We start from the raw sequence: 144179 nt of genomic DNA, 5'->3' as shown, positions 1-144179 counted from the left end.
TTTTCCATGTGGGTACAGGGCTTATATAGAAAAAATTGACATAAATCAACAGATGAGTGTCAAATGATTCGTTTATCATTATCTATGATCATACTCGTGCTTACCCTGTTCCAGAGCGTGATTTTGGTTACGACGGGTGTTGACTGGTTATCAACATTTTTTGTATGAAATGTATGTTTCAAGTAAGGGTTGGTTTACCTAACATTCCAAAAGGAAGTTTTCCAATATGTTTGAATTTATTCTTTAGTTCTTTATTATTATAAATATATATATATATAATTTTATTTCATTTTATTTACTATTATGTAAACCTTTGCAACAAATAAACGGTATGAGCACATTCCCCAAAATGAATGCTGTTACGAATCAAAACTGTATAGCCAACCCAACCCGGTTTGATTGACTCAGTTCGTAATGAAACGTGCAACACCCCTCACGCCCCCCCCCCCCACCCCACCCCAGGCGCCGCTTAAGCGGAATGGACTATGTGATCCCAAACGACCAGAACATAAAACAACTGTTACAATGAATCTAGACACAGGGAGCAGTTTTATAGCCGTCATACGGTACTTAAAGATTGTTGTTGTTATAGCACACGAAACAAATAAAAAGGAGATCCATGAGAAGCATATAATTCAATCAAGCAATACCAGACTCAGATTGCCGCTTTTCATAAATTGCAGAGTGTATCATTAAAAGATCCATGTTCATAGTCGTATGAAAATCTGAATTGCATGTTGGTACTTGCACATTGTTACATATCTGCTCGACCTAGGACTAAAGCGCATGGACGGTAGCATGCATTTCCACTACCGTCCGTGAATCAAACCGAGCCTACAGTTTTATTTTTGTCATATTGGGCGACCTGTGGGTTTCCCTTTTCCTATTTGATAGAAACTATTCATGAGATGTAATGATTCCTGAAAGTCATTTTCTTGCTTATGTGGAGAACATTAAAAATCTCCCTACTCTCAGCACTGAGTTCCTGTCAAGTCTGACGAATTTATTTAACCTGATAAACATGACGTGCCTTTGAAAATTGCACAGTTCGCATTAAATCGCTTTAAATTTTATAATACTACAACTACACTCAAATTTTCCTGTGTAACTAAGCAAACTTGAGAAAACCGTAAATAACAGACAGTGTATAGACGACATGATTTACATGTACGTGATATGTATTCTTTAAACACCATGATACATAGTTTAAACAAAAATAAAAATTCAGTCCTTTAAACTGAACCGGTGGTGAAATAGGACTATTAGTAAATGTAGATCACATTACCATTCGGTCACGATCGAGGGATTTTTAAATTTATTGTGACATGGCATTTTGTCTGTTTATTATGCTAATTACTGAGACTAAAAGATCTGAGAAGTGCATATATTGGTATACCTTCGACCAGAAACAACTTTCTTTTAAAAAGAGTTTCTTTGGGCTTATATATTTCAAGCTGGCTCTCAGTTTGCCCATGCATTTGCAACTGCTAACACAGAAAACAGGGTAAAAATTGCTCTACGGGATTTGTTGTTCAGTCTTTTCCGTTGTTTCTTTTTACAAAAATCCTGTCGTAATACCGAAACGTTGGGTCGGAAACTCAGTGAATTGCTGTTCTAAAAGGCAGGCTGATCATGAGCTACACTGTTCGCTATTCAGTCAGTAAATTTTCATGGATCACCCCTTCAAGTAATAAATGTTACTGCCCAAATTGAATGATGGACCAGTCCATTTTAGGAATTTAGCAGACTAAAGGTTAAATTAATTGTTTTATACTACAGTACTTTAGTTACTTTTCTCAACAATTAATGTAGGCATAGCAAATACAGATCAATATAATTGCACCTTACTAATCCTACCTGTTACAACACCTGACCATAAATGTGACATTTTGATACAAGCAAAACTGTATTATCTTTACTATAAAATAGTATGTGATATTTCATTTTATCGGCTTATTAAAATTATTTTTACCAGAAATAAGCTGATAAAACAGTTGAAGCAGTTCTTTAAAGGCACTGGCCTCCAGATCGTACAACAAAAAAGAGAAACAAATACTTCAGGAAAGTTATGCTATATTTTTTAAGATAGTTTTTAAACTTAGTTACTGACAGACTATATGTTACGGAAACACGTGAGAATTAGTTGTTTTTAATATTGTTTACAATGAAAATCGAAAAGCGTTTGTAACGCCTTGCTTTACTCGAGGTAAACTACCTTAATTATAAACATCTATATTTAACACGTTAACCACGTAGATTGGTAAAGACATCGGAAAGTTTTAATTGCCGCGGCGGCCCGGGTTCGATTCCAGTCGCGGGCATCTTTTTTTCTTGATTTGGCTTGTTTAAGATATTTTGGAAATAAAAACTCATATTCTAATGTTCATAATAAGACAAAACTGTTATTTTAAAGAAAGATCATTTTAGCCAAAATCTGGAGGTCAGTGCCTTTAAGGGTAAATCAAACACATATGAATATATTCTAACTGTCTTTGTTGTTAAAAGTATTATGATATTGTGTCTAAAACCCTTTTCATTTTCCACTCAATTGTGTAATTGCAAGGGAGGGGGTGGGGTGGAAACTAATAGATATCTCTGCTTGAAAGTACTTGTCACTCTTTGCGGCCACAGTTCTAAATTCAATATTAAAACTTAAGTTATTGCTATAAACAAAATTTTCATAAATTTCACATTTTTAAAATCATTTTTGGTTATTTGAAGGACTTTAGGTTCTATCTCTAATTAATGCGATTTAATAAAACACACATTGCCAAAGTTCCATTGACATCTGAGATGTGCAGTAGTTATCAAAACTTGCCTCGTTACATGCTATATATTATTATATATGGTGGAAACAAAAAATCCATAAAATGTGAGTACTCTGAAAGTGACTAGTGGTACAAATTTAATGACATAAGATATTTCAAAATATTCTTATAAATAACCAAAAATATTGTGAAGAAGATAGTAGACAGTAAACCGTTGCAATACTCTTGAAATAGTGCAGACAATTTACATTCGTCTTGCATCTTTACCAATATCCAACTTTTATTTTCACCCACTTAATCATTTTTCAGTGTCATATATACATTCTATGCCAAAATTAATGGAACCTGTTGAAAAAATCACACACAAAAATTGTGGGCGAGTGGCTTTAACAAATCATCATGTTAAAGAATTTTAAATGCAAATTTATTAGCCACGTGAAATTCATTACACTCAATACATTAGAAGACCCCTTTTAAAACCTAATTATGCAAAATATATGTTAACTTTATTTCGCCCATATTTAAAGGTTGCTTAAGTAGTTGCTTCTTTTAATGATTTATATCTTAATGGGAAGAATATAATAAAATGATTAATCAGCGGAAAGTTAAGCATATAACAACATTAGTTAGCTATATTTTATCACTTTATTGCAAAACTACTGCGTTTATACTTAATGGTTTGTTAAAACATGATTTCAGTTAATGGACTGATAAGCAATCTTTATAAAATGAAGAAAAAATAGTATTTGCTTTTAACAAGAGAAATGTTGAAGCATTCTCAAGATGTTAAATTGATAGAGATACGAAAAAGAAATTACTACAACTCATATTTTGCAAATAATCTTATGTTCCTACCTCAGTTTTTAACAATGTGTAGGTTTGACATTAAACGGTTGCATATTGTTTTCAATGTTCTAACTAAAAGTAAAATGGCAAAATCTATTTTCCGGGTCTATAAAGCATACTTGTTCTTTAATCCTTGTTCGAATGATACAAACCTTTTACAAAATTCGGGACAGCATTTTTGTGTACCCACACATAATGTCGCCGTAAATATGCACACTTCTTTTCTTTATAATGTACATTTATTGAAAGCCCTGTCAGTCAATAGTCATGTCAATAGTCAAAACTATTGCCCGAGATCAGAAAGACCGAGAGCTAATACTTCTGACTTTTTACCGGCAAGCTATTTAGTAAGTGTTTTATTTAATGATAGAATTTAACAGTTTCATTTTTTTTCTCACTTATTAGCCCAGTAAACTTGTTTTGAATATAGACCGATCATATAGCCCAATCAATGGACCGGTGTCATGAAATAATGATAAATGCACTGATTTCGATCGATTACATTTTTCTTTATTACACTATATGTTTGAATGTTGTATTTATGCAAGTAATCACACATTAATGAACAGTCAATTTTCTACAATTAATATTTAGATATGTCACTGTGAAATAGGGAGTAAATTCAGAAGCTGAAGACAAGCATAATCATGCCTGTGCGTACATGTGTGCGCGCGTGTGTGTTCGGGTACTTGCCTTTTTTCAACAATTTTTCAGTCATATAAACGACGTTGTACAGTGAGCACAATGCATTACTTTTTATAGCTGTCTCACTAGAAAATCACGTCATGGACAGGTGAAATGATAACTCACCCAGTCACTCTATACTGACACCGGGTTAACCAGTCCTAAACTATCCGCTGAGCGCCGCCAAACGAGGATGCTGCTAGTGCCATTTTTACGTCTTTGGTATGACGTTACCAAGGTGCAGCATCACAACCTCCCACAGACAAAGTGGACATTCTCCCGCAAGGTTATTAAGGCTTTCGACGATCCCGAAATATATACTAATTCTAACGACGTCATAGCGTCAAACTTCACAGCGGCACGCCGGAAAAGAAAACAAACAGAAAAACCTGACAGATATTTGGAAATATCTTCAAAAATGTAGGTAATAACCCTTAAAAACGTATTATTATCAAAATAATATATCTCATGTAGTGATTTGCACTTGAATAAAATCAGTCTTTGTCGTGAAGATGAGTATCATTATATCACTCGGGCTACACCCTCGTAATATAATTCCTTCGCATCTGAACTCCAAACAATTATCTTATTCAACGATAAATCACTAAATGATATATATTATTTCTTAATTCTACACTAATTCTGTACCAATGAAATACTACCAAGTATAGCATTATCGTGTTTCATTGGTGTATCATTTGAAGGTGGTCGATCACATTTGAGCAACATTTTCTGACATTTTTCAGTTTTTAAGTATTCTGTTAGAGATTTATTTAAGGAACAAAAAACACCATTACATAGAGTTGGATCCGTATTGGAAATGTATATTTTGTTACTTTTTATATGATCTTTTTTAGTTTAACGCCGTTTTTCAACAGTATTTAAGTTAAGTAACTGCGGGCAGTTAACCTAACCGGTGTTTCTGGATTCTGTACCAGTATAAACCTGTTCTCCGCAAGTAACTGCCAACTTTCCCACATGAAGGACGAATGATGTCAGACACAATGTCTTTTATCAAGTCGTCACGGAGAACATTGCCCCGCCCGGGGATCGAACTCGCGACCCCGTGATCTGTAGATTTACACTCTCCTTATTGAGCTAAACCGGCGGGCTAAGGAATGCAATATTTATATACTACTTTATGGAAAACATAATTACAGCACAGACATTTTTTACACAGCTATCCAGCGTCTTGTGAAATTGAATAAACATAACACAATAATTTGACAATTTTCAAAAACACACATTGGTACAGATGGAAATATTTTTATTGATCATAAATCATCAACTAATAATTAGCAAAGTTGAATACTTCGTCATGCAGGTATAGATGCTGTATTATACAAGATCATGGTGATAAACTCAGTCAAACATGTATGTATGCACAATAAAATCTTTTCATCTGGCAAAATGTTTTAAACAGAAATAGATTTAATGATATATATTAGGCACATCTTTCACTAAAGTATTTCAACATTAGATATCAACTTTAAAATAAGAAAATCCTCAACAAATAGATTCAAGTTCAATATCAAAAATTACCCTTTATGTAAAGCAGCATACCCGGTTAAGTATCATCTACATTATTCATAAATGAGTGACCATTATATTTATCTTAGCTATACTATACATGTACAGTTTCCTAACTTTTTTAAATATGTAATGTAATGAATAACTCTTACTACAAACTAAACGACTGTTTGAAGTGGAAATACTGTGAACTCCGCTTGTAACGATATCGCTTGTACCTATATACCGCTTGTAACGATGCTGTGGTTGCAGTCCCGACCCGGGCCTTCTATATTTCCTTTGCTTTGACTCCGGATGTACCGATATGTAACGATGTAACGATGCGCTTTTCCGGTCCCCAATGCTTCGTTTTCCCGTTTAATTATATAATTATGGTTTGCGAGACGGTGTATGATTTAAAAAACCTGAAAATATGTGATAATATCTATCTTCTTGTTTGCACTACAATCATTACAATTGCAGTTAATATAATCATAATTATCATAATCATTATCTCAGAAGAAGAAATAAAACGCTGATTAAATCTTAATGCTACTTCCCATACAGTTATTCCTTTTCTGCTCTGTAATTGTAATGCGAGGTGGTAACATTACATAATGCAATTTGATTCCATACAGATAATACAATTTGATATCATAGAAGATATACAATTATATACAATTTGATATCATAGAAGGCGGTTGTATTTGGATCGCGGTAAAAAACGAAAAGGACCCCCCCCCCCCCCCCCCCCCCCCACCCACGCTTTAATGTTCCCTTCGTTTCTATTGTTGGCACATTGGAATATATCATTCTTAAATCTTCTTATTAACGGTCCAGTAATAAAGTACGTACTGTATAAAGAACAAGACATCACAGTGTATAAATTATTTCCCATTCGTCGGACCTACCATCGATGTTTAGACTTCGGCGAATATATTCTGTGTGAGGTTAATAAACTTGAATTATGTATAATCGTACAAACTTTAATAAGTTTATGCTGTTATTACAGGTGATTTCTAGAGAATCTTGAGCGAGGCGATAAGAAAATTAATATCAGCTATTTTCGTTCATTCAAATGTCGTCGTTGTCATTTTCGGGTAATAACCCATGTACTTTCCTTAAATGACCATCTTGACATCGTATTGTCTGTTCGAAAACTTTCACGTCTCGATTTTCGGAATGATAACGTTTCTTAGTGATGTATCTCGCCTTCTACAACTTTCTTGCATTTCTATTGGTCAATAGACATCACGCGCAGACAGGATATATTCCATACCCTGCTAGTAATTTTCCGATATGAATTTTGATTAACCGCATCGCTGGCGTAATTGAACCAAGCTCCAGCCGAGAGTAAATTTAGTGTTTTCTTGCCGTTTTTATTCTCCTACTTAATTTAGGCGTAAGAAGCGGAGATAGAAGAAGTTACTCAGCAGTTTGTTGTAGGTTAACACAAACTGACATACGGGCCTCAAAGTATCTGTAGTATAAAGACAGGTAACGCATCATTTTTTTTTTGGTGTAAATTTTTAAGTTATTGAGGTAAAGATTCCTCTTATTTTGGTCTATTTTTGTTTCACATATAATAGGTTTATCATTACTTCAGAGTGACGACCTACCTCAGATGAGACAGTTTCGTGTGTCTTCAACTAACCAGCAATTGTGGTCACAGACTTATAGACAGCTGACGTTTGCAATCTGGGATGAGTTCGTTCCTGTTATTTTCTTTTGGATTTATTGTATTGTCACTCTATGATGAGGCCACCACATATCTGTGCTGAGAGTGACCGCCCTTGACAAGAAGAGTTATCCTACACAGTCTTGCTTATGCGTCGCCTTACTTCTCCCAGTGATCCTGTTATGTATTAGTGTACTGTATACACATTAGATACAGTATTTAAATTTGTGTGTGTTAGCAAGGTTGTTTACTTGCATATTCTTTTAACCTACTCTTATGTTTTAGTGCTATACAGTTGTGTTATACCTACACTTTGTCATAGGATAAAGCGGTTTGGTTTATTTTAGTTTTATTTATTACACTAAAGTGTTAACACAAGTTACAGTTGATCAATACTTGGTTAGGCTAGGATATTGTTACAGCCTACTGTCACTGTACGTTTGTGTAGTATATACTTTGAGTATAGATTATTGTGTTAATTTTGCCTACAGCGGTAACGGTAGAACCCTACTTTAAACTAGTGTGTTCTAGAATTCCCTCACAATTAACTAGTGTCTAAGGTTGTTATAGTTGTTGTTGTACTGTAGTGTTATATTGTGTTAACATAGTGTAATCATTTAAACATGACTAGTGTAGGGGTGTTAACGAAGGTAGGACAGGAGATAGGTTACGAAGGGGAAGAGTTACGTAACTTTGTTAATGAAGCGTGAGGAACGACATAGTAGATTAGAAGCAGTGAACGATAGACTAGAAGCAGAGAAGGAAATATTAGAGTTAGAAGCTAGGTTGCAGAAGGAAAAGATGGAATATGAACTTAAGTTAGGAGTCCAGTTAGAAAAAGATAAGTTAGAAATGGAAAAGCAGAAGTTATTGTTGGCTAGGCAGTTAGAAAAGGCAGAATGTAAGAAGTTAGAGACAGAACAAAAGTTCAAGAGAGACTTAGAAACGATGAGTAAGAAAAAAAGTAAAGGTTATGATGTTCCCCTTTGATGAGAAAATTGATGCAGACTTAAATGTCTATGAGACTTACGTTGTTGCGCAGGATTGGGAAAAAGAGATATGGTCTCTAAACGTACCGTTCCTTCTGAAAGGTACGGCAAGAGAGGTCTTTGATAGGCTTCCGTTAGATGATCGGAAAGACTATGATAAACTAAAAGCCGCTTTGTTACGTCAGTTTGAACCCACTGACGATGGCTATAAGAAAAAGTTCAGAACTGATAGATCCCCGTGAAAATGAGACATTTGTGACGTTTCTAGCTAGAGTCAGTATATACTCAGACGGTTGGCTTAGGTTGAGCAAAGTAGAGAAAAATTATGAATGGTTCTTAGACTTTATGCTTAGGGATCCGAATTTGAGTAGCAAGAGGCTGATTAAAGCTAAGGATGTAGCGGAAGATGCAGATTTGTTTGCGAAAAGCCGTGGAGGTCCCAAGTGTGCCGTGAATCGAACCAATAAGGACAGAGGCAATAAACCGTATGAAATCCCTCAGAGGCATTTTCCTAATAATCGAAACGCAGGCAGTGCAAATAGAAGTATTGGTAATGGTGTGAATAGAGGTAGAGGTTATCAACCCCTTGGTGTACTGAAATGTACTAATTGTAGTCGTATAGGACACAGTTCGTATTTATTTACTGTAGAAGTGGTAAGTCCGGTAACAGTGCTAGTGCAGCTACAGAGGTAGAGCAGGAGCAGGAGAGTAGTAAAGGAGAGAATAGAAATAGTAAAGAAAATAGAAACAGGGGTAGAGGCCGTGACCGAACTAGGAGTAGAGGTAGAGGAAGAAATATAGATAGAGATAAGAGTCAGTCTAATAGGTCGGAGAGTGGAAATAGTATCAAAGAACTCAGTGATGTTGAGGAGTTAGGTAGGCTGAGTGTAAATTCATGTCCTACTAAAGCCGGTACTTGTAACTGTAGGGATATAATCGCTATGAGAGATACAGGTTGTATATGTGTGATAGTGAAACGGGACTTAGTAGAAATAACTCAGTTTTTAGAGAAAATCCGTAGATGTAAGTACATAGATGGGAACACAGGCTAGATTTAGCTCGAGTAAACATTGACTGCCAATATTTCAAGAGAACAGTTGAGGCGTTGGTTGTAGATAATCCTACAAATAATGTTATAATTGGCAATGTAGAAGGAGTATAGAACCTCAGTTTAGTAGCTTAGCGTCAGCAGTAGAAACTAGGGCGCAGGCCAAAGTTAAGAAGCAAGTTAAACTTAAAGTTCCGTCACAGATTCTAGATATCTCTAGAAAGGAATTTCTGGAAAAGCAACAGAAAGGATAGCACTTTAGAATTGTTTAGAAAGAAGGCTGAGGAAGGTACGAATAAATAGTGTAGAGGTAAAGGGTTAGTGAAGTTTGAGGTTAGAAATAAGCTGTTGTATAGAGAATATACCGCCCAGAATGCAGAGAAAAGTAGACAGTTAATTGAACCAAAATATCTTAGGGAAACTGTGCTGAAAGCCGCACATGATTCGTTACTGTCAGGTCATTTAGGAGTGAGAAAGACTAGTGATGGAGTCTTAGGTGAATTTTACTGGCCAGGAGTAATGGCAGAGGTAAGGAGATATTGTCAGTCATATAGTATATGTCAACGTACTATACCTAAGGGAAGAGTGAGCAAAGTCCCTTTGGAAAGATGCCTATGATTGATACTCCGTTTAAGGAAGTTGCTGTCGATATTATTGGCCCGATCGAACCTATGACTGATAGGAAAAACAATATATTTTGACTATCGTAGATTATGCTACTAGATATCCGGAAGCAGTAGCGCTACGTAGTATTGAAACTGAAACAGTAGCAGAGGCATTGGTAGATATGTATAGTAGATTGGGAGTTCCAGAGGAAATGCTTACCGACTGTGGGTCACAGTTTACGTCAGACCTTATGGCGGAAGTTAGTCGGTTATTGTCACTAAGGCAGTTGAAGACAACACCGTATCACCCCATGTATGACGGTTTAGTAGAGGAATAACGGTAGTTTGAAGCAAATGTTGAAGTTTAGAGTATGTGTAGTGAGAGACCTAGAGACTGGGATAGGTATTTGAATGCTATATTGTTTGCGTATCGTGAAATGCCGCAAGAGAGTTTGAGTTTTTATCCCTTTGAGTTACTTTACTTTACAATTCGTGGACCGATAACTGTTCTAAGAGAGTTATGGGCTGGTAAGACGGAGATTGATGAGGTGAAAACCACTTACCAGTATGTTATTGATTTGCAAGAAAAGTTAGAAGATACGTGTAAGATAGCTCAGCAACAGTTAGCCAAGAGTAGTGCTAGGTACAAGAAGTATTACAATAGGAAGGCTAGAGATAGGTAGTAAGGTACTTGTATTGTTACCTACGAAACATAATAAGTTGTTGTTACATTGGAAATGCCCTTACGTAGTAGCAGAGGTAGTAAATAGACTAGACTACAGGATAGACGTAGACGGAAACATGCTAAAACAGTACTGTGGAAGAAACGATGATAGTAACTCTATACTGGATAAGGGTGTATTAAGTAAGGTTGGTGCAGCTATTGTAGAGGAGGATCAAAGAGATTACGACAGATTAGATCCGAATGAAAGTAGTGATGAAATTTCGAGCAGAGTAGAAAAGGATATAGTATTATGTCCTATAAAGCAGGATACAGAAACGTACAAAGACGTAGAGATAAATACAGAGTTACCAGTAAATTCAGATGCAGGTTTAGGTTCTGTGTTGCTTCAGGAACGTGATGGAGAGAAATTACCTGTAGCGTATGCTAGTAGTAAATTGCTACATAGGGAGCAAAGTTACTCAGTGATAGAGAAAGAGTGTTTAGCGATAGTATGGGCAGTGGCAAAGTTCCACCGGTATTTGTTCGGTAAGGATTTTGTTTTAGAAACAGATCATCAGCCGCTGACCTATTTGAATAAAGCTAAACTTAGCAATTCCAGGTTGATGAGTTGGGCCTTTGCATTGCAGCCATATAGGATCAGTATTAGAGCAATTCCAGGTAGAGAAAATGTAGGTGCAGATTATTTGAGTAGAGTGTAGATAGATGGCAATATTATACGGTGTACAGATAATTTCTTTATAATATGTCATTTTGTTTTCATGTAAGAAAAAGGAGGGACGTGTGTCACAAACTGACATACGGGCCTCAAAGTATCTGTTGTATAAAGACAGGTATTGCATCATCTTTTTTGTAAATTTTTGAGTTTTTGAGGTAAATGTCAGATTTTTTGCATAAAATACCTTTCTTGTTTTTCTGCATTTGATAACTTAGATTTCCATGTAAATTTCATTAAATTCGGTTCAGTAATAAAGAAGTTAATATTTTTTAAACTTCAGAAGTTTATGTTTTTATCTCTAAAACCACTATAACGGGCCTTAAATTGTCCAATATCTTTTCCCGCTGAAATAGTCCGAGTTTACGGCTATGTCGTGACTCCCGTGCAGAATTCAATATTTGGCGGGACATAACCATACAAATTGACTAGACCATATATGCTTAGCGCACAACACATTACCGACTGACACTATGTTATTCTATTCTATTCTTTGTAGAAATTAAATTTGATTGATGGAGGTAAGAAGTTTATTTGTTAGATTTTTATATAATTTTTGAATTATGATTTTATTTAGAAAATTTTGTTCATTCTAGAGAATTTTGTAGAATGTTTACTTTTCGGCAAGCTATTAGCTAGTTTCAAGTTGGCAGGCTAATTTATTAAAAAAATTCTGACTATTGTAAATTATTTATTTCGAATGAGGAATCTAAGATGTTTCATTTGTATTAGTTGTAAAATTTATATTGAAAGTTGTGTAACGTGATATTTAGCAAGTAGTTTTCTAATAAACCGTATTTGTCAATTTTATCGTTGTAAATTATGGAACGCCAGTACTGCATTGTACTGTATTGTATGTTATATTATCAATGTATGGTTTGACAAGTATAGTACCGTATATTTAATATTTAATTGCAATTTAAAAATATTATGTGCCAGTGTATTGCATAACTATCGAGTGTCCGTTTCGTTACATGGTAGTCGATAATACAGAGTTATCGTTCATACCAGCTATTGTATTATGTTTAATTTGCATTGCATTATGTTAATTTGTGGTTGTAAATAATAGCTGCTGCAGTTAATCATCCTCTTATCTATAATTTTTTATCATAATGTTCTCATATTGTTATCATACTTTAACTTTAGTTAGTCCAGTAAGTACGTAACATGAGAATTGATAGAAGTATCAAGTGACGTATTGTATTCAAGTAACGTATGAACTTAATAGCACGTATATTTTGTATAACTAGCACGTATTATATTTATGGGAGCCTGCGGAGGTATGGTGTACCCAACTTAGCAGTTTGTGCTTTTTTTTGTATTTGCTATGGTGCTTACCATATGTAATATATTTTAGCTTCTTCCACCAGACGACATTTTTCCTGGTGATGTCACGACCCGGAGGTGATATACCCTTGGTTTTCTTATCTCGCCTGGATGTGAATTCCCAGCGCTGAGGGTCTACGTCCCATGGTTGTGCCGCCAAGCTGTTGATCTTTGTAAACGACTGAGATAGCTCAGGGATACAAACACCGTATGTGGTGAGCCAGAATGGAGTCAGCTTCTTGCGATTTGATGGGACAGTATCTTAAATAATGTTAAATCTTTAACATGCTACTCTAGTTAATTGGAACTGAAACATCTGTGAAACGTCACTAAGAAACTATATTAGAAATAGCGGACTCAAACAACTTTTTCTACACACCATTATAGACATTAAGCTCAACTTTTTCTTTTATCTATCAATTACTTATTTTTTTTTCTTTTCATTGTAAATATTTATTACTGTAAATAAACTTGTAAACATTGTAATGAGTGTTAAATTGTTCGTATAGTTTCTGTCCCCGGTTCGACCATCCTGTCACATAGGTGCAAGATAAAGGAATTAACAGGAAACGGGATAAAACCGAAGTTTCAAGGTCAGACATTGTTATTGAAAACCGGCTTTGGATTGGCTGAAAAAAAGTGTAGGGAAACCCGTAAGAGTCAATGAGACGTCAGCTGATTGGATTAAAAGGTTATGTTTACAATCATGTGTTTCAAAATCAAGCAATACAATGTTTTCTGTGAAATTTGGAATATTTTACAAGTGTCTGGCTGAATTCAATTCTCTCTTTAGAATAGTAGTTGTCAGTGGGCATTTGCCTCTAAATGCTATTCAACAAAGGGGGTAGGTTTGTCTGAAGACAAATTGTAAGAAAATGGATTGGATAAGCCTATATAAAATTGCTATTTCTATGTGTCTGAAATGCTGTCTTACTGAAAGAATTACATTTATATGGTCATTTCTCAATTTTGGGGCATGTGACAGGGTTCTTTCTTATAATGGAAGTCTATGGAAAAAATAATAGCTGTGCCTGACCTCAAGGCATTTCTGACATCGTGAAATCTGATGATTTTCGGAAGGATGGAACAGAAAGTATTTTTGAGTTCCTGATCAAAACCAGTTCATAACCTGTATAAATGAGCTTTTGTGTTTTGTGATTCATTCAACATACAGTTCATTGTGCATTTTATGGCTGGTGTAAATCAGCTGTAAACAAAACATGAACACCAAACAAATGATTGCAGGATTCCAGTCTACACTGCAAGTAGCTTTGTTAATTTACAAAATGTGTTGATTATAGCATGGAAGTAAATGGTAGTCGCCTGATATGAATCTCCTCGGCAGCGTATATCCCGTATCCTGTCACCAACAAGCAGTGTAACTAATAAGTGTTGTAGATCCCTAACTGTAAGTATGACAAGTACATTTTTACTATTCTTTTCTTTATAATATTACTACGTTAGTTTCAAAATGCTTGGAGGTGTTCCAAATAATATATGAATTATTATTCGTTTGTGGCAATGGTAAGAAAATATTGAGACTCAATTTCAGGAAGTCGACCCTTACATAATTTGCGACTAAAACAATCTGAATGTGAAATATTTACACAGACATTTCTTCAAGCCAATAAGTCATGTGAAACGTAAACACAGACATAACAAATATGCATTTTCTTGCAGATACAACACTGAACAATTAAATTTGTAGAAAAGGGATTTAATTTAACAATACTACAAGTAAGATTTTGATCTTTAACATTATACGAAGTTATAAAAAATAAGATTTTCCATTTGGTGCGAAGACTAGGTTGACAACATTTATAGATATTTTGTGCTTGGGTTGTTTGCTTGTTTCAGTTCGCAAAGAAATTGTATCACATGATAATCTATTCAATAATCAAAAGAAAAAGGTGTGGCTGTTAGTAATACTACCCTCGGTTCGAAATATCAGTTCGCATTCTCGTGAAATGCCAATTAATATTTTAAGTTTCAAGCTGAAATGCGAATTTTGCGAATGACAATTTTTGACCAAAATGATCAGAATATTTTTGGCCATGTCGCTGTGCTTTCATTGAAAAATCAGTCATTTCAGTGAAAATGTATTTTTCAGAATGCTTGGGGCTGTTTAATTTAAGTTTACATTTGATACATGCGCATGGCTGTTGACCGCAATATTGATGACATTTATGGCGTGTACTGTACTGGTGACTACTGGCTTTTTTATGCCCCAACCCTTTTTTGTGCTATCTAGTAACTGCAGCGTCCGTTAGTTCATCCGACCGGATTTCGTGTTTTGCATGTAACTATGTAATTCATGGATGGAATTTAAAAAGAAATCTTGGCATCTAATTTCAGCATGACATAACTATGTGTTGCGTGCAGGAACCATGAATCCTCCCTCTTACTTTTTAAATTATATCACTTTAGAAAATTTCCATCCAGATTCCGTGTCCGGTCTGTAACTTTAGTCATTCTTGGATGGATTTCTAAAAAAAATGGCTTTAGTGATGAGCATGACATAGTTATGTGTCGCGTGCAAGAAATATAACTCTATCCTTCCAACTGTTTCAGTTATCTCACTTTATTGAATTTTCTTGTCTAAGGCACTAAATCAATACTACAGCAAGGAAGTTATGCAAATTGCACAATATGATACAGAACATTTGGAGGGAGTGCACTATAGAAGGAACATAATCCTCAATGTTTTTTTTTTTAATTGTCTTCATTTTTGATTTTCAAATACAAGGCACCTCCATTTTTTTTTTTTTTTTTTTTTTTTGAAAAAGAGTATTTCTTCTTTAACTATCTTTCATGCAAAAGACATATAAGACATATGTACTACTGTACACCTCAGCATTAATGTCCCTCTCCAAATAAAAAAGGCACCCTTCCCTCTTCCATTATTCTCAATTTAAAGAAAAAGTATGTTGTAATAACGTAAGTCATTGAAAATGTGGTGGAACCCCAAACAAATGCGACCTTTTGCACTTGATTTTACATTTCTATGAATTTTAAGTACTGAATAGATTTTTTTTTTCAACTTAGTATGCAAGAAACTTAACTCTCTTTTAAATGTTTAAAGCATATAAGCAAATTCTGCTGCAATTATTTTGTCCAAGGAATTATTTGGAGATCATGCATCAAATTACTGACAGCTCTTGCTTGTAAATGTTACAGTGGACAGACCGTTAATCAAGTGCACACGTCAATTCTTTATGCTGGCTGTGCCTTTCTTACGCTTTCATAAAAAAGTTTGGATTTTAACTGGTCATGCAGAGTAATTTTATATTACATAATTTCATTTAAGTATTGGTCATATAGAGAAACGTAATCATTTCAACATGCTTGCACGCATTTTGGATTTATATTGATGGTGTTGAGGAAGCTTGGACTTTATTTGGTCATGCGGAGGAATAATATATATTGCAATATGTTGCACATACGTTGGTTTAAAGTTTATCATGCAGAGAAATCTTTGGAGATAAACATAATATTTGCAATATGCATGCAAACATTTTGGGTTTATATTGAAACTAAACATAATCATTGCTATTAACCATCTAAGAAATCTTGAGATTTGAATATAATTATTGCAACATTCATGCACACACTCTAGATTTTCTTGTATATTGTATATAAAATTTCTTGTTCATTGTAACATGCGGTAAGAATAAATTAAATTCAAATGGGTCCTGTAGATAAAATCTTTAAAAAAAATTAATATAACCATTGCAATATGCCTAAACATGGATTTCAGTTAATTATATGTGGATATAACGTGATTTTAAGGTAGTTCTGCACGTTTTGGATTAAAAAAAAATTACAATGTAGGATTTGATTAAACCCAGATTTTTCAAAGCTTCAGAATATACTTAGAAAATTCAGCAAATAAAAATGATAGGGTCGTGTGCTTGATTTTTTGCTAGACTGATTTGAAAAATTTGGACCTCACAGAAAATATCATAATGGGAATCTATGGGAAAATCATAACTTTCATAACATTTTCGCAAATAGAATTTGTTCTACAATGTAGATTTTGATGAAACTTCTCACAGTTGTAAATAAACACATGGCCTATAATTTGCTGAAATAAAATGTATAGGTCCGTGTGCTTGTTTTTGAGATATTTGACCATGATTAAAGTGAACCGGACATTTCACGCTAATTTTAAGACATTATTTTGAATTTTTTAACGTGTCATATGTTTTAATATCATATTTTGACTTTAGAAATATAGCAACAGTGCCATTGTAATATATTTACTCACAGGTTTCGATTAATTCATAAAATGATTTTCATTTCCGTACTCCGAATCCAGGCTTTATTCTACGTTTTCCGGATAAATGACGTTACGCCATCACTTCCGGTTTATCAAACATGCAGAAGTACCTTAATACAAATTTTATATTTAAAACGCATTTCAAAACATAATTTATGCATATTATATTTATCCGACTATATTTAATAGTAGCTTAAGTGATAGTTTTATCAAGGATCTATACATATAAAGCGTACCACCATACTTTTTATTTCGTTGAAATATAGTTGTGCAACTCTACTGCAGACAAATTAATTTATTATTTCAGTTATGCGCAAACATCAGTCTGTTTTCTTAAGGTATACTTGACCCAACTTTAGAATGTTTTTTATTTCAAAATATGAACAGTTTATGTAAACATCATATTAGAAAGTATTAACAATAGTATGCATTAGGGTTTAAGTATCACATACTTAATACATGTATAGCTAAACACAGTGCATTGTATAGATAAATATATACTACTACCAAAACAAACTAGAAGTATATTCAATTATTGTTGCAATCTTTGAAAGGGTTTTATTATTTTCAACTATATTTGATAGTATAATTCGATGCAGAGAATCTGCTAGGGTCTGTGTGCCAATAAATCTCTTGGGTCTACGCATACCTTGCCGGCAAGCCTAAAGGAAGCATACGATATTTTCGACTAGCATCTCTTGTTTCAAACAGTGAAAATATAAATTTTATTTCAGTGATAAATTTCAGTATTTCACTGAAGAGCATAAAATAAAAACATATCATCTCTTCGTTAATATGCGTTTAAATGTAACTTATCCACTAAATCATTCAAATATTATAAATATGCGCAATCCATTCTTTCATATTGCTTCATTTGATTGAAAGCTGAATTCTTTAAAAGTAATATTTAGTTCTCTGAAAACATCTTATCGTTAACAATTTACGTTAAAAGCGGGCGTGTCACAACGCACGCTTTGGAGGAATATAAACGGTTTTCACGTGATAACTTGACGTATGCAGTCGCTTCGAGAACAGAACGTTGTGAAATTTTGAGATCGCACGATTCATGTATAGTGAGCTACATATGGCTTCATCTATTGAAATTTGAGCCATAACTATTAACATACATGAACGACGTTTGCATTTCTCAACGGAAACCAGGGTCCTCCGTGGCCGAGTGGTTTAGGTCGCTGACTTAGAATCCCTTGCCCCTCATCGATGTGGGTTCGAGCTTCACTCGGCGTGTTGAATTCTTCATGACTGTGAGGAAGCCATCCAGCTAGCTTACGGAAGGTCGGTGGTTCTACCTAGGTGCCCGCTTGTGATGAAATAATGCACGAAGGGACACCTGGGGTCTTCTTCCACCAAAGATTGAAAGTTGCCATATGACCTATACTAGTGTCGGTGCGACGTTAAACCCAACAAAAAACAACAAAAAATACTCTCTTGAAAATCATGCTGCATGAATCTTAAGATTATTAGATTAATGATGTAGAGAAATTTCTTCTGAATAATGTCGTTTATTTGTCATTGCCGTAATGGGTAGGGCGTTCATACTTAAATTAATGCATTTCAGCTGATCGGCTGATTAGCACTTTTTATTTAAAGAAATTATGGTATGCTCTTCGTATTAAGTATTTGAAAATGTTTTGACAAGTTTGAATGCAATATCTTTATGTCAAATCGACTGTGTTTTATTATCCTTGTAATTCCATTACTTGTTTTCACCCCCGAAGGAGTGTCAATTTTTATTTTTCAACTGCACGTACATTATAAATTGGAAAATTCTCGTTGATTCTGTGTCTAAAGTTAACATGATGCTACAGAAACGAATAAAAAATAAAGGGACAAAAACCTCTTGAATAAGAAGCCAGTATAATAATAATGTATTAGAATTTAATTTTCGTGCTTTGTACAATTGTAAATAGCCAAGATATATAAAAGTGATCGTTAAATTGTTAAGGCATCAGTTAATGAGTAAAATCTGATTTAAGTCCTGTAGAGATATAAATTTTACGAGGGCGTAGCCAAAATGAGCGAGCGATTAAAGGTAGCATTTATCTCATAAGGATACTACAACAGATGCAGAGGCGTATTTTAAAATTTAAACATGCCGATGAAGTTATATGACCCGCTGCAATTTTGCTGTTTACAATACATAGCTGTTTCATTTCGACTCACGTGAAAGCTTTTTGACCCCAAAAGAGGTCACAACTCTCGATCGGCCACGACTGTGCAATTTATTTCTAACATCATTAATGGAAAGCTGCTTTTTTATATAAATTAGTCGATTTTGAGGTTCGGCTGTCTAATTTAATATTTTACATTGCCCATAAAAATGTTGATTTAGATTATACTAGTCATTATAAATCTTATTCTAACACGACCAGCAAATAACCTACATACATGTAGAGCAAAATCTATCTCGGGGTATTCTGCAATGAGCCACTCGCGTGCAATGACGTCATCCGATCTAGGTGCGTAGCACGATCGTAAAATGTAGTTACCATTTTTTCTAACACTGTTGATACTGGTATGTCGTGTTGTAATCGAAATAATAACTTCTCAAGTGTGATTTATCGTAGAATAACCCGAGTTTTTCTTTCTTATGCGAAACAATGTATCACTCTAGGAGAATATTTAAACTTTTAAAAATATGATTCACTATTTATTAAGAAATGCTTCCGGAATGAAGAAAATGCATAAAAACTATAAGAACTTATTAGGGAAGATGCCCCGATATCCTGATAGGCTTAAACATCATTTTAGGACCGTCAGCTACGCTAATGAACATATAGAAAAGTGCTTTGGGTGCATTTTTCAACGTTTATTGCAGTCACTGAAATCATGAGCATGGATTTTTTAATTAATTATTTCGTTCAAAATAGTCATCGCAAAAACATTAATTTGGCATTAAACTGCATTCTGTTACTTTTATCGCAAAACTTCATTACCTTTATGGGTATTTTGCTCTTACTTAATGTTAACTCAGTTAATGGTCTGATTTGCAGTCTTAATTGGCGTCTATATGTGAAGAAAATAAAGTATGTGTAAAGTAATAAACATTAATTGCAGTCACTGAAATCATAAGCATGGAATTTTGAATTAATTATGTCGTTCAAAATAGTCATCGCAAAAACATTACCATTATGGTTATTTTTGGGTTCTTACTTTAGATTAATGGTTGCTTAAAGTATGATTTCAGTTTATGATCTGATTTGCAATCTTAATTGGTGTCTTTATGTGAAGACAATAATAAAATATGTATAAAGTAATGCGAAAATATAAGTAAGAAGTATTTTTCTTTCGTATAAATGGTTACCACTCAGAGTAAGAAACAAATATGACTGCAGTAAAAGAAAAAAAAGTTCTACAGTGGCTTACAATCGATTATCCCTAGTCATAATGATCATTCAAACAGGCGTGTAGTTTAAATTTTATAATGTATTTTGCTGCAGTGAATATATATACAGTGGAACCTCTCTACACTGAACAGTCTTAAGACCGTAGTAAAAGGTTTTGGTTTTAGAGTGGTTGTTGTCGGCACTGGGTTATATCTTTATGCCAAATCAAACACTATATGTCTCGCAACCGTTTCTCTCGCGCTGTTAAGTACCATAGATAATGGCTCCGATTTACGTCATTTATATGCGCATTCTACAGAGTATTGAAAATATTTAACCTAGTGAACACCAGATGCAATATTATCAGATCATGCCGAGGAATAGTTATGAAGGCGAATTATATATTTCGGCGGTATTCATTGACACAGTTAAATATCTTTCACCTTTTTTTTTTTTTTTTTTTTTGGTAGTCTGGAGACTATTCACATGGGTTGAACGGCTGGTGACACATGATAATGAAAGGGAATAGATGAAATGTGTTTCTTGCACTTTTTATCAGGTACAAATGTAACACTGGGATATGCGAACGAATGATCAGTGTAACACCAAGGATGTAATTAATTTTTGAAAATTTAGAATCTTTAGGGGTCTACCATTTGATATATTGGCGGAGAGGGTAGTGGGGGGTGCAAGGATTTTTTTTTTTTTTTTTTTTTTTGCAAAAATAAATATTCTGGCTTCCAAAATCACTGAAAAAAAGATGGCTCCAGGTCTGATTTTTAAAACATAATTATTTCCATTACTCTGAAAGCCATATTGTTTGCCTTTTATATTTAATATTTCATAATTACATGATAAGGTTATTTCGGTAATAGTGAACTCGCTTCATACGAATAATCGGTAGATACGAACACATTTTGGAAGTACCAATTAGCTTAAATGTTATAATTTTTCATCTTTTTACGCCTGATTATTTTATAGTTTGAAACTGTACGATACTGATATTTAATCGAAGTGATTATCACCTGAAATTGATAAATACATAATAAAGAAATTAACACTATAAAGTCAGTTAATGAAATGTAAATGTTGCTAAAATGCATTGACGTTTACACTTATCTCAATGTATTTATACATGCTATAAACACTTTATGCTAAATAAAGTTTCAATACATTCGTACATTAAAATTTAATTTTCATACAGATTTACGTGTTTAAGTATAATGACTTTTGTTGAGTAATTTCATTTTAATCTGAATAAATTAACTTAATCTGTATTCAGTTTTGTACTTCCATATAAAAGGGATTTTTATATTATAGTGTCACCTCTATTGAAAGGGCCGGCCAATTTGGCTTATGAGACAACTTTATTGTGCGTACCAATTACCTCCCAACTCCAGGTGGTTCAAATTTCAAAAACAAGAAAAATGGTCAGTAGGTCAGGGTTAAGAATATTAAAGATAAGTATTGAAATCTGTATTTAAAATACATATGTGGTCAAAATTTCTATGCTGTAACTTCAAAAACAAGACAGTAGGTCAGTAGGTCATGATTAAGACTGTTCAAGGTGAGTACTGAAATCTGTATCAAAAATTATACATGTGGTCCAAATTTCTATGCTGTAACTTCAAAAACAAGAAATAGGTCAATGGGTCATGTTTAAGACAAGCCAAGATGAGTATTGAAATCTGTATCAAACAATGAACAAGTGGTCCAAATTTCTTTGCAGTAACTTCAAAAACGAGAAAGTAGGTCAGGAGGTCAGTGTTAAGAATATTAAAGACGAAATATGTATCAAAAGTTATACACATGGTCCAAATTTCTTTGCTGTACCTTCAAAAACAAGGAAGTAAGCCAGTAGGTCATGGTTAAGACTAATCGAGATGAGTATTGAAATCTGTATCACATTTCTATGCTATAACTTCATAAAAGAGAAAATAGGTCCAAATGGTCCAAACTTCCACTTATTATTCCATTTGCGACATTGTCGTAAAATAATTTCATATACATAGTGTAATGTATCGCATGTAGATTTGAATATAAATTTAACGTTTTGGAATCCTATTTTTCAACTGCTTTTTACATTAAGCGCCAAACATTAACATGTTCTTAAGCCGTGCGTGTGCGTGTGTGTATGTATGTGTCATTTATATTTTATTTCTAGAGACTTCATTTTACAGATTCACATATATCATTAATAAATCAGTAAAGAGTTAACAGCATGATTTGTGAAATAACAAACAGATAACTGTACATATTACATAGTGACCACAGTCAGTGAATAACAATAATAATATTCGTATATTCTATTGGCAGCAAAAAATTGAAGGTAAATAAAAGCTGTAGCTTATTTTACGGAAACAAGAAAAAGCAAGATATTTAAAGGGAGATAAAAGCTGTAGCTTATGATACACACTTTCTGGCTGAGTTGTTTCATTTATTAGACTGCTTTAGATCACAAGAAAAAGCATTTGCATATTTAAAGATGATATGATAAAATATTAACATAAAACATATTTAGTTATTATCATTCTTTTAAAATTTTAATTTCCCTATACGATAATCGTTCTACAAGTGATAACAGTTTGGCTGGGCCTTTTCAGATTAAACAAATTCCATTCCAAAACAATGTATTGAGGAATAAGCAAAGGCAAGGGGGTTTAGTGCTTGAGTTTTCTATCTGTGTGACCCGGTGTTTTTGGAAGGGGATGGGCTTCAACATACTTTTAACTTGATACAAATAATATAGAAGCGCTTTGACCTTCAATATTATAGTATATAAAGTATAAAAGGTAACATAAAAAGAGCATTTCTTTTTCAAAAAATTACTAATTTATCAAGGGGAGGAAGTCTCTCCACTGATTTTCGAAAGTCTGTACGATTAAGGTTTTAACTGCAACGTATTTATTTACATTAAATAAATAGTTGATATTCTTCCTCAATCATTTTATGTTTGGCAAAGCACTTTTTTTTCATTTTACACGAGTAAATATGTGATGTACATGGAAAAGGATAGTGTTAAGTACATCTGGAAGTAATCAGTTACCAAATAAAATGTCGGTATTTGCCCAGTTTGCACCTATTGTAATTGATGAACACTTACTTTGAATCCAATTTCTAACATTTAGCCAGAAATGAGATTGATTCTGTACTGTAACCACAGCAGTTTTGAATCTGTTGTAACTTTAAAAGGTAAACTGTACATCTTTTGCCAATCAAAGTTAAAAGGATTTATCTCATTTATCAAATTTGCTGAGATATTGGTTTGTGTTTCGTTACAACAAGTATATCGTACATAAACCTACATCCCTGTTTTTCTTTCAGAATAATTTTAGACAAAAGAGGTTGTAATAGGATATGTTCCTTCTTAGCTTTATGTGAAACATTTAAGGTTTGTAAATAAGCTAGGATTGCAGCAGCAATACTATTATAAAGCAAAAAGTTATTTCCTTCTATTTTATATATTTCTTAAAACATAACAAAAGATAGTAGATTTCCATCTTTGCCCATAAAATCATTTACTAAAGAAACACCTTTACATATGAACTTTCAAAAACAAAATGGTTTTCTGCCTATATGAAATTTATGATTACTAAAATCGGGTTCTGAAAGAAAATCTTCCCAACTTAAAAAGTAATTGGTGTATTCCCAAATACACATCTTTCTAAAATGGGTTGTTAAGTTCTGATACTTTCTTTTTAAAAAAATGTGTGCCATATTTTTCAATAGAAATGATCCATGGGTATATACTACTTACTAGATTATAATATAAGTAGTTACTTTATCACAATACTTCGCACAAGGACAAAATTTCTGGAAAATAAATGCTGAAATTTACATTTCATTCCGTAAATCACTTTGTGACAGCAACCGTTTCTAAAAACGAAATTGACACAACAGATTTTTTAGTGTATTGCTCTTGTTATGACATTTTTATGTATATACACATGTAGATGTATGACCAATAACAAAAGAAAAATGTTGCTTTTATGAAAAAGGAGAAAATATAAATTGTCCCAAATGATCGACACGATGAAATTCCTTTGAAAATTGATTGCACGGGGGAAATATACTTTATTAACACGCCTTTAGACAAAATACTGTTTGGGTATAGTACAAATGTAGCTGTCGATTAAAGAAACATGATCTCCTTAAAGTTTTTTCTGACTTTCGTTCGGATTTATAGGTAAAAGTTGACATTTATTATTCAGGATTTATACTTTAAAAGAGAGCTCAATCGTTTTCAAGGGGTTTCATTCATCAATTAGTGTGACTCTTCACTAAAAATTGTAAAAGGATTGTTAAGAAAAGCACCAAATGACAGGACGAACCTTAGCAGCAATTAAACATATACATACATATTTACCAGACACTTATCATTGCAAATAAATCGTATATGGTACGGTCGATGGACAATCTTTAATTCGTTAAAATAAAGGAAAGTGTAGCTGTATTATGGTACCTGCTATAGACCGCTGTTTTGTTAAAAAAAAAACCTGTATGAAATGCCAAAAGTATTGTATTATCTTGACCCTTCAAATCTTATACCGACTACGACACTGTATTACTCTTGTTGAAAAAGATAACTTGGCCTAAATGTTTTTGTGCGATCTTTCCGGCGGTCTGTCTTTGATGTGAGATTATCAAGTTTTTCATCTTCAATAATGCGTATGATACCAGGGTGACTGACTGGACTGTTGAAGACCTTATACACGGAGAATACGTCTCTATGAAAGTAACAGTTTGCCTATATTTCTTGTTATTACTTGGCTGCTCTTCGTAAATTAAAGTCCGTTGAAGACAGCAAAATTAGTGCTTTCCTCCACATAACCATAAGATGGTAAAAATGTAAAAAAAAAAATGAATCACAATAAGAGTTTATTTTATAAACACTTATGGTCCTTCTTGCTCTTTGTGCACGCCCGCTCGATTCATTCACCGAAACGGCAATTGGATATTAAAACATTTTCTGGCTTTTCAGAATTTTGATGGTGGAGGAAGACCCAAGGTGCACCTCCTTGAATTATTTAATCACGAGTGGGAACCTGGATAGAACCACCGACCTTCGGTAAGCAAGCTAGATGGCTTCCTCACACGAAGAATTCAACGCTCCGAGCGACGCTCGAATCCAAATCGGTGAGGAGCAAGTTATTTGAGAGTCTAGGTTTGGTTGGTACCCTATACTCAAGTACAAGTAGACTTTTAACCACTAGAAGAGAACGTTACGGGACCATAAAAACTACCAAATTCTTTCCAGATAGCATGACGTAAAAAATGGGTAAATTATCACGAGAATATCAAAGAGAGTTATTTGGATACTGCATAACGTCAGCTAATCACGATTTGTGGATTCTGTAGCGCAGCTAGCGTTATATTCAAAATATACTCGTATATAGCTAGGGATACTGTAGTAAAGGAGCTTGACCTCCGGGACACCAGACATAATGGACGATAACACTTGTTTAAGGCTTCGCAGTAAAATCAATAAAATCACATATAAGACGTATTTGATTGATAAAACCACCAATTCACCTGTCCAGTATATGTTTTACCACATAATCTCATACGACTGAATACTTAAAAATTCTCAAAAAGTTGCCCCCACCCCTCCCACTACCACCACTTTTAAAAAAGAGTGTCCTTTGTTAAGATATAAAAGTAAACAATTTCTGAAAACTAGAGTAGACCATTAGCACTGGTACATGTTTGCAAATGCTTCAAAATATACATATGTAACAGTTCTGTTGGTATACAAATGGTGTTATTTCCAGACTATTAAGTGGTGCTTAAGTTCCATGTTCGGTGCCAGGTGTTGGTTAGTGATTCTATACTGCTTTTGTATTATGGATAAGGGAAGTAGAAGAACAGCCATATATATACTAGTATGATTATATAGAACAAAAATTAATATAGTGGAGCAGCTAAGTGAGAAAATCTAAGGAAATACTTCACTTGATGATACAAGCAGGAAATGTACGCTAAATGTTCGCCACATGGCCCAGATTTAAAAATGATCGAGGGCCACCTAAAAATCATCCATTTTCAAGATGGCTAGTTTTATTTTTAATGCTGTTTTTTTTTCAAATATCTACCTACTTAAAATTGTCGCCACCCGCCCACTTAGCTCAGTAGGTAGAGCGTTGGTCTACGGATCGCGGGGTCGCGAGTTCGATCCTCGGGCGGGGCGTATGTTCTCCGTGACTATTTGATAAACGACATTGTGTCTGAAATCATTAGTCCCCCACCTCTGATTCATGTGGGGAAGTTGGCAGTTACTTGCGGAGAACAGGTTTGTACTGGTACAGAATCCAGGAACACTGGTTAGGTTAACTGACCGCCGTTATATGACTGAAATACTGTTGAAAAACGGCGTTAAACCCAAATCAAGCAAGCAAGTAAAATTGTCGCCATCTTCAAAATGGCCACCAGACTTTTAAATAGCGTTTTCATCACGACCAAGTTTGAGTTTTCCACTTCCAGTGCTATCACCATCGACGGTTGATTGGATCCTGGTGCCAGATAAACCTGATAGCATGTATTATGACATTGGCCTGAAAGACACTACTATTGTTTATATGGACTTCTCTTCTTTTCAATTTCTTCTCTGTTCTATTCTTCATTTCTTGCTATGTTTCACTGAGAAACATCAAAATCATTGCAATACTGAACCATTGCTAATCAGCTGAAACAAAATCGTTTAATCCTTTATAATTGAATGATATGTGTAATGAATCTATAGAATGGACTACAAACACTACCAGGGCACAGTGGGGTAGCACCATGTCGTGCAACTCAGCATAGGGTTCAGTGACACTTTTAATACTTGTATTAAGCTTTGATCCGCCCCTTTAATGATTAAAGAGTCGTACCCGAATAGACGGTGTGCCATCTCAGGAAAGCCGAGCCAAGAAGAACAATTCTTTAGGATTAACATCATCAAACCAAGTCGTATCCCATACATCAAAATGTTAAAATATATATTGAAAGCGGTAAAATGATAGTCCCTCGGCCTTCAAATTATAATAATACATACTCTGTTTTGACATACCAAATTTGTATCTATCATTATAAGTTGTATTTGTGCTTTTGTTCATGTTCTATTTCAAACATTTGATAATGTCGAAAAGAGTTTAATAGTAGACCTCCTAAATCATGGAATAGCTTTCTTAAATGGGATGAAAACAAAACTAAACTATTTAGTTTTCTTGCGGATAATACAAGACCTATCACTAATGGCAAAGAATACCCCCAGGCAGCAGCGTATTATCAGAGTAACAGGGGTATTGAAAATATGATACATTTGTATATTGTAAAGGGAGATAATGTACCAAGATGCACAAAAAATGTTGTGCAAAACTGTATAAGATCTCAAAATTTCATTGCCGTACCTTAAAAAGAAGAAGGTAGGACAAAATAAAGGTCACGTAAAGTCAGTTTTGAGATGTGTGTTCAAAACTGTACAAGTGGTCCAAATATTTTATGGCAATATCTTAAAAAAGACGAAAGTAAGTCAGTAGATCAAGGTCAGGATCAAAGGACCATGTAACCTTCTTTTTAATCTTGTTTTTGGCAGTTTCTGTGATATGCAGGCTCCATAACTACAGACCCCCACTGTAATTTCGAGTTTGTTTAGTTCTGTCCATTATTTTCTCGTTTAGCGCACAGCCATTTTTTTTATCTCGAGACCATGCGCCGCTTTTCATGGAATTGCACTCTGTGCATCATTGAAGGTTCCATGTACATCTGCGGATGTCTCTAAATAGCATTCTTTGTACTTATAACATGTGTAAATGTTGAAATCTGCTCAACCCTGGACTAGAGGCGTGGACCGTAGATTGCACTTCCACTACCGCCCATGAACAGGCTCAATAAAACCGAACCTGCAACATTTTCGTTTATGTCGTGTTGGGTAACCTGTGGTTTTCCACGTTTGTATTTGATCATATCAAGGGTCATCAACAAGTTATACTTAACAGCATATGAAATATCTCAGAAAAATATTGAAGTCTTTCCAGAGTACAGTGTAACTCTATTCATATTTGAAACAAATATAGGGCCGTGACCTAGCAAATAAAATCATTCAAATGGAACGTGCTTTGCACATGCATAACTAAAGTGCCGAGGATAATAATAACAAGGTTTGATAAAAGCCTGGCATACAATGACTGAGTAATCGGTCGAACCAAGCTCTGCACATGCACAACTTGACTTGGTACCAATGATAATTACAAGGTTTGATAAAAGTCTCGCATATGATGACCCAGAAAAAGCGCGGACAATTTTTTCCCATATACATACAAAGAAAGAATTATTAAAGGGCCATAACGTAATAGAAAAATCATCCAAATGGAATCCGCTTTGCACATGGACAACTAGGCTTGTACTGATCATAATTACAAGGTTTGATTGGAATCTGGCAATTAATTGCTAAGAAATAGCGCAGACTAATTCCGTCTACAGCGTCTGGGGGTGTGCCGATATTGTTTGCAATTTAAATATAAACAGAAATGCGCTTGGTCCATATAATAACGAAAAAGTCAACAGACGTATGTTTGTTCATGCAAAACATACCTCATTGACATGCCACCAAACAATTACAATTGGTAGTTAGTTCTTGCTATATTAGTGTACCCTGATTTAAATATTGATGCTCTGTGGCTAGCTTTTGGAAAGGTAAGAATTTTAGATTTATTCGGATTCATGATGTTTGTAGATCACTTGATCCTCGTTCAAATGCATTTCCATTTTTTTTTTTTTTTTATTTTTTTTACTGGTTGCGACACTATTTCTGCATTTGTCGGCAAGGGCAAGCAATCTGCACGGCAGGCATGGAATGTGTTCGAAACAGCTACTGAAGTATTTCATAGTCTCAGCGCTGACAAAGACACAATAACTGAGTTGGAAATGGATACATTAAAAAATTGTAGTTATATTGTATGATCGATCAAGCATGACATGCAAGGTGGATGAAGCTCAACTTGATTTGTTTGCCCAGAAACAAAGAGTGTATATTGCGGTTCCACCAACAAAAGGTGCTCTGAAACAACACATCAAATGAGCAATTTATCAGGCAGGTCATGTCTGGGGTCAAGCAACAGTTACCATGCAGCAACTGACAACTCCGTCAAACTGGGGATGGCTGAAGCAGAACAATGTGTGGATTACTTACTGAGCGTAGTAGCCTGCTATAGCTGAATGCTGCCAGGAGCTTCAAAAGTGGGGCTGCAAAAGGACTTCCTGTACGGGTAATTGCAAGGGGGAAATTGCAAGTGCCACCGCTCATGTCTGTAATGCACAGCAGTTTGTTCTTGCAACTGTCAAGAAATTGACCAAATGCAGCACATGCATATTTTTTTTGCTTCGGTTAGAACATTATTTCCGATGTGTATAGTTTCATGGGTATATATAGTAAATCAACAGTGGTAATTTCTTAAGGTTTGCATTATAGAAAAATATTGCTTTTGACTGTGCAAGTGCTCGCGCTGCCCTATTTCTTAGTCCCCTTATGGTTTATAAGACGCATTTTCTTAAGATGTTGATTTATTGCATTGAATTTAATCTGAATAAAATGTATATAAAACTTATATTGGTTGGTGTGCTTCAGATTTAACCATTGTTTAAAAAATGTAAGTTATAAAAACAAAGTGTTGGGATGTCTACACACATGAGCGTAGTCATACAAAGTTGTTTACAAATTAAAAGAATATGCATACTACAGCTTGGTATTCTGTTCTTGAGTGAAATGAAAGTGTATAAATAAAAAACTAGATGTGTGTCCATAGGACACAGGTGCCCCCGCTCCTGCCACTGTAACATGGCTTTATGACTCAGGTTAAATAATTTTTAAGATGTTTGCAACACAAACTTTTAAGAACCTTATGTGTATTTTTCACTTAGTTAGCCATAACTCTGGTGTAGTTGAGTAAAATCCTAAAGAGAACACTTCACAGGCTATAACACAATCCTCTAATTTATCAATGTTTTATGATTCTCAAGTACATTTTAACATACATGTTTCACAGATTTTTTTTTAGTAAGTTTGGACAAGAAGTCTGGTCTTGTGTAATGAAAAAAACTTAAAAAAACAAAATAAGTCAGGGACAATAACTCCTACAAGACTGAATGAATCCGAATGACCAACATTCCTGTAAACTTTGGTGACTCTAGGTCAAATACCTTTGGAGCTACGCGCGACACAACATTAAAATGACCCATTTTTTACTAAGTCAGGGGCCATAACTCCTACACGACTGAATGAATCCGGACGCGAAACCCCATTACACATGCTGACCATCCCTCCTGTAAAGTTTTGTGACTCTACGTCAAATACTTTTGGAGCTAGGCGCGACACAACACTAAATTGACCAATTTTTACCAAGTCAGGGGCCATAACTCCTACATGACTGAATGAATCCAGATGCGAAATACCAGGTGCACAACTACACATGCTTACCAACATTCCTGCCACGTTTTGTGACTCTAGGTCAAATACTTTTGGAGCTAGGCGCGACACATCATTCTCGGAAGGACGGACGGACGGACAGATGGAGGACGGACGGACGGACGGAGGTCGGACGGACGGAAGGACGGACGGAGAAGAGCAAATCTATATGCCCCCACCACTCATGGGGGCACAAAGATGCAATCGTTTTAATGTATTACATGCTTACTTAAAAAAAGTATTGAAATGTACCAAAAATGGCGGCCATTTTGTTTTTGTGGTGGCCATCTTGAAAATGACATAATTTCAAGTGACCCTTGATCTTATGTTTAAGTGCATGATAGGAAGTTACTATCCTGTAAATCTGATGCTTGTGTCATCAACTGAAGTATTTTTGCAATATCCTGCTCCACTACTCCGGGGTGAACTACGGCTTTTCAAACATTTTACAGTCGGCGAAGAAGAACGCGACATAGACTGGATACTCCTTCTCCCACAATCGATAAGGGAAGTAGAAGAACAGCCATATATGGTTATATTAAGAAAACTGAATAGTACTCCGTGGATGAACTACAGCTTTATGTTTCCGAACTAGGATCAATATTTGTTTGCCCTAAGTCGACGGAAGATGACAGCTCTAAGCAAGGGCCGATGTACCCATAAGACTGCTGCGGGTTGATGCACTAAGATAGTTGTAGCTTGCAGCCCTAAGCCAAGACTGATGCACCCATAAGACTACAGCGGGTTCATATACTTAGGTTTCAACTATAAGTCAATAAGCATATGTTGATTTAGCTGTCAGTTTTAAGACGCCCCAAAATTGCTGATGGTTCATGGCGTAAGATTGTTCATGCGAGGATACAAATACACCTGTAGGTTTCACCCTTCGGGTAATGGACTCGTAATAATAACAATCGGCCTTTCCGTTCGTTTACAATTTTTATGCCCCCGAAGGGAGGCATATAGTTTTTGAACCGTCTGTCGGTCTGTCGGTCTGTCAGTCTGTCAGTCTGTCGGTCTGTCCGCAATTTTCGTGTCCGGTCCATATCTTTGTCATCGATGGATGGATTTTCAAATAACTTGGCATGAATGTGTACCACAGTAAGACGACATGCAGTGCGCAAGACCCAGGTCCGTAGCTCAAAGATCAAGGTCACACTTAGACGTTAAAGGATAGTGCATTGATGGGCGTGTCCGGTCCATATCTTTGTCATCGATGGATGGATTTTCAAATAACTTGGCATGAATGTGTACCACAGTAAGACGACATGTCACACGCAAGACCCAGGTCCGTAGCTCAAAGGTCAAGGTCACACTTAGACGTTAAAGATCATTTTTCATGATAGTGCATTGATGGGCATGTCCGGTCCATATCTTTGTCATTCATGCATGGATTTTAAAATAACTATGCATGAATGTGTGACACAGTAAGACGATGTGTCGCGCGCAAGACCCAGCTCCGTAGGTCAAAGGTCCTAAACTCTAACATCGGCCATAACTATTCATTCAAAGTGCCATCGGGGGCATGTGTCATCTTACGGAGACAGCTCTTGTTCGTATGTGATTTCGGCATTTTCCGGTTGTTATAAAAATATTCTCTGTTACGGCCGAAGGCTGCCGAAATCGCATATGTAGGATACGTAATAGCACGAAAATTGCCGATTGTCATTACGGGTCCATTACCTAAAGGAAATTGATCCGTAATGACAATCGGCTGACTACGTATTTTTCTTTATGTGATTTCGGTATTCTCCGGGATTGTTTACGGAAAACCATATGCGCAGTGTGCTATTTACGACCGACGAATGTCGAATTGCTTATGATAAAATACGTGTGTCATTACGGATCCATTACATTAATCGTCATTTCTTCAATCTACTTAAAAAGATTTTACTACTTTACTTAAAACAAAAAGCAATTATAAGTCTGCTGTAATACATAAAGGTTTTGTGTGTATATTTTCTTATTTCAAAGCAGGCGATTTGAACAATGCTATAGTGTTAGTGTTTCCTTTGCAGTTCATGGTACGAGCACAACATGCAAGTGCTACTTCAGACCTCTCCCCTGGTTTTGTTGACCAGCGTTCTTACGTCAGGTATTTTTTACGACCTTTTGTCTTTTTCTACATGTTTCATCATTATTACATTTTTGTGATAACTGATTAACGTTGTGGCTGAGGCGGAGACGTTTGGAGAAACAAACTTGGAATGAACAGAATTATTTAATTATTGAAACGTTTAACTAAGAGTGTTATTCTGCTGAAACATACCGGTATCCCATCCATTCATTTACGCAGATAGACAGATACACAGACAACTTGACCACAAATGCACTTAAAATTCATATTAAAGAGACGATATTACACTACGAAATAAACAATGAGACAAAGAAGTACAACATTTGCAAATTTTCTCTGAAATAAATTACTGAAACTTAAATGATCGTTTTATAAAAATACATAAACTTGTTTTACAAGCGAGACAACTCTTCAGATGAAACTATTTGACTCTGCTTTGCTATTTTCCCTTCTCAGCTGCACTAGATATTACATATTTCTAGATTCAGGACTAATACTATTTTTATTACAATCACATCTTAGCTTATTTTTTTTTCAGTTAAAAGGCATAAATTTGTCCCGCGGCTAGAGTAATATTGAAATCGTGCCATCGGTGAACATTTTGACGAAACACATTTTGATTTAACTGCATTTTATTGCTAATATAACTACATAGGTAGTTATAACACATTACAATAAACACGTCTTAAGTGAAATGTAGATGGGTTGGACCAGAAGTTCTTCCAACGGTAATGACGGCCCTACCCTGAAATTATTTACTAGTAAGAAAACGAGTTGTGTCTAAAATCAATAAAATACTTAATGAATGTTTTATATGCAGTATGTTATATTTATTACATAAAGAAAAGACTTGAAGAAACGAGAATGTATGAGATTAAAAATCGAAAGAAAATGTGACGTCACCAACGAAGTCACTCATTCGTTATAAAATTTGCACGTCCATAAGTAAAGACATTGACGACTATGTGATCTCAGTATCCAGTCGGAATTGTCTAGCAGAAACAGCTGTCAGCTTGGAATTTGGAGCTGGACGCGATGCACATGTAACGGTAATCAGAAAGTAAACTTCAATGCATTTATGTTTCAGCTCACCATAGCACAACGTGCTCAAGGTGAGAAATTGTGATTTGTCAACTTCCGCCGTCTGTACTCTGTCCGTTCGTCAACATTTTCTTTTAACGACATCACAAATAATTTCTATCGTTCCATGTATATAAGGCGGGTATAGTTTACGCAGAACAAGTGGACGAAATGACATATTTCTGGTCTTGTAATTATAAATTTAGGCAATTTGTATCCGTTATGTACCAAATGAAATATATAGGAACGTTGCACTTGTAGTGCAAATAATGAGTCCGTTTCTAATTACATCTGTTCATTTAGCCGAGATGTATGTCTTTTCCTCAAACACTTCTGTACAGTTCGACGGGAGAAGATGATCAGTTTTATTGAAAATATCCCATTATATACAGTGCTTATCGAGGTCGAAAAATGATTAAAGAATTTTATTTTAAAAGAGCTGCTTTTTTAGACAAAGTATGCATATGTTTTCTAGAATTATTTTTGTTCCGTAGAACCACTGTTACTGTCATCACCAGTACTGGAGTCAGAGTTTCCTGTAGTACCATTGTTACTGTCGTCAACGGTACTGGAGTTAGAGTTTGCTGTAGTATCATCTTTATTGTCGTCAACGGTACTGGAGTCAGAGTTTCCTGTAGTACCATCGTTACTGTCGTCATCGGAAATGGAATCAGATTCTCCTGTAGAACCATTGTTACTGTCGTCATCGGTACTGGGGTCAGAGTTTCCTGTAGAACCATTGTTAGTACCATTGTTACTGTCGTCATTGGTACTGGAGTCAGAGTCTCCTGTAGTACCATTGTTACTGTCGTCACCGGTACTGGAGTCAGAGTCTCCTGTAGTATCATCGTTAGTGTCGTCACCGGTACTGGAGTCAGAGTTTCCTGTAGTACCATTGTTAGTACCATCGTTACTGTCGTCATCGGTACTGGAGTCAGAGTCTCCTGTAGCATTATCGTTAGTGTCGTCATCGGTACTGGAGTCAGAGTCTCCTGTAGTATCATCGTTAGTGTCGTCATCGGTACTGGGGTCAGAGTTTCCTGTAGTACCATCGTTAGTGTCGTCACCGGTACTGGAGTCAGAGTCTCCTGTAGTACCATTGTTACTGTCGTCACCGGTACTGGAGTCAGAGTCTCCTGTAGTATCATCGTTAGTGTCGTCATCGGTACTGGAGTCAGAGTCTCCTGTAGTACCATCGTTAGTGTCGTCACCGGTACTGGAGTCAGAGTCTCCTGTAGTATCATCGTTAGTGTCGTCACCGGTACTGGAGTCAAAGTCTCCTGTAGTATCATCGTTAGTGTCGTCATCGGTACTGGAGTCAGAGTTTCCTGTAGTACCATTGTTACTGTCGTCACCGGTACTGGAGTCAGAGTTTCCTGTAGTACCATTGTTAGTACCATCGTTACTGTCGTCATCGGTACTGGAGTCAGAGTCTCCTGTAGCATTATCGTTAGTGTCGTCATCGGTACTGGAGTCAGAGTCTCCTGTAGTATCATCGTTAGTGTCGTCATCGGTACTGGGGTCAGATTTTCCTGTAGTACCATCGTTAGTGTCGTCACCGGTACTGGAGTCAGAGTCTCCTGTAGTACCATTGTTACTGTCGTCACCGGTACTGGAGTCAGAGTCTCCTGTAGTATCATCGTTAGTGTCGTCATCGGTACTGGAGTCAGAGTCTCCTGTAGTACCATCGTTAGTGTCGTCACCGGTACTGGAGTCAGAGTCTCCTGTGGTATCATCGTTAGTGTCGTCACCGGTACTGGAGTCAAAGTCTCCTGTAGTATCATCGTTAGTGTCGTCATCGGTACTGGAGTCAGAGTTTCCTGTAGTACCATTGTTACTGTCGTCACCGGTACTGGAGTCAGAGTTTCCTGTAGTACCATTGTTAGTACCATCGTTACTGTCGTCATCGGTACTGGAGTCAGAGTTTCCTGTAGTACCATCGTTAGTGTCGTCACCGGTACTGGAGTCAGAGTCTCCTGTAGTATCATCGTTAGTGTCGTCACCGGTACTGGAGTCAGAGTCTCCTGTAGTATCATCGTTAGTGTCGTCACCGGTACTGGAGTCAAAGTCTCCTGTAGTATCATTGTTAGTGTCGTCACCGGTACTGGAGTCAAAGTCTCCTGTAGTATCATCGTTAGTGTCGTCATCGGTACGTGAGTCAGAGTCTCCTGTAGTACCATTGTTACTGTCGTCATCGGTACTGGAGTCAGAGTCTCCTGTAGTATCAGTGTTACTGTCGTCATCGTTACTAGAGTCAGAGTTTCCTGTAGTACCACTGTTACTGTTGTCACTGGTACTGGAGTCAGAGTTTCCTGTAGAACCACCGTTACTGTCGTCATCGGTACTGGAGTCAGAGTTTCCTGTAGAACCACTGTTACTGTCGTCACCGATACTGGAGTCAGAGTCTCCTGTAGTACCGTTATTAGTGTCGTCACCGGTACTGGAATCAGAGTTTTCTGTAGAACCACTGTTACTGTCATCACTGTCAGGACGCCCCTTCCTTTTTGATGAGTTACCAATACTGGAGTCAGAGTCTCCTGTAGAATCACTGTTACTGTCGTCACTGGTACTGGAGTCAGAGTCTCCTGTATAATCACTGTTACTGTCGTCACCGGTACTGGAGTCAGAGTCTCCTGTAGTACCACTGTTACTGGCACTGGAAACAGAGTTTTCTGTAGAACCACTGTTACTGTCATCACTGTCAGGACGCCCCTTCCTTTTTGATGAGTTACCGGTACTGGAGTCAGAGTCTCCTGTATAATCACTGTTACTGTCGTCACCGGTACTGTTTTCTGTAGAACCACTGTTACCGTCATTACCTGTACTGGAGTCAGAGTCTCCTGTACCACTGTTACTGTCGTCAACGGCACTGGAATCAGAGTTTTCTGCAGAACCACTGTTACTGTCATCACTGTCAGGACGCCCCTTCCTTTTTGATAAGTTACCGGTACTGGAGTCAGAGTCTCCTGTATAATCACTGTTACTGTCGTCACCGGTACTGGAGTCAGAGTCTCCTGTAGTACCACTGTTACTGTCGTCAACGGCACTGGAATCAGAGTTTTCTGTAGAACCACTGTTACCGTCATTACCGGTACTGGAGTCAGAGTCTCCTGTACCACTGTTACTGTCGTCAACGGCACTGGAATCAGAGTTTTCTGTAGAACCACTGTTACTATCATCACTGTCAGGACGCTTCCTCCTGTTTGATGAGTCACCTGTACTGGAGTCAGAGTCTCCTGTAGAATCACTGTTACTGTCGTCACTGGTACTGGAGTCAGAGTCTCCTGTATAATCACTTTTACTGTCGTCACCGGTACTGGAGTCAGAGTCTCCTGTAGTACCACTGTTACTGTCGTCAACGGCATTGGAATCAGAGTTTTCTGTAGAACCACTGTTACCGTCATTACCGGTACTGGAGTCAGAGTCTCCTGTACCACTGTTACTGTCGTTAACGGCACTGGAATCAGAGTTTTCTGTAGAACCACTGTTACCGTCATTACCGGTACTGGAGTCAGAGTCTCCTGTAGTACCATTGTTACTGTCATCACTGTCAGAACGCCTTTTCCTGTTTGATGTGTCACCAGTACTAGAGTCAGACTCTTCCGTAGACACACTAACATTTTCTCCTCTCCTTAGTCTGACATTGGCATTCGCAGCTGCTCTTATTAAACGAACTGAAAATAAGCAGAAATGATTCAGAACAAATTGTCGAAAAAACATCTGTGATTGATCACGTTAAACTCCTCTTGAATGATAGTAACAGTAAATATAATTTTAAATACGTTAACTTTAAACATTTGTTAATGAAACGACTTTAATTTAAATGGTTCTTCTTATCTAAAGTGTATTATCACCCTACTTTACATAATCAACATTGCAATACGGGGTGCTTGATAAGTATAATTTTATGTGGTCTCAATGACAGTGTTTCGATCGACTCGGTAACCGAGTGGAAGAGCGCCCTTTTCGTCTGTGTTAGGCCGTCTTCTGGCTCCCTAGGTTCGTCAAACAAATCACGTAATAAATGATACTATTAACATCCTTGCATGGCGCTCAGCATTAAATGGATAACTCCAGGGCTAGCCAGCCCGGTTTCAGTATATTGCGAGATGGTGGGGTATCATGTCACATTCTTACACTATAGATAGACACCGTCGCTTTATGTGCACATTATCAACATGTGTTTATACTTTTATCATTAGGGTAGTACTGCATGTTTGTTCCAAATGCTGTTTGATTATGTATAATTTCCTTAAATCATCTTTATTCAAAGCAGTATTGTATCCGAAGTAAATTCAGCTAATAAAACGGATAGGGTCGTGTGCTGGATATTTGTTAGACTGGTTTAAATTATTGGTCCTCCGGTCAATTTTTACAAAATACTTCTATGGTTTAATCGCATTTTAAGTTCACCTGAGCACAAAGTTTTCAGGGTGATATTTTGTGATCGCTCACCATCCGGCATCCGTCCGTCCGTCCGTCCATCCTTCACACTTCATTTCTGATCTGATTCAATTACTGGAGAACCATTTGACCTAGAACCTTCAACCTTTATAGTATGACAGGGCTTATGGAGTAGACTATACTTTTTGTTTTTTGGGATAACTCCATCAAAGGTCACAGGGGCCTGAACACCATCGCTTATCAATAACTTAAGAACCACTTGATCCAGAACTCGTACGATGATTTGACGTGCAGAGTAGAAGACTCCTTATTATTTTGGGGTCATTCAATCAAAGGTCAATGTTACAGGAGCCAGAATATGGAAAACCGTTTCCAATCTATTACTTTAGAACAAATGTGTCCAGAATGTTGAAACTTCATGGGAAGATTGGACATGCCGAGTAGATGATCCCTATTGCAACCAACCATCAGAGTCTTTTTGACACTCGCTCCTGTCCCCGACTGACTTCTTGCCTATTACTATTATGCATTGGGGGAGACATGTGCCTTTCTACAAAAGCTAGTTGGTATGTAGCATCGTGCAGTAGTCCTTACCAAGATTGTTCATATTATCCCCTGGGGTTAAAACTTACCCCTCGCTGGAGGTCGGTGGACACATGGTTTAAGCAAGTAACTAAACGCAGGTGAGTGATATAGAACCATCATGGCCCTCTTGTTTTAGAGTATAGAAAAAGTTCAACGATGTAGATTTTAATAAAAGTTGAATAGTTGTAAATTTACCCACTTACAACATGGCCAAATAAAACGCATAGGTCCGTGTGCTAATTTGTTCATAACTCGCCAAATACATTTCTGCTTATTTTACGCTATTATTTTGAAATATTTCATATCAAAGCATATCTATTGTCAAAAATGGACATAACGAAAGACAGTTGCAGTTACTGTTTTACACTTAATAGATATCACATGATTGATAATCAATTCACGGAAACATTTGAGCCGCACCATGAGAAAAACCAACATAGTGCATTTGCGACCAGCATTGATCCAGACCAGCCTGCGCATCCGCGCAGTCTGGTAAGGATCCATGCTGTTCGCTAACGGTTTTTCTAATTGCAATAGGCTTTGAAAGCGAACAGCATGGATCCTGACCAGACTGCGCGGATGTTGGTTTTCACATGGCGCGGCTCATTTATACTATACAAACTTATTAAAACGCACTTGAATTTTAGAGTTCAGTAAGAATGGATATGTGCTTTGCATATCATAAACACTTATAACATATGAGTGTCCTTAAGTCAGCTTGAAGATAAAATGGTTTAAATGCTTGCATATGCATGTTATCTTTGTCGTCGTACCATGACTGTTTCTGTTTATAAAGAAATGTATATGTGATTGGCTACCTTTAAGATAAGATTTAAAGTATATAGCATTTGTGATCATTTTAGTTAAATTTTAACTAGAACTTAGTATTAAATGTTATTTTTTAAAGTTGGAAACGTTTCTTTACCTGTCTCTCCAATGACTTCATCACCTTCAGTGTTTGCCGGTTTATATATACCTGAAAGAAAATGATAACACTTATTAAAGATATATGTTACTTAAATATCAACAGCGAACGCAATGGTCCAGTTCTAACATTGTCCGATTACGAAACCAAGTATCATGAGTTCGAGCCTCAATCTGTTAACATAAAACAACTAGCATTTAGCAAACTTACACTGTCGTCCCACTTAAATTACAAATAGTTTATACAGGAGTTGCCTATATAGGATAATGGTGATATAAACAAATTCTGCGATGTCACAATAAAGCCAGTGAATGAAGGAGAGTCCGACACTTTAAAGATGCACAACTTATATGCATTCATAATTATGTAAAGGATATTATCCCACGCTAATTTATTTATAATTTCAAAATAACAGTCTTTCTATTTAACTAGTGCGCACTTGTTCTTTGTTTAGAGAAAACTTTGAAATTTTCTTTTCAGTAATAATATACACATGCACAATCTCATAACCACCTCTGAGTTTGCTTTATTATTTGTTCTCTCAAATTAAAAGATAATTGCCTCAGCTGAGACACAGTTCTGTATATCCGCCACGGTTTCACAGAAAAGATTAGACAGATTTTAATCTTGAAGTAGTCATGGAACATAATTATATATATTTGAAGATGCAAGTCGATTGCTTTCTACAGGACGTAAAAGTGGAACAAGTAAGCATTTGTCCTTTTACAGCAATATTATTCATGTGAATTTTGACATTGTTTACAAAGAGATATCAGTTTTGTGACTTGCTCGGCTGAAACGTATAGTTCCCCGAATAGTTTTAATATGATCTTTATTTACAGTACTGTGTCAAATGTTCCTTTAGTAATATTTGCAAGCATCGCTCTAAATATATAATTTAAGGCAGTAGTTGTCGTATCACTAGTTACAGCAATTGTCGTTGACCAGCATACTAGCCTTTCAGTTTAAGTAGTCCGGAAGATGACACATTTTATCGTTTTGATTTCACGCATATATGTATAAATTTCAGGTAGTGAAATACTCAGGTGGCAGTAACGTACCTAGGATACAGTATGTGTCCATGAGCCATATACACTTAAAGTTATTACAATTCTAATGTTTTATGGGAAAAAATGACAAAAAGCCATTTTGAAAAAAAAAAGCACCTGTGACAATGAGCCATTAGAAAGGTAATTAAGAACAGTTTGAAATGTACATTGATTCCAGGTCCGTATTTGTTTCAAAACAATATTTACTTATCAATGATTGGCCGTCTTTTGGGCAAAAGAATAATCTTTCAGAAAAACTTTACTTCAAAGTCCAGTTGCAAACAGTTTACGCATCACGAGCGAGCAACGGCGTACGAAACGGTAGTGTTTTCTCTATCCAAAACATGTCCACACATTTTTAGTACTAAAATACACCAAGCACACTGTGCCAGTTTAAATAAAATAACGTTATAAAAACGTTGTGAAACTAAATAAATGTAACACAATAACTTAACAGTTTTCAGAAACACTCATTGATACAGATGGAAACATTTTATTGATTATAGATCACCAGAACTTTTTTAAATGAACATATTTTTCTGCTGAAGATGGTCTATAATTATTAGCAAAGTTGAATGTAAAATCGTCATGCAGGTATTTGAAAATAAATTATCTTCAACAAGATGCTGTATTATGCTATATCATGGTTATCATGCAATTCATTATATTATGCGCAATAAAATGTTTTCATCTAGCTAAATGCTTAAAAGCAGAAATGGAAATAAAGATATATTAAGCGAAACTTTCAACTTTTATCAATCTATAATGTAACAAAATATGCTTACTGTAAACGACTCTTTGAAAAGGAGATAGTATGGTTTAAATACATGAGAAATATTAGAACTTGAGAAACTCGAATAGTTAGTTTGTAATTTATCAGGGGAATATGTTGAGGAAAGTACATCCCTTGATGTAAGAAGACATAAGTTTAACATGTTTTTATACGGACTTATTCTTACAGCTTCTCAACTCGATCCATTTCAAAATGCATTCAAAGCCTATTGCAATTAGAGAAACTATTAGCGGACAGCATGGATCCTGATCAGACTTCGCGATTTTTTTAATACTTTGGACGTTACTTTGTGCGTTCTGAATCTATTGGAATGCATTAAAACTAAATTTGTGTATATACATGTATTTTGAATAAATCCATTTACTCAGAGCAATTTGTTTTTAACCTGGATATTTCGGCTATCTCGCATAACCTTCATCTGTGTATATTTTACGTTTGTCTAAGACTGACCCGAGTACAGTACCAACATAAGAATAAATAATAAAAATTATTAAATTCTGAATTTCCTCTTCAGGTGTTTTAATAACTTTTTACTGAGCTTGTGCGTTTTCTCAAAGGTTGTAATGCCATTGAAAAGCATGAATAAATATTTTCACCCATAACTTGTAATAATGTATAAGGATTTTCGATTTTAGTCTAATATAGTCTCATCCACAAACATACACGGAATAAAATCAAAGGAACTGATGCTCAAGCTCTAAAACTGCCTAACAATACATAATGTAAGCTGTGATTTGTAATGCGGCAGTATTTCCTATATGGACACAAAATTCATAAAAAAAAAAATTCGGTAAGCTGTGGCCAATTTAGTAACGTGCGTGAATGATTAATTAATCTATCGTTTATTGTTTTCTCAATTTTACCTTGATACATATTTATATATCATAAATTTTCAGAATTAATAATGTATGTTCAAGGTTGCTAAATTAAACTCAGTTACTTAATTTGTCACAGTGACTGTAACCTTTCCATTTTACTAAGGCCTGTTTTTATTGTTTCGATTTTATAGTTTTTACTATTCTACAAACTGTTTGCTTAGTAGTGTCATGTCACTAATATCAAAAGAGAACGATAACGAAAACATTATCGGAAAAGTCGAAAAGTCGATTATGTCTTTATTGGTAATTCAGGGTTTACTTCTTTTCTTTATGATCAATACGATTCAAAAGTAGTACAACTATTTTGTCACGGATAATGGTTTCACCACCCGATTCCCTTTTTCTCAATAGTAACATTTAACATGTTATTGTCACAAATACCGTGCAAGAGTAGTACCTCTACGAATTATGTCTACATTGTCTGTTATTGTTAAAAGTAACCACGTAAATAGTTTTGGATCATTGTGGTAAACCTCATAGTCTATAATAGACTCTTCCATGCGTTCATACTACACTCTGTATTCGCTAAGACAAATCAGTGTAACAGACTAAATCTATAATACTCCTCGTATAACTGATTTACGTTAAATTCAAGTACTCTCTATATTTTAGTCTTCCTTTCACAATCTTACAACACTCTATACAAATTGTGGATTTACTGGCATGAAAGTGGTTAACCGAAAGAAGCTAATATAAAATACTTGTTTATTACTTTAACCGAGTGAACTCCTGATGTTTCATTCTCACCAGTACCGTACCAACCAAGTTAACATGTAGACTTAATTCTGCACTAGAAATATAACACCGATTATATTCAAGTAATAACGTTGACTTCAAAAATGCTACAAGCCTGATATAGTAAAATGTTATTATATTAATCCAAAGGATACACCAGAATGTGTCAATTGAATAATGACATGTGAAAGTATATTAAAGAATAAATGCTACAATTTGCTGAACAATCTCATTTTATCTCCGAAAGTAAATATAAGTTCGTACTAATTAAGAAAACTTTTTTCCTGACAGGTCACCTGATAAGAACAGATGTTCATCTCATCTAACCCTATGTGGTTCAGTGCAGTATAATCTGATGCTCATGAGCAAACATATCTTAAGTGATATAAACACTTTCTTGCAATTATTTCGGTATATTTTGAAGGTTTTATCAAAACAATAAATATCATGTTGCTCAGTACAGCTGATTGTATGTGACCGTTGTTTTTCATCTATGGAGTACTCTTCCTGCTATGATTAGAAAAGCTAAAAGTTGCTGGATGCTTTCAAAAGATCATTAAAAACACACCTTTTCCTCAAGGTTTATTGAAACTAACTTTGCACTGGAAAACAAGCTGTATTATGACTGTGCAAAAGAAGTTATTTACTGTTGTTTATTGTTCTTTAAATTATCTAGTATAACTAATATGTAGAGTCAAACCTGATTATAGCTAAGTACCTTTTAATGTTGAACTATTTTCAAATATTTTTATGTTGTATTATGTGTCCATATCATTGTGTTATGTAGTTTGTGCAGCGCTTTTGAACGTTTGTTTCATAGATGAAAAGAGCGCTATAAAAATTTGGTAAATAATAGCAATAATAATAATAGCTGAAAAGTATATTTGTTATTTCTCAGTGCGAAATTACCAGATATATTTCACTTTCGTTAATTGAACAAATTTAAATACAGACTGATAAGGTAAATACTCACTTTTACTGAGAGATGCCGTAAACAAACACGAAAGTATTACAATAAGTAATCTGGCAAATCGAACATCCATTTTCTTCTGCTAACGTTTAAAAATCTTTATTAAAAAATAATAATATTTTTCATTTAATTATGTTATGGCAAGTGAAACTGAGGTTCGTTTTCATGTGGGTACTGGACTTATATAGGAAAGGACTGCTATAAATCAAGAGATAAGTGTCAAATGGTTCGTTTATCATTAACTCACATGTTAATTCACTCGTGCTTATCCTGTTCCAGGGAGTGTTTTTGCTTACGTCAGTTGTTGACTGTTTGTCAACATTTCAAATCTTAAGTCGAAACAATTTTTGTATGAAATGTGTGTTTAAAGTAAGGTTTGTTTTACCCAACTTTTATCAAGGGAGTTTCCCAATACGTCTGAATTTATTCCATTCAGCCTTTTTATGATTTAGTTCTTTTTTTGTATAAATTTATAATATTATTTGATTTTATCCACTATTTTTGTAAACCTGTGCAACAAATACACGGTGCGAGCACATTCATCAATACTGTTATGAATTAAAACTGGATACTTTCAAAGTTTGGAAACATAGAATGCAACCAACCTAACCCGGTTTGATTGAGTCAGTTCGTTAGAGGTAATGAAACGTGCAACACCACTCACGCCCCCTGCCGCCGGCTTAAGCGAAATGGCCTATGTGATCCCAAACAACCAGAATATAAAAAAACAATGAATCTAAATACATGGAGACTTTTTTAAAAGTCTGACGATTTACGTTTAAAAATATACTTTATGTTTGCTTCAAACGATTGTTTTCATCGTCCTTTGTTGACATGACGGACTACTTTTTAGTTGCTATAAATATAAATATTGCACGGAAAGCATAGCGATTAACTGCAGAGGGGTCAATCACTAAACAGGCACTGTGCTTTACGATTTTTGCATCGTATCCTCTTTTAATAAACTTTGTAACCCATTTTACAAATATTTGATTAAAATAAGGACTATGTTTAATTTCCCGAATTTTATAAACTACATCACCATAATATTCCGGGTGTGCAAGTCCAAGTTTTAAAGCGTTTTTAGGTTCATAATTATATTTTTCTAACAGTTCCGACGATCTGTAGTAAAATTTACTAAAAGCTTTCCGCAGCTTATGATAACAGTAATACTGTTGTAACAATTTCTTGGTGATATGAAGATTTCTGTCATTAAAATCATCTATCTTTGAGTAAGCTCTTGCAAAACGAATAGGTTGTGAAATATAGACACCGTATGATGTTGCTCGAGGGACATCTCCATCAAGGTGGGGGAAGTTGACAATTTCAAAATTAAAACCGTCCGTTTTATCATATATTTTCGTTTCGTATATGGAAGATTATAAGGGCTCCTTTCCCCTTGCATTATAAGGACCTATATATAAAACGTACGTTTCTACTCTTCCATATTACATAATGTCATTAACAGTTGTGAGGTTTCAAAGTATTTTGTAAATTAATATAAAGCAGGTTCTTCATGCATATTTCTTTTTCCCTAATTCTTGATATTTCTTCTCTGGTTCTCCCAATTTGTGTCTGGAAATATGATCACACATTTTGTATTCTTCATGTAACCATGTTACAATTTTTATGTAGAATTATGTAGAATTATGCTCAGAAAATTGAAAAAGAAAAAACAATGTTGTTGCAGTATTGTGTGAAGATATATTTTCCAGAAGAGTACACCTTTCTTAACGTTCATTAGCAATTGTAAGATTCCAATGTATTTTGCAAATTAATCTAAGGTAGGTTCTTCCTGCATGATACATATTTTCCTATCTCCCTAATACTTGATATTTCTTTTTTATTTTATTCTGGAAATATGATTGTATATTCTGCATGATCCATCAAATAGTTCAGTTTTTTGATGACCAATGCTTCAAACACATGTGGCCCTTTGAATGAGCATCTGAAATGAGAAAGTTTAGTCATTTTTACACTAGCATAGGGAGTCAGTGGCGCAGTGGTTAGCAGGTTTGACTACACCGCCAGCGGTCCGGGTTCGATTCCCGGTCGCGGCTGATATCCCGACTAGTGTTCAGTGCTGGGTGATATGCTTAAATTGGTACTGTTTCCAGCAGTATCGGTCTAGACTGGATATTGGGGAGGTAATATGACACCTGCCGCGGGCTCGGCTGGAAATAAGTTGTTCTATCCATTCCAGGTGGGGACTTTCGTCGTCTACCCACGTTAAACAAGAAACTTTACCTCTTTACCTTATAACTCCTACATGTTTCATTTGTTCATAACAACTACAATTTTTGAATACAAAATGTAAAATGTTATATCTTAGAATAATTACAATATCAGTCTGACAGATATTATTAAGAAAATGTCATGACTTTATCAAAAAGTGGTAAAACAGTACCCTACACAAGTAATAAAGACTAAAACCTAGTATGAATTTTAACAGATGATACCTATTTGTCTATATGTCTTCATACATCTTCATTTTCAACTACCACTTCATGTTTATAATGTATACTATTTCTTTTGCATTGTTTGAAACCGTGAGTAGGCCTACACAATGTACAAGTGTATTTGTGATATTTCAAAGTAAAGAACATAACTCAAGAAAAAGTAACCTGAAATTAAAGTATGGAGGAGAGGAGTACATTAAATACAAATATACTTGTTATATTTTAAACGGGGGCATAACATCCCTAAAACAGACAAAGGCCCTGACATTTATGGTAAAGATGTATAATTACAAGTTACAGGGGTATTGGATAGAAAGTGTGGGAGGAGCTGATTACATACTGTAATATTTAATCCAAAGTCCAAAAAAAGGTCATAACTTTAGAAATGGGACACCAGTATGTGTATGTCTGCTGCCTGACCATGAAGTATGACATGATCCATTTGAATCTGATTGAATTTGCAGAATGTGTTTTATCAATGTAGCTGTGATATAATAATTCAAAAATAAATAAATTGCATCTTAACTGAGGAAACAAGTAATCAAATTTGATAGTACTGTCCACTTCATGCTCATGTTGTGTACCAAGTTTCATTTGAACTGGTAATTAGTGTATGCATGAAAGAATTTTAATAAAAGCAGCAACTATCCTGTACCTTTTTGATGTCTACTGTTCATGGTCTAGCCAAAGCTCCATATCTTAAGGCTGCATTGAGGGTTTTTATTCACCATATCATACTGTATCTGAAATAAAAGACCAACATGCAGATTTATATATACATAGATTTTACTTTCACAATTAACCGTGTTTTCTCTTTAAAATTCAATTGCTGACAGTTTATATATATGAAAAAAAAAACAAATTTGAGAAATATATAAATCGAAAAAGTGTGAATTTATGTATTTTGAAACTACTCATGCATGTAGCTTCACTTCTTTAATTAGGTCTACAGCACAGTTGATGTACAAATGTAGTGGAATAACTAATGCATGCCATGTTATTGTCATTCAACTTGCAAAAATATGTTGATATTTTAGTGCATGACCATGCTTCATTCAGACCCTTGATCTTGTCAGCTATGCAGAGGTATCATTTCTTCTGGAAGATTCAGCCTCACGTCCAATCATACATATTCTTTATGCAGAAGGTTTCTGGCCGTCTTCTTTCTAAGTTTCAAATTATGTCAATTTGAATGTAAAAAGTACATAAACGTTGTTGTTGTTTTTTTTTTTTCTTTTTCTTTTTTTTGTTTTTTGCTACGACAATGACCCATTCTGATCGATTTACTTTCTAATATTCTGCATCTAATAATAAACTCTGGTGACAGTAGTACACGCATGCATATGCTATGTTCTGCACCCAGAACATACGTTAAATGACTGGGCAAAATTGTTTCAAGGTCTTGAGATACAGACGACTGATTATCAATCTTGTTTTGAACTTGTTGCAAAAGTAAGAAAACCGTAACAAAATGTAAAGACGATAAAGTTTACATGAACGTAATATGTATCCTGCTTACTTAATCGAATAAACATCAGTACACATGAAAATTCTGTCCGCTGAACTGAATCAGTGGTGAAATAAGACTATTAGTAAATGAAATGTAGATCACATTACTGCTCGGTCACAAGGGATTTTTAATTTATTGTGACATGGTCACTGTGCTAATGCCTAACATTACTGAGACTAAAAGATCTGTGAAGTGCATGTACTGGAAATAACTTTCTTTTAGAAACAGTTTTTTGAGGGGCTTCTATATTTCAAGCTGGCTCTTAGTTTGCCCTTGCATTTGCAAGTGCTAATACAGAAAACAGGATAAACACGGCTCTACGGGATTTGTAAGCTTCGGTCTAACGAATATCCTGTGGGAAAACCGACTCGTCGGGCCGGAAATTCAGTGAAATACTGTACTAAGAGGTCACTTTAACCTTTAGTCTGCTGGTGACATTTGATTCTGCATTTGCGACCAGTGCAGACCAAGTTTAGACTGCACGTCCATGCAGTCTGATCATGGTCTACACTGTTCGCTATTCAGTCAGAAAATGTTCATGGAACACCCCTTCAAGTAATAAATGGTACTGCCTAAAATGAATGATGGACCAGTCAATCTTAGGAATTTAGCAGTCTTACGGTTAACTTGTTTGTTTTATACTACTATTATGGATGCAGACGCGCGTTACTTTTCTCAACGATTAATGTAAGCATAGCAAATATAATATAATGTAATATAATGTAATATAATATAATATAATATAATATAATATAATATAATATAATATAATTGCACCTTACTAATCTTACCTGTTAGATATTACAACACATATTCATAAATGTGCCATTTTGATACAAGCAAAACTGTATTATCTTTACCATAAAATAGTTATTGATATTTCATTTTATCGGCTTATTAAAAAGTATTTTTACCAGAAATAGGCTGATAAAACAGTTGAAGCAGTTCTTTAAAGGCACTGGCCTCCAGATTGCACAACAAAAAAAAGGGAAACAAATCCTTTTTTAGGTATCAGGAAAGTTATGCTATATTTCTTACGATAGCTTATAAACTTAATTACTGACAGACTACTATATATATAAATACTACTACATAGTATATGATACTGGAATACATGAAAATTAGTTGTTTTTATAACGTTTATAATGAAATTCGAAAAGCGTTTGTAATGGTTTACTCGTGGTGAACATCTATATTTAACAAGTAAAACACGTAGTCCTTCGTTGCGATATTGGTAAAGACAAATGAAGTTGAAAAATGTTCACACTGACAGTTGAAAAAAAAATCACAAAATTTGTAGGCCAGTGGCTTTAACAAATCTTCATGTTAAAGAATTTGAATACAAATTTATTAGTCACATGGGTGTGGTGTTATAATATAGATTCCTTAAATACATAATATACGTTAGACATTTTTAGGCTTTTTTTTTTGCAAAAGTCTTGCCATAGAAATTTATTATCATTGATTGCCACGGAGTTACATGTACATTGCAATGTGCATGCATATGTTTTGCATTAATCGATCGTACAAAAAGAAAAAACGTTTGGTGCTGAAAAAATCATCCCACGATGCCTGTATAATTCTTAGATTTATATTGATCATACAGAGAATTTCTTAGCTGATCACAAGCATTGAAATATGCCTTCATTAATTTTTTTATAATTATTCATATTAATCATGTAGAAAAATTTTTGTAGCAGAACATGATCTCTTGGCAATATGCCTGTATACATTATGTTATTTTAATGTGTATGAAAATGTGCAGCAGAACATGACCCTGTTTGCAGACGAATTTTAGTATGACTACAGACACTAATTATTAAGATTTATTGATCTTTTTTGAGAAAGTTTAAGAGCTGCACAGTCATAATGATTGTTGTAATCATGCACGAAACTCTTATTTAAATTAACCACGTTGTCAGTATGCATAGACTGATCAAAAACAAGAATAAATATTACACTGACTGATCAAAAGGAGAAATAAGGATTGACATATTCATTGCAACACCCTTGCGCAAATGCAGTTTTTCCTGAAGATTAAATCTTTAATTTTGAACATCATCATAACAGAATGTAAATTGATCATAAACAGTGATGTAAGACATTTATTACACTCATTACGATAGAAAATCCCTTTTAAATCCCAATTATACTAATTATATGTTAACTTTATAACGCCCATATTCAAAGGTTTCTTAGTACGTAGTTTTAAGGTTGGATTTATATTTTAATGAGAAGAAAACATAATTCATCGAAAGAAACGTAAGACTATGACAACATTTTGTTTGCTATATCACTCTTTAGCAAAAAAAAAAAACAACATTAGTTATGGGTATTGCGTTTATACTTTATGGTTTGTGGTTTGTTAAAACACGATTCAAGCTAATGGGTTGTTTTGTTGTCTTTTTATGAAGAAAATACAGTATAGTATTTGATTTATCAGGAGAACTAAACATATTAAATTGGTGGAGATATGAAATAGAAATTACAACAACTCATATTGTGCAAATAACCTCAGTTTTTTAACAATGTATAGGTTTGACATTAAACTGTTGCATATCATTCTCAATGTTCTAACTAAACGTAAACATGGCTATTCAAAATGAAAAAAGTCTATTTTTGAGATCGGGTCTATACAGCATATTTTTCCTTTAATCTTTGTTTGAGTGATACAAATCTTTTATAAAACAAAAAGAGTCAATGTCGGGACAGTATTTGTGTGTATCCACCCATAATTTCGCCATACATATGCACACTACTTTTCTTTATGATATACATGTATTGAAAGTCCTGTCGGTCAATTGTCAAAACTATTGCCTGAGATCAATGAACAGTCAATTTTCTACAATTAATATTTAATATATAAACAGGGAGTAAATTTTGAAGCTGAAGACAGGCAATGTCATTCTCGTGCGTGAATCTTATCTCGTGCGCACGACATCTTATCTCGAGCCCATGATATCTTATCTATATATTTTAGGGCCCTTTTGCGTGTATTAGTTCATCAATAAATATACGGACAAATGCCTCCTATTTAGATGTACAAGTGGATGACAGTACATATAATTGCTCATCATAACTTCAAAAATTAAATAAACATAATTAATGATGCTTACTGTGTCTTAGAATAGCAACAAATTGTAGTTCGACTGATAGTATCAATTCGCGCATTGTCAGAAAATTTATACAATTGCATGCACTTGAGTTTAGTTGCTTGCTTGAACAGTTAAAAGTTTCTACTAAATGAAAGGGGCAACAAACTAAACCATTTGAACAAACTTGATAAAGACCCATGCCAGGATGCTACTGACCAAGTTTGGTGTAATTCTAACCAGATTATTCAGGAGAACTATTGAAAGCTATATGAAAAATTTTACACGTGGAATAATTACGGCTTGAACATATGCACCCCCACCCTACCTCCCCTGAAAAAATTAAGTCAAAGTAGCTTCATTGTATGAGGTACACTATTACATGGCTCATACCTTAAGTAGATGCTGGTTTTCAGATCATGCGTGAAAATTACAACTGGGAAATAGTTATGAAGGCTGATATATATTCCTATTCATTGACACAGTTAAATGTATTTCACCTTTTTATTGGTAGTCTGGAGACACATGGGTTGAACGCCTTGTGACACATGATAATGAAAGGGAATAGATGAAATGTGTTTCCTGCACTTTCTATCAGGTAACACTGGGATATGTGAACGAAGGATCAGTGTAACACCAAAGATGTGATTTTTGAGTCGGCTAAAGGCTGAAAGCCTTTTGACGAGTCCTTGCTATCCAACGATTCTCTAAATGGACCAAATAACACAGTGAAGGGATGTAGTTCCATTAGATTTCTCAAACTTCAAACAGTTCACTGCATGAATGAAGTTAAGTTGTGTCAATTCCCTTTGGTATGACCAATATACGATGTAATCTGTCATATTAATGACTTGTAATTTGGCAATTCTTGAATGTAACTCATTAAGCATAAATGTGCATTTTAAGAATTGCGCAGGCTTACAAAGCTTGGGTAACATCCAGCGAAAGACAAAAAATAGTTCAACAGGATCCATGCTGTTCGCTAACAGTTTCTCCAATTCCAATAGGCTTCAAAAGCGAACAGCATGGAGCCTGACCAGACTGCGCGGATGCGCAGGCTGGTCTGGATCCATGCTGGTCGCAAACCCACTATGTTGGTTTTGTCATGGCACGGCTCATTTATAAGACAATACTGACAGTTTCAACCTAAAGCTCACAAGAATTTGAAATATCCAAAAGCATCTATATTACCACTTCCTACAAGAATATTGCACCCTATTGAAGATTTCTACTCATATACCTTTTTATGCACTCACATTTATGTGGAAGGCATATGGCGCTGCTGCTGTCCGTACGTTCGTACGTCCGTTCGTACGTACCGGACTCTTGTGTGTCCTACTCCCACACTATAAAATAGAAAAAGTGGAAACTCCACAGGTTGCTCAACACGACAAAAACGAAAATATTGCAGGCTCGGTTTGATTTAGCCTGTTCATGGACGGTAGTGGAAATTGATGCTACTGTCCACGCCTGCTAGCCCCGGGTTGAGTCAAACTCAGCAGTTACATAACCATGCTACAAGTACAAACAAGAGGACCATGATGGTCCTGAATCGCTCACCTGTCCCCACATGACCCAGTTTTGAACTGAGTATGACGTCGTTTTTTCTATTATTACACATAGTGATATAGTTTTTGTTGCACGTAACCCAGTTTTGAACTTGACCTAGATATCATCAAGGTAAACATTCTCACCAATTTTTATGAAGATCTCGTGAAAAATATGGCCTCTAGAGGTCAAAAGGTTTTTATGTTTAGAACTACTGGCCTAATTTTTGACCGCACGTAACCCAGTTTCAAAGTTGGCCTAGATAGCATCAAGGTAAAAATTCTTACCAATTTTCATGAAGATCCATTGAAAAATATGGCCTCTAGAGAGGTCAAAATGTTTTTCTATTTTTAGATCTACTGACCTAGTTTTTGACCACGGTTGACCCAGTTTCAAACTTGACCTAGATATCATTAAGGTAAACATTCAGACCAACTTTCATACATATCCCATGAAGAATATGGCCTCAAGAGAGGTCAAAAGGTTTTTATATTATTTGACCTTATGACCTAGTTTTTGATCGCATGTAACCCAGTTTCAAACTTAAACTAGATATCGTCAAGATAAACATTCTGACCAATTTTCATGAAGATCCCTTGAAAAATGTGGCCTCTAGAGAGGTCACAAGATTTTTCTATTTTAAGACCTACTGACCTAGTTTTTGACCGCACGTGACCCAGTTTCAAACTTGAACTAGAAATTAATAAAGTAAACATTCTGACCAATTTTCATGATGATCCATTAAAAAATATGGCCTCTAAAGAGGTCACAATGTTTCTCTATTTTTAGACCTACTGACCTAGTTTTGGACCGCATGTGACCCATTTTCAAACTTGACCTAGATATCATCAAGAAAAATATTTTGACCAACTTTTATATTTGACCTAATGACCTAGTTTTTGATTGCATGTAACCCAGTTTCAAACTTGAACAATATATTAATAAAGTAAACATTCTGACCAATTTTCATGAAGATCCATTGAAAAATATGGCCTCTAAAGAGGTCACAAGGTTTCTCTATTTTTAGACCTACTGACCAAGTTTTGGACCGCACGTGACCCAGTTTCAAACTTGACCTAGATATCATCAAGAGGAACATTCTGACCAACTTTCATAAAGATCCCATGAAAAATGTGACCTCTAGAGAGGTCACAAGCAAAAGTTTACGCACGCACGGACGCACGGACGACGGACGCCGCGCGATCACAAAAGCTCACCTTGTCACTTTGTGACAGGTGAGCTAAAACATCCGCAGATGTGTTCATACGGCGGTGCACATGAGCATTAAAATCTGTATCAAAAATTATACATGTGGTCCAAATTGGTACATTGTGTATCTTCAAAAATAAGAAAGTAGGTCAGTAGGTCACGATTAAGACTAGCCAAGATAAGTATTGAAATCTTTATCAAACAATGTACAAGTGATCTAAATTTCTTTCCTTTATCTTCAAAAACGAGAAAGTAAGTCAGGAGGTCAGTTTTAAGGATATAAAAGACATGTGTTATAATCTGTATCAAGCGTTATTTCACGTGGTCCAAATTTCTATAACAAAAATGATTAAGACTATTCGAGATGAGTTTGGAAATCTGTATATACAATTATATATGTGTTACAAGTTTCTATGCTATAACTTCAAAACAGAGAAAGTATATCCAAATACGTAATATAATTTCATATACATTACTTCATAAGGCCATGTGGTAATGCCTTTGTGTATGTGCAGGTGCGTGCGTTTGTGCTTGCTTGCGTGCGTGTGTGTGTGATTTATATCATTTTTGCTAGAGACTTCATTTTACAGATTTACATATATCATTATTAAATTAGTAAAGCATTAGCACCATGATTTGTAAAATAAAGGACAGATTACATAGTGACCACAAACAATAAATAGCAATAATAACATTCGTATATTCTATTGGCAGCAAAAAATTGAAGGCAGAAAATAGCTGCAGCTAATATTACAGACTTTCTGACTGAGTTTTTTCCCTTTGTAAGACTGCTTTAGATCACAAGAAAAAACATTTACATATTTAAAGATGATACTAAAGATGACACGCTAAGGTATTTATATAAAACATATTTAGTTATTATCATTCTTTTAAAATTTTAATTTCCCTATATGGTAATCTTTCTTATTATTGATACAAGTGATAACAGTTTGACTGGGCCTTTTCAGATTGAAGAAATTCCAAAACTATGTATTGAAGTGTACGCAAAGGCAAGGGGGTTTAGTGCGTGAGTTATCTATCTGTGTGACCCGGTGCTTTTGGAAGGGAGTATGCTTCAACCCACTTTTAACTTGATACAAATAACATAGAAGCGTTTTGACTTTCAATATTATGGTATATAAAATGTAAAAAGTAACATAAAAAAGACCATTTCTTTTTCAAATAATTACTAAGTTATCAAGGGTGTGAAGTCTCTCCATTGATTTTCAAAATTCTGTAAAATTTAGGTTTTAACTGCATTGTATTTCTTTACTTTAAATAAGTAGTTGATACTTTTCTTCAGTCTCTCTATGTTTGGCAAAGCATTTTTCATTTTACACGAGTAAATATGTTATGTACATGAAAAACGTATACTATATGTAATAGTTATAGTATGTGTGAGAGTGTGTTACCAGGATATATCGGAGCTAGGGGTACATCGAGGGTATTTTTCTCTGCACATATCGTCGAGGCCGGTAGGCCGAGACAGATATGTGAAGAGAAAAATAACGAGATGTACCCCTAGCTCTGATATATCCTGGTAACACACGAGCACTACATATTATAACTGTTTTATCGCATAGTTTATCATTAAAATTTATATATCATTTTCATTTAAATTTGTTTATTATTATTTTTACTATTTTGATTCCCTTTCTGCGCCTCGCTGACTGAAACACTAAAACTTCTGTTTTAGAAAATGTGTTCCCCAGATAAAAGTACCCAACAAATTTCTGCATTGGTTTTAAATCTTTGCATTTCATTGGCCAGACATATTGTAAAGCTTGTTGTTTTGTTTGTAAAAAAAATCAAAGAAAAAGAAACATTTGAGAAATCTCAGAATTTCATATATTTCATGTATTTCTGAATTTGGCAATAACTCTCAAGTTTTTGAAATATTCTAGTTTATTTATTCTTTTACTTTATAAATGTAGGTGTTTGTGACAATTCTTTCTCTGTGAACTGTAAATTGGAGCTAAAATCATCTTTTCTTTGAAAGGAAAAAATTATACTCCCTTGATAGGACCTCAATAGAGAAAAAGTGTTCCGATATATATCGGAACAGTTTTACTGTGCTGATATATATCGGAACACTTTTTTTCTTATGAAACTCCATAGAGATTTCCGTGTTGATATATATCGCAACAGTTTTGTAAGATATCAGCACAGTTTTGTAGTAATAATGTGTGTTACTATGTATAACATGCTGCAAAGATCAAAGGAAAATTGCCGCACTATGCGATAATAACCTTTAGCCTGCTGGCGGCAAGTTATTCTGCCTTTGTGACCAGTTCAGACCAATCTGTGCAGTCTGATCATGGTCTGCAGCAGATCATGGTCTGCACTGTTTGCTATTCAGTCAGTAAATTATCAGTGAACACCCCTTCGAATGATAAATGGCATTACCCAGATTGAATGATGGACCAGTCCATTTTAGAAATTTAGCAGGCTAAGGGTTAATGTCGATCTAGTATAATTCCGACAAAACTTATCCAGACGATACAACATGACACTATTGGAAATTTGGCGCATGCGTGAGGGTTAAGTATAAGTTTGACTTAATGCACGATGCACGTTACTATAGTCTATAAACATACGACCTGTGACAAACATATCGCAATAATTTAAATTTAAAAGAAAGTAAGTTCAAATCTGTATCGTGTAGGAGTTTGCCCTTGAGACGAACGGCATTTGCTCGTGAGTCGAACATGCGTTTGATCGCAGTTAATAGTATGCTTAAAACGTTTAAGTAACAATGCTGAAATCTTGTAAGAACAGCATTAAAGAAAAGGGACATACTTAAATGGTTAAAATATAGATTCTTAGTTTCTACTTATTTTCTGTCTAGATTACACTGAAATAATTTAAGGACAACGGCAGGATCGACGGATGACCCCGTGTACAAGGTAACTAATTATCAAAAACCACTGCGAGCAGCTGTCTAGTCATAGATTGAACACCGGTACTCCAGTCACTTCGAGTTAGATTTTTCGATTTGCCTAGTGTAATAAACAGCTGTCTTAATGCATTCTGTCTACCTTGATAAGTCTCTGGAAACACCTATTGCAGCGATGTTCACAATCAGCATTCACTTCGGCCTGGTTACAACATTATATAAAATTTTGACATTACAACTCGTACTCAACAATGCTTCTGTTTGATCACACAGAAAAAAAATCACAATTTTAATACGTTTCATTGTTGTATTCATACCAAAGTTTACCCTGAATCCCTAAAAAAAAGACATACCCTTCCTTAAAATGGAAAAAAGGAAAGAAGCTCACATTGCTGAATGAAATGCGGTTATTCGGTTAATATAAATACATTAAATTCTTTTAAATCAAATGCATGATTTTTTTTTTATTTTTAGCTGGCCGACAATAGTAAATTAATCTAAATATCCACTTGGTGGGTTAAAAAAAATCAGCACAACTTAACATTTTTTTTTTAAATTAAATCAAACCAACTACAATAATACATTGTCGGGAATTATTGTTGATGCACAACATTTTGTCTTTCGGAAAGAATCAATACATTAATACGCCAAGGGCACATATCAGTTTATGTCCTCTTTTGAACTTAAAACTTCTGGTTAAAGTTTTGCATGCAAGATACTCAACACTAATGCAGATACTGGATTTAAACTCTATAGATATTTTAACATTTAGGGTAACATTTTCCTGCTTCTGGGACAATATTTCGAATAGTCGAGCACTGACTGTCTTACAGACAGCTCTTGTTCTATAAATGTTTGCAAATTAGAAAAATAGTTTAAATAACGAAAGTAATCTTTTAGAAATAGAACAACTACAAAAGAAAGATTTTATTTACGTACGATGTTGATAATGAGTCGGACACTGTCCGTCTGTATATCAAATTTCAGAGTCTAAATCGATTTGATAGCTTTCAATTTATCGCCTACAGCGTGTGAAAAACAAAATAGGATAATGAAAGAATGATTTACTCATTTGTATTAATGTAATCGATGTCTGTCTATTTGTTGTTGTTATACTTCATGGCACAAAATACGCAAGGTTAAAGTAAAATGAAACTTGATTTTTTCCTGAATTGATTTTTAAAACTCCCGCGATTTATACTGCTTACGTTCTGCTTTGAGAGTGGTAGTGCGTCACGTTACAAAGAATGGCAACTCATAACTAATGAGATGTTTTTTTTCCGTCCATTGAAAAGCTTTTTGCGGTCCTATAGCGATATTTTCGTGAAAATGACCGTCAAAATCGTCCGACTGTCGATTGCGTCCGGCTTAAGATTAGTTTACCCTATCACATGTACGGAAATTGCCAAGTGTCATTACGGGCTCAGTATCTTAATATTTACATGTACTGCAGTGTGTATATCTATTTTATGTGTTTCTAGGTTGCAATTGGTGAATTCATAGTCACCTTCTAAGAAATTCAAATATTTTGAAAACAGGTGCAAATATCATATTTTCATTACTAGTGTACAAATGTAAAAAAGGGATTGTCCTATATGCATTTCAGATTTACTAGAGTTTGCTCATAATGATCATTACAGTGAATCTGCGTTCATCCGAACACAAGGATCTTTCTACTGTTAAACCTAAAACGAACTACCTGAAACAAACATTTAGTTATAAAGCTGCGCACATATATGGAATTAACTTCTTTTTTACATAAAGCTTCATAATATTTTCTCTTGCTACAATAGTTTTTTTGCAATTTATTAATTGTAATAACAAGGATTTTGTTGAATTAATGTTACTTGTTTCCATATGAGCTTGAATGTTGAATAATTCGGTGAACAGTAATAATGATAATTCATTAATTGTGTTATCTTATATATAATCCAAACCTGGAACATGTATAATATTTTAAAGGACAGACTTTCCTTTTTCGCACGTCTTAATTATCGTGAATATACTTGTAAGTGTATATAATGACTATTTAAGACTTAGAACTATAATCTGAGACGCGTTTGTCGAAGAAACATTTAAGTAATTCTGATATGTGTATTTTATTATAAATGTGCAATCATAAATTGACTGTATGATTGTGTAGATGTATGAATTTAAGAAATAATTTATAGCAAAAGAGTGTTTTAACACTATTTATGCTATATGGGCGGTTATACGTCGGGCGTCATAACTTTACGAGGGCGCAGCCCGAGTGAAATTATTTGTACGACGTATTACCGCCCGAGTGTATAGATAGTGTTAAGACACGGTTTGCTATAAACTGTTTCGATTCTGCACTCAGTTAAACAATTTCCGGATGATAACTTGAGAACGCTTGGGCCTATGATCATATATTTTGGTACACAGGTGTAACATCATAAAATACAGGTCAAGTTCGACTTTGGGGTCTTAGGTCAAAGGTCAAGGTCACAGTGACTCGGAACAGTTAAACGGTTTCCAGATGATAACTTGAGAACGCTTGGGTATAGGATCTTAAATTTTTGTACACTGGTGTAACATGATAAAATACAGGTCATGTTTGACTTTGAGTTTAGTAGGTCAAAGGTCAAGGTCACAATAACACGAAACAGTTAAACGGTTTCCGGGTGATAACTTGAGAACGTTTGGGCCTAGGATCATGAAAATTGATAGCGAGGTTGGTTATGACCAGCAGGTGACCCCTAATGATTTTGAGGTCAGCAGGTCATAGGTCAAGGTCAGTGACCAGGAAAACTTAAACGGTTTTCGGACAAAAACTTCACAACGCTTGGGACTAGGATCATGAAATTTAATAGGGAGGTTGGTCATGACCCGTAATTATTTTGGGTTCCAAAGGTCAAAGGTCATTTAAACGTTTTCCGGACAATAACATGAGAACGCTTGGGCCGAGGATCATGAAACTTCATATGAGGTTGATCATGACCAGCAGATGACCTCTATTGATTTTGAGGTCAGTAGGTCAAAAGTCAAGCAAGTTCAGCTTTGATATTGGCTTAGTTCTGTGACAAGGCCGACCGCTTAGCTCAGTAGGTAGAGCGTCGGTCTACGGATCGCGGGGTCGTGAGTTCAGCATTTTTTTCCCTTCTTTATAAAGTACCCCTAAAAGGACTTTCTCCCAATTGAAAAATGCAATCTTTTTTCCCAATTATCATCCAAAAATTCCCCAAATGACCAAACCAAACCAAGTTTGCATTTTGATGATTGCAGAAGGAAAACTTAGTTACGTTGACATTCACCATGATTTAACCATTTAAAAAGTTTGTTTGATGCTATTTACATGCAATTAAAGGAAGAAGCATTCTAAATGATGTTATTAATTAACTAAACTTAAATTCCCAATTTTTCCCAATTTATCCGGTACCAGACCTTTTTCCAAAAGGACAAAAAAAAATCACTGGAGTTCGATCCTCGGGCGGGGTGTGTGTTCTCCGTGACTGTTTAATAAACGACATTGTGTCTGAAATCATTAGTCCTCCACCTCTGATTTATGTGGGAAAGTCAGTTACTTGCGGAGAACAGGTTTATACTGGTACAGAACCCAGGAACACTGGTTAGGTTAACTGCCCGCCGTTACATGACTGAAATACTGTTGAATAAAGGCGTTTAAAACAGAACAAAGTGACAAGGCCATATTGTGGGGGTATAATTTTTATGCCCCAGGCATCTACTGATGCGGGAGGCATATAGTGATTGTCCTGTCCGTCCGTTCTTCTGTTCGTTCGTTCGTCCGTCCGTCCGTACGAGGTTAACCAAATGGGACTGTTTCGTCTAGCATCAATACCCCTTACTAGAATGACTTGATACTAATGCAGATGTAACCTGTGACCATTCCTCATCTTCAGACATCACCTGACCTCAGTTTGACCTTGACCTCTTTTTGGACTTAGGTTGCTTTATATGGGCCAACTCTTGGTTAACCAAATGGGACCGTTTCGTCTAGCACCAATACCGTTTACAAGAATGAATTGATACTAATACAGATGTAACCTGTGACCATTCCTCATCTTCAGACATCACCTGACCTCAGTTTGACCTTGACCTTGACCTCATTTTGGACTTAGGTTGCTTTATATGGGCCATGTCTTGGTTAACCAAATGTTTTGGACTTAGGTTGCTTTGTATCGACAAGGATGCCACCGGGGGCACCAAGCGTTTATTGAATGCAGCTCCTTGTTTCTGGATTAGAATTTTATTTTTGAATTTCTTCCCTTTGTTGTTCCTGTCCTTTTGGTTTCAACAGTCAAGTTCTTTAAATTTTGCTCCCATCCTCGGATGTAAACCTTCGGGCGTTTATTGCCCCGCTTGGTTCATATGTGATAAATTACGATTCCGGTACATTTTTAATTACCATTCTATTGTTCTTGGAAACGGTAAACATGTATTAAATATCCATAACCAGGGCCCAGAAATCAACAATATTACTAAAAGCACATACTGAAGATTTTTAAACGATTTTTTATCTCTCGTTAAACATGAAATTACCAAAAATGTTCATATAACTTTAACATTTGGTAAACAGGAGCACAGTTTCAAGAATAATAACTTTACGTTCGGGTTATTTTGAGTACAGGTCCACACATTTGGAGTACGGATGAGTACGAACGTAGTGTCAAGATTTCAAGCTGTTTATACATGTATATATTCGTCCAGAAATTAGATAAGTTTTAAAACATAGCGGCTGATGCTTACCAAAATCATAAATATGATTCCTAAAAACAAACAATCGCACAAGTTACACGCGATTCTTAAACATTCACGGCTGTCTACAAGACCTGAAACGACGCTGAGTTCTAAGGTGGAGTAAACAAAGGAAGAAGCGACGTTGTTAACTGATACAGAAAAACATTCTATGATTTAGATTGCATCTTTTATCTATGCTACAAGAAGAGGTTTTTATGAACAAGACGCAGAAACCAGATGGCAATCTGCGCAGAAATACATATACGTCCCTAGGAAAGCATTTTAAAAAAACGGGTATTAACAGCACGTAAATTGCCCTGATTGCACACTATACTTCTCCCGTTAATACATGGGCGGATCCAGTGAAAAAAGTAGTTTTTATGCAAGAATGTTTTGAAATACGTTTTGCCATGACATGCACCACACAATATCCATATCCTTAATGACGAAATCGGGACTAATGTTCGAGGAATCGTCAGACTGTTCGGCGTTATATGGCATACATGTATTTATTTTTTAAAGTCTAGATGCCCTTGACTGAAAATAATACTTCCAAAATTGTATTTTGTTGAATCAGTGCTATATATTTTATCAACAATAACCACATTCCGCTTGTTAATATTAAGATCTACACATTTTCTGAATGTAACACGTATTTTGGATGGAAAGTTGCACGTGCTTTCCATGATGCGGCATAGGTAGACTGCGTATACATGCATAATGGGCGTCCTTGGGCGCTTCGTTCTTCTTGTTTTTCTGTGTTCGGCCCAAGATAGAATCGTCTGAATGACATGTTCTCGATTCAAAATTTCACATCACCTTGAAACCGGGAGGACTGCGAACAATGCGAGAACAATATGGCGGTACAACTTCAATGTCAAAGAAACATGGTAGAGAAATAAACATACGATAAAATTATGACCAAATAAAATATCACTTGAAAGAAGAAATGACACTACTTTTGTAGAAACGTTGGTTTACCCCCGTCGATAATGTAAATAAGCGCCGTAAACAAGGCTGTAAAACTCCACATCCGGTTCCCGGTGTTTAGTTTAATAATATTTTATTGCTTATCACTATTTACATTTATAATAACAAATACATGTATCAGAAAAATGTACATGTACAGCCAAGAAAATAAGCAAATGGGTCGGGCCACAATTTCTTACAAAATTAGGTAAAGGCCCTTCCCAATAGAAATAACATAAAGTAACTAGGCGGGGAAAACAAAATAAATATGATAAGTTGTGTTATTAATTATTACTATTATTATTAAATCACACACAGTTCTAATTTTTATTGGCCAACACACTTGTCGTTGTAAGAGTAAACGACAGCTGGTGACAGTGACGTATATAATGCGGCGATATATATGTATATTTTTTTTGAAGTTCAGTGCGTCAAACGGGAACGGGTAGTAAAATATTTTTTTCTTATGAAAAAAAAAACACAAAAAGTAATGGCGTTATTAGGGTTGGATGAAAAGAAACATTGATTGAAACATTTTATCGCTTTTTATTGGCCAACACACTTGTCGTTGTAAGAGTAAACGACAGCTGGTGACAGTGACGTATATAATGCGGCGATATATATGTATATATTTTTTTTTTGAAGTTCAGTGCGTCAAACGGGAACGGGTAGTAAAATATTTTTTTCTCGTGAAAAAAAACACAAAAAGTAATGGCGTTATTAGGGTTGGATGAAAAGAAACATTGATTGAAACATTTTATCGCTAAAGTACATGGAATAAGACGGAGGTCCTTTTATTTGATTCTATAGTTGAAAAAGGCAATATGGAGAATATGCAGAATATGCTGGCAGTTTTGTTGCTATAGCAAAAATAACTACTCCTGCAGGGTTGTATGCGGCTCTAAAAGCCCGGCAATGGTTTGGTTCAATGATTATATTCGGTGCTTATGTGCATTTATAAAGGAATGGTGCAATTTAACAAATGGGTAGTCTAAATGATTCGCTGATTCTTGGTACATTTATACACTTATTTCATTCTTCAAAAATGAATTAAACATTATTTTATTTTGTCTTTTCAGGAAAATGTGGCCTTCGGTATTGTTCAAGGACAGTTTCTAGAGGATGACCACCATTAAGATGAATGCCAAGACAGCAGTAACATCGGTCAAATAAATAAAACGTTGAGGAATTCCATAGGTGCTGTTTAACATGTCATTCTAATGATGTAACAATTTTCATGGATCATGGGAAATGAATATTCTATTCAGAAGGACAGTGCAGGTTGATGTAATGCTAAAAAAACTGCTTGTTGGATTGTCATCGTTGGACTTCATTACTAACGTCAATCTTTCAAGTCACGCATTTGAGACTGAACACTTAATGTTTTCCTGTGAGAAATGTTTCGACACGGAATTACGTACACTAATAATATGGAGAAAAAAAGGATGAAAAACGTTTTTCACATGATCTATAATTTCAGTGTTGCATTAATTATTTCCGAATTGGAAACATTCAAGAAGTAACATTGCAGACTTGATGTTTATACGCGGTTCTTTTTATTCTCGTGCCACTTTACATATTCGAAGTTTATAAAGGTCCATTTGTTTTCAATATTATGTTTGTGATTGAATTGTGTATTAAACTTCAAATAAACAACATAGTTGCATGTTTTGATTTAAGTTTATTCACAGAAAAATATCAATTACGCAAGTGTTTTATAAAACTGAGTATTCCAGCTTTAGGATGCGATGGAAACAGCCAATTTTAAAGAAAAATACTCAAAAAGAGTTGCAGTATATCATATATATTTACTTGGAAAATTTCTTTCAATAAGAACCCGCTTCCTAGTCTGATAAATAGAATAATTTATGTAATACATAAGTTTGATAATACACTAGTGTAGTAAAGCATTGACATTGACGTTGACGTCATTTATTTCTTGGAGACGTTGGGTGAATTTACTTGGTCTATAATAGGTAAAGATAGAAGAAATTTTGATGTTTCATCTAGAAAAAATTAAAAGGATAAAAAGAATACTAGTATTACATTAGTGTCTTTCCACATTGCATTTATTAAACTCTTTGAATAGAATTGATAAAATGCTGGGCAGAGCCTCGCATTTTATTATTTTATTCAACTCGTTTAATAAATTCAATATGAAAAGACAACCGTGTAATATCCTCTATGTATTATTTTAATTTTGATTTGAGACTTAATTGAAAATTAAATATGCATACGCCACACTGCACAATTAAATTTAACGTGATGGTACATGCATTTTAGCGTGAGAGATAATCATGAAACTCCCTTTAAAGGCAGAACTGCTGATTGAGATTTAGACCAACTTGACTCATTTTAGCTGTCAAAGTGAGAAGTCAGTATTGGATGTTCTATATTTGCGCCAAAATTTGAAGGATTTTCTATGAGATCATAAAATTGGTGTAAAATTACAAACTTTTTCATACAATATATTGTAAGAATAAGGAGGGATCAATTGGTGGCGTTTGAAAGTTTCAAATATCATAAAGCTGAGATAAGTCACCATTCAACAAAGGGATACAGGCTTTTGTCGCGTAGATTGAGTTTTCTGTGAATGTCGACCTCGGAAATGAGTCATCCGTGGATGGCTCAGCTACATATCGTTGGATCTTGAAGTGGCATCCGTGGATGACTCAGTTGAATTACGATGAACTGAGGTGAGCCATCCATGGATGGATCAACTATGAAAGTGAGTCATCCATGGATGTCTCATCTACATAGTAGTCGTTTGAAATGAGTCATCCGTGGATGTCTCAGTATGTCTCTGAACGTGAGTCATGCAGGCATGGCTCATCTCTAAAAGTGAGTAATGCAGGCATGGCACATCTATGAACGTGAGTCATGCAGGCATGGCTCATCATGTACCTTGTTGATGGAAAACAAATGAGAACATACTGTGTGAGAAAGTCTCGCAGGAAAACGAAAACAAATACAGTGGTAGGTATATTTTTCCTTTTTATGACAAGCGTAGATAAAATATATACATGACGTCACAGAAAAAAGGCATATATGAAAGCGCCCGTTTTCTTATTTAAAAACCATATTCTGACTTCTGATAATTCCCTGTTATAGTGTTAAGTACATCTGGAAGTAATCAATTACCAAATAAAATGTCGGTATTTGCCCAGTTTTCACCTATTGTAGTTGATGAACACTTACTTTGAATCCAATTTCTAACATTTAGACAAAACGTAGCTATAAATGGACACTCACAAAAAAAAGATGTAAGATAGTTTATGTAGCTTCATGACAAAAGGAGCATTGGTTAACATAATTCATACCAATTTTGCAACAAAGATGATTTGTTCCTAAACTTCTGAGGTTGATTCTGTACTGTAACCACATTAGTTTTGATTCTGTTGTAATTTTAAAAGGTAAACTGTACATCTTTTGCCAATCAAAGTTAACAGGATTTATCTCATTCATCCATTTTTGCTGAGATATTGATTTGTGTTTCGTTACAAGAAGTCTATCGTACATAAACCTACATCCATTTTTTTGTTTCTGAATAATGTTAGAAAAAAGAGGTTGTAATATGATGGTTTTCTTCTTTGCTTTAAGTGAAACATGTAAGGTTCGTAAATAAGCTCGGATTGCAGCAACAATATTATTATAAAGCAAAAAGTTTTTTTTCCTTCTATTTTATATATTTCTTGAAACACATCAAAGGATAGTAGATTTCCAACTTTGCCCATAAAACATTTACTAAAGAAACACCTTTACAGATGAAATTTTCTAAAACAAAATGGTTTTCTGCCTATATGAAAATAATGATTACTAAGACGGATTCTGAAAGAAAATCTTCCCAACTTACTTGTGTATTTAGAAAAAGTAATTCGTGTATTCTAAATACACTTCTTTCCAAAATGGGTTTGTAACTTCTGATACTTTCTTTTGTAAAAAATGTGTGCCATATTTTTCAATAGAGTTGATCCATGGGTATATACTACTTACTGGATTATAATATGATGAGTTACTTTATCATAATACTTCGCACAAGGACAAAAGTTCTTGAAAAAAAGTGCTGAAATTAACATTTCATTCTGTAAATTACTTTGTGACAGCAACCGTTTCTAAAAATAAAATTGACACAACAGACTGCCTGGCTGAACTGGTTTGTTCCAAGAGAGACAATATTCTCAGGGAGTGAGTTCGAGTGGACAATAGTGCGAGGGAAAAATGAATACGTATAAAAGTCAGAGCTTGTTTGGATTTGTCTGTAGGCCATAGAGTGGGATAGACGACTTGCCCTTTTAACTCGAATTAAATAGTGTTTCTTGTTACTTCCATATGTGTCCTACATTTTTATGTATAACCCAAGATATATTTCTAAAAACAAAAACAGAGAAATCAAACCAAATGAATGTGTCTCTCAAGTGACAGAAGTTCAAACAACTGACAAATACAAAAACATCTAATTAAGCAACAAAAACTAGAGGTAGCTATATGTGATTCATACCTCCACTAAGTCTTGCTTGAATAGGTTATAATGGTAATAAACAATATTCACTGTATGTTTTGTACGCTACTCATTATACATTTTATGTTAAATGTCCAGTATGTTCAATATTCATTCAAGAAAGAGTAATGGATCTTTGGCCTTTTCAGTTTACTTTGTTTATATACCATTTGTTCAAATGACATTGAATTCTCTTCACTGGGTTTTAAGTTCTTGTCTTAAATCTTAAAATGGTAAATATATGAAAATACTGAATTACAATAAGAGTTTATTTTATAAATATCCATAACAGACTTATGGTCCTTCTGCTCTTAATATCCCATCAGTGTCACCTTCCAGCGTGCAAAGTCTCATTCCCTTTACTTGATTACTCTCCCGCTCTTCCCACCGCCACCATCTTTAAAAAGAGTGTTTTTTATAAAGAAATAAAAGTAAACAATTTATGAAAAATACAGTAGACCTAGTTATTCCTCAAAACAAGCGAGTGAAAGTTCTTTGAAAATGTTAAGTCTTTAAATGCGTTGACCTCCATGCAACTTTGGTCCCTTTATGCAGTCCTTTTCCGGAATAGATATCATTAAATTCATAATTGATTAAATTTCGTTTCATTTTCTTTCTGTTCAAAATATGGAGCTAGCCGTTAATCGTGTCAATGTCTTTATAAGCAAATGTACATATATTGATAACCATTGCCTTAATATGGTGGCTGATATGTGTCTTTTTGTTATTTCGTTCTGTCTTAGCGACACAACGACAAACGTCCTTATGGTGTCCCGCCAAACGTCGCCCAGTAAAACGTTGCACCGCTTTATGTCTCCCCGCCAAACGTCATCCCACAGAACGTCACCTTGCAGAATGTCGCCCCGCCAAACGTCGCCAAGCAGAACGTCGCCACGCCGAACATAGTCCTGCCAATAGTCATGTTCAAAAGATCAATGCCGCACTTGGCTGAGGGAGTGGGCAAAGGTCATGCTCACAAGAATCCATCTCTATGAGGCAAGCATATAGTATTTTCCCAATGAACGACAACAAAAAAAGAGACGTACGGACGGACAGGCGCACGCACTCGCGTACGAATATTGCTCTCTATATTTGTCATGCAGAAACTTTGTAATTTAAGAGAGTCTCTGATGGATTTAAGGTTTGGGCCTGGGTGAGGGGTGGATGGTAAGAGTGAGCAATTTTCTCTGGTAACACTATATTAGAGACTAACGATTAAATCTAACTAACTTTTATCTCCAATTTAAACTTTATACAAAATGTCAATCCGGAAGGTGAAAAGACTACGTTTGGCGGGGAGACATTGGGCGGGCAACGTTCGGTGGGGTGCCATAACGACGTTCGGCGGACCGACGTTTGTCGATGCGCCATAATAACGTTCGGAGGGGAGAAATTCGGCGAGGAGACGTTCGACGGGGCAACATAACGAAGTTTGCCGTTGTGCCGCTGTTCGAAATAACGAAACAGCATACATCAGCCAACATACCGTAATGAGACAACTGCGCTATTTCTTATCTCTAGGTCTAAATACGTGCGTCTTAAGGTCAGATTTAGTCATCTCATTCCATTTAGCCGTCATGTATTTTCCAGGTATGTTAAGTTCAGTTTATTTTGATAAGTCAGCTCAACTCTTGAAAACGCTTAAGGGTTATTTTGGATTATTTACAAGCACGTTCGTGATCTGTTCTTTTGACAGTCAGTTTTAGTACTCAAGCCTGAGCAAATCTGTGAACATATTCCTTACATATACATTGTATACATATGGTGCTCCATAGGTAAGTCATGTCTTAATAAATTACAGAACAAGTATAATTGTTTTAAGGTGACAATCGGTAATTTCCTTGTCATTACAGACAGAACTTCTGACGTAAATACGCCAACATTAAAGCGTCTCTTTAACATGAATGCAGGTATCGAGTGTACAATATAGTGACTAAGTTTAACATAGGTTTAATAGTGTACATTCAATACGTGCAAACACTCAATACGGGAGATTTAATGCCGAACGGCGTTTAGCTGAACGCGCACATTGCGTTCTATAAAATCCGGAGAGTGCCGAAATAACAAACAGAGATTAATTCTTTTTACATACCTAAAATTTGGTGTACTGATTTTTAACAAGTATTTCTAAATGGTAGGTACATGTGTCCTAATACTTAATATCATTAATTGATCCCCAATACCTAAATACATGACAATCTTGAAAAACGTTTCACTTATTTAAATATTTTCAAAAGTATTCATAGAATGGGCAAAACCAATTATCTTTAATGTAAATAATAGTTTTTAGAAGATCCACAGGAGGCATATAATGCAATTAAGCAAAATAATATATGCCTCGGGTTGACTGAGGCCAGTTCATGAGAGGTAACGTAAACTTGCAAATCCACATTACGCCGACTAAAGCGGAGCTCACTTGAGTGGACTTTATTATCTCAAATAAAAGCTCACTTAGATAATTGAGTGGAGGAACAGAATCAAATTAAGTTTAAATATGGATGTTTGGAAATAGTGAAAAAAATCGCTCCACGTGAATATATAAGGCTTGCTATCTAGAGCCTTTAAACTTTTTTCACTTCATAAACAATAAAAGCATAATACATGAATTTGTATTTACAGCACTGGTTCTGATCGTGCTGGCTGCTGGAAATGTATTGCCGCCTGGTACGTATCTTATATTTATAGTAACATAAAGAAATAACGTTAACGGGTAGACATTAGTTTACAGAAAGGTTTTTGAAATTGAAACTTGGCATAAAGGCTGCTGTAGCGTTGATGATATTTGTTCTCAGTGAGCTTTGTATAGTGTATACCGACGAATGAGACCCTGTCAAACAAAATAATATGACTCGGGGGTGGTGGCAGCGGTCCGTTTCATAAAACCTACTTAAGACAAAAGTTCGAAAATTGGAGTATGCTGTTTCACAAGCACCATTTAAACTACATTCATTTCAACCATTTGGCTATTTCAGAGGTTTGAGCCGAACAAAATTAAGATAGAGCTGTCATAAATGTTATTATATGGCATTTTTTTCTAAATTATACAAGTTACATCTTGTGAAATAAACAAATGTTTAAAGTCTATACGTGGGAGAGAACTTGTGAGTTTTTGCGAAGCAGGCCCCAATACTTATCAATAATTTATTTCACAGCTGTTATATAACCATTCGGTCTTAAAGAATCTTATAGGGGAGGGGTTGGGGGAGAGGGGGTGGGGTTTCATTCGTTTATAGTTTTGATTTATTTCTCCGATTCTTTAAAACAGCGATTTTTAGATGTACACCAACAAATGTTCAAAAGTGTACTTGTTATGTCACCATGCGCTTATAGTTTTGATTTATTTCTCCGATTCTTTAAAACAGCGATTTTTAGCTGTACACCAACAAATGTTTAAAAGTGTGCTTGTTATGTCACAGTGCGCCTATATTGGTTATCATTACTTTAATTTACAAACAATATTTAAGTACTCATTACTCTATGTAAAATTAAAGCACTGAGAAGTCCGGTGGGGCGAGTTTTAATAGATTTCTGTATTATGGCAAGTATTGTGTACAAACATTATCAGCTAGAATAAAGCAGAAATTACCTCAATTTAAATTGTGTCTATTTCAAAGGTCATGTCACCTGTACAAATTGGAACTTTATAAAAAGACAACAGGTTGCATGCAAATCAAAACTTCACTGTGAAATATGAACACTCGCCACCTTTGCTGTATAAATATCTCGTTTATAAATTGCACTATTAATGATATACTTCTGATCTATTTGTAACACTCTGTAGCAAAGCCGATGAAACAAATACAAATGTGTCTTAAATCTAAGACGAACTCTACGTGACCTCACATGAAGTTATCTAAACGGTCATCTAGATCTTATATAAATTAAATTGTCAGTTTGAATGGGGACATGTTAAACTGCTTGATCACTGCTTGATCATTAATACTTCATCCGCAATGTTCATAAATGGGACTATTTTCTGTAGCGCATACTCATGTTTTTTTTTTTTATGTCATCAGGAATAAAATAAAATGTCTGTCAGAAGTACACTTACTACTTTGATGGTGGGTAAACCCACCCCTTATAACAAACCTATGGGAGATGCACATCAACATGTGAATGTTTTAAGTCACATCTTCCTAAACAATGTTAATGCTAAACCGGAGTGCTAGCCTGTCACTATATGTGGATGTTAACCCAGATTGACTGGTTATCAAACTCGACCTTAATTTTACCGCGATATTTATTCTGCATATCTATGACTGAGATCAGAGAAAAATGATAGATAGTAATTGAGCGGACTGTCAAATTCAAAACTATGGTTCGCCTATTTCTATAAGGGGTCATGTTATGAGCTGATTTAATACATGGCCCCTTGATTAAATTGCCGGTCCATAGTTTATGCTATTCACTGGGCTATAATTCGACTCTAAAGTTTGCTACACTAAAATACAAACTTTAACACGATAATATGAAAGCATTTATTGCGTTGTCATATATCATAATAAACATATCAAATAGGGCAGTTCCTTTGACATTGGATAATATATTTGACTATTGGCCGGCAAGTCATTCAATAAGTTTATTCTGGTTTCGAGTCAGTAATACTTATTCATTCATAACACATTTCTGTTTGCTTTCAGCAAGTGCCTTTTTTCTCGATTCATTTTACACGCACGGACCTTCTCACCACTATACAACAGCACGGGGTAATGTTACTTTTTACAATCAACATTAATTATTTTAAAATTTTTGAAGGGCATTCTACGCATTCATTTACTACCTTAGTAAAAATGTTTTGGATAATCGCTCCTCGCCGGAACAAGGGCAAATCTCAGCCATGAGAATCCGTATGTCATTTACAAAGATGTTGATCAATAAGAGGTTTGAGTCTTTTGATTCATTTTGCTGAAATGAAGGAATGCATGCTTTTAGTTTATATTTTGAACGCCATTTTGACGAATATCCCTACATTTTGTGCATAAATTAATCCTAGCTTCCCATACTACTGATAGTACGGTGTTTCGGTAGGGCCATCGTGCTGTCGCACTGTCGACATCGGGGTGAGGCCGCTATCACGATAACACGATGCAGAAGCACGATAAGAAAATGCGATGGCATGACAACAAGATGCGATAGCAGGACATCAATACCGCGTTTTTGCATCATGTTGTCGTGCTGTGACGTTGTGTGGTCGTGCTTTTCGCATCGTGTTGTCCTGTTGGCGCATCATGTCATCGTGGAGACTCGGTGGATAGTATGACATCTATATTGCGCAGTACCATCGATGGTGTTGCGTTTAATAATATGGCGGTACAACATTAATATCGTGATATCGCGTTCAGGTTAGATATTCAAAATGGAGGACGAGCAAAAAATAGTTCATATTGATTTCTCATTGTTATACGTTATTTGTAATGTTATTGATCTCTGATATTTTATTACTTGACTTGAAAGAACAAAAGAAAATTCACGATCTTCGCAACTTACTTTATATTTATAAATTTTGAACTTGCTCTGATTTGTTCTAATTATTCTGTTTTTCAATAATATTCTTTGTTTTTGTTTGATTTAGAATACAGTCACTGCACACGATATTCGGAATACAACTGTAAGTGTTCAAAATTGCTTTTTATCTTAGTTAAAAATACATAAAGATAATTTGAGATCAGTTTCAGTAGGCTATTTAATATAAAAACGTTTTCTATAGTTAAGCAGAATAGGATATTTGTTTGTTTCAGTGTTTACAAGATAGATTTTTAACCGAGTGATTCAAATATATTTTCAAGACGCTTTGAAATTTTGATCTGGACAAACACGTGAAATAAATAAAAATCTGCTTATTTCATGTCTTTAAATGTTCTTAACAAAGTTATATACTACTATCCCTATCTTACGGCGTTGTTGGACTATGTTTTTCACAAATCACATTCTTCACATCCCTGTGATAAAAGCCCGCCCGCTTAGCTCAATAGGGAAAGCGCAGATCTACCGGATCTCGGGGTCGTGAGTTCGAGCCCTGGGTGGGGCGTATGCTCTCCGTGACGATTTGATAAAAGACATTGTGATTGAAATCATTCGTCCTCCACCTCTTATTCATGTGGGGAGGTTGGCAGTTACTTGCGGAGAAAGGGTTTGTATTGGTACGGAATCCAGGAACAGTGGTGAGGTTAACTGCCCGCCGTTACATAACTGAAATACTGTGGAAAAAAATGGCGTTAAACCAAAAACAAACAAACAAACAAAACATCGCTGTGAAGAACACGATCCTGTTCATTACGTTTTTGGACATATAAGATGTTAGTGTTCAAAATAGGATGTGACGAGTACAATCCTATTCATTATATTTTGGACATATCAAAAATGTGAGTGGTCAAAATAGGGACTTGCGCAAATCACATTTCTCACAAGATCTTTGTCCGAGTTTTCCATTGGTTAGTTTAGTTTATACTAATTTGTTTTAACTCGATTACGATGAACGCTTTACGCTTATTGAAATCACTCTCGAGTCCGCTTTCTTGAAAAACCAATACTGGTGTCATATGAGAAGTCATGGTCGTGACCCCAGTGGGGCTTGAACCCACGTCCCCTGGATTGAGCGGCCGACACCTTAGACAATAGACCATCGCTCCCCTTCCATCGGCTAGAGAGTCAGTAGAAAGATTCTGCATGCCGTATTTTTTTATCATATCCTATTCGGTGCCGTTTTACTATCAAAGACCTTTGAATTTAAAACTACATGTATTTCACACATACAGATGTACATATACGTTTAAATATTTTTTTTTTCAGCACTGGCAAACTTGATGAGATATGATGAATGCATGAACATAGATTCAGGTAGTTAAACATTGTATTAAGTTATGGAGTCAAATAGATAAATACTACCTTTCAAGGTGTGTTTAGCAGAAAAGTTATTTATATATGCGAGTTCCTCGACTTACCGTAAACGTGTAACGGCCCCATAACGCATAACTAAAACAAGTTTGCAGATTCTTCTGGATTCGTTGTTATCTTGCTCTTAAGAACTCGGGAGCCAACAAGTTCCTCGAAATTCTACAGATGTTATGCACGGCTACTAAACCATAGTACTAGTGCCACCACCAAAACTTGGTGAAAAGCAAAGGAGCCGTCGTCATTTCCGTGGTGCAGCTATCACCGGTTTTTAGATAATAAATATTTGTATTCTGTTGATGTAACTTGTTTAAAAATCATAGAATGTAGTGCCGTGTAAGTAAACTTTTACTGCAGATTGACTATAAGTTCGTTAAAAATATTTTGTAAATTGTGGTGCCAAGAGCTTTTCTCCTGATTCGAACATTTGTACATTTTGATATCTGTCTATTTTCAAACTATATTTCGATGCTCAAACACATTATAAGGACATTATCTGCATGTGAATGGTCCATATGTGTATGATACTCAAACAAACAAACATTACAATTGATGAAATTTTCTTTAAAAGCAATATGCGAGTATTTTTGTTTAAAGTGGTGGCGCTACCCGCATCAGTGATGGCGCTATTCGGTAACGGTGGCGCTGTGATGTATGGTTTGCGTTTTCTGTTTTCTTACGACTGGTCTCATATAACTGATAAAAAAAGAAAAAGAACTAACAATTTTTAGCTTATTCTATTCAAAATGATAATGATCACCAAATAACATTTTCTACAGCCGTTTTTGTCGAGAAATGTATCATTTTATGTTTTAACCGTTGAACACCACCTGCATTGAATTACTTTATTACATCTAAAAACAGAATATGCAACATTATCATGTTGAATGTTCCAGGCCGCGACTTAAATAAGAAATGACAGAAACTATTTTTTCTTCCTTTTCTTTTTTTTTTTCGAATATTTGTAGAGGATCTTTTAATACTTCTGCAATGGTTTCTACCTCACAGTTTTTGTTAAAAACAAAGAAATAAAGTGACATTTCTGTCTAATTGATGACAGAATCTTTATATGCTTTAAATGAATATCAAAAAGTAGCACATTCCTCCTTTTAAACAATTATCCATAATCATTAGAATCGTCTCATATCTTAAAATGTTTCTTTATTTAGATAGTGAATAATTTGTCAAAAGTGTCATTTGTTTGGAAGGTGAGTTCAGTTTTATGACATGTCTTTTCATCGGTGGACAAATTAAGACCTTTTGCATGACGATGTTTTATGTAGTCCGTTTTCTTGTTGTAGAACTTGCCTTTTATGGTATACTGTTTATTTGGAATAATTCTTTACGAAACAAATTGTTTGGCAAGATATAATTCTTCTTTGAAGCTGCTAGGAGAGATTTGCATTTACATTTTCACTTGAAACACCCCATCTGCAATGGATAAATAGTGTATCAAGAACTTATCACAGTCTGATACTTGAGTTAATAAAAGTTTTATAGTGTGATTTAAAATTAATCGTTGACTTATTGTTCACACATAATTATGTTTCTCTTAATTCTATAATATCTAGACATCAGAATGAAAAAGGTAATTAACAATCCGTGGAAGTCTATCACATTTTTCATGAGTAGAACTACTTATTCCGTCCCCCAGCGCCGCCATTACTGGATAACACCATCACTGATTGGATAGTGCCACCACTTTTAAAAATACTGGCATATTTCTTCTAAAGGAGATTTCAGTACTTCTAATGTTTGCCTGTATAATTGTCATGACCATTTGCAAGCGCGTGTTTCTATGCATTGAAATCTAGTTGAAACAGACACAGATTTCTTGCACACCGGACTGACGTTTCCGGTAACTTTACCCATGCCGGCAAAACCCATCTGGCACCCCCAATGCCAGATGACTCTCGTGCTGTTAATGACAACTAGTGGTTCATGCACTGATAATATATTGTTTATGTAAAATACGAAAAATGTAGGTACCTTGGTAGTTTTTCTCCGTTCCTTATAGTATATTTCTCAATTCAAAATACGTTAGTTTACCTTAAGAACATATCGTTACACTAGGTACCTTGGTAGTTTTTCTCCGTTCCTTATAGTATATTTCTCAATTCAAAATACGTTAGTTTACCGTAAGAACATATTGTTACACTACAAATAATAAAATAAAGTGGAACTTTGTTACTGTGCGTAACGCAAAACATCATGATGTCACTTCTGCTTACGGACGTTAATTTCCCGTGCTTTGTGTTCATTCTCTACTATAAGAAAGAGTGCTACGTAAGTATTTCTATCTGTTACTTTTAAAATACGGTATTCAAGAAAAATAATCTGCCACAATAAAATGCTAACATGTATACGATATGTAAGAAAAAATATCAGTCATGTGTTTACGAATCGGATAGAAATATCCGTCCCTCGGCCACCTGCGCATGGGCAGTAATTTTAGCGAAGTTATAGTCAACCTGAAGCATTAGTGTTCTTACATAGCACTATATTCTCCCATTTTTTAAATAAGTTCTATAAATGAAAACATGCAATTATAGAATATACTAAATTCTCACTTGTTTACATTTTGAAACCGGTGATAGCTGCACCACGGAAAGCTCCTTTCCTTATCACCACTTTTTGGTGGTGGAGCTAGGGTTCAGAAGCCGTGTTATCACGTGAAAAACATCGATTATCCTTACAGTATCACAATATAAATAGAAAATGTGGAATTTTCGATGGAAAATCATACTTAAGACAATTCAAATGGAAATCGAAATAATAGCATGTATCTCGTTATTGATATCTTTGTAACAGGAAGTTCTGCCATTTTGATAAGAATAAACTCACGTACTTTTCCATTTGTTGTTCGTAACGAAAAGGTGACTATGTTAAATAGATAATTAATAAAATACTTTGTAACACATAAAACGTTAAGCTGGAAAGAATAGTATGAGCATAATAGTATTGAAAAACGACATTCAGCCCGAGCTGGCTAAGAACGATTTCTGTCCGATTTAAATATCAGCATTCAGCAATCATGTTCCTACATATAGATTTTCTGACAAAATATATCTAATAAATGACAAAACAAAAACCAAAATTAAGAAATTTAGGATGGATGGGCAGACGACTCATTTGCTGAAGAAATGTACCAAATATAAAGCAATGAAGTATCCTTTTTAGTTTTCGAGCTGCTTGTCAACATAACAAGAAAAGAACACACGGGACTGTGTAGGCTCCATGTTATTAAACTCCTTGCAGGTAAATGTGTTTTTATCATGTTAAGTGACACCGACTCACGTCATATAGTGCCTTTCTAACTTTGAACGGTTGAGGAAGACCCCCAAGTACTCCTCTGGTCAGCCTTTAGTAGAAACCTCGGCCCTCCGCACGTGAGCTGAACTGGGCAGCTTCCTCATATAACGACCCCGCAAAGGGATTGTCAACTAAGGAGTGCGAGGATCTTGAGATTTGCTGTCAGCGGTCTCTTAACCACAAGGCCACTGAGGCCTCTCATAAAAGTTTATTGCTGTTAAAAGAAAAACAAATGAAGCGAATTTTTAACAACGTTCATTTAAAGTTATAAAGAAAAAAAAACTTTCTAAGGAACCTATGCTACTTTTTCGTCTTACATTCACCAGTATGTCAAATTCAGACATGTCGTTGACTTGTTATGTCTGCATATCGCTATTTGCTAATCTCACTAAGCAGAAAATAACATATTCGGAGTACGTAGGTAAAACTACCTGTTTTTTATAAAAGGAGCTTTGGCGATGCTATCAAAAGGATTCGAGTTTTATATCGAATCGTGTGATTAATTTTTAACCTTATATATTTTACTTCCAGCAATAATTCTTAAATCAAGTTGCAAGCAATGTATCATAACTCTATAAAAATGATTTTAGTAAAACCATATTGGTTATATTTCATTAATTTAAAAGTATTTAGTTTTTCTTGTTTCTTCCAGGTCATTTTGGTGCCCACGCCAAGACACCAGCATCTTGCACATGTCATGGAAGAAACCAATTGCACGTGTATAAAACGGGCGCTGATGATGGTTAGACAAATGTGCCTTTTTTTCGTCTATTTTTTAAATAACACGATTAAATATTCCCTTTATTACATATATAATTAACATGTCTTTTATCTTAATATAAAAATAGAATATTTTCCATTTCGTCTTTGGTACGTGATGTACATCAGCTCACGTATATCTCCCTTGCAAAACTTATAACCTGTAAATCGATGGTCCAGAATATAAGGTCGTAACTGTTATTTACAACCATGACTCATATATTTTTGGAAACTGCATTGAAAGGGTCATAACCTGACCATAATTTTGTATATAAAACACTATAGTAAATAGGTTGTAAGTAGCAGATACGGCCTTTCGTTATAGACGATTGTGAAAGGGCGAATTTACAACTTTTTAAATAACCTCAACTTGATAAATAATTGAGAATCGGTACTGCCAGTACTAAGAGGCTGCAATAGTTATACGAACAGTTTCGGTGAGAATATGCGACATAAAATATACAGGACTGTTTTCCAACTACAACCTTTTATTTCTAGGACGTCGATATGTTTTCTTTTTTTAAAAACGTATTATCAATCTCCTGGTTATATTTAAGTCATTTGCCTAATTTTTCATGATGAAGACCACATTATTTTCATTCTCTTTCGCCTATTTCCGTTATTAGATACAATATATTCCATATATGGCGAGGTCGGATCGCAATATAACCCGTTGACCGATAAAAGTAGCCGCAAATTCAACATCGATAAATATTTGACGCGATGATTGTTTAAGGAATAATATATATCATTTAGTGTTTTGTCGTTGAATAAAATCATCATTTAGAGTGAAAATTCAATACGCATCTGGACGACAAACAATGAAATTATGCAAGAGCAAATCACTAAATGAATATAATATTTGTTTTGATTCTAACACTTTAATAAGGGTTGTTACCTACATCTTTGGAGATATTTATCAAATATTTGCCAGTTTTGTGTAGTTTTCATTCCCAACGTGCCACTGAGAGGTTTGATACTAGGACGCTTATTTAAATGTGATACTTCTTTCCATAAATAAAGTCGTTAAAAATTGGTTATCGGGTAGGTTATCGGATTCTCACGGAATGTATCGCAGCGCCGTAGAAACCATCTGAAAACAGCATTCGTCCTTTTCAATTCACAGGTGCCAAAAATAACTGTAGAGTTTTGCTCAAATGGAAATATCGTTTAATACGATAGACAACTTAACTCAACATTTAAGGAAAATAAAACCCACGCGATCATTGCCTACTGCAATTCAATTATTTCTTAACCTACATATTTTTCTTTTTATGACAGGGGTACCTGATCTGAAGGAACATTGTCTCTCTCACGACTCGCATTACAAAAGTAAGTCATTATACATGTCTTTGTTCTTTGGTGGTTTGTGTATATGATTTTATTATTTGTTGATATTATTAATGAATGATATAAATTGTACTGGTGTCATATGAGAAGTCATGGTCGTGACCCCAGTGGGGCTCGAACCCACGACTCCTGGATTGAGCGGCCAACACCTTATCCACTAGACCATCGCTCCCCTCTGTAATACTAGTAATAATACTGATCAGGCATCCGTTTTTAGATCATTAATAAAGTAAAGAACAAATATTATTTAACTACATTTGTAAAGAAACAAAATGTAAAAGAATATTTTCAACATTTTCAAAATTTGTTACTGCTTATGCAATTTACTCTGACTTAAAATGACCTTAATGAAAAGGATCCCTAAATATATTCGTAAAAAATCCTTCAAGCAAGTACTGGATATTTTTCAAAGCTTATGTTTACGTCTACAGCTTCGCGTTGCCAAGAAACTTGAAGAAAGGGCCAGAACTCAGCAGGGATAATCTCACCTGCCGTCCCAAATACCATGCGACCATAAAAAACGCATGACCGTCGAAAATAAATATCTTTCTTGATTTATTCTTATTTCATTTTTTTCACCCACACTAGCCTAAAATCTCTGAAAATACACGAAACAATGTGAACTTCAAATGAAAAAGAAATTATTGATCAAATCTTGATCATGAAAAATGTTCTATCCTTGAGGTCTAAATGGGAAAATGTGCATTTAGCCTGTTTGACATATAGATTACGTTACGTAAATGCGACTTTTTTTTATAGAAACCTTATTTATTTCCTATGGAAACAAGACTGTGGGCTGCTCTGGCTTACGGAAGGTCGGTGTTTCTACCCAGGTGCCCGCCTGTCATGGAATAATGCACGGAGGGGCAAATGAGTAGAATATAAAGACGTTAAATTGTCTAGTCAATTTCACTTTTACGATGGTTTGTATACTGGTAAACACGAATATAACGATGATATTCTAGTATTGCAATAAGTTCGTAAACAGCAACAGTTTTTTATAAACAGTTTTGCCATCGTTCAAAGGGAAATTTACTATTAATTTCCCACAAAAGTGATTAAATATCAGCAAAGGAGTAAAATAAATTACAAACATCAAATTAGAAACTAAAAAATCGAATACATTTAGGATATGTTACTAGGAACGATCTACATGTATTTTCAGATCTGTATAACCAGTTTTTCAAAAATGGCGATTCTCATGGCCATCACCATGGTGATACACATGTTCCAGCCTGTAGGACACACCATACAGGTATGTATTTAGTTTCAGTTGTTTATTTTCAACTATTTAATTTTCGTTTTTATACCCCCACAAACGAAGTTTAGGGGGCGGGGGCTGGTATGTAGGAGTGGGCTTGTCGGTCGGTCTGTTTCCATGGTTTCTGGACAATAACTCATGATAGATTTAAATAAATTTTGGTACACAGGTGTAACATCATAAAATACAGGTCAAGTTCGACTTTGCCTACAAACCACTCTTTTGACGTAGTTATGGCCCATTTCCAACGTAAAATTTGCCAAACTCATGGTTTCCGGACTCAGGAAAGGGTTGAGAAAAGAAACCAAAACTGTAAAATAACTGAAATCATTGTCTAATTATAACACTAGGCTCTTTCACAAACACCCGTTTCAGTTGTTTCTTCACCTTCAACTTAAACAACTTTAATTTGACCTTCTTATGGCCATTTCTTTCTATTAGTTGTCATACTTCTGCGACGAGGCCGTATTATGGGGGTATTATTCGACACTCCTGTGAAGTTCCAGTTGTAATTGTACATATAACATACTTGTTTACTGATAAGGGTCTGCTGTTAGGAATTTTTGACTGGACGGGAACTGCAGGCTGCACCTCAGCGAAGCCTTTATATAGTAAGAATATCATGGGTATTTACATAATAAATCTGTAAACATAAATAAGTGTGACGTCTGCTGGCCTGCATGTAACAAACTGGCACACTTTCAACTTTCAGTTAACCTCAGCCAGTTACTTTTTGCTTTCGAATACATTAAACATGATCAGCCTTCGTTGTCTGTGTTTACTTGTATTGTATTGTATTGTATTGTATTGTATTGTATTAAAAATCTAAATTAATAACATCACAACAGATGACTTCCAGTAATCAAAAGTTTATAATAAAGCAATTTTAATTACAGTGTGGTCTGAACTGAATAGCTTGAGCAACACCACTTACCACAGTTCGTCTTGCCAAAAGGATATAATATTCCATCTTCAGTGTAAGAAACTTTTTTATGCTTTTCATGTTTGTATGCCTGCGTTTGTACGTGCGTGCGTGCTTGTGTGTGTGTTTATTTATAGTCGCCACAGATAACCCATATGGGCGGACCTCCAGAAAACTGTTAGTAATATTAGTAGGAGGATAGTGCAAGATACAGGAGACGCCCCAATTCCAGAAGCTTCCCTGATTCTTTAGCATGCCAGCAGTAAAGAGCCCATGCACTGAACACTTATCCCGACGTTAGTAATTCTATTTGGAGGAGCAGGGGCTGGAACTCACGACCCCCGATTTGTAGTCAGACAGTGTTATCACTGGACCGCTGCGTCCTCTCTAAGCTTTCCATGCACATATCAATCATATACTGACGTAGTGACGTCTCGGGTGAATAATTATACATCCAAAGCATCCAAAGCGAACTTAACAAGCAGGCCATGTATGAACGCCATATATTATAATAGATCAAAATTACATTAATATGTCACTAACTGTAGGTGCAGATGGGAATATCCGGTTTGAAGGTAACTGTTTGGCGTTAACGAGGCTCTGCCGAGGTACCCTAAAAATAGTTACATGGGAGCTGGATATTTCCATCTGCAGCTACAGCTAATGGTAGTTTAGTTTTCTTGCTTTCCATAAGTTCTGCAAATGGTAGTAGAATAAATCGACCTAAACGAAACAGTTTCTTTGTAGCACGCCTTCTCATGTAAAGGAAACATACATTCAAAGCGGGCTTTCGAAAGCAATTCGAAATTAGTGAACTCAACCATTCAGCCATGTATGTACCCCATATACAAATGACGTCCTACTCTTGAATTACATTACATCAAACATACAAAGCGGGCTTTCGAAAACAATTCGAATTTTATGAACTTAACCATTCAGCCATGTATGTGCTCAATAATAGATAAGGATATACAAAATGACGCTCTACTCTTGAATTACATAACTTATAACACAAACGAAGGAATACGTAACGATCTGTCTCTCTAATTTGTGTCTCAACCTGCCTTGGAACAAATTTAAATTAAAGCAATTTTGAACTGCCAAAGAATTTCTTTCTCCTTCAGATTATTTTTCAAAGCATGCAGACAGCTGTACGTGCACAGGTATAGAGAGTTTTATAATTTGTTGCTTACATAAATGTGTGTTTTAATAGAAAATGTATCCATCAACGATAATTCATAGATAGGGGAAAAGGCTATATTGTTGATTATATATTTTTCAGCTGAACAATATAATGCAAAATGCCCCAATTAATTAGAATTAATATTGGCCAGGACGATGCCACTTGTGCGTATGACATCATATTACACAGCTGTGAAGTCTATAACTCATAAAAAAGAATTCTCATAGGCAAGTTTGACCCACCGTTTTTCAATGCCGAATGTAATAATTTCGATGGCCAGTTCTTTGGTTTTAGTGACACCAAAATATTTTCAAATGCAACATTTTATTCTGTATGAAGTCATTCCAGTCGGTCAAAAATCATTTATTTATAGTTTATATAATTATCATTATCTTTTATAAATATTTTACAATTTCATAATGCACGTCACCCAAGGACACGTTATTTCACAGCATACAAACGGTCAGCATGGAAGCGGGCTCTCAAGTTGTCTCTCTTACAGCAGTTATAATGGTAACGTATTCTGATTATGAATAATGGTAGCGTATTATAGTAACGTATTTTAGTAACGTATAATACTTATTTATTGTGGTAACATATAATGTATTAATGTAGCATAATTTATTATGATAACTTTAAGAGGTTAATAAATGGCTCCGATGTGCCCTCTGGCCATAATGGTACACCTAGTGTAATAATTGTCTGAGAACCGTCGCTGTACTGTTGTGGCCAGAAGGCACACCACTCCGTTTAATTAATGACTTTTCTATTACATTATTCTATGACGTCGGCGTTAGAACGCGCTTCAGTTCTACCCGGGACCAGAAATATGAAAGTGCCAATATCAGTTCAGCAAGTCAACTGGTATTTATATGTAACTTCAACGTAAATCTGTACTACTTTTAGAACAATAAACAAAATGTATGATAAATTGTGGTAACGTATTTGGTACCATATAATAGTAAGGTATCTCGGTGACGTATTACGAAAACGTCTTTTTGCAACATATTCAAGTGACGAATTCTGGTAACATGATTCTGAATCATTCAGAATGATAACTATCCCAAGTGTATTATCCAATCATTTCATTTTTGACAATTTATCTGATGTCTTTCAAATAGATTTTAGAAGTTATATTAAGCTTAGGTACTAACTGACGGAAACCAGGACAACTTTGAACGAAATAACCAGACTCTGAAATTATTTAATTTGCTGTATATCTAAAATTCGTAAACCAGTAAGATTTGAAATGTACAAACTCAAGACCAATTTCAAAGATAAGTATAACTGACTAGTAATGTTACATGCAAATTGTTGATAAAATTCATAAGGAGACTATGTATGTGTATCATATTTCCACATTTATAAAACTGTGCAGTGGCATGTGTTTTGCAATTTCGTGAATAATGTATAAATTATAAATCAACACCGAAGCTCAAGATTTGGCCACAGAAACTTTTTCCAAATTATTTACTTGTTCTTTTCACCAAGGATTAAAAGAAATCGATACACTGACTACATTGAATTCTGTGAGAAAGCCATCTCTTTTTATATCATTTTTCATTTTTTTTGTTGAAAAAAAAATGCTAGTTAAACGTTGAAAAAAGGTATTTTATTCAAGTCGTTGAATGCTCCATATATGGCCCTCACCGATATACGTGCGAGCCTCGTTCGGGGCATTGAATTCTCCATGGGAGGAAGCCATCCAGCCGGCTTACGGTCGTTGGTTCTACCCAGGTGCCCGCCCGTGATGAAATAATGCCCTAAGGGGCACATGGGGTCTTCATTTTTAATATTCATAATTAGTAAATTTGTTCATGTAAGTTTAATATTTATCTATTTGTATAAGCAACCATTGTTTAAATCACTCCTAAGTGTAAAAATGTTAATTTGGCATGATGATGATGATGATGATGATGCTACTTTTCAGCACTGCTGCAGCTCGGAAATACAAATGGTTGCTTGAGCGCGAATTCAGGTATGCGTTTTTCATTTGCTTTATCATAATTTTGATAGTAACCTCACTCTATAAATCGTCGGTCAACAGTTTTTACTATAAATATGACCGGTCTAAAGATTGGTTGCCGGTCAGTAGTCCTAAACGTTACATTGGGTTATTTCTCAGACAGCAAAGTAACTATATTACCCGGCAGAAAAAGATTTGCAGAAGTTTCCGAAAATTTTAAAATCCTTTCCTCATTCAACTAGACATATTTAACAGAGAATCTCCGGTTTAAATGTAAAATGAAAATATAACTTTGGCGTTTCTGATGTAATAAAACACTTATTTAATGGCTTGCCTGTCAAAAAGTGTATATTGAATGGACATTCATGAGACTGTGATCAATATTCTATCTTTCTAATCGAAAATTAGACTTTAGTTGTCATCTTTATCAGTTATATAGGAAATGCCAATATACTGGAAAATTGGCACATTTCTCTCTTTGTTCAATTTCAATAGTACTAAATAGGTAATCAAGCAGCACTTCCGGGCTAGTCTGATAATGGCGGAAAGAAAAAAATCCTCATTTTTTTCCCAGCTAAAGTGGCATTTCCATGTTTTATGTAAGTCAGTTCCTGTTTTTATTTCATAGTGGACCTATACTTGACATTTTGGTAGCATTTTCAAGGAGAGTTTTTGCATTTATAGAAATGTAAACAAACCTTATTACTCATGTGTTCATACCCACATTTTAGCTGTCAGTTTGGAAGATATTCCATAGTGTTGACCTGTCAGACAAAAAATCTCTCTTAGAAGATACATGACCCCTACTTTTCTTGGTGTTTTTTGGTGGTTTATAGGTCATTTAAGAACATAAGGCTAGTAATTCTTTTTTGAAATGGGCCTGGCTATGTGTTACAGCTCTCAGAAGTTTGTTAATTTTATATAGAACATATAGCAAATTTATTTACTACTGTATAGCCTATAGTGCCAGTGTCGCGTGATTATCACACGCGTGTAATATTACCACGCGTGTAATAATTACGCGGCGGCGTGGGAATCACACGGTAAAGGGAATGGCCGTGGTAATTACGCGGGCGGTGTAAGATTTAGACATATATACCAGTGCAATTGTGAACCTATCTTTCAAGTGGTAAACGCAAACGAAGAGCATTGGTTTGAAGAATAATTCGTTTGTTTTAGTCTGGCACTATCTGGATGATCTTCAGGTCAAGGATCCGTCATGTCGACAGCAAATTCAAAACCACTTGGCTGGTGAGTAATTGTATTTCAGCACAATGCGTTTCATTCTATGACATTACATACAACTAATGCAATCCGATTTCATGAAATGTTTCTAACTCCGAAGTCCAACCTTTTGAGAGGCCACGACGTTCCATTCCTTTACGTCGTCATATGTGATACGTATTACATGACGTTGCAAATAGAAAGCGTGCTTTGTGACGTTACGTTAGGACGTTTGCTGTCGATTTAGAATACGCAAAACAGAATGCGTGTATGAAAGAAAGAACAAAACAGTAAATATATGATAATATATAATATATAGACTATGATACACAATTTTGCAGCATTTTTATTATTCAAAACATTGAATTGAGCCAGTCTATATCCTTTGTCCAATATCTGAGAACTTTAACTTCATTCCGCTATGAAAATTTCTTAAATAAACTGGCTTTTGTCTCTATAAAATGGAATTAGACAAAACAGAGAAGAAAATGTATTAATATCTTTATCTTCAGTTTAGTGGCTAGTCTCCCTAATCGCGATTCATTACTCGGGGAACCAGCGGTAAGAGACCTGCGAACAATACTAGTGTCCCTGCCATCCCTACAGACATAGTACACTTTATTATCTGAAATATGAGGAGAGATTTAGGTGCGAGGTGTCCCAGATGTTTATGGATTCTAGTATCTATCATGTATTTTTTTTATTTTCAGACAAGTACACTGCAGGTTCACACTATGCTGATGCCTGTACTTGCACTGCACATAAACCACTAGTTAACCATGAAATACACAGAATGGGTAAGGTTAATTCATAATGTATTTTGGCTAATATTCGCGAATTATCCCACATGCGAATTCAGACTATTACGCGAATTGTTAACATCGCGAACAAGTAAACCTGCACGAAGTCTTACATTATTTACATATCGTACTTCTAGAAACTAGACAAACTCATAACATTTAGCATCCGCAGTTAATGTGAGAGTCCGTTTAGACAGCTTTAAAACATTTAAAATTATATCAATAAATTACCAACTAAGAACTGTCATTTTATTACTTAATTGTGTGCGGGAAGATCCGTCATTATTGTTGGTAAAACTTGTGGTCTGACCCATTTGCTTTAAAGAAATTACATGTTACTGTTTCCTTATTTATTCCATTATGTACTATGCAATAAAATGTAATGATTAAATCAAATCCAAAACAGGTTTAGGTATTTGAAAGTTAGTAAAATCCATATAAAGTCCCACAAGGCTTTTAATTTTAAGATAAAAAATATGAAAATAGCCGTCGAAATAGAGAATATATATGTTTTATTACTTGGTTAAAAAAGCACAACAGTTATTATCAATCTTGCACATATCGAGGGTTGCCCGCAAAACTGCGGTAACTCACTTTTTTGAAAATCACTTTTTTGAATTTTTTTAAGTATTTTCATATTATACACCTGCAGAAAAAATTATAGGGTTATATTCCCAAAACTTTTGTTGTATAATTAAAATGCAACATAGTTGTAACTCAAAATGACATAATGCAATTTCCGCAAGACTGTTGTAAGTTGACTTACTGCAGTCTTGCGGGAAACTGATGGTCATTTGTCAGTAAGAAAGAAATGACTTACTGCTATACTGCACTGATAAGAATTTTGAACTGTTTTAGTTATACACCTATATTGCTTCTTATAGTAATGCCTTAAACAGAACTTACATGCAAGGATGTAGTAAGAGAGTCGAAATGAATTTTTAACTCGATGCACTATGCATCTCCTATAGAAATGCTTCGGAAAGCTTTTTCATGCAAATTCAATAGTTTGTAGCGGTCAAAGTACCTTTTTTACACATACACAATAATTAATCAATAGCTTACAATGGCTTTTAGCAAAAAGAAAAACTGATCAGCAATATGTACCATCACCGTATGAGTATAGGTTGCACCTTTTTACCGAGATTCTGGTCAGGAAGGACCAATGTGCCCTGGACACATGGGTACAGGACAAGCCGCATTTTTCCCTGACTAAAAAAATTAAGAAAATCTATCTTTGTTTACACCACATACGTTTACATTGCAGACAATTCATGGGGAGTAACTACCTAGGACTCGGGCATAAAAGCGGGTATCATGACCTAGTGTCTTTAATGAATTTTTTCTAAAATGTAGAATTAAGAGCTCCCTTATAAGCTTTAAAGAAATGCAGTTTTTCATTAATATATTTAGTTGATAATCAGGAGATGTTTTAGAAGGTGATAAGATAGAAAAGGTGTTGCGCTCAGAGAAGTTTGAGGTAGTTTGGATAAAACTTTAAATACCTCCTGATTTTAGTAAGTCTTTTTCACAACTTTGTCAAAATTACGGGTGGTGCAACAATGGCCGACTGATGCCGGAAAAAAATGCATTTTCTTACAAATTTACATGGTTTTGAGATTCCCTTTTGCAAGCAATACATGGTTATAAGCATTTTTCAGAAATCTGTATATCGTCACCTTAGCACAAAAAATGAACAAGTCCTTCTTTAAGTCAATGTAGTTATCCATTTTTTGCACTGAGGTGACGATATATTTTACACTGTGTCTTATACAAAAATGTGACCTACACTCATTCGTCATCATGACGGTATGTTTTGCTTCCGTATGGGCAAGACTTTCTGAAATTCGTACAAGCAGTCTATTGCATTGATAGTCTATCAAATTTGACCATCTGCTGGAAACTAAACTCAGTATCATTTGATTTGTAACATGTGGTTGGGTCATGAAATAACACTTTCCACTCATGGAAGTGATATTACATTTATATAATACAAAATTTGATTCATATATAGCTTAATTGATAGAGAGGTAACTCGGAGTAGGGACAGAACAACAAGATTTTTTGTTTGAATCATAAAATTTAATGTGATGTATCTGTTTTTCCTATTTTTTCTCTGTAAACATGCTACAGTTCATAATTTTCATTATATGTTACTTATTTCATATCATTCAGATGTGAAACATTTTTTTTTATGCTTCAGTATTTCATATTTTATAATCTGCCTAGGACAGAAGCTGTGAAGAACTAATATTATGTTAACTTTATATCAATGAAATATATAACCCATATAAATGAAAGTGTCTACATGCAGCAGTGAGAACAGTGCCAGAGTAACTTTATAGTGCTGCTTCACTGGAATGTGACCCTGTAGATGCATCCAAAAATTTAACCAGGATAAGTTTGGGCATAATTAGGCCAAAATGCATGTCAGAGTTATGGGACTTCATGCTATCAGTCACCTACATTTATAACACCAAAGACACCTGGTAAGTTCCAATTCAATATCTACATTTGTTTTTGAGATAGTAATTTCCATGTAAAACTTTAACCAGGATTTTCTAGGTCATAAAAGGGGGCATAATTTGGCCAAATTACATGTCAGATTTATTGGACTTGACCCAGTGAGGTTGATAGTTGACCTAGAAAAAAAAAAATAAGTTTCAAAGCTATATGCCTATAAATGATAGCCATATGTACTTGCATGCAAAACTTTAAGCAAGGTGAGACGCTGACGCAGATGCCAGGGTGAGCAGAGCTGAGTTATAGAACCTGCACACTGCATGTCATATCATCAGAGTGAACAAGTGTTTGAAGTTTCAATCCATTCCTATCAGTGGGTAATGAGATACCACATTTTGCTTACATATTAAAACTCAACCAATAATTTTTTAGTCAAAAAATGGGCATTTAGAGTTTGTAAAAAGAACTATCGGACGACAGCAATGCTGGACTATTCAACAGCCCTGTCAACTGAATGAATATAAAAGTCGAAAAAGGGGCATGATTCTGTAAAATTGCAAAACAAGGTTATGGAACCTGTGCAAGTATATCAGCTCATGACAACGAACAATTATCTTAAGTTTCAATCCATTCCCATTAGTGTGTTCTGAGATATCAGCTTACATACAAAAACTTAACCAAAAGCTGCTAAGTCGAAAAAGAGGCATAGTTTTGTAAAACTATAAATAGAGTTATGGAACCTGTGCACTGCATGTCATAACATCACAGTGAACAAATATGACAAGTTTCAGTCCATTCCCATTCGTGGGCACTGAGTTACGATCTTACGTATAAAACCTTTACCAAAAATTTCCAAGTCGGAAAACTAGCATAATTTTGTAAAAAGCAAAATAGAGTAATGGAACCTATGCAGTGTAAGTCAACTTATCACAGTAAATAACTGTGTGCAGTTTCAATCCATTCCCACCAGTGGTTACTGAGATACCAACTTCCATACAAAAACTTAACCAAACCTGGACACCAATGCATGGGTGAGTCCAATAGCTTCTTTCAATAGTCAAGCTAAAAAGCAAAACAGAGCTATGGAACCTGTGCAGTGCAAGTCAGTTCTTCACAGTGAATAATTGTATGAAGTATCAATCCATTCCCAGTTGTAACTTACATAACAGTTTTACATACAAAAACTTAACCAAAATGGGATGCTGACACCAACAAATGGATGAATACAATCGTTCTACCTTTTCTTGGAATAGTTGATCTAACAAGAACTGTCCGTAAGACAACACCCTCAACTTTTCTCAGTGTTTGACTCTGAATTAGAGCATTGCCAGTAAAAGGGACATAAATCTGTCAATTCTAAATCACAGTTATGTTGATTGTTTCTTATGTTGTAGCCTGTGATGTAAATAACTATTTTAAGTTTCAAGTCAATATAGCTTTGATAGTAACAAATATACTAGATGTTATATAAAACTTTAACCAAAAAAAAATTTAAGTGGAAAAGGGAAATAACTCTGTCAAAAATTAAGAGTTAAGTTATGTGGATTTTTTCTTCTGGTGTAGACTTTGTAAGTGTATAATAACTATTTACAGTTTCAAGACCAAATCATTGATATTTGACTTTATCAAAAACGTTAACCAAAAAAATTCAAGTTAAAAAGGGGCATAAATCTATCAAAATACAATTCAGAGTTATGGGGAATGTAAACTTTGATTGTAAATAACCATTTTAAGTTTCAAGTCAATAGCTCAGATAGTAACAGAGAATTTGACTTTAGCAAAAAATTTAACCAACATTAACGCTGACACCGATGCCGTGGCAAGTGCAATAGCTCTGTATTTTCTTCAAAAGGTCGAGTTAAAAAGTGTATAATATTAATGTCAAACTCTATATTTGATTTGCATGCATGTGTACACAGTGATGCCAGGCTCTCATAATTTGAGTAATATTATATATGCCAAGTTAACCAGGCTTCAACAAAATCCACTATCCTGTTGCCAATATGAATAGAAATTTTCTCCGAGCATGTGGAACTTGCTATAGTACTTGCCCTGCAGGATTAAATTTTGATTTTTGACCAAAAATATGAATTAATCCAATTAAAAAAAGCTTTGCAGAAGCCAGACAGCTAAAAGATGTAAAAGGAATTGTAACTATATAATTCATCCCTCGATCCTTAATGTACCATATATTATGATTGCATTAGGTAGACTCTCGGCAATCAATAAATGATTATTTAATACTCTGTGTACTACTTTTAAGGAACTTCAGAAAAGACAAGTCTGTAAAAAAAATTCTCCTAGCAGGATGAGTACAAACTGAAGCTGGACGAGTGAAAATTCTAAGCAGTCATCCTTCAGAACTACAATTACTTTAAAGGAATTTGTCGAGACCTGTTATAGAAATGCCAATGTTACATTCATATTTTGTTATACTACTCTCATTACAAAAGTCATGGATATTTATTCCAGTCCACTCATTTAGTTCAGGAGATAGACTTCAGGACTATGGCTTAAAAGTTCAGTACTTTTGACATCTATGTCACATAATGCTGTGACAAAATAATTGTGGTGTACAAACACCCCCAGTTTCAATCTTCTTTAAATAGGAAAATAAAACAGATTGTGCAAAAAAGTTTATTTACAGTTCGCATTCTAATGTTGCTAGAAGTATAGGGGTGTGATTTTATGGAAAAGTAAAGAACTATACCAGAATTAGCATTTAACTACTGGTTGAGTGCAAATGTAACAATGCAGACAGTTCATATTCACCAAGCCGTTTCAAGATTTTTCAGTTTATATAAAAAAGAAAGCAAAAGAAAAGTTAGAAATGCATAATTTTAAGTTTCATTTCAAATGCAAAAGGTAGTAACTGATACCAATGTAAATTAATCTCATCTAGAATACTGCAAAAGAGTTGTAACTTTAGATACAACTTTTTTGCAGTAAACCTCAACAATGCAAGAGAAATAGATTAGCTCGCAAAAGAGTTGTAAGTCAAGTTACAACACTTTTGCGGTAATGACTTGACTGCTAAAAGTTCGAAAAGTCATGCAATATAGTTGTAAGTAACTGTAAGTCAAATATCTCAGATAAGTATAACTTTAGACATAAAAGAAGAATTTATTTTCATAAGTCATTGAAATTTTTCCAACATATCTTCAAGTTTTGTCAAATAAGCTGTTTCTTGTAAAATAAGGAAGTTTTTAGCTTTTCCTGAAAAGTTTTCAACAATGCAGTTACCGCAGTTTTGCGGGCAACCCTCGATATATAGTTAATATGTCATGGCAAGAAAGGAAAGGGGAGTAATCACAAACAATAGACTCAATAAAATTTCTATTTTAATCAGATATTTGAACCTAAAACAAATAACAATTATTAAAACAATTATCGAAAAACTGGATTTAGCAAAAACGTATTATATTTCATGTTCATAACTGAAAAGGTGCCACCCAGATTTTAAGACATTATGAACCACCTTTAAATGTGTAGCTAAGAAGCTGGTCATAAGTGTACTTTGCAATTTTTCATAAAATCCTGTTTGAGAGAGTATAATAATCTTACCGAGGCTTCAGGTAGTTGTTACTTTCATTACTCGAAACCCGACGTTTCTAAAAACAATGAATCTACTATTTACTGTATCTGGCACTTTAAGCAATTATGAACGGTGAGAATATGCTAGTTCTAGCTTCCTCTCTAAATTTCTATACGAACTTCAACCAACAAAGTGCTTGAATCTTTAGCCTGCTGACGGCAAGTGATGCTACCTTTGCGACCAGTGCAGACCAAGATCAGTCTGCACTGTGTACCATTCGGATAATAAATGGTATTGCTCATATTGAATGATGGACCAGTCCATTTTAGAAACTTAGCAGGGTAAAGGTTAACAGTGAAGGAGTCCTCAATAGCAAATGAAGAAAATAAAGTTTAAATGATGTTTACTTATGATAATATCTTTTATGACACAGTGTTATGCCCATAAAATGGAGACTTTTCTGGCCATATATATATATACAAATATACAATAAATCATTTAGAGTGTTAAAAATGGATTTGTCTAACATCAGTAATACACCATACTTAAAATTATTACAGACACGTTTGACCATAGGTACAAAACAATTTTTAACTAAAACCATTACTCCTATATATGCAAAATAATAATATTTAAAAACATCAATACAGGGAAGACATTAACAAACAGAAGTTAAAATGTTAGAAGCAAATTTATTGATGTGTTTCATACAGAGGCTAAAACATTTCTGAAAAGATTGTAAACGTTCCTCAGACATCAAGTCAGTTTTCACTGGATGCTGTGTATATTTTACGGAAAAGCGATACTTCAAGGTTAAGAGTTTTGCGAAACATCAATCAATTTAAATAGGCCAATAGCGAAGATATATGAATGTCACAACAACAGCATCGGAAGTAGAAAGTAATTTCAAAATGCGAAAGTGAAATTAGATATAGTTATTTTTTTAAAATACTGTTTTATTGTGTAGTTGTGTCCATTTGTGTTAAATAGCAAGGCAAGAGTTCACTTCATTCATTCAGAAATAGTCCACTTGTATAATTATATTACTGTAACAGTATCACACCCTATAACGTGATAGCGCGACACCACCAGATAACATGACACCAGATCGGATAACGCGACACCCTGCGGAGTTTGTTGTCGATTAGAAGTAAGTATTTTCAATTTTTTCTTTACACAATGTGAATCGATGAAAAGCAGACTCTTACCAGGTTTCGAGGATAGAAAGAGGCATCTAAAGGAATGTTTTCTGAATTAAAAAGACCACCAAATAATCATACAGATGGCTAATCCACGGCCAGATTTTCATTGTTTTGGATATTTAACCGAGGATTTTTTCTCATTTCTGAAGCAATAAGCTTGGCATTACCCTCAATAGAAAGCCAAACATTCTCTCTCTTTTGTCTGCCAAATATCCCGGCGAAATCTCCATTACTTTCGAAAATACATGTTGTTAAAGTCGGATGGGTAGACCAAAAATGTTCTGTCTGACACCACATAATTTCCAGGGAAGGTTCTTACTGACACCAACTTTTGAAGATTAGATGTTCTGTCTGACACCAGCATTTGATCATACTTTTTTTGCCTTTATTTCGCTCGGTTTGCAGTATTTTATCAAATTTACGCATGTTTTCGGGAATAACGGGTCGTTAAATTCATTTTTCTAATAAGGGTTTAGGTTATAGTCTAGAAATTCACCGTAATTCGGTCGAAAATGTGCCTTCGTGGTGTTGTCGAAAGTAGTATACATTAAAAAATACTTACTTTTTTATTTGCACTTTTGCGTGTAAAATGGGGGCTTATTTCATTCGCAGAATGTATTTTCAGTAAAATAAGACGCGTTTCAGGTTAAATATCGCGTGTATATGGCAAATGATGAGAGAAAACGAAAGATGGGTCGTTTACTGCGCGACGCCGTTAACACCGCGATTCGAGAAAGGGTCAGTGGTTTCAATTTATACTGGTATAAAACCTTTTAATTTCAACCATTTTCAGGATTCAGTTCAATTTCTCGATATCTGGTACAGTATGATGGGTGATTTTGCACTAAATGATCTATTGTAACTTTGAATACATCAAAGCTTTCATCACAGTATTAACACCTGTACTTCCGTCCCATTAACCTGAAATATTAATTGCTATTAATGTGTGGAATATATAGATATATACAGAAATTATACAAAAATTGTTGAAATAGCCGCTGTAACTATTTAATGTATCAAGGGCATGTATGCAATACGATAGTACATTCATTTTCGATTTTTTGAAAGCGTACCAAAGAATAAGTTCTGGAGGAGAGAATGTCTTTAAATTTTCTGTACACGACCTTTGGACTATAACATGTTTTTAATAATGGGTCTCCATTACTGTAAATAGCAACCTATCTGCCAGCCAGTCTTTTCAATTCAAATGTCTGGATTCCACCAACAGCACAATGAATCAAAATGACGCCCGAGACCCCCTCAAAATATATGTTCTACTTCTATATGAGCCGCGCCATGGGAAAACAAACATTATAAGTGGCTTTGCGACCAGCATGGATCCAGACCAGCATGCGCATCCGCGCAGTCTTGTCAGAATCCATGTTGTTCGCTCTCAAAGCCTATTGCAATTAGAGAAACTGTTAGCGAACAACATGGATCCTGACAAGACTGCGCGGATGCGCAGGCTGGTCTGGATCCATGCTGGTCACAAAGCCACTATGTTGGTTTTCTCATGGTGCTCATATATCATATATATCTAGATACTCAAACATTGACAGAATATGAATAGGTCAACAATATATGAATAGGTCTTTCAGAGCTTGCTGAATATTGACTCTGACAATCCTATATTACTCCTCCTACCCCACTCCGAGGTGTACAACCGTTAAATCATTCGGGATTTTACTTTCTCTACACATTTATTGTCATGACACCTAAAATCGTGCTGAATGTCGTCTTGAACTGTAAAGGTTTTATACCAGGGTTCTAGTGTAAATTCGCCATAGTTTAGATCCATGTACTATACTTTCTAGAACTTCAACCCATAGAAACCCATATATATATATAGTAAACTACAAATAATCAGCCGTCAAACTATGAAAAGAAAAGGTGGTGTAGACAGATTTGTGGTGGAACGCCGCCAGATTGAAGCCACTGACCCTTTCTCGAATCGCGGTGTTGACGGCGTCGCGCAGTAAACGACCCATCTTTCGTTTTCTCTCATCATTTGCCATATACACGCGATATTTAACCAGAAACGCGTCTTAGTTTACTGAAAATACATTCTGCGAATGAAATAAGCCCCCATTTTACACGCAAAAGTGCCAAAAATAAAAAAGTAAGTATTTTTTAATGTATACTACTTTCGACAACACCACGAAGGCACATTTTCGACCGAATTACGGTGAATTTCTAGACTATAACCTAAACCCTTATTAGAAAAATGAATTTAACGACCCGTTATACCCGAAAACATGCGTAAGTTTGATAAAATACTGCAAACCGAGCGAAATAAAGGCAAAAAAGTATGATCAAATGCTGGTGTCAGACAGAACATCTAATCTTCAAAAGTTGGTGTCAGTAAGAACCTTCCCTGGGAATTATGTGGTGTCAGACAGAACATTTCTGGTCTACCCATCCGACTTTAACACCTCGTATTTTCGAAAGTAATGGAGATCAATGAAAATCTGGCCGTGGATTAGCCATCTGTATGATTATTTGGTGGTCTTTTTAATTCAGAAAACATTCCTTTAGATGTCTCTTTCTATCCTCGAAACTTGGTAAGAGTCTGCTTTTCATTGATTCACATTGTGTAAAGAAAAAATTGAAAATACTTACTTCTAATCGACAACAAACTCCGCAGAGTGTCGCGTTATCCGATCTGGTGTCATGTTATCTGGTGGTGTCGCGCTATCACGTTATAGGGTGTGAGTATACTGATATACAATTCTTGAAGGCTCGTGAGTTCAAGTCTCTGCGTGGTGATGGTGATTTTGGTTTTAAGTTTTTCTAATCTAGATTAGTTATGTTTTCAATTATGTAAGATTATTATAATTATATAATTATTTCTACTTTTGATTTAAGTTCAGTTACGATGCAAGTCAGATATTATTTCATCAAGTTTTTGTTTTATTTCACGTCCCTTTAAAGATGTACTATGCTAACCCTTTAACTAAATATTTCATCATTACATACTGGTCTAAAAGCATCTTTAACTTGGCTACATATTTAACATACGGTGTATGCAGCAATCACGATTAAATTTCTATATAGTAACAACCACTTGTTTCAAACAAACTTCCAGATATTTAGTGCTGTAACACATTCATACTGTGTTTACTTTCACTTTAGTTTGTATGTAGTATTTAAACCTTACGAACTACCGTTCATACTCACAAACATTTATTTTATTATTCCATAAATAATATGCGGTAATTGTTCATTTATTCAAATATGGAATTTTGGCATGATATATCTTTAATATTGTACAAAGGACGTTAAATTCCTTTTAATCAAAATAACATAATACGAGATAATCATGTATGTGTACGATTTAAACTACAAAACCCTCAATTTTAGCATCAAAAACGAACAACTGCGATCAATAATTTGAAGATGATGATAGATAAAAATTTGCAAAATGGCCGCCATTTTGATGACGTCATCAATCGGTCCTGTCGCAGATTTCAGACTGGCTACATGGCTAAGAATAAACTTCAGACATAACAAAACAGATTACTATATGTCGCCATTAATCTTTTTTCCAATCGCACGGGACCCAAAATATGGCCCTAAGCGCACACATTAATTCCTTTTTCTTTCAATATAAAATATCTTTGGAGTGTCATGTACTTCAAACCTGGATAAAACTTGTACTCAAAGGACCAGAGAAATCGAACTCGAGATTGTAGTAGCTAAAACATTAACTTACACGAAATACAATATATTGCTACGGTTTAACTAATTTGAATTTACCCTGGTAACAAGGTAACCTACCTCCTTAAATAACAAATTCTCTGCATTTTTTATTCGATAAATTTATTCATAAATAGTCTCAGCTATTAGTTTATAAATACTTCTCGAAATTCCGTACATAATGTTAACGATTCTCTTTTGTTACCAGTAAATCACAGTCACCAAATAGTGTTAATTTTGTACAGTAACAGCCAATTGTAGCTTATTTTGTACATTAAAGGCCAATGGTAGATCTACTTTATATTGACATGTTTAACAGCCAACGGTAGCTGATTTTGTACATTCACAGTCAATGGTAACTTATTTTGTACATTAACAGCCAATTGTAGCTTATTTTGTACATTAAAGGTGGTCAATCACATTTAAACAACATTTAATGACATTTTTTACTTTTTGTATATTCTGGTAGAGAATTACTAGTATTTAAGGAACAAAAAAAACCGATTACATAGAGTTAGATTCCTATCTGAAATGTATATTTTATTATTTTTATAAAGTTTTGTAATTACTCCCCTTTAATATGAAAGTATATAAAAAGCTGGGTATTTCTTTTTATTTCGATACAATGTCTAGTTTTACATTTGCATTTGACAGACATATCAACTATTGAACAATCTGAACCAAAATGCAAGTTTAAAAGCTGTGTGTAGCTTCTGAATTCATTTATTTCCAATCTATCTTGGTTGCGCAACCAAGATAGGCAAAGGGAGGTAATAATAATTTTTCAAACTTGCGTTTCTAATGAATTCCATCTAAATACATAATTTTTAATGCAAATATTTTACAAATATATTACAATATGTCTAATATTTATACATTTCCTTAGGCAAAGTATGTTTATCAAATTTATACTTACGATAAAATAACTCTATCTTGGTTGGGCAACCAGGATAGGAAAATGAAATTTTAGAAATACCTCCAGTGAAAATCTAATTTGTATTAAGTGTTAAGTGAACATAAATGAGTGTAAATGATCAGATGCTAAAGTTTCGAACAAATCCGTTACATGGCCAAAATCTGATTATCCACCTTTAACGGCCAATGGTAGCTTATTTTGTACAGTAACAGCCAATGGTAGATCTACTTTATATTGTATATTAACAGCAAACGGTAGCTGATTTTATACATTCACAGTCAATGGTAGCTTATTTTGTACATTCACAGCAAACCGTAGCTGATTGTCTACATTTGCAGCCAATGGTAGTTAATTTTATACATAATAGCCAATGGTTGCTTAGTTTGTAGATTAACAGCCAATATTAGCTTGTACATTCACAGCCAGTGGTGGTTTATTTCATACATTCACAGCCAGTGGTAGTTTATTTTGTACATGTGCAGCCAATGAGAGATTATTTTGTACATTAACAGCCAGTGGTAACTTATTTTGTACATTAACAGCCAATGATAGATTATTTTGTACATTAACAGCCAGTGGTAACTTATTTTGTACATTCACAGCAAATGGTAGCTACACTGAATGCAAACAACACGTCTCAGGAACATACAAAAGTAAGTGATTTGAAGGTTACATTTAAAACAAAATTAGGTCACGCCCTGCTTCTGATTTTCATAGCCACTGTATAATTTCATACATCTGTAATCTAGTCCTATGTCAAACAGCGATCTTAGAAATTAAAGAAATATGTATTGTTTGTGCACTAAAATAAAGATACTACATACCTGTTCCAATTCTTGAAAACAATAACATTTCATCCTCATTTCAGCCATTGAATCTGAGTTGTTTTCTAACATTCGCCATCACGGATGCCGAAATCATGATATCCGTGAGTGTTTTATTATTTTAATTATTCTTCTTATTTTGCTAAAACTCTCTAAAACGAGTGAAATATCTAAAAATGCGTTGAAATACCTTACCCTTACCATGCTGGACACGATTGATTCTGCCTTTACGACCAGTGTAAATCAAGATCAACCTGCACATTCGTGCAGTCTGATCAAGATCTGCACTGTTCGCTATTCAGTCAGTATCGTTTTGGTAAGCACCCCGGTACTGTCCAAATTCAAAGTTGGAAAAGTTCGTTATAGAAATTTAGCAAGGTAAGGGTTTTAAGTGTTTCCACTTTTTCTATTTTATTATCATAACAGCGCTGTTTTTGTCGTGTGTCGGTCGTGAAAACTTCCCGTACATTCAATCAGGGCTGCTAATTATTATATTTCGATCTTCTCAGATCGTTCAGCACGACTTGTATGTCGTCTTATCGGTACTGTTTCTCAGCTTGAGCATTTTGGTCTGGGTCGCTTTCATAGCTTTGGTTAATATATAATCACCCATTGGATATGGTGCCTAATTTTGTCTTCTGGAAGTTTCTGTGATTTACAGGCTCCATAACCTGATATCTCCTTTTTAAATTTCTATTTGTTTAGTTATGTCCATTGTTTTCTCGCTTAGAGCAAACCAATAATTTTTACTGGGGAACATACACCACTTTTCATGGAATTACACGCTAGTGCATCATTGAAGGTTCCATGTGCACCGCCGTATGAACACATCTGCCGATGTCTCTAAATCTTTTTGTATTGCAGCATGTGTAGATGTTGAGTTCTGCACAACTCTGCACAACCCGGGACTAGAAGGCGTGGACGGTAGCATGCATTTCCACTATGGTCCATGAACAGGCTCAATCAAACCGTGCCTGCAACATTTTCATTTTTGTCGTGTTGAGCGACATGTGGAGTTTCCACGTTTACTATTTTAAAATGAGACTTCACGTTAGTGTGATTGTTTTGTGATAGACTGCATAAAACGATGAGAGGCTGTTATTTGAATTAGCTCACCTTACTTTGGGAATGATTTTATTCTGAAACACGGTTCACTTGTAGTATCTAAACACTGTTTTTCAAGAATGCGGCAAACAATTGATACGTCAGTCATGGCAAACAAAAACAAGGATGAATATCCAAAGAGGAAAGCCACGTTCCAAAAACGCAGCCTCCCCAAACGTTAACCCAGCACGCGGACGCGCACACGACCAACATACACACTCACACAAAGCAACAAACTAGGACAAAACCAACAAATAAAGGAACACAGTGGGGCACCGCCTTGGAACGATCAGCGGCAAAACCACTACTGGGGGCTTTATGGTGCACCTAACCTCAATGTAAACCCCACCATGTTCCAAAGTCACAGGACAGTGTAAATAAAAGTTATCCTCGCCAGGTGAAACCAAACGTACGCAAAGGCAACAGAAGACATGTAATGTAAAACATAAAAAAATGCTCATGTATATTTATATAAAAAGCAATCCTTAAGAACCTAAATCGCACGTACTCAATGCCTTTGTAGAAGACAGAGCAACAAGGGAAACACCCATTAGGCTTTAGGGCCCGACGAAACAGGCCAGAAGACAGAAATCAAAATAGCTCAGTCTCGGTGCGATTTAAGAACTACCTTTCATAGGGTCCTCCACCTGTTTCGTCAGACACAAAGAGGAAAGCGTAACGTCCAATTGTAAAAGGGCTGAACATCAAACATGCGATGTGTCTCAAAACAATTGGGTCATAACCTCTTTTAATAAAACGTTTAATACAGTTGGAAAATTGCCATGACCCAAAATTTTACGAAGTTTGTAAACCACATCCCCATAAAAAACGGGTTTTGATATACTTTCTCGCAGAAGTGTCTTTAAATTACTATTGTATTTTAAAACCAAATCTGAATAACGATAGTTAACTTTAGCGAAGTATTTACCTAAGTTCTAAGTTGCCTGGGGTACATACCAATCCAAATGCGGGAAAATTACAATACTTAAATTAAAATTATCCCATTTGTCATAAATTTTGGTATGTATAAAATTATTAAATCTAGAAACGAAGCAGTAGTAGCCTAGCCTACCGTCAACGCCCTCTAGCCCCGTGTTGAGAAGAACTCAACATGTACGCGTGTTACAAGTACCAAAATATATAATTGATGTATTCATACGGCGGTGCACATGGAACCTTCACAGAGAATAATTCCATGAAAAGCGGTTTATGTTCTCTAGTTAAAATAATTGGTTTGCCCTAAATGATAAAACAAAACTTTTGCAATGCTAAGTAAACTGTGAAATTATGTATTATCAAATAAACAAAAGAAAACATGGAAAACCATAGGTCGCCCAACACGACATAAAAGAACATGTTGCAGGCTCGATTTAATTGAGCCTGTTCATGGGTGGTAGTGGAAATGCAAGCTACCGTTCACGCCCTCTAGTCCCGTGTTGACACGTGTTACAAGTACCAAAATATGATTTAGAGACACACGCAGATGTATTCTTACGGTGGTGCACATGGAACCTTCTATGATACACAGGGTGGGTGCAATTCAATGAAAAGCGGCGTATTGTCCCCAGTTAAAATAATTGGTTTGTCCTAAACGAGAATACAATAGGCAGAACTAAACAAACTGGAATTTAAAAAGGGGATCTGTCTTATTTATGGAGCCTCCATATAACAGAGACTGCCAAAAGACAAATTTAAAAGCAGGCACAATATAAAAGGGTACTGTGCTCCTTTATTTGTTCGTTTTGTCCTAGTGTGTTTGCTTTGTGTGTGTGCGTGCGCGCGCGCGCGCGTCTGTGTGCTGCGGGTTTCGTTTTGGGGAGGCTGCGTTTTCGGAACATGGCATTCCCTGTTTGATAGAGCTATTTGTCCTTTTTTATTAAAACAATACCAAAAGCTATTATAGCGGGAGTATTGGAACCACGCAAGCCGAACAAAAAACCCGAACAGTATACCTACACAACATAAATGCCGTATATATCGAAATATTACAGCTCTCGGAGACTTTTCACGGCCGCAACACAACACAAACAACGCTGCTGCGGTAAAAATAGAAAAATGGAAAGCCACAGGTCGCCACACGACATAAATGAATATGCTGCAGGCTCGGATTGATTGCGCCTGTTCATGGATGGTAGTGGAAATGCAAGCTACCGTCCATGCCTTCTAGCCCCGTGTTGAGCAGAACTAAGCATTTACACATGTTACAAGTACCAAAATATAATTTAGAGACACACGCAGGTGTATTCATACGGCAGGCACATGGACACTTCACAGAGAATAATTCCATGAAAAGCGGCGGTGTATGTTCCCGTTAAAATTATTCGTTTGCCCTAAAACGAGAAAACAATGGGTAGAACTAAACAAACTGGAATTTAAAAACGGGATCTGGGGTTATGGAGCCTTCATATTACAGGAACTGCCAAAAGACAAGGCTCATTCTGATTTACAACATTTCAGAGTTCACATGTCCAGGAATTTAACCGAGAGGGCGAAAGCCCCGAGTGGTTGAATATCCAAGCATCTGAAAGATGATCTGGAGTAATTCGGACAATGGATTACATAAATGACTCTAACATTATCATTGAAATATAATGATAAAAATCACTGTAGAAATCATTTACTGTGAAATCATTTAATTTCGTGGACATGAAATTTCGTGGTTTTTGTCAAAACAGCAATTTCATGGGGATATAAACTTGTGGATTTCAACTTTTAAACATAAAATGAATGGGAATTTTACTTGTTCGTTGGGGTTTCGTGGATTTGCTCAACCGCGAAATCCACGAAAATTAGTCCCCCACGAATATTAATGATTTCACAGTATTCAAATAGCTATGAATGTGATGTCATGCAGCAATTAGACGTTATTATTGACGTCGTTATGTTTTCTCAACGGAACATTTTAAGTATAACATGTTTTAACATGAGAACATGTTTTTATTCCATGTATACTGTACACTGATGGGACTATAATAAAATTAATGAAAATATGGTTCGCGAGTCAGATTGTATCACTGTTGTTTTCCTTCTTTGTTTGATTAAACCGGAAATCAGACCATGTTAGAATGTTTGATTTACACGTTCTGATATGTGATACTTCCATTACGTCTGTTCTGCATTTTGCATTTTAGACAATAGCCTGGTCGAAATCTATACTGGCTGTTATACCAGACTGAAGTTAGATTTCGAAGTTACTTATACTTAAGACAAAATTTGTTTTAACGATATAGCCGGAGTCTTTGCTAGTATCACAGAAGCACCTGATTGTACTCTAATACTGAAACGATTGTATTCGCTTTTTAACACTAGGCGGGTTATATTACTAGAAAAAAATCAGAACCTTAAACTAATTCCAACATAAAGTTTGATTGATGATTTATTATCTTTAGCTAGTTATGCAGTATAGGCAAACATCCTCAAAACAAATCTAAGCCAAACTCTCAAAATTAGTTGTGTGACGGCAGCTTGCTTTAGATTTTAATTTAACAAAGTACTGCAAATTTATCTAAAATAAAGTCAAACAAAATATTAGTATTATTTTTTTAATTCACATGCATGCATTACATAATAGAGCAGTTCGATAAGCATTTTATAAATAACTGCCGTAAATATTTCGAGCAAATATTGATGTAATCAAGTAGCCCACCCACTTGCAATAACATTGTGAATACATTTTTGTTTTACGTATCCCCTATGAATGCTTTTTTCTTGTTTCTGACCTAGAGATACACTTGTTTGGTGTTCAACCCATTTTAACTTCAATGCCGACAAAAGTATTTTAGAAATATGTATAAATTTGGTAAGAAATTGTATGTTTTGAATTTTGACACCAGTGCTCTAAATTTTGACACCCCGACGCTTTTTGAGAAAGATGGTAAAATGCTAGCCTACCAGTAGAAATCATTTTTTTCTGATATTCTAAGCGAAAATTTATGCTATAGTATCCACGTAGCAGAACAATAAAGCATGGTCCACACTAATGGTCACACTACGTTCCAGATGCAATATCTAAAATATATGCCATGATATTTTCGATGACTTCTTTTCTGTGTTTCATTTCCTTACATACTACTTATTCCCCCCAAAAAAAGATTATGTTGGAATTAGTTCAACCCCAAAAGTTAAAATTGTTAATACTGATGTGTGTGTATCCTCTGCTTAATACTGAAATATTTATATACTATTTTTAAAATTGAAATAAGTTTATTTTAATTTTGATACAGAAATGTGTTTATACCATTTTTGATGAAATGTATATATACAGCTTTTAATACTGAAATGAGCGTATACTCTTTTTAATAGGTGCTCATTTACATGCTGAAAAAAGTGTATTCTTTTAATACTATTATATATGTAAACTCGTTTTAATACTGAAATGTAAACTCTTTTTTAATACTGAAATGTAAACTCGTTTTAACACTGAAATGTTCTTATAGATAAACTATGCATGTTTTCAACTCTATCAGACATACATTAATAGTTTGTGTAGCAGGTATAGTTTAGTTAATAAAAGTTACTAAATCTAAAGAAAATACATCACAGTTCGGTAATATTTGTTCATATGTTAATTTCTCAATTAAAATCAAACGAAGTTTGTTTGCCACAAAGTAACCTCTACAGTGATATTATCATGAAGGCCGCAGGTATATTGGAATGCAACAAGTAGTGTAGCACATGGGGACTGGGTGATTTCACGTGACTTTTTACCGATATGCGATTGGCTTATCGCATTTATGGAACGCCGTTTTTGCAATATAGCTGGCACTCTATATGATATATAGAGAAATGTTTGTGACCTGAATTCCTCATTCATTATTTTATATATTTTACTCAAACTTTCAGCAATGATCAATATTGGTACCTTGTTGTGCATAAGGGCTTTTGTATTAATTGCTCTTCAGTTTCCTGGATTATGGTCCTGTGTTGTCAAATAAGGCATGAATTACATTTGTGAAAGCTCTAGTAAAGTCTTTCAATATAGTCAAGGAATGTGACCATTTAAGCTAAAAGTTATATTATACATGAAAGGAAAGTATAGTTATTTTTGCTCAAAACAATAACTTTCAGACTTAAGAAATACGTAGTTCATAGATCTACTTGTAAATCATGTTGAATGGAGTAATATTTCCTACATTAAAGCGTAATGATATTAAAAAAAAAACAAGTACGTTATTCTACCATAAGTTACCGTAAACAATTTCTAGTCAGTATAACTTCTGGCCGCAGGAAATCTTTCGACTTGTAAATGAGCTTGAATACACTATATTGCACACAGCTTGGCGTTTTTAGTTCTTTTCATCTACGTCCGTGCGTTCTCCCGGCCTATTCCGGACTATGACTTAACCATGCATGAGTGTCGAGCGCATCTCCTATAGTGTCGAGCGCAAGACACTAAACCCTATTTCCATGGTCAGTGTCACAGTGGTGGGTTAAAAGTGATGTCTGATTTTGTACAGACAGTTTCTGATTTGACTTATGTGAATAACTTTGTTCAAAAGTTTCAAAGTTTATTTCATATAACTCTCAGTTTGTACATATACAAAATCATGAGACAATACTGTTAGTTCAGTTTGTTGCAAAGATTCAATCTATTAGGCGATGTGTCAACGAGCAATTGATATTCTGATGACTTACTTTCTAGTTACTGCTGATAAATAAGTATTTCTTGCGACGTTCAGTTTAAAGGGACTGACTTCCAGATAATTTGACAACAAAGGGAAAAAAAGAGAAAATTTTGAAATGTCAAGAAATCATTATTCTATTTTTAAGAAGACTTTGACACTTAGTTGCTGACAGATAATATGTTATGGAAACACGTTGAGAATTAATTGGTTTTACTATTTTTCTATTCAAAATTGAAAAGCAATTATCACCGGATACCAAAAGTAAGCTGCCTTCATAATAAAGCTTTATATAAACGGTCGTAAAGTTGTATTGTTGGCAACCATTCCCGACTCAAACACGATTTTTTATATAACTTTTTTTGTCAAATAGAAACAAAAACTCATGTTCTAATATTAATAATATGTAGAAACTTCAATTTTAAAGAAAGATAACTTTTAGCCAAATCTACAGTGCAGTCTCTTTAATATGTTGCATGAAAGTTGATGATATGTAATGTTATATTATGTGAATTTTCCTCAAAATACGGTAATGTTTGTAAAATTTACCGCGTTTTTGCATTCATACATACCATTATACATTGTATATCTGGCTATTATCGGACCAGTATGGTTTTTCAATATCGGCCCGATATCAGTTTTGCAAAATTGATTTGATAGTGGCCCGAATATGTTTCTGCTGGATCATTATCATAAGCATGTATCGGTCAACCGATACTGGTCTGAAATGCTGATATTTGCTAGAAAATTCTACATCCTACTGATACACATCCGTTATACCGTTTAAGTATGGACACAACTTCAAGGTATACGGGACCACTGTTCACATTACTACCATACCGAATGTAGAGCCTTGGTCGACTGTACACAGGACCTGATTGTCAGGGCTGCAGGTAAGTTTCAGTTATGAGAAATGTGCATACATTTTTCCATAGATCTTCTAACCATTTATCTGCACATTGCTAACTTATATTATTTAGTCTTTGACTAATAAAGCTATGTCATTGTACATGTAACCGGTTGTACAGTTTAAGAGTTACTATTAAGGTAGTTCTGCACGTTCAGATCCAAATTCTTTCTACAATGTAGAATTGGATTAATCCTTTATTTTTCGAAACTTCAGAACATTCTTTGAAAATAAGGCAAATAAGAAAGGTAGTATCGTTTTGCTTGATTTCTGCTTAATTGAACTGAATTTGAATAAGAAGTATATTTACAGTCTATATCAAATGAATATAGATTCCTTATTTTGAAACCTTTGGCTATACTGTAACTTAGACTGTGTTCCTTTGTTTGTTCGTTTTGTCCTCTTGTGTAGGCTTTGTGTGTGGCGCGTGTATGTGTGTGTGTTCCTTTGTTTGTTCGTTTTGTCCTCGTGTGTTGGCTTTGTGTGTGTGCACGTGTATGTGTATGTGTGTGTGTTTGTGGTGTGCACGTCTGCGTGCTGTAGGTTTCGTTTTGGGGAGGCTGCGATTTTGGTACGTGGCATTCCCTGTTTGAGATTTGTCTTTGTTTTTAGAGGCATGTCCCTCTCGTTCAATGGCTTCATTTTTCGTGTATGTTTCAGTCCAGTACCCAAATGATGAATCAGACAGCTGTGTTTGCTCACAGGGTAAGTCTACAATATATTTTGTTCCTTTCTTTAAAGGGCAAAATGTTATTTTTGTTTAAAAGGTATATATACAAATATGTTTCTTTAAAGGGCCCACTGCTGTTTGTTTATGAAATAGATATACAAATGGCCTACTTTAAAGGATCTAATCCTGTGTTTGTTTAAAAGATAAAACCTGCTATCACTTCTCTTTAAAGGGACAACTGCTGTTTGTTAAAGATAAATATACAAATGCAATTTTAAAGTGTCTAGTATTGTTTCTATCTAACAGTTAAGTATATGAGCACCTTTTTAAAGTGTTACAGTGAGAAAATTTGCTGAATGAATTGAACTCCTTATTGCTGAAATTTTTGACATATATACATTTACTGACAATAAAATAGTTACTGTAATGGAACTGTGTAAAACTGTAGATGTAAACTTTACCCTGCAGTTCCCTTCCCCGCTCCGATATTTTAGAAACTAGTATAACCACCCCTATGACAAACATTTGTGGGCCAAACATAGATTATAGTTTTGACGCCTAAGAAAATTAATGCCGTGTAGGGTAATATATTTATTTATTTATCAGAAATAAAAGTCCATAAGCATTCGAACTGTAACGGTAACACTCTTTAATTTGCGGCGAGATAAGCTCTATATATATATATTATCATTTGTTTCTTTAAAATGTAGGGCAAATCCCTCCGGACAAAATCCGTCCTGCTCAATTTGACCAACTTGAAAGCGTATCATAACCGCCCCCCCCCCCCCCCACCCAAATCCTTCCTCCTTTGATTTTGCTAGATAAAAACTTTAAAATTTAAATAATGCAAAAGAAATTGAAGAAAAACAAGATCTTTTAAATGATAATTATCAATTTAAAACGGAATAAAGTGATAATTTGGATATATGTGAGAAAAATTATGATCGAAGGATGATCTTTTCCACCATGGTCAAATTGAGCAGTGAATGGGGGGATTTTGTCTGGTGGGATGGAGGCGGGATTTTGTCCGTATTTCGTTTCCTAAAAGACTACAACCCCTTTGCTAAATTCATAGCGTCGACTACTACACAGACAACTACGACGGCCAGAAAAACAACTACTACATCAACAACGGCAGCCCCAACTACACGAACAGCAGCGCCAACAACTACCAAACTCCCTGTATCTACACAACCAGCAGGCCCACCAAAAAGCAAGTGAACATTTTGTATTGTAGGCATTGGAAATAGAGATCAAAATAATTGCACCTTTACTAATTCTACCTGTTTTGTATTACAAAAGTGCTTCTATTGTGACATTCTGATGCAAGCAGAACTGTATTATCTGCACTATATAATACTTTGGTATTTCATTTTATTATCGGCCTGTTAAAAGTCGGGGTTTTTTTTACGATAAGTAAGCTTACAAAATCATATGAAGCAGGTTTTTAAAGGGTAAACCAAATACATGTGAATAAATCCTAAAGGTTTTTGTTGCGCAAAAAGGTATGATGTGTTTTAAAAGATTTCATTGCCCACTCAGTTGTGCAATTACGAGGAAAGTCTCTGCTTAAAAGTACTGACCTAAGCTAAGTTATCATTCTTGCGGATCACGACATTAAATTAAATATTAAAACTTCAGTTATTAATATTAATAAAGCTATCATGAATTTCACATTTGTAAAATCATTTTTGGATATTTCAAGGTCCTAAAAATCAATGTGTAGACTTTATTTATTGTATTTCTATCATTGAAAATTTTAGGTATATCTCTATGTATAGATCTATAGAATGAAAAAAAATACTAAATCGTACATATGAAAATATTGGAACAAAAAGCAGACGACTGCTAAATATTTGAATATTTCAGAAGATGCAGTTATTAAATATCATATTGAACTCTGGTATGGAAGAAAACAAGCAATGATTCGAAAGTATTAAATAATAAAATCTGTAAAAAGCCTCATAGGAATTTTATCTTTTTGTCTCATAGGCAGATATTTAAGTGAGGTCGATAAATCCACTAACACGGGTGGTAAACGCACAAGCCAATTCCCACTGGGAATACGCTTTAAATGGGTTGCGCAATGACCGGTGCAGGTGTTGCGCGTAAAAAAAAGAGGAAATTAAGGTATGTGAAGTTATGATTTTGCTTAGTATGAGACGAGAATAATTTTTCTCGAAAAAGTAAAATGCTATTCGACACAAATATGATAATACATCATATGTGTAAAATATCTGTTTTGTATTTTATGATTCGGCTCTATTATTACAAAAACTCAGGCGACACTAAGCGTGAAAAAAGTATGAAATCAACAAAAATGGAAGTTTCTGACCTCCTATGCCTAATCTGAGGACATCTGATGCTTTTTATGATAACTCAACTGTTATAAAGTGACGAATATCAAAATTATTTGCTTCAAATCCTGCTTACGGGGACATAATTGATAAAAAATCATCGGGAAAGGAGCTGCTCGTATATATCATAATGTGTACGCGCAACGCCATTCCCGGGGCGCAACCACATTCCTGATTTTTTTTTGGCCAATCTTTCCCCCAAAAGCAACATTTCATTCAAGTGTATGTAATATTCCTGACTGTTTTACACGTGTTTGATCATTAGAAGCGTCACATTTCCAGAAAGAAGGCACTAGACTTAGAAAATTTGCATTTTTCGTGATTCCATAATTTTTTGACAGTTCGAGCCAGCAGAGTTTTCGTGATAACAGAGCTGATTCTTAAAATAATAAGTTGGTATTTCACACATATGATCTTTATTCATTTTTGTGTCGAATAGCATTCTGCTCTTTTCCAAAACACTCGTAAATGTGTCATTATTTACAAAAACAAAAATCCCACCTACCTCGATTTTGTATAATTATATTGACGCGCAACACCAGCATCGGACGTCGCGCAACCTATTTTAAGCGTATTCCCAGTGGGAATTGGATTGCGCGTTTACCACCCGTGACTAATCAACATTATTTTTCCAATTCTATTGATTCTCATCTCATCCGGTTACTCCGGTACTTATTAAATCAATGGGGATTGCTAATGGTTACCTAATTTCACTTGTTAAATTATAAGTAGGTTATATATCATTTATTGGCCTCTCAATGAATTAAGCTTTTGTTTTCACTTTGCTGTGATCAATTCCTGCAAAACTTTGATCTGATGGACAAAAAATGTTCCATAACCTATACATATGGATCGGACCTTAAAGACAACAACTGTTTTATTATCAAATCCAACAACTCGAAGGGTTCTTGTAGAAAGGCAGCGATGTAAACATAGCCTTAAATTGCATACAACGTCGCATATCATCATGTCACAAAGCTATGGCTCACTGTTGTAGGTTTATATGAGTTTTTGGCTCCTCACTCTGTGAAATTAAAGATACATATTTTTCACTGCAGCCACGAATGAATAGCACTTGACATTCAGTCAACGACGTCATACTATAGTATGTATATAGTAAAATGAAATTCATCCAAGGAAAGAGTTAATGAAGCATACAGAAGGACTGTACATAGTGGCCCTTTATCGCTCACCTAACCTTGACTGTTTGACCGTGTATATATGTATGACACGCTGAATCACGAATGGTAACATTTGTGTTGAGTATATGAAAAACATAAAACTGGTCGTGCCCCTATTTGGACATGTTTACAAGCGGCCTTACAAGGATGCTATGGAAAATGTCTGATGAAGATCTGCCAAGCGGTTCAAGGAACAAGTCATGTATTTTAAAAGATATTTCTACTTTTAGCTCTAGCGAACCCTTGAAGGTGAGAAGTGGCCCGAGCTGAAGAAATTTATCAGAGGACTTTTATAAGACAGATACAGATCAATTTTGACAGATCTATACCGATCAATTTTGAGTGCTTAATTACGAAAGCTTATGAAAAGGTTTTCCTTTCTTAGGCTGGTGGCCGCTTAAAGTGATCGAGACTCCTAATTTGAATTAATTTGGGAGAGGACCATACAATGATGCTAAAAACCAATTTTGATATAGGTCAGACATGCAGTTCGTGAGAAGCCGCTCTAAGGAATTTCTATCAGAACAACCAAGCGTTTTGATACATAGCATTCCTCTTTATATACACTATATAATACAATGAACTATTAATTATTAGATATTATGTATCATCTTGCTCACTTTTTTTAGAACCAACCGCACTTCCAGCTCGTGTACGTGACCATATCTCTATATTTCTCTACCTCTATCTCCACCACACTCTCATTTCTACCCTTTTACTTTGCTCATTTATCTCTTAGTTATAAATGTAGATTGACAACCAAACCAATGTAAGGAATACTTATTGTTTTGTTTCTAAGTACGTTTAAATATATGCAGTTACTACATTAATAATGTATTATTGATATGCATGTTCCATTTGCATGTTTTCCAAAGTTTATAAATACTTTATTTTCTAAGTTACCAGCTATTCCTGCTATCTATGAGGAACGAGTTTCTAAATAAGCTTAACTTTCTACTCAATTCTTTATTTGTGTGAATTTATGTTTGCTGTATATCTGCTGAAAATAAATATTGTTTAAACCAAAGGTATTTAACTTTTAGCTCTAATTGCCTCTTAACTCTGAAAAATCTATTTCTTGGATCGATATATTAGATATCTAGCTCTACTTAATAATTGTGTTTTTGTTGTTGTTGTTACTGCTTTCAGAATTTAAAAAAGACAACACTCGGTAACATCACGGTCTCATCTAATAAATCGTAGCTTACCAAACATTATATATTTTAGAATTTTCATGCAACGAGCTGCTGGTTGTGGAAAGAATTGCCCAGGCCGAACAAGCGAAACACCAAAATGCAAGCGCATGCGATCCGGACATTGGCGGTTCTGATGACGCCTATGTTCTATCCTCGTGCAACATGACGTCACCGGTGACATGGAGAAAAGGAGCCAATGTACAGTTCTTATTTACCGTCCAGTCCGTCCCTGTCCTGTCACGTCCCATGCCTTCAAAGGAAACAAGTACAGATATCATGTTGAAACTTAGATTTACAAATATTTTTAGGGTCCCAAGACAAGTCCCATAAATCTGACTTTTGCTTTTTTATCAAAATTATCTGTTCATCCCACTTGTAAAATATCCCTAAGTTGACATTTATTTAGATATTTCTGAAACCTATGTATGACATGTAAAACGTTGCTAAATTATATAATCTATTTTATTAATATTGTATGTCTGTTATTATTATTAAATGTCGTGTCATTCATATTCTAAATTTTGCTGTTGTTATTATATGTCGTTATTCTTATTGTATGTTCGATATTCTTATGGTAAAAGTCATTTTTGTTATTCTAAATTTCATTATTGCTATTTTAACTTTGATATTATTATTCAATGTCGTATATGTTCGCCATTCTTATGGTAAAAGTCATTATCGTTTTCTATCTACATTTTTCGTCCGTCATTCCGTCCGTTCGCAATTTCGTGTCCGGTCCATAACTCTGTCATTCATCTACGGTTTTGATATTATTTGGCACAAATGTTTCTCATAATCAGACGACGTATCATGCGCAAACCCGTATCCCAATCGCATAGGTCAAGGTCACACTGGTAAAAGGGTAAACTCTGTCATTCATCAAGGTATTTTAACTTTACTTGGCAATGATGTTCCCCATAATCAGACAGCGTGTCATGCGCAAAATTGTTTCCCTTTTGTAATTGTATATACTTTTTCACAGTTTTGATTGAGAATAACATTAAATCTACTGAATAGAATTGAAGATAACCTTGTGAAGAGGAACTGAAAGACACAGTAACCATAATTCTGCTTTAAATATTGATAGAGTTTTGTCCCCTTCTTGTACCTTTTAAAATCCATGGATTAACTTTGACTTTCCCGAGGAGAATTTAATATAAATAAGGATTTTACTGACTTTTTTTATATAATAATTTATATATATATAATAATTCTACTTCTTTTAAACAATTCTAAGGCAATAACAAAGAATTTGATTTTACACAGAGAATGGTGACAATGAACAGAAGAATGATAACTCTGTCTAAATCATATATTAAAGCTTTTTGTTATTGCATTTTCATATTTATTATTTAAGACAATATCTTTAAAGCAAATAAAAAGAATCCATATAATTAGACCAAGTAATAGATAAAAAATAAACTGAACACAAGACCCATAACTCTATCTTTGACATAGAATGAATTATCTCCCAGATTGAACATTAAGAATGCAGTAAGAGGTATTCAAAAAGACACAATATACTACTATTCATTACCATTCTAACACTTTCAAGCAACGTTTTCAGTGGAATTATGATTCAAATTTAGTGATGCTCTAGTTTGTTTTAGTGCCCCTCCAATTTTGTGAGGGTGTGGATTGGGGTCACTTAGATTTTACTCTGTATATCCGTCTGTTCGTCTGCATTTGTGTATATCTCAAATAATATGTGACCTAGATTCATCAGCCGTCATTGAATTGATATTCAGTAATTGAAAATGTTGTTTTGGATTTCTAACAATAAGACCAGATATATGGCCAATGACTTTGTAAAATATTCATTAAGGGCCTTAAGAAAGTGTTGCTTAAATCTCAAAAAGTATTTGACACAGAGTTATGAACCATCGTTGGCTTTTTATATAGCATGTGAAGGTTTGTTTGGAAATGCACTTAGACGGATCGGAGTAACGGCCTCTACTTGATCAAATATATGCATAAAAAGCCATATGTTTTCACGGGTATCTCAAAATCTCAAAAAGTATATGACCTAGAGTCGTGAAACCTCATTGGAATTTTATTCAGCGTGTGAAGTTGTGCACCTAAGATTTTGTTTGGGCCAAACCACAAGAGGAAAGTTATAGCCATTGGCCAAGTTAAAATTTTGCATGAAGGATCTAACATTTTTAAACTTTAGAATACATTGCTATTCTTTCAGTTTCTTTTACCTGGTGTTACATGTCCACACCATTGGTGATGACTTGCATTCCTCACCCAAGCCAACGAGTTTATGGCTTAAAGCAGATGTTTGTTCATAATAGGACACCTGTTGCGCTATTTGTTGTCACCGTGCTGTTATAAATTCATTAAATAGCTATAATTGCAGTACACACTTTGATTTGAGCTACAACTTCTTGGAGAACATTAATAGTTGCACTTTCATTTGAATTTGAGAAATAAACCAAACTTAATGAAAAGTAAATATAGAGAAATGCATGTTAATGATTAGTGTGAAAGTGTGTAATTATTGTGTAAAACCGCAGCGTCCAGTCAGCTGATTTGTCTTGAAATTGTTGGAGATGTATATCCAAGGTTGCGTTTGTAACAATTTATCTATTTTTTATTGTCCGTAGGTAAACTAACGGTTGTATTGGAAGTTTTGTGTTGGGTTTTTTTTTTTTTTTTTTTTTTGGTAAACTTTTGTCTTGTTTGTTTTTTTACATTTCCGTTCATCGTAAAGTTTAATGTGTTTATGTTTCATAAATAGAGCCAGGGTTTCGATTCTATGATGATTTGAACATGACATAAAATGCATATTGAATTTTGTTATTGCATGTGTAATTATTGTTTTGTTTCTGTTTTGTTTGCTGCAGGTTATGGCAGACTGTGAATCGAACACACATTTAATTCCCGGGTTTACACCTATATCAACATTCAGCGGCGAAAGATATCATTCATTGGGTTCTCAGCCAGGAATATTCCTTGAATGTTACAATGCCGGATTCAAGGTACTCACAATAACATAATTGGCTACTGGGAAAACAATGTTCGTTAATTTTAGAGTAGTCTTCTAAAGTGGAATAAAAGAGTGTACATTTCTGTCCTGCTCGCAAACACTGTATACCATTATGGATAGGAACCAAAATGTATTTACCATTGACGCAATGTAATAATTCATAAAGAGACTGTTCTTTCTGTAACAGCCTTTATTTAGAACAGTCGCCACACAGATCAATTACGCCCGAAAGAATGTATAAGTGACTTGTTTAAAAAGCTGCCGCAGATCTGTCACAAGTAATCCAAATACAAAAAGCGCTAATTTTGTTTTCCTTTCCTAGTGCCTTTCCCCAACAGCAACGTATTTACATCCACTCTACCGCGTTTCAGTAGCATTCTATCAAAATTGGCATTTTCCTACAGCATGCTAGGCAGAAATGGCGGTGTAAGAATTTTATGTCCCGAAAAAGAGACGTTGGAAGAAGTGGGAAGGAGTAAATTCAACGGGTTGTATTTAACGACCTGTAATTAGTAACACCCCTTTTTCTGGTTTTTTTTTTATTTTCTGTAGTAGCGATGTAGTTTTTCATGGGAATATAAGTCTCTGAATATTTGATGTACTAGAAAATGTCGAAAAACCGTTATAAAGTAAATGGATTTGATATGGAATAAGGAACAGTCGGATTTAGTGGTGTTCAGTAAGCGTACAAAATATACCATTTTTACAACGGTTCATAATTGAATTCTAATTTTGTACGCATCCAGGCAATTTTAGACTGTGTTACTGTTATTTATGCTAAAAACGATACTTTGAAACAAAGACTTGCTTTCATAGCAAGAATAGCTGAGAGGCCATCTCCAATTATATTGATAGCGCCTGCCGTACGTCCGTCTGCAGTGAATTGGCATACTGACTTTGATGTCAGTGGGCCATGGGTATCCCGTGATGATTTAGTAATGAAAGACGAGTGAATCTATAGTGTTATTGTCTTACGTCAAGTTACAATAGGTGCAGTTCGAATTCGCGGCCTCTAGACTGGAAGGACTACCTTCTGAGAGATTTTTTTGTAGAGACGTTAAACCATATTCTGACAAATAATGTCGGTATTCAACTTTAATTCTCATTGCATTCTCATTGCATTTATTCATTATTACAGATGGCGATCCAAAAATGTAATGGAGTTCCAGAAATCGTCCATATTGAAGATGGAGTATTTCTTAAAAGCCCACACAACTATTATGTGATTGTTTGAGTTCAGTTGTATTATTTTGTTCAAAATATGTGAAATAGAAGACGTTGCTTATTCCTTTTTCTAGTTTTCTAGTTGATGAAGTAAAAAATAATCTTAACCAAACCAAATTTAATATATGCAACATCAAAAGTTTTAGCTATACCATATGCCGAATATGTCAAACGCAGTCTATGATTTCATTTCGGCTCGTTTCGACGGGTCGGTATAATGATAGTATTTATTTTGTTTGAAAACAACGAAAACACCCGAAGCTTCCGAATCCCAAGAAGACTTTTTGTACCTGGCTTTCTGTACCAGCAATTGCAAATGCGATGGCAAACTGGGAATCAGCTATCGCATCTTTTTGCATGAAAGTTGCTTTTTACTGCGTGTCTACTTGATGGTATGCCAATACAATGTATACGTGTCATTCAAACATCTTTCATTCTCAGTTATGTTGAAAATTAGTTCAATTCAATTCAATTCAAATTTATTGGCATAATCAGCAAACAAGTTGCCTTTGACCATTTACAACACAAAAAAACTATGGCAAAGACAAAAATAAATACAAGTACAATGTAGTAATGAATATTAAATATACCTATATATATACTCACATTATCATACAACATACATTTAAGAAACAGTTAAAATTTCAAAGGCATTTTTCCAAATTGACATACATTCTTTAATATATTTAGCTACTTTTACTTGCAGACGTTTACTTTTTGTCGACATAAGCGTGAAAAATTTCTGTACACAAGGCCAAGAAATATTGTTAAAATATGTTCTTCTTACTGTTCTATATGTGTCACAACATAGCATAAAATGATATTCTGATTCAACTGTATCTTGACTACATAGCTTACACAGTCTGTTTTCTCTTTCAATACCTCTATATCTACCAAATTCAATCTCTAAGTTGTGAGAAGACAATCTTAAACTAGAAAAATGTTTTCTCAGATCAGATCATCGTTTGTGATATTAGATAGATAATCTTCGAATACAAAATCTGTTTTATATTTACAATAGTAATCCAATTTTGGCATGGTGTTAATAGTTCCTCTCCATTCTTGAATGTACTGGTCACGACTTCTACGTTGTATAATCGGGTAATAATTTAGATTTACATCATAATCACGCCTTATATTACCAAAACCAAGATGATCAATGACTGAATTTATTCTAGTTGCCCAACAATTTGCTTGTACATTTTGACAGAGATAATTATACATTTTAAACATAGGTGAATCATTATTTTTCATAATTTTTAACCAATATTTTATTGATCTTTCTCTACAGATGATTGATAATGGGAACCTTCCCAGCTCTCCAAGTACTGCAATATTTGGAGTTTGATATTTGACTCCAAGGATATATTTGCAAAATCTTATATGTAGTTTATCAACATATTTGTAACTAGTATTATTATAGATTCCCCACACTTCAGCACCATACAGTAATATTGGTACCACCATTTTGTCAAACAATGAGAGTTTGGTTTTAATATCAAAATTTACTTTATCGAACAATGATAAAAGATTATGATAAGCTCTAAGCGCTTGATCATGTAGGGATTTTATAGCTCCTGACATATTACCAGTGTATGTAAATTTTACACCTAAGTAAGTAAAATTATCCACTATTTCAATTTTTTCTCCATTTAGGATAAAGTCAGGGTAAACGTTTTGTTTACGCTTTTCAAATACACATTAGTATAATAAACTGGGCGCTGGCTAGCGTTGATACAAAGCTAACTTTGTCAGTTTAGTGTGGCCTGGCCATCTGAACAGCTTCTTTGGCATTCTGACTGACAACCTAGTAACGGAGATTCGTTTATACCAGCGGATACGTCACGAGGTGTGACTTTTTTACCACTTATATTGGTAAATCTTACACGTAGTTTAAAAATTAATATGGAACCTTTCTATTGACGCGATATGCTTTGTGATTTACATGTACTGACAGTGAACTATCAACACACTTTTAAAATACATTTTAAAGAGTTATTTTGTTTTTATTAAAAGAAGAACCAGAATCAGATCATTTCATAGTTATCATATCAAATGCAGATTTACAAGTATTTCTCTTTCTTCTAATCAGACGACCCTGACCAAAGTCCTGGGTGACTGATTTTGGATCTACATCATTATATTGTCGCCACCGCATATCATAATTATACCCAGATTAGATACACTCATTAGTACGGATTTCAGTTAGAACCATGATTGTTTTGTCCCTCCATCGTGCAGATTTAGTAAGGTTAATAGTAAAATAAACTAGTTATTATTACAGTAGCTCGATCTTGGGTGCTGTATTCGACTCAAGTGGATGTTTGCCAGATCGGATCTCACGAGGCGCGCAAGCGCCGAGTGTGATCTGACCTTGCAAAATCCACGAGAACCGAATACAAAATTCCAGATCTAGCTACTGTTATAATGACCCTTTTATTATATGCCTAGAGCTACCTTTTTGTTTGTTGTTTTGTTACTGAGCGAAAATAGAACTAAGTGAAGTTTTTAAGTGCGCTATTTATAGAACTGTGTCAGGTCATGCATATTAATGAAAGTAGTCCGACACGAAATTTTTTCTGCCTGTTTTATATTTAATTGTGAAATACAAGCCGATTTTTTACAGATCTCATATAGGTATATAGGTAGCAGGGTACACTTTCGAATTTTGGCCCCCGTCAATATTTGTTATAAAGAGAACATCGTGATTTTGGATGTCTGTAAATTAAGGTGAGAGATAATGATTATTAATTCTTTAGAAAATTTATACAGCCGATACATGTAAAATTCTGATGTCAGTTGGAAAACTAACTGCTGGTGGCTTTGTATGATCAATGAGACACCATTTCGCGGAAAAATTCAATTCACGGAAGGGTTCTGTGCTTCTTGATTGATACTCAGGAACAATTTCGTTATTTTCCGAAAAAACGAGCTGGATAGGCCCCCATTCCGTTTATGTCCTGACGTTCAGTAAGGACTATTAAATTAAGAAATGCAATAAAACTGGACAGTGTTCTTGCAGCGGGATCATTGTAGACTGTTCAAAAGGTGCAAAATTGATGATTTTGGCACGCTAATTTTCATGGATGATGTAAACCTTTCGCTTTGATAACTTTCTTTATTCTTGTATGAGAATCCCGATCTTGCCATTAATTAAAAGCATAAAACATGCACGCAATTTATAAAATAGCCACCCAAATTTTGTTCATAGGGGAAGTGCAATATTGCGACGCGCTACATGTAAGACCGTCCGTGCCCAAAATTTTCGCATCTAAGTGTAACTTGCTACCTATAATAACAAATGATACGATGCAATGGCGCGATAATATGATGCGAAAACGCGATAACACGGTCCGAAGACGCGATAATATCTCAATATCGTCCTTTGACTTAAATGTGAAAAACAAAAGTACAATAGAGCAATTACCGCATTTTCGCATAGCATAGTGTTTTCGAAAATACGATAGCGCGATGTCTGCCTTGCGATTGTACGATGGGCCAAAATTAGGAACCTTAAGTGTTTATATGATCATTTTTAATCTTCCTTTTGTTATATTTGTTCTGCTTTTAATGAAAGGAAGAAAACTTGTAAAACTGTCTTGTGAACTGTTTTACAGTTAGTTTTACAGTCTTTACAGCTAATATGATGATCCCAAACCAGGGGAAGTAACAGCAGCTTTCCTTGCTTACATTTTTTTAAAAAATTACACTGTCTTTATCAGAACAGAACTGAACATATATCACTATTTATGATTTGAGCATAACTCCTCAACCCCCCAACTTATATGAATATATAGTCAAGATACATAAAACATGTATGTGAAATGCATATCATTAAATTATGAACACTTCTAATACATTGGAACATTATATCAATAAAGTATTATATTAGAGATTATTTTGTTAATAAAGTAAATGTTTAATTGACATTTTGTTAAAAATCCTCTGTCTGACGCAAATGCTCTGTTAGAGTGTAACATTGCAAACATTTTAAACATTTATGTATCATGTGTTAAGTCACATACAATAAAATAAAAGATTATTTATTATCTTCTTTCCGCCTAGGTCAAACTAAACGAGGGGAAGTTCGTCCTACATTCGTCATAATGTTCATCATTTGATTGTTCGGTATTCTTGATATTGATATTCTTGATACTGACCTCTTGTTGATATTGACCTCTTGTTGACCTCTTGTTGAAAATCTCGAGCACTTTTATGCATTGATTTTTATCACTGTCACGTCAAGCTCTATATATATGTTTTGATAAGTCTCTATAAACACGTGTTTCTGTCATCAGATACAGGTTAATTGACGCCGTGTGCCATCTTTCTTCTATCTATTGTTTAAGTACATCAAAATGTTGTACTGACGCTATATATTGATTCTGGTTTCATTTTTTATCTTAAAAATGAAACCAGTATGTCAGTGGGACGACAAAGTATTTAACCAAATGTCACTGGTAGTTCATAGCAACAGACAGAATGTCTGTATCATAAGGCAAATTTGAACAATATCTCAATATATATATGCTCTTGAGTATAGTTTAGAAATATTTTATTGCCAATTTAGAACAAGTAAACAATTGCATTAACTGTATATATGTAAAGAAACAAGTTCTGTCAACATCAGTAACGGGACTTCCCGGCTATGTTCTTTTTCATATGGAACATTGACCTATCATTCAACTATTATCTTCGCCGCACCATGTTTTCGTTTTGGATCCTTTTCAGTAATGCCCGAGTGTGCGTCAATAGTTTGAATTTAAATTCATTCTAGTTTTCAACCAATGTTTCTAACGGTATGAGGTCCGTTTTAAAGTAAGGTAAAGTAAAGTAACCGATGACAGGACTTAAAGCTATGCGTTTGCAGGTTACTTTTAGAAATGTTTGTTTAACTTACTTCTTTTATCTCAGAAATTTTTTTTTTTCAATTTACCGTTCAACTATGGTTTAGTTAAGAAGTTTGTGACGAAAATAAGACTTGTCAATTTCAGCATACTTTATGGACTTTGTACCTGTAATTCTTTCACAATATATTCATAAAATATTGTCATAGGATTTCCAATTTTTTTTTAAATTCATTTAATTATCATCTAAATCAATTACACGTCGCGTGTAGTTATAAATGCATTTGATTCGTCATCTTAGTATTATTAAACGGGTAGTCATGACTTATTTTAAAGTTTTTACCCAGAGTTCGTATTCAAAAAAAAACACAATACAGCATACATGTAAACACAAATGAGACATATGTGTGTGTATGTGCGTGTATTTGTCTTTGAAAATCATGCCCAACCAGTAACTTTGTCAGATTTTAGAAATAAATCAGAGATAAGAATAGAAACAAGTTGACGTGTTGCATATGCATGCCAAAATCCCCTAGCTCAACGTTCAAGGTCCGGCTTAGAGGTAAAAACTTTTGGGTCATTTTTTCTCTACTGTGTAATAGTTACTTGAAAAAAAAGTACATTCCAGTAATTTGTTACAAGCAAGTTTCATGACTAGATAATGTCTCACGTGCAAGACCTAGACCTCTAACAGAAAGGTCAATGTCACGCTAGTAGAATATAAAGATTTTACTAAATATTCTTGTCCAATACAATGCTGAATAAACAAATAACTTTGATAAACATTTGCGATAACAAGGTAATGTGTCGAGTGCAATACCTAGACCTTTTGCACAAATGCAAGGTCATGACAAATACTGTTGAAAAACGGCGTTAAACCCAAAACAAACAAACAAACAAACAAACATAGATATTCTATTTCGGCTGCATAGAAGAAAGTTTAAATAATTTGGTACACACATTTACTACAAAACATTGTTTCTTGTGAAAGACCTTGACCCCTACTTTTAAGATCAAAGTCAAATTTAAAATGTTTTGTATATTTAGTCATTTTTTTCCTTATAATTTCTGTATGTTTTGATGATTATTAAAAAATATGTCATTCGCCATAATAAAGCAAGGTATCATAAATCAGCGCCACTCTTTGAGTCGTGCTTCTTTTAATACATGTCTTTATAAGTGGATGGATAGTCTAATAATTTGACATAAAAATCGTTCTTGTAAGACGCAGGCCCCTGGCGCAGATGTCAAGATTGTACTCAAAATTCAGTCTAAATGCTCTATTACTCACTCCACTCACACTACCTAACATCACAAAACCGGGACATCCGTGTCCTACAGATACGGTTCTAGTTATATACATCTAGAAGAATTTGTACAATATATTATCTAATGTTATAGGCTGCTTAGTATAAAGCGTACAATCCTAGTTTATATGCAGATGAAATACTTCCTGAATTATTTAATAATGTATTGATAATGTATTGAATCATATAAATAATTCAAGTCGTCTGCTTGTTCAAGAATGAGTTGATGGTGGTAGCTGGCTTACGTAATACCATTAATGTCATTATCGCTTTGAAATATTCCATATTTACATTTTTACCGAGATATGACTTTACAAGTTCTATGTCGATGTCACTTTGGAGTCAAACCCAACCGTCCATGGTCCCAGTTTATAGATCAAACTTCAATTTCGACATGTGTTAGTTTGTTTGTTTTGGGTTTAACACCGTTTTTCAACAGTATTTCAGTCATATAACGGCGGGCAGTTAACCTAACCGGTGTTCTTGGATTCTGTACCAGTACAAACCTGTTCTTCGCAAGTAACTGCTAACTTCCCAACATGAATTATCAGAGGTGGAGGACGAATGATTTCAGACATAATGTCTTTTATCAAATCGTCACGGAGAACACACGCCCCGCCCGGGGATCGAATTTGCAACTCCACGATCAGTAGACCAACGCTCTCCCTACTGAGCTAAGCGGGCGGGCGACATGTGTTAGAAAAATATACGTTAAGTTTACTGAATACAGAAATATAATGGAACGATCCTTCGTGCTTTGGTCAGTTTAAATTTAAATGGTCAATTTTAAACATTTCAATTTGTAAAGTTGAATATATACCATTACAAGTCTTTACCTTTATAAATCAAATAAAAATGACACTATACTTTATTAAAAACTATTTATATATTTGCTTGTAATATGGAAGTTTGAAAAACTTTGATAATGTGCATTTTTGTCTTTTTTTTTCTTAAAAAAAAGTTTACAATAATGTCATGGACTAGCTCTTGAACATTCAATATTAGCATTTATAAATTGGCATTTACCCCCATGTAAAGTGCTTTTACACGTTATTATTTCTCAATTTTTGTGTTCAATAGATGTGTTTTCTATGTATTACAAGCTCAAATAATTTCTTTATCATGATGTGAATAGTATGATTCTCATCTTATGGTGGAATAAAAGATATATATCTATCTATGGCATGTAAAATATTTTCGGGTTAATGGAAACAATCCTTTGTGCTCTAGTAAATGTATGCTTGATCGAGCAATTGATCGATTTTGAAACGGAACATCGGAATTTCTAAATTGGGATTGCATACGTTGGCCATGGCTGGTATGTTTCAAGATAAAGTGTTACCAGATGTCAACCATACTCATAGAAAATGAAAACAAATAGTCAACGTTCTCCTTCGGCAACGGTAGCAAAAACATAACTTTATGCTATTTTTGCCCATTACAAATGACTTGTCATTTTAGGAGATTCCACACGCATCTTTAAGAAACAGTCTCAACAAGTGAAGATGTGTAAAAGTAAATGGCCAAGTTTGGTGGAACTTATACAAGTGTATACAACTATAGAGAGAGCCGTGCCATGAGAAAACCAACATAGTGGGTTTGTGACCAGCATGGATCCAGACCAGCCTGCGCATCCGCGCAGTCTGGTCAGGATCCATGCTGTTCGCTAATAGTTTCTCCAATTCCAATAGGCTTTAAAAGCGAACAGCATGGAGCCTGACCAGACTGCGCGGATGCGCAGGCTGGTCTGGATCCATGCTGGTCGCATACCCACTATGTTGGTTTTCTCATGGCACGGCTCAGAGACTTTTTTAGGAAATGCTTGAGCTTTCATTGACATCGTCTTCCAGACATAACGTGACCTTGTCTAGTATACTTCTACAATGAATTACGCTGAAATACATACAAAATCTGAAAGCAAATGAACTGTGGCGGGAGGGTTGGGTTTTTCATTGTTTTATGAACATTTACATTAATGTTTTAATAAAATTAAATTAAATCAAATATAAATGGTCAGAGATGTTACCTCTTTAAAGTGTCGAGCGTGAAAGAATGCGAGCCAGTCAGTGTTTAAGTTTAATTACGGGCCATCCGAGTATTGATTTTCTGACTTTATAACCACTCGGAATTCGATCACATGACCCGTTCAACGTAATTCCTGGAAATCTGCGGAAAGGGCGGAGCTTTGTTTTTGCGCTAGCTAAAATGTTTAATCTCAAACTCAATCATTGGTCTACACTTTAAACTACTGAGTTCTCTGCACGAGTAATGACTGCAAGACAAGCATGGTTTGGTTTTACGAGACACATTGTGCAACATTTTGTATTTCTTTTCAATTAAATCAACATGGCCGTCTCGTTTTGATTTTATCCTGGTTTACCACAGTGTAAAAACTAGGAGAAAACATGTCTAATCACGTAACTTGGAGTAATGGTGTTCATACCATTCTCATAAATCACTTGAAAAGTCTTGACATCTGTTTTGGTGCACGTGTATTTCATTTTTATAGAAATATTAAATTTGTTTTTGTGATTGTTTTGTTGTTTTGTTTCGAGGTTCTTGGCTTCGGTAAGGATCGACCCAACATGTGTGCTTCGTGGGAACGCCATGTGTTACTATGTGATTCAGAAAAATAAGAAACTAATGTTTAAATAACCTGATTAGCCACTGTATGCCTTTAAGATATATAAAGCTTGATGGTCTTATATTACCATAAACAGAGAAATGAAAGTTTTATTGTTTTATTTCACATATAAAAGGGTTGCATTTAAGGATAACATGGTGTAATAGGCCTCAATTTCACCAAAAGCGTACATTTAACTTGATAATGTAAGCTTTAAAAATGTCAAACGATAGAAATAAGGTGCATATTGACAAGTTATACAGTGACAGAAGTTCTCAAAAATTTCCTTTAGATTACCTCCCTTGATAATTTTGGTTTTTCGTGAGTTATCTCCCCTGAAAACTAGAAAAAAAAAATGATTTTCTCCTTTTCCCTACGGGAATTTTAGATTTCTTTTTGATATTTGTATCAGAATCATATAATGCAGCTTTCTACCGCAAAATTTCTCGAAACTCAAGTTCAGATTCTCATAATCAAAGAAATTATATATTTCCAATAGGCATCAATGTTAACTTCAATACCGATTATCTCTCCAAAAAAATGATGAAATTTGAAAAATCTCTCGGTGAAAAGTTTTTAATTTTGAATGTCTTTAAAGTGACCAAATTTCATTTAAATATTACTATCCAATTACAAGATATGAAATATGGCTATTACACCATGTTATCCTTAAGTATAACTCGTGTAACTCAGTTTCGTTTATATACGTTTCAAAATTAAACATTTATGTGTACTGTGAACTTGATACAACGCAAAGTGCACTTACACAAACACAAATCGTTTTTTTTTCTTCTTCTTTTTTTTTCAGAGATGAACAAAGCTAGACCTGGTCCAGAAAATTTCTCCCTAACTACAAAGATGGCATTATCAATTCAACCAACACACTTTTTACGAAACTACGAAGCTCTAATTTATGATTAATTTTGTTTCCAATTTTCATTTTTCTTCAGAGAGGACGGGTTTACAAAACAAGTGTTCTGTTAACAATACAATTGTAATTATAATAAGTTCATGCGCAAGACTTAGTTCGATTCATAACTATCATGAATTATCAATTTTATAGTAGTTCAGTCCGTGATTCCATCGCTGTAAATTTAATGGGTTTCTTCTCTGCTTACACAAACCATCAATGAGTAGAATAAAACAATGCAGTCAATGTCATTAAACAGAAAAAAAGCCACCCAGCCAAGTACTCTAAATGTTTTGATTTCTCGCACTGTGACATTGTCAAGAATTCTTGCACAACAGGCTATAAAATATATCAGAAAATTTTACGAAACTGGTAAGTGTAACGTCATCATAGCTGTAATTTATCCCTTCTCTTGGTCTTCTACCATAAAAAAAATCTCTAAAGGTGAGGTTTTTACAAGTTTTGTTTTCAAAAATAGGATTAATACGGGTTTTTTGCATGATAATGACTTATAATGGTAATAGGAGCTAACAGAAGGAGTAGTAGAACTATTAATATATTGTAAGATTTTCTTTGAAGACTGAAACATTTTCGTAGAAAGATCATTTTTGAAAGAAACGGACTTTTTTGTAACAAAATACCTGTAAAGCAAACTGTCTCCTTAACCCATAGAATAAACTAATTTGAATAATCATCTGATGTTTCAAAATGTTTCTGTTTTTGTAAATTTCTTTATACGTCTATCGGGGTCACATATGTACTAAAGTACATTCTCGATATCGACATTATAGGATAAATCCCGTTTTCCGGTATTAACCACCAAAAAACGCCCGTTCCCGGTTTTACGGTGAGGGGGGTATCGGCCATTACGCTATATGGCGGTAGTGTTTAGATTATCCTTTTTTCAAGTTTTAAACAAAGAAAATGAATAAAAATGTATTGCTGATTATCATTAAACATTATTGTAATTAAGATGTAGTAAAAATATTCTCAAAGTTTACTTTATTTTTGAAATAAATTTTATCTTTTATTCTACACTGCCGCTCAGTCCGTGGCTCGATACCGAAGGTGTAAAATTATTCGCATTTTTCAAGGTCAACAGATTATTTTTGCAAAAAAAATTGTTGCCGAGGTCGTAGAATAGAATTTCCATCGTGAGAAAGTAAGAACTTTCCTAAATCCTTATCTTCTGGCAAAAATAATCCGCGGCGCTAATATTGTACACGGTCATTATAGCTTATAACACACTCAATAGTTGTTGTTCTTTATTCTATATAAAATTGACCTATTTCCAATGGCCGCAGCACACATCAGGACCCATTTTAAATGTCTGTAAACTACATTTTCTTGAAGAATATTGTCAGTGCTAAATAAAAATCAAAAGAAAAGTGGGGGTCATGTTTGATGCAAGAAAAATAACTTCAGTCAAACACACAAACTGCAAAATCAGCTAAAAAATGAGACCGCAAATTATACTGGTGGTGTATGATTTAAGTTTCCATGAAAAATTTTGTCATGTTGTTATTTCATGATCAAAATGCTATCTACATGTCAAGCATAGATCTGTCATGTGATTTTACCAAAAACAAAAATTGCAAAGAAAATAAGGAAAATAGCTCTACACAGCAAGAAAAAACTGAGGACTATTTGTATCCGCCATTATGCGCCCTGACCCTATTTACGGAAATACCGGAAAACGGGATTTATCCTATAATGTCGATATGGTCAATATGTAATTTTAAGGACACATATGTTACTTAAAGGGCATATTTGTAACTTTGTAGAAAAACACGAAATAGCACAAATGTAACAAGTCGGACACATATGTAACCAAATTCTATAATTATGTAACTGAAACAAGCATATATGTAACTACTACCATATCATATAATAAATATTTAGAGGTTATTATACCGGGCTGGTGTGCCTTAAGGCGATATTGACATCCTAGGTGAGGTATTGGCTCGAGGGCCAGTATAGTGGAATATATGCAATAAAAAGGTTATAAAACGGGGCGGGCGTGCCTTAAGGCGATGTTGGCATATTAAACCGGTATTAGGAACACCAGCCCGGTATTATAACCTCTAAATCACGGATTTATCCTGTGAAAATTATATTTGCGTCGTTTTAAGAAAATTCAAGTATGTGCATGCATTTTTTACATTTTCATAAGCTTATCATTTAATAAGAAAGGAGTACACAGTTATATACAGATACTTACTTATTTCTATAAAACTCCCAATTAGTGGACGATAAGTCATAATTAGTCAAATTTGTAACTAGATACTTGTATGTCTCCATTTTGTCATGCAAACCGTGTATAATTACCATCATGGAAATACAAAAGAATACAGTTATTTTGTGGCTGCATATCGGGACTAGTCGCATCAACCACTTTTCCGACTGTACTCACTGACAGAAAATATCATATCAGATGCTGGATGAACATTACGGTACGGACTTTGAGAATATGTGTCAGTCAGTCGGTTAGGTCAGTGGTTAGAACATTCATCTTGTAAGCGAGGGGGGCCGGATTCGAGCACCGAAGTGACTTCAAACTTTCTCACTCTGTGACACTTGCCGTCCATCGAACAACATGCGACCCTGATATTTTTTTCAAGTCCATGTAAAGGTTTATTGGTTTACATGGAATACATGTGTTTAGATATTGTTTTCAGATAACTGCATATATTACAATACAATTATTGATCATGAAACACATTTACTTTTTTATTAAAATACAGAGCAATGTTTTGTGGCTGTTCAATCTGTTGCAAACCTAACGCTTGTTAAAATTCATATATTTCTTTTACTGTGAATATTTTAGCGGTTATGGCAAACTTCGTCAGAGTAGTCATTTACCTCTAAATTCTTAGTAATTTGAAAACGGACGGAGTTTAATAAACATTTTATGCCATACGAAAAAAAAACATATTCAACGGAAAAGAATTTGGATTTAAATCAGAATGCTTGATACATCATTTGCACGAAGTGGATGGATTTTTAAGCGAATTCGATTAAAAACTAAGGTTATTCTTTAATTTTTAATATTTACTATTTTTCGCTCAAATTTTCGTTTTATTTGTAGTTTCTACTTATTTTTTCTCTGCGGTATATTTGGGTAACGATATATATCGTTTGCTTATGGTTGGTATTTTGTTGGGTTTAACGTCACACCGCATAATTATAGGTCATATGGCGACTTTCCGGCTTTCGACGGTGGAGGGAGACCCAAGGATTTAGATATTAGTCATTAGATTTAGTTAAGAAATATAAGGGTTGCAAATTTCAATATTTTGTGTTATTACCAAGAAGAAATAAAGTGAAAATTAAAGAAACATGTTGAAAAGATACCGAAAATGCTAATGTAACAGACAAGCGTTTTCAGATTACATGTTCTAGTACATGAATGATTTCATTTTCCCCGATATGTTACTAGGAATGCTTCTTAAGTGACAAGCAAATACTGAGAAATCTATACACTTTCTTAAATAAAGATGTTGTAACATTTACCCATATGTTGCCTGTTACAGTGTACAAGCATTTCTTGTTTCAAGAGTAAGATTATCTATCGAACATTACATCACATGCAAGCATTTCTTGTCTTAAGGGCCGGGTTGTATACCAGTATTACAGTATGTAGGTATTTTTAAGACCCGGGTTGTGTACCAAACAGTGCAGTACATACAAGCACTTCTGATCTAAAAGGTCGGGTTGTGTACCAACATTACAGTGTACAAGTACTTTTTTAGAACCAGGTTGTGTACCAAACAGTACAGTACATACAAGCTCTTCTGGTCTTAAGGGTCGGGTTGTGTACCAACATTACAGTGTACCAACATTACAGTGTACAAGTACATTTTTAGAACCGAGTTGTGTACCAAACAGTACAGTATATACAAGCACTTCTGGTCTTAAGGGCCGGGTTGTGTACCAACATTACAGTGTACTTAAGTACTTTTTAAGAACCTGGGTGTGTACCAAACAGTACAGTATATACAAGCACTTCTGGTCTTAAGGGCCGGGTTGTGTACCAACATTACAGTGTACTTAAGTACTTTTTAAGAACCTGGGTGTGTACCAATCAGTACAGTGCATACAAGCACTTCTGGTCTTAAGGGCCGGGTTGTGTACCAGCATTACAGTGTACAAAAGTGCTTTTTAAGAACCTGGTTGTGTACCAAACAGTGCAGTACATACAAGCATTTCTTGTCTTAAGGGTCGGGTTGTGTACCAACATTACAGTGTACTAAAGTACTTTTTAAGAACCTGGTTGTGTACCAGTCAGTACAGTACATACAAGCATTTCTTGTCTGAAGGGTTGGGTTCTGTACCAACATTACAGTTTACAGGTACTTTTTAAGAACCTGGCTGTGTACCAAACAGTACAGTACATGCAAGCTCTTCTTGTCTTAAGGGTCGGGTTATGTACCAACATTACAGTGTACAAGTACTTTCTAAGAACTAGGTTGTGTACCAAACAGTACAGTACATACAAGCACTTCTTGTCTTGAGAGTAGGGTTGTGTACCAGCATTACAGTGTACAAGAACTTTTTAAGAACCAGGTTATGTACCAAACAGTACAGTGCATACAAGCATTTCTTGTCAGTGAAATCTATACACTTTCTTTAATAAAGATGTTGTAACATTTACCCATATGTTGCCTGTTACAGTGTACAAGCATTTCTTGTTTCAAGAGTAAGATTATCTATCGAACATTACATCACATGCAAGAATTTCTTGTCTTAAGGGCCGGGTTGTATACCAATATTACAGTATGTAGGTATTTTTAAGACCCGGGTTGTGTACCAAACAGTGCAGTACATACAAGCACTTCTGATCTAAAAGGTCGGGTTGTGTACCAACATTACAGTGTACAAGTACTTTTTAAAAACCTGGTTGTGTACCAAACAGTACAGTAGATACAAGCACTTATTGTCTTAAGGGTCGGGTTATGTACCAACATTACAGTGTACAGGTACTTTTTAAGAACCGAGTTGTGTACAAAACAGCGCAGTACATGCAACCTCTTCTTGTCTTAAGTGTCGGGTTGTGTACCAACATTACAGTGTACAAGTACTTTTTAAGAACCAGGTTATGTACCAAACAGTACAGTGCATACAAGCATTTCTTGTCTTGAGGGTCTGGTTGTGTGCCAACATTACAGTGTACTAAAGTACTTTTTAAGAACCGGGTTGTGTACCAAACAGTACAGTACATACAAGCATTTCTTGTCTTAAGAGTTGGGTTCTGTACCAACATTACAGTGTACAAGTTCTTTTTAAGAACCAGGTTGTGTACCAAACAGTACAGTACATACAAGCATTTCTTGTCTTGAGAGTCGGGGTGTGTACCAACATTACAGTGTACAAGTACTTTTTAAGCACCTGGTTGTGTACCAAACAGTGCAGTACATACAAGCATTTCTTGTCTGAAGGGTTGGGTTATGTACCATCATTACAGTGTACAAGTACTTTTTAAGATTCTGGTTGTGTACCAAACAGTACAGAACATACAAGCACTTTTTGTCTTAAGGGTCGGGTTGTTTACCAATATTGCAGTGTACAAGTATTTTTTAAGAACCGGGTGGTGTACCAAACTTTACAGCACATACAACAATTTCATGCCTTAAGGGCCAGGTTGTCAAACAAAAATCAGATTTGAATGATATTTATAGAATATCAGGCATAAACTGTATAAAACTGAATTTAAGTTTAAATTCAAAAGTATTGCGGGTCTTGGCGGGAGGGGGGGGGGGGGGGGGGGGGGGGGGGGCGGAGATGGTATAATTTTTAGTAAATCTGAATTTTGATGTATAGCACTGATGACGACCCTGGTTGATTCAAGATCTTGATTTTTATGATATTTTGATTTCGTGATTATAGCAAACATGAGGTAAAGGAAGTTCAAGTTCGAATTCCTGAGAAAATTACTGTATTTTAATAGGTGCATGTATCAAAAGACGTATAAATCGCAGACAGAATGGTTTGGTTTCTTCTTCCCAAATTGTTAGTCTCGCTTACGAATACGGATGGTTAAAATTTAGCGTTTTCTTTACTTATATATTTTAACCTTTTGTTTTAATTTTGCTTGAAATTCTTCAAAGTTTTCCTATCCGCGTGAATTGTCCAATGACTATATATTAGCTGATAATGAAAGCTAAGTCAGTGTAACCATTTGTTGGTTCATTCAGTGTTAACAAAAGAGAAAAACATATTCACGTATAATCAATGATGTATCCGTAATTTGCATTTAACATATGTTACTTTTGAAAAAAAGAAGACAAAATCAATTAAAGTAAACTAACAACCGTAGCCCATTGCCAGAAATTGATGATTAAAATCGAGGCTGGTAGATATAAGGACATGCAGATACGGAAGTAAAAGATGTTTCATTGTAGTTAAGAACTGTGCTTTGCTCATGACTTTAATGTTTCTTGTTACCACTTTTGGAACAATCGGAATACTCGGCGTATTCCAAAATTATAAACTCTATATTTAGTTAATATTTATGTTGAAATAACTGTTCATAAGTCACTTAATATGCGGTTAACAGAATAGCTCATCGAAATAGCGAATATGTCCACATTATTCCGACTAATATGTACATGTTTAGCTGTATTTAATTACTTATATACGTATTTTGGAAAAAACTAGCCCAAATAACCTGACATGGTTTGCCAAGTCAGTCAAAATTTTACATTCCAACACAGTTAGATATTTTCTGTTATTATATGACTCCTTGTATAAATCGCCGGTCCATAGTCTGTGATATTGACCGGTCTATAGTTAAACACAAAATTTTGCTATGGTTAAGTCGGAACTTGGATGAAAATTATGAAAACTTATTCCTGGTGTCAAGTAATAAACCACTTATTGAATGGATTGCCTGTCAATAGAATAGTCAAAACTAGTGGCATTTCCCTAATTGTATATTAGTGTGGTTATGTGTTTCCATTTCAGATCTCGAAACGCACAGACAGACACAACAAACTGCCATCACGTTCCATAAATACAAAGAAAATTTCTTAGTATTAAGCAGGCTTTAACCCTTACCCTGCTAAATTTCTATAATTAATTTGTCCATCTTTCAATTTAGACACAACTGTTAAAAGGGGTGCTTACCAAAAGATACTGACTGAATGGCAAACAGTGCAGAACTTGATCAGACTTCAAGGATGTGCAGGCTGATCATGATCTACACTGGTAGCAAAGGCAGAACCAATCGTGTCCAGCATGATAAGGGTTACTAGTAAGCAGACGTAAAAACATTAACATTGGCTTTATGTGCATTTTATATTCCCAATAAATAAATTAGTTTCTTTGTATATCTTCTTATTTGAAAAAAAAAACAACATGTGATCTAATTCAAGTAGTTATTATTTCAGTGGGCTGTCGAAATCGCAAGACAAAAACAATTTGGTACCCGGCCAATTTGTCCTACGAAGAAGCCTGATCCAGTCAGTAATACCCTGAATAGCAGAGTCCTCCCCGAGCGGAGAGCGGCAGCAAAAGCTAAAACTATGTTTAAAGAAATAAGTCTGAGAGATCAAATAATGAACAATGCAGTCCGTACTGAAAATACGTCACAGAATAGGCGAGGGTCGGGAAGAGGTGCTAAGCAACAGAAAAACTCAGCAAGTATGGACACAGAAGCTTTGAACGGAAGCAATAATTCTGGAACTAAACGTGGCAGTAAAAATTCTAGACCACGTAGAAAGAAAGGTAAAAAGAAAACCATAAAGTTAAACAGAAAAGAAAAGGCTTTGATTAAAAAGTTTGCAATTAAACCGTCTATTGTTTGTTTACCGAGACTAGAAGATATTAGCAAACCAGTTGAAACAACTTCCAATTATTGTAATTCAGATGTAAACGCAGAAAGCAAAGGTACAAATAAAAGAAAAACAAAAAAGCCAGAGAGAATTGTTGTAATAGGTGATAGTGGTAGAGATCCTATTGTAGTGAGTGATGAAGATTCAGACGTTGAATTTATCGAATCTAGTGTACCATTCGAGGGAACGTCAAACTCCCCTATTGTGCTAAATGATGACAGTGAAGATGATGAAGATAATGATGAGGTTGATAATAATGATCTAAACAATAACATTGATCCGCATGATGCCGATGTTGAGGATGATAGTTTTGATGACCTAAACAACGACGATGATTCATTTGATGAAAACAGTGATATCTTTTCTGACATCGATGACGAGGATGACAACATGCCGAATTTTTCCAAGTTTCAGAACAGTCCAAAAACCTATGGTGCAATAAGAAAAAGCTACCTGATAGCTCCGCCAACATTCCAACCGAACAAATTCAAAGTTGCACCGCCAAGGTATTCAGTGCCCCTCTCGTACCGATCTGGATCTATTTTTGGTTTTTGAAATAATTGCCAAGTTTTATACAAATCTGCGTACTATATCTTTAGGAACTTCATCCGTTTTTATTGGATACAAAGGCTAGATAGTAAATGTTTCGAGCCTTGTAGCAGTATTTGACATGGTCGATTATCCCACGTGTCCAGTAGGCCAATATTGGTATTAGTGTATTTTACAGTGAAGATAGAAGCATAAATAATGTTAACTATAGAAGCACAGTTTCAAATGAGGGATATGGAAGTCAAAATGTTCAGTTATTAGTTAGAATACAGTTGGGCAAATTTTTAAATAGCCATTGCTTACAATCAGAGATATGAAATCTGAAATGGATGATTTACAAAGAATTTTTGTGTCAGTGAATGAAAGATATTTACTTATTACATACCCATATAAAGTCTGTAAAAATATCGGCTTGTATTTCACAAGTAAATATGAACAAGCAGAAAAAAAATCCGTATTGAACCCTTTGTATTGCATGTTGCCGGACTACTTTAATTAATAGGCATGACACGACACAGCTCTATAAATAGCGCACATAAAACCTCCACTAAGTTACATTTTAACATCGATAAACGTTGAAGACTTCGTTCAATAACAAAACAACCGACAAAATGGTGGAGGTATATAATAAAAGAGTCATTATAACAGTAGCTAGATCTGGGAGTTTGTTTTCGGCTCTCGATCGTGGATTTAGCAAGGTCGGCTCACACTTGGTGCTTGCGCGCCTAGTGAGATCGGATCTGGCATAAATCCACTCGAGCCGAGTACAGGGTCCCAGATCGAGCTACTTTTATAAAAACCGTATTGTATCTAGCTCTAGAATAAAGGCAACATCAGTATTTGCTAGTTTCTACTAATTCTAGGTCATTGTTTAACAAGTTTTACACCAAACATTTAATCTCTCTCAACACCTCATTCCTGACAGTACCCGCCGCCATGTGAGTGTGAAAGAAAAAACTCCAGTTTCTGTTGTTTTTTTTTTGAAGCGCCTTTAAGCGAGCTTTTAACGATATTACATGTCACACTTCTATAATATGAAGCAGTCATATTGCGAAGGCATCACCCGACCGAGGGGGGTGAAAGCATGACCTGACCGCACTCTACCACTCGGATACCTTTGATCAGCGCATTCAAATCTGCGTTTAATGTAAAAGTAATATACATTGTAAAACTGTTTGGCATAGGATATGAAATAGTTACCGAGTCATTTCTATTTCATATTCGTTACACTTCAAAAACGACAGATACAATGAGTCGCGCCATGAGAAAACCAGCATAGTGTGTTTGCGACCAGCATGCTTCCAGACCAGCCTGCGCATCCGCGCAGTCAGGTCAAGATCCATGCTGGTCGCAAAGCCACTATGTTGGTTTTCTCATGGCGCGGCTCAAATGTTTCTTTTTCTTTTGTTTTCGATAAACGCATACAGAGAATGCGAAATCGAACGGATATTATCGATGGTCATTATATGGGTCCACTACCTTAAAACGGAAACCAAGAGGGTGTATTCCTCGGTTTATTTATAAGCCGAAGAAAAGATTAAAAATATAGAGTCCTATAACTTCATGCTTGTATAAAGATAGTCCAGAACAAGGTCTCATACGCCTGTAGGCTACACCATAACCTGAAAATGTATATCACAAGCACTCGAATTTCTATTTTGACATAATTCGAACCGCCGACATCTGGGTTAGGGTCTGCATGACACCTAAAAGTCCCTTTCAACAGAACGTACTTGTAAGATTTGTTATTTTGCTTATTTATCAATAACTATTGATCACACTGTGTGAATCTCTAGCAACATATTGTTGTACGCTTTAAGGCTGGAATAACATATATTTTACAAATGAATTTTGTTGTATATACATGTACATTCCGTCACAGCTGATACGCTGTGCAAGCCACTTTCAATCGATTGTAAAATTGACCTGCTATGTAAAACATTTCCAAGAAACAGAGAAAAGGGTTTTGTAAAAAATACATTAACTCCGGCTCAAAATATACGTGAAGGTTTAGGGAAAATACAAAACGTACCTTTTATAAGAGAGTGGATTGAAGTTCTCCCTGATAGAAATAAAAACAAATATTTTACTGTTTGTAGTTAAGTAATAGTTTGTGTCCTAAATGAGGAAATATCGTCATTGATGACAATATGCAAACATTCATAGCAAATTCTTACAACTAACAATGTTTGCCAATTGTGAATTGGTTTATAAAATGTCTCTCTGTACTTGGCTCAGTACTGTTATATTATCTAGACCGTTCTGACTGGCACAGATAAGCTAGTGCTAGGGGCGCGAGAGGTATTACACATTTCATAATCTAAGAGAGTCCGATATCATTTCACTAGTAGTGCTGCTTCCAAAGGATCTTTTTTAGAGATTTTGGTAATTTTGGCCACCACCATAGCGACAGCACGGCAACAGGACTTTATGCCAGGCTATCGGAGCACCGCCTTTCTAACAGATTATGCATTTGCCAAAAAGGATTGACAGACACTGCTAAGGATAAATAAACAAAACATTTCTGCGGATCTAGAAACGATGTACATATCAAATCCTTTTAATTTTTTGTTGATAATTGACACAGCAGAGTTTTTTGTCGTTTTTTTTTTGGTCACTGACAATTAATTTCAATACATTTCAAGTATACAGGCCTCATGGACCCCAAGCTGTATCCTTGCTCCATCCTGTTGTCAAGTGTATTCATTCCAAAGAAACTATAAATTAAAAAAATAACTATATTTAATTCAGATAATGTTTCCTGCATTGTCGCTACCTATGACCGTATTTTAGAAAAATGCTTTTTCTAGCGTCTTAACCTGAGTCATCATATACACACTTGTTTGTCGCTGCTGTGGTCTTGGAGTTCGAAAATAGAGATCAAGGAAGATTTCTGCGGCGCTTAGTCCATATGCCATCAGTAAAACTCTTTCAAAATCATGCATACACCTGTAGTAACCAATGCCTAACAGTGTCAAATACTTTTCTGTAAAACGCATTGCATTATTTTTAAACCGGAAGTAGAAACTAAGTCTGTCAACTAAATTCAGTGCACTGTAAACCAGTCCAAGACCAGAATCCCACACTCTACCCCGGAATACGAGATCTTCTTCGTTGCCACGAAAACAATCAATTGTCAAATAAATTCTTGGCGAACCGTCATATTCATGATTGCAAGAAATTTCAAGCACGAAAAAATTACAGTCTGCAGATCTTAAAACAATAACATTACCACTGTCATGAAGATCACGTGACAAAGTATAAAGATAAAAACGGTGAATTTCGGTCATGTTCGGTAAAATCCGTAAAGCCTCCATTTCAAGTGTGCTTTCCACCAGCGGCATTATGAAGCTTTTTGTGTACCGCATCCCCTCCGCAAACTTTGGTCCTCTAGGGGGCGCATCTTCGTGTATGAAAATCATCGATATCTGTAGTAACAGAAAGAAAATAATTTAATCTAAAGGATCAGGGAAAAGGCGATCTGGTGTTCAAATTAAGTTTGAAACGTTTAGCTTGTCACGTGAGGGAATGTATCGAGTCATATGTTAAAATATTTACGCCTGAGGCTTATTAGCTCATATTTTACCTACTGAAAATTTATGCGTCATTTAAATGTTGGAGAAAAAAAAATAATGGAAAATATCCAACAAATGACAATAAATATAATATGCGATAAACTTTTTTACATTGTTGAACTTTTGAAATTTCTTTGGAAATCAAAACTTATGAAAATTTACTCATCGAAATGTATGGTTCACCTCAGTAACGTAATAAATACTTGCAAATTTCACGCATTTGGTTATTTCTTTATCTGATAAGTTTCTGAAAATATCCTTGTGTTTATTTGCCATGAAGGAAAATAAATGAAATTCTTTTGTCCGAATTTAATTTCAAATGCAGGTTTATGCTTAAAATATGTAAATAAACAAAACTTCCAATTCTTAAGACTTACTTATTTTGTTTTTGTATCACTATATCAACCTTAATTAAAGGAAAAGAGTTCGGTATTGACACGACAAAAAGACGTCAACCTAAGCTAAATTAACATAATTAAAACATCCCGTTGATAATAAGAATAAGAATTGGGTTGTTACCCTGGCGCTTAATACACTGACCCAAATTTCCATACAATAGTTTCATCAGCGTCATTTTGAAATTCCTAAAACTATTTTATCTCCATGAAGAGGTGCTTCTTATATAGGTGACAGAAAATGTTCAGTATATCATGCATCGCATGTGCAATGGTTGTAGTAACCTGAATGAAGATCTTTTGTACAATCATTACCAAAACGAAGACGCCAATCTGTTTTTTTTTTCTTAAGCAGTAGAAATTATCATACTCAAAGAACCGTTTTGTTCTGTGAGTCACGCATATTTCACCCACATAACTTATCAACAATTCTCTGGGGGAACGACAACTAAACGGAAGAAGTAAACGCATTCAGGTTCAGAAACCCATTAAGCTTACAGGCAGATTCAAATAATTTGTTACATACTTACATTGTGCCTAAGTGCTGGATATATCCCTTGTGCATGTATAACATATAGTGTACAACTGTTCTTATATATGAATGCAAATAATAAGCACTAAAATATTATTATTAAATCAAGAAAGGGACGCATCTTCAAAGCCGTGTTATTTTTCTTCCTTATTTTTTTTACATACTTCCATTAGTCATTGTAAATTAAAATTAAAAAAAAATATTTTTTTTGCAGAATTTATTAAAAACAGCTGTAAGATATTCAGAAATCTATACTGCGTCAGCCACTCAGTACAATAATTCTATAGCATTTTCATTAACAAATTTTATAAATGCACTGCTATACTTGATGTGAAGCGTGACCCATGCTTCTTCATGCGCATTTTAGAAACGTCTTATTATTTTTTTTTTAATAATTCTTTATCTTAAAAAAGATTAAAAACTTACCTTCACGAGAGGGAAAACTAGTCCTTCACTCAGAGTTTGTTAGGTCCAGTGATGACTCGGACCGTTTATTCAATGACCATCAAATTTAAGTTATATGATTAAGTCAAGTCGTAAAAATTTGGTGTCGGAATTTTCCAAATTCTTATACGTAGACGCGTGTGTAAGGCCAAAGAAAGAAAGTTGTGTGGTTCTAAGTTCGCTGTCGACTGTCCGTTACGTAAAACTATGAATCATCTAGTTACGAGATAAAAGGCGGGGTGTCTTGAAACAATAATGCAGACAAATTTTCTTACTACGAACTGAGTGCAAAAGTTACTGAGAAGTACAGCCTTGCCCTAGGAATCATATTATGTTATTCAAATGATTCTTGGTAGAAGATTGACTTTTTTTCAAAGGCTATCGTTCGGACTGAATGACTATATAATAAATAAAAGCACAGGACCGTAAATAGAATTTATAAACATGCTGGATATGATGTACTTTGGTTGCCTGGAAACGATCAAGCTTCCTTCTTCGATATATGCCCTGTTTTCCTGGAAGTTATTTATTTATTTATTTGGGTTTTACGGCGGACCAACACAGTATAGGTTATATGGCGCCAAACAGGACTATAAATTTTGGTTCCACATCTCATTTACATCGAAATAAAAACATGAGGTATGGAATCAAAATTTGCATACCTTCTGGAATCACAGTGTTACTGCAAAACCAAGTTTTAAGACCCTATTAGTCGCCTCTTACGATCATGCAGGGTAAGGCAGTGGTTCCAATTCTTTTCATACACAGATCGTCCCAGAACCACATGGGGCGTTTTCCTGGAAGACTTAATAACACATGAAATGAAATAAACTCGACTCCATCTAGGTGGAAATCCATTTTTAAATTAAATAGATTATAATTATATAAATAGCACTTAATGATTTTAATTATCTAAGCAAACAAGGGGTCGCAACGTTGTGAAAAAAAACACAGCGATAAATAGGGTAAATGGGGATTTCAAGTGGTGTTCTTTTCTGACAAAACAAGTGCTTTTACCATGGATAAGCGGAAGTTTTAACTATCTAATTTAGCTTTTATGATAAAAATCATTTAACACAGATAAGAAGAGAGTGTTCACAAAAGGACATACTTAAAGATTACTTGACAGATGCGCATGCACCCAGGAATCAAATATAGTTGGCCTTAAAAGTATCGATATAAATAATCAATTACCTATTTGACATGGTAATTAGGTAGATCATTGACTAGATTTGAAGATCTGTATTTGACAGATGTTTCAGTGTATAAAGTAAATATTTAATTAAATCAAACGTGTTTTTATGAGTAAATCGTTTGTAAAAACAAGGGCAATTTTCATATTATGACGCAATTTTTTTCAGACACGGAACTCGAATACTTAAAAGTTAAAATCCTTCATTTTAGTCAGCTACATTAAAGGTTCAAAATACCAAACAATACGAGACATGGATGTAATGTTAAACTAGCTGCGGTTCAAAGATGATAGTAAAACTGAAAAATCTGCAAATATGCATTGATACCAATGCAAGAAAAATTATCACAACGTATTTCGAGTTATATATGAGCCGCGCCATGAGAAAACCAACACAGTGGCTTTGCGACCAGCATGGAGCGAACAACACGGATCCTGACCAGACTGCGCGGATGCGCAGGCTTGTCTGGATCCATGCTGGTCGCAAAGCCATTATGTTGATTTTCTCATGGCGCGGCTCATATATAGCAAATATCGTTCTCATATTCAACACTTCATCGCATGTCACTTTAAACCTACCTATTCATGCGTTTATACGAGTCGGTTAGCGTATAATAATGGAGTAAATTGTCAGCTAGGATTGCCACCCATCATCTCTACGAAGTTTCATTAGAATTTCACTAAATGTATAGAACTAGTCCAGTCAAATTTTATACCTAATTGACCTGTAAGGGACAATACTCTGCAAAAACTCATCTGAACGAGGTGTATCAATAACACGTACATCTCGACTTTATAATTTGAGCCGAGCCATGAGAAAATCAACATAGTGCTTTTGCGACCAGCATGGATCCAGACCAGCCTGCGCATTCGCGCAGTCTGGTCAGGATCCATGCTGTTCGGTAACGGTTTCTCTAACTGCAATAGGCTTTGAAAGCGAACAGCATGGATCCTGAGAATGCGCGGATGCGCAGGCTGGTCTGGATCCATGCTGGTCGCAAATGCACTATGTTGGTTTTCTCATGGTGCGGCTCAAATTATTTTCTATCTCTCCTGTAAATTTTCTCTAAAATACTACCAGGGTTTTGAAGATGATTTTTGAACAAGACTCGGTGAAAAAAACTGTTCAGCCGTTAAACCCGTATAATTTGCAGAACTTGGCTTGTTACTGATAATTTCCGGGAAGTTTCAATTTCCACCAATAGCATTAGATAATCGGTCTACATAAATTTTACTTAAAAAAATAGGCTTTGTGGTCAGAGCACTGTATATCAAATTGACAAATACTCTTGCGAAGTTTCTTTGAAATTTGGCCAGGGTTTTGGAAATGAAGCGCTGACAAGCAAGCTAAATACACAGGAAGGCAGACGGACGGACCATCTTAAAGACGGACAAACGGCGAGGGAGTAAAACGTATGTCACCCTTCTGACTCTTAAAAATAAGAGCGCCGCCAAGCGGGGCAATATACGCCCGAAGGGTTACATCAGAGGATGGGAGCAAAATTTAAAGAACTTGGCTGTAGAAGCCCAAAGGTCAGGAACAAGAAAAAGAAGAAATTCCAAAAAAAAAAATTCAAAGTCCACAAAAAAAATTCTTACCTGGTAAAGTTATGTCAAAATACATCTAAAAATTGGATGTACCATCCATGTTGTACCACAGAAAAGTGGCCTCGGTTTTTCCCTACTGCCAATAATAAAAAAGTTTCAAAATAAGCTATTTATAGTAACACAAAAGGGAAGTAATTCAAAAAAAAATATTGTAAGAGAACAAAAAAGGACCTGCCAAATAAAAACAAGAGCACTGCAATGCAGAGCAATATACACAAAGCAAAGTCATATATGACATTTGACCCCTAAGTGTGACCTTGACCTTGAAGCGAGTCATCCAAAACATGCGCTCTGCACGTCGCCTCAGTGTGGTGAACATTTGTGCCAAGTTTCTTTGAAATCCTTCAAGCAGTTCAAGAGTTACAGAGCGGACACAGCAAAGTCATATATGACCTTTCACTCCTAAGTGTATCCTTGACCTTGAAGCTAGTCATCCGAAACAAGTGCTCTGCACGTCGTCTCAGTGTCGTGAACATTTGTGCCAAGTTTCTTTGAAATCCTTCAAGCAGTTCAAGAGTTACAGAGCGGACACGAAACACACTCGTATGACCTTTGACCCCTAAATGTAACCTTGACCTTGAAATGAGACATCCAAAACATGCGCTCTGCACGTCGTCTCGGTGTGGTGAACATTTGTGTCAAGTTTCTTTGAAATCCTTCAAGGGGTTCAAGAGTTACAGAGCGGACACGAAATTGCTAACGGGCGGACGGACGGACGGACACCGGGCCCATAACATTATACGTATCTTCGGGCGTATAAAAAACGAACCATCAGATTACGATTTTCGCATAAATTCCTTATGTTTTTTTAACACCATATTAAGTTTCCTTAAAACATCTTACATACTTTTCACTTTATCAAAGAATCCAGACTTTAGAGGTAGAAGGGACAATTCGGACCGACGGCAGGCAAACATATATATGGATTATCGTCTGTATGGTTGTCATTTCAAAATATGGAAGTTTGCCATGGAAACGGTGAAATCAAACGAGTTTTTTTATATGAACTTATTTTTTAAACCATTGGTCCAGCCAAACGATTTGGCACCATTGTGTGCGTGTGTTCGGGTTTAACGTCTTTTTCAACAATTGTTCAGTCATATTTAAACGACGGTGTCTACTTGTAGCAGTGAGCACAATGCCCAACTTTATAGTGCTGCCTCACTGGAATATCGCGCTGTAGACACGTGGCATGATACCCCACCCAGTCACATTATACTGATACCGGGCTGACCAGTCCTAGCACTATCCCCTTAATGCTGAGCGCCAAGCGAGGAAGCTGCTAGTACCATTTTTATGTCTTTGGTATGACGCGACCGGGGATCGAACCCACGACCTCCCGCACCGGACGCTCTACCACTAGGCTACCGAGGCGGTACGATCTGGCACCTCTGAAAAGGACGCATTGGTCGAGAGGGATAAGAGGCTAGCTTTCCTACGGAGGTGAAGGCCCCAGGTTCGTTTTCTGGCTACTGCCACTGCGATGTCACCTTGGCAAG

At 35.1% G+C, this 144179-nt stretch overlaps 3 protein-coding genes across 3 annotated transcripts; 2 read left to right on the top strand and 1 right to left on the bottom strand.

Moving 5' to 3' along the window:
- Positions 1-34548: 34548 nt before the first annotated feature.
- LOC123539974 (dentin sialophosphoprotein-like) lies at positions 34549-43205 on the bottom strand. The gene is made up of 3 exons (XM_045324760.2): positions 43103-43205; positions 39986-40036; positions 34549-37745 (listed from the first exon to the last, which is right to left on the bottom strand). The coding sequence occupies exons 1-3, from the start codon at positions 43203-43205 to the stop codon at positions 34549-34551; spliced, it is 3351 nt and encodes a 1116-aa protein (XP_045180695.2).
- A 25632-nt stretch (positions 43206-68837) lies between these two features.
- Positions 68838-116927, top strand: LOC123540618 (uncharacterized). The gene is made up of 23 exons (XM_053526773.1): positions 68838-68900; positions 69930-69974; positions 71951-72016; positions 72883-72918; positions 74100-74147; positions 77382-77459; positions 78166-78255; positions 79554-79604; positions 80788-80877; positions 81780-81860; positions 82930-82968; positions 83424-83501; positions 84919-84966; positions 86134-86205; positions 86889-86975; positions 99393-99443; positions 99659-99718; positions 107128-107232; positions 107907-107951; positions 108992-109129; positions 112682-112848; positions 115500-115634; positions 116781-116927. Exons 1-23 carry the CDS (start codon positions 68888-68890, stop codon positions 116874-116876), a joined length of 1719 nt encoding a protein of 572 aa, XP_053382748.1. The 5' UTR covers positions 68838-68887; the 3' UTR covers positions 116877-116927.
- A 12386-nt stretch (positions 116928-129313) lies between these two features.
- Positions 129314-138922, top strand: LOC123541379 (protein ecdysoneless homolog). The gene is made up of 2 exons (XM_045326838.2): positions 129314-129582; positions 133942-138922. Exons 1-2 carry the CDS (start codon positions 129520-129522, stop codon positions 134938-134940), a joined length of 1062 nt encoding a protein of 353 aa, XP_045182773.2. The 5' UTR covers positions 129314-129519; the 3' UTR covers positions 134941-138922.
- The last annotated feature ends 5257 nt before the right edge of the window (positions 138923-144179 follow it).

This window comes from Mercenaria mercenaria, chromosome 16, assembly GCF_021730395.1.
Source record: "Mercenaria mercenaria strain notata chromosome 16, MADL_Memer_1, whole genome shotgun sequence".
Lineage (NCBI taxonomy): Eukaryota > Metazoa > Mollusca > Bivalvia > Venerida > Veneridae > Mercenaria > Mercenaria mercenaria.
Note: the sequence above shows the minus strand (reverse complement) of the source record. Positions and strands in the feature narration are given on the sequence as shown.

Excerpts from the sequence above, each read along its gene's own strand:
- LOC123539974 (XM_045324760.2), bottom strand. The coding sequence starts at position 43,205 with ATGGAAGAGTCTATTATAGACTATGAGGTTTACCACAATGATCCAAAA. Across the intron at positions 40,037-43,102 it reads TGTAGACATAATTCGTAGAG|GTATATATAAACCGGCAAAC; the intron begins GTACTACTCTTG and ends ATTTTCTTTCAG. Across the intron at positions 37,746-39,985 it reads TGAAGTCATTGGAGAGACAG|TTCGTTTAATAAGAGCAGCT; the intron begins GTAAAGAAACGT and ends GCTTATTTTCAG.
- LOC123540618 (XM_053526773.1), top strand. Across the intron at positions 69,975-71,950 it reads TGGAAATGTATTGCCGCCTG|CAAGTGCCTTTTTTCTCGAT; the intron begins GTACGTATCTTA and ends GTTTGCTTTCAG. Across the intron at positions 112,849-115,499 it reads CATGGAGAAAAGGAGCCAAT|GTTATGGCAGACTGTGAATC; the intron begins GTACAGTTCTTA and ends TGTTTGCTGCAG.
- LOC123541379 (XM_045326838.2), top strand. The coding sequence starts at position 129,520 with ATGCTTGATACATCATTTGCACGAAGTGGATGGATTTTTAAGCGAATT. Across the intron at positions 129,583-133,941 it reads GAATTCGATTAAAAACTAAG|TGGGCTGTCGAAATCGCAAG; the intron begins GTTATTCTTTAA and ends TTATTATTTCAG.